The 115,974-nt window shown below is 48.7% G+C and overlaps 1 protein-coding gene and 1 long non-coding RNA gene across 2 annotated transcripts; both read right to left on the bottom strand.

The window, feature by feature from the left end:
- Positions 1-22,225: 22,225 nt before the first annotated feature.
- On the bottom strand, positions 22,226-66,263 carry EMP2 (epithelial membrane protein 2). Its single transcript, XM_043455587.1, has 5 exons — positions 65,996-66,263; positions 34,076-34,207; positions 30,233-30,323; positions 26,805-26,951; positions 22,226-25,745 (listed from the first exon to the last, which is right to left on the bottom strand). The coding sequence occupies exons 2-5, from the start codon at positions 34,151-34,153 to the stop codon at positions 25,558-25,560; spliced, it is 504 nt and encodes a 167-aa protein (XP_043311522.1). The 5' UTR covers positions 34,154-34,207; positions 65,996-66,263; the 3' UTR covers positions 22,226-25,557.
- Positions 66,264-76,443: 10,180 nt separating this feature from the next.
- On the bottom strand, positions 76,444-84,084 carry LOC122433605. Its single transcript, XR_006267128.1, has 3 exons — positions 83,929-84,084; positions 80,337-80,463; positions 76,444-79,513 (listed from the first exon to the last, which is right to left on the bottom strand). It is a non-coding gene; the product is annotated as an uncharacterized LOC122433605 (long non-coding RNA).
- Positions 84,085-115,974: the final 31,890 nt, after the last annotated feature.

The following is a 115,974-nucleotide window of genomic DNA, read 5'->3' as shown; positions in this document are numbered from 1 at the left end:
GAGACACTCTTGTCCTTAGGAGAGATGTCGAAGTCCTTGGAGGCAAAGTGCCTTGGAGGCAAAGCTGACTCACAAAGGACTCATAAAATATTTACACACACACACACACAAAGAGAATAATAAAAGCAAATGTGACCAAAATGTTAATAGTTGGTGACTCTAAGTGGCAAGTAGGGTTATTCTTGCAACATTTCTGCAGGTTGAAAATTTTCATAATGAGCAACTGGGGAGACAAAATAATGGACTGTGGATTCTTAGAGTCCATGGAGGGTCGGGTGAGACCATCCCCTGGAAATCCTGATTTAGCTGAAATCTACAGGATGAGATGGTTCGACAACATCACCGACTCAACGGACATGAATTTGAGCAAACTCCGGGAGATAGTGGACAACAGAGGAGCCTGGCGTGCTACAGTCCTTGGGATCAACAAAGAGTCAGACATGACTTAGCAATTGAACAGCAGCTGTAGGCTGGGTAGAACACACCAGGTGAAATGCATGGGAGGAACGTTTGCAAGAGGCAGGTGGTTCGGGAGAGTCCAGGGTGGCGACCAGACCTCGTCCTAGTACCTAGCCTAGTACCTCCCAGGCCACTTGCCCTTCTGCAGTGCTGCTCTGCCTCCCTCCCCACTCTGGAAGTGGACTCTGTCTCTCTACCTCCTGGGCTCTGGGGCTTCTAGGATGACTTTGACCAACAGAATACAATGAAAGCAATGCTTTGCCAGCTCTGGGAGCCAGCCAGGCGGCTTCTATTTCCTGTTTCTCGGATACCAGCTACCATCTAAGAAGTACAACAACCCTGAGATCACCTGTGGCTGGGAAGCCCAGGCCACAAGACCCTGGAGGACAAAATGCCACATGGAGAGAGGGGGTGGGGGGAAGGGAGCCCTGAAGTGGAAGATCTGTGAGTACGGGAATCATCTTTGGAGCAGATCGTGAGTTGCAAAAGCCCCAGCTGAGATCACATGGAGCAGATGAACATCCCAACTGAATCCTAGCCATAAGTGGACCCACAAAACTGTGGGCAAAATAAAATTATTTTAAACCACTTCAGTTTGGGGCTCCTTTGTGAGGCAGCAACCAGCACCTGGGACGCTGTTAAACACTGTTGTCCGTGTTAAGAATTTCGGTCATCATCTTGGGAGCAACAGAGAGCCACTGAAGCTTTCAACCCAGATGGGAGACAGGACCAGGCTGCAGGTTGCGATAACTCTGGCTGCCATAGAGAAAATGGGCTGGGAGTGGGGGTGGGGGGGCGATGAGTAGGCGGAAGCCAGGGTGACAAATTAAAAGGCTATGGTGGACTTCCCTGGTGGTGCAGTGGATAGCCTTGAGGCAGTCTGAGCGTGGAAAAGAAATCTCCAGACAGAGCATTTCAGAAAGGAGTGAGTTTATTAAGAACAAAGGGCAGAGATAATGTGGGCACTGCAAACACAGCGGGCTGACCTCCTACTAGACCGAGGAGAGTCAACGCTTTTCAAGGGTTAATAGCCAATTTTTACAGCCTCGAGACAAAGAAAATTCCTGCTGGAAGGTTGGCATCAGGTGATTGGCTAGGGTGCTATAGGGTAACTATCAAGGTGGGCATTTTTGCCGAATTTGGGATCAGGAAGCTTGTTAGTGATGATCAGGGGGGCTTTTGGCAACACTTACAGAGGGGTTCAGTCAGCTTTGGAGGTGACCTTGGTTCTGGATTCTGCTTCTGTGGCCTTGGTATCAAAGGCTTCACACCCGTGGGTTTGGGGCAGGACTCAACAGATAGAATCCACCTGTCAATGCTGGGGACACAGGTTTGGTTCCCTCTCCTTGAAGACTCCACATGCTGCAGAGCAACTAAGCCCATGCACCCCAACTACTGAGCCCGAGCACTAGAGCCCACAAGCGCAACTACTGAAGCCCACACGGCTGAGAACCCGTGCTCTGCAACAAGAGAAGCCCCTGCAATGAGAAGCCCGTGCTTTGCCACCAAGAGTAGCCCTGGCTCGCCGCAACTAGCAAAAGTCCACTACAGCAACAAAGACCCAGAACAGCCAAAAATAAATAGGTTAATAACTTTAAAAAAAGGCTATGGCAATGGTCAGGGCAACATGACAGCAGCTGAGACTGGGAAGTGATCTCCAGAGGTAGTGGAACTGAAGAATAAACTCTTTGCTGGGAAACATCAATGCACATACCAGCCTCAGGATTCAGTTACTCTGCCCCACTTCTATTAAGGAGGACAAAATAAATGTACACACCCTTCTTCCTCCAGGAAGAAATAGCAAGGCAGAAGGAAATGTAGAATGGCCACAAAAGGACCCCTGTAATGATTTCTCTTCTCTGAGGAATATCCAATTCAGGAAAAAAAAAAAAGACTTCTTATCTGACCGGACCAAACCAAATTGCTTTGGTTTCTGATTGAGACTGTAATTGAATATAGAGATGCATAGAGTCCAGGTCAATGGTTAAATGTTGAGATTTTGGAATGTTTGCAGTTTACCGCCCGCATTCAATTTCACAAATTTCATCCCTTCATCTTGGAAGACCTGTTCGTTCAAGACCTGAACGAACAATTTGGAGCAATGGCCACCAGGGGGCAGTCACGCCCCTTCTCCGTAGTGTTGAAGCTGAAATTAAACCTGCCGTTTCAGGAGATGGTCTGCAATGCAGGAGACTGCAGTTTCAGTCCCTGGGTGGGGAAGATCCCCTGGAGAAGGGAATGGCTACCCACATCCGTATTCTTGCCTGGAGAATTCCATGGACGAGAAGTCTGGCGGGCAACAGTCCACAGGATCGCAAAGAGTCAGACAGGACTGAGCAACTGACACTTTCACTTGTCATTTTCGGTGTTGGAACCAATCAGTGGTCACAAAACTACCAAACGACGCATTTGAAACCACGGTGCCAGTGTTGCAAGACCGTAGCTAATACGGGTACGGAAAGGTCCTTTCCTCCCAGACCTCCACATGGACTCGCAGTTGATTTTGTGTCTGGAGTCAAACATTTTCACTGGAATTGCTTTTCTAAACTTAGAGTCAGAAGCTCTTCCTTACCCATGTTCTCCACTCTGTAGCTTCAGGTCCACTCAGAAACAAAAGCCCTAGCAGGTGGATTTTATCATTCTCACTTCATTTCATTAAATTGGAATTGAATGGTATAAATTAGAGGCAATTAATTTAAGCTGAAAGTCCAATGCAAGTGGAAAAGACTCAAATCCCAATGAGATTCTGGAAAGCAAACTTACCCTTTGTTGTCTGTGATGAAAGTGGCAAAATAAACAGCACACACTTTCTGGTCCCCACCTAGCTCCTCCCCCAACCCCGTGACAAATCCAAAGAGGACATAGCCTTCCAGAACCTTCCAGCAGCATGCAGACAAAGATGAAGAGAGAAACTTCAGAGTTGTGTAGTGCAGCAGTCCCCAACTTTTTGGCACTAGGAGCCTGTTTGGTGGAAGATAATATTTCCATGGACTGGTGGGGAGAGGTGGTGGATGGTCTGAGGATGATTCAAGTACATTACATTTATTGTGCACTTGATTTCTATTATTATTACATCAGCTCCACCTCAGATCATCAGGCATCAGATTCTGGAGGTTGGGAACCCATGGTCTAGTGGACCAGAATTTCAGCAACAAGAGCATTTATGGGAGGAGCCTGGGGTAGCCCACAGAACTGTGCTGTCAGCTAGAGATGGCTCAAAAGGCACCACAGTGGAGAATCAAAGGACAGGAGCTAATGGAGACCGTAAAATGTAGCTGCCTGAGGGTCGTGTTTCCCACACTCATGAGCCTGGGAGAGTCTAGAGAGAAGTGCCCATGGACCTGGCTTGGGTCACGAGACACCTTGATAGATCGACATGCCTACCCAATTGCCCACTGGCAGGTAGAGATGAATCCAAAAGGGGTTTGGGGTGTCGTTACCAAAGGAAAGGGAATGGCCAGAAAGAAAGCAACACATGTCAATATGATTAACGGGAATTTTGTAAACCTCCCACGTGGCGCTAGTGGTAAAGACTCCCCCTGCCAATGCAGGAGACATAAGAGATGTGGTTTTGATCCCTGGGTCAGGAAGATCCCCTGGAGGAGGGTATGGCAATCCATTCCAGTACTCTTGCCTGGAGAATCCCATGGACAGAGGAGCCTGGGCAGGCTACAGTCCATAGGGCTGCAAAGAGTCGGGCAAGGCTGAAGCAACTTAGCACACATGGACCATGAAGTGAGATTTCCTTTCTTTTTAAACTTTATCATTTTGGGTTGGACTACATTGAAGTCAGGTTATTGCATTTTCAAACCACCCCTTAGGTCTGCTTATCCCGATCAGTGGACAAAGCAGAGAACCATGGAAGAAGAAAAGAAGTTTAGGCGAGCTGGACCGCAACCAGCTCCTAATTCAGGTTGTCTGGCCTAGTTTACAGGGTTAGGCATCCCATGAGATATTCCCAGTTGTGATCCACTGACATCGTTTGGTCCAAATTCCTCGAGAACTCGTTAACAGATTCCAGGACCTCCGCCCCTTGAGTGGGACCTTGAGGACCCCACTCCACAAGTCTGGGGCAAGGCCCAGGAATCTGTATTCTCAACATGCTCCCCAGGGAATGCCAAGGCAGCCAGTCGCTGGACTTAGACTTTAAGAACTCCACCCTCCCACCCCCCTGCCACCAAATTGTAAATGCTTTTTCTTGAGCATATGTGCTTAGTCACTCAGTTGTATTCAGCTCTTCGCAACCCCATGGACTCCTCTGTCCATGGAATACTTTAGGCAAGAATACTGGAGTGGGTTGCCATGTCCTTCTCTAGGGGATCTTCCCAACCCAGGGATTGAACCCAGGTCTCTTGTGTCTCCTGCATTAGCAGGCATGTTCTTAACTACTGTGCCACATGGAAAACCCTTTCAAGTAGCAGGAGACAGAAATTTAGGCTAAATTTGAAACCAGTTGAGCTGCTGGCAAAATCTGGCAAATCACACATTTTGCCCACTGGTTCTCTGCTTCCTCTGCCAGAAAACAAGCCAAGCAAGACGGAGGCTGGAACTGGAGGCTGAGTCATCAGTCCTTTAAATAAGCACGCCTGTTACTGCCCTCAACTCACCGCGGGGAAGGAAGGGGGGTTGCTGGGAGGCGGGAGTCTGCAGGCCACACCTTGCCAGCAAGTGGAGGCAACTCTCCAGCAGAGGCTGGCTGTCTGCAGTTCACGCTGAAGGCTCCAGATCCTGGCTGGGACCTCCTGGCAGCCCAACTCTCCCATTAATCCCTTGGGGAAGCCTTTCACTCCAGCAGCTGCTTCAAGGAGGAAGGTCCACACTTTCCGCCTCCTCCAGGAAGCCCTTCTGATTCAGTCCCCCCTGTTTTCAGCCTCTGCCAACCCTGGAGCCTTCAGCACTCCCCTGAACTGCCTGTTTGATGTGTCTGTGTGTGTGTGTTTTAAGTTGTGGTAAAAAAAAAATAAAGCACATATCATGAAATTACCCTCTTCACAAAGAGTTTTGTTTGCTTTTTTAAAAAAATATTTATTTACTTGGCTGCATCTGGTCTTAGTTGCAGCTTCAGGATCTTTCGTTTCAGCCCAGGCTGTTTATTGCAGTGTGCAGGTTTCTCTAGTTGCGGGGCTTAGTTGCATCCAGGGCTATATGGGATCTTAGTTCCCTGATCAGGGATTGAACCCACATCCTCTGCACTGGGAGGCAGATTCTTAACCACTGGACCACCAGGGAAGTCCCAACAAAGTTTTAAGTGAACACAACTGTACGGCTGGGCTTCCCTGGTGGCTCAGTGGTAAAGAACCCACCTGCCAACGGAGGAGACATGGGTTTGATCCCTGGGTTGGGAAGATCCCCTGGAGGAGGGCACGGCAGCCCTCTCCAGTATTCTTGCCTGGGAAATCCCATGGACAGAGGAGCCTGGTAGGCTGCAGTCCATGGGGTTGCAAAAGAGTCAGACATGACTTAGAGACTGAATAGCAATAAATGTACCTGTAAGGACCGTGTTGCAAAGCCTTTCTAGAGCTCCTCTATCTTGCAGGACTGAAATTGTACCCACTGAACAGCAAAGCCCCACACCCCCCTCCATTCCCCTCCCCAAGTCCTTGGCAACCACCCTTCCACTTGCTGTTTCTATGAATCTGACGACTTTAAAAATACCTCACGTAAGCAGCATCAAGAGATGGAAACCATCTAAATGCCTGTTGCAAGATGGGTGGAGAAAGGAAACAGGGCGTTTTCCATAGGATGGCATATTATTCAGGCACAAAGGAGGGAATCTTGTCACAGGCTGCACCGTGGATGAACCCGGAGGACATTGTGCTCGCTGAGAAAAGCCAGCCCTGGGAGGTCAGATTCTGCCCAAGCTTGACTCTCGTTTAATTGGACCCAAGTCATAAGATGGCATCTTCAAATCACCTGGAGATCCTCAACAACGTCCACACCTGGCTGCTCTCCAGACCAAGGAGATGGTGACCTCTGTGGGATCCGGGCCTCAGAAGCCCCCCAATTCGTTCCAGCATATGGCAAGGTTGAGAACCCAGGATCTGGAGTCGGAAAATCTAATTTCAATCCTCAAGTCTGCTGCTTACTGGGTAAGTGGGCTTGGCCCGATGAACTGTCATAAGAGAGCAATAGTCCTCACCGAGCGCTGGGCGTAGGTCCCCTTGCTGTTGCTGCCATCTGCTCCCATCTTACAGACAGCAGAGGCCCAGAGACATCAAGCAGCTTGCCTGAGGTCACACAGCAGGGAAACGTGGGGACCAGGTTTGAATGCAGGCAGCCAGCTCACCAGAAAGCATTGGCATGCAGCTCTCATTGGTACTAGTGAGATACTTCTGGATGTCACACCTCATTCTGAGAACATCTGAAGGCCTTTCAGGGACCTTTTATTTGGGAACAAAAGACCAGCCATCCCAGGATGACAGAGGATGACAGAGAGGGAAAGCAGGCTTCAGGTGAGACAGCATCACTGACTCAATGGACGTGAATCTGAGTAAACTCCGGGAGATAGTGAAGGACAGCGGAGTCTGGCGTGCCGGAGGCCATGGGGTCGCAAAGAGTCGGACACAACTCAGCGACTGAGCACCACCACCACCAGGCTACAGGGGAATGCAAACCGAAGCACAGCTAAGAAGACAGAGACATGGCGGCCGCCTTGTTAAACCCTGTCCCGCGTCACCAATTCAGGGTCGGAGCGGGAATGTGGATGCTACACTCGGCTCAGGGGCATTCCTCTCTGCACGACTCGGCGGCACGTCATCACAACTGAACTTCCCCTTCTGACCAAAAGAAGCTGTTATTTTTCAGGGAACCCTGTGCCAAGGTCCAGGCTCACGTCGCTTTGCTCTCCTGTGCAATTCATCTCTGGAATTACACCGCTCTTCTTCTACAAACACGGAGAGACCCTTCTTTCCTGGTTCCTCCCGTCTCTGTTTGCGCTAGTTGATGACAAATATTGAGCTAATGTGCAGTTTAAGCTTCAGGACCAGGAACATCCCGTACTGCTCAGAGACAGGTCAGGGCCCACGGTGTGGCAGGCTGTCATTGGCTTCATCCTGTTTCCTCCAATGCTGTGACCTGTTGTGGGCCTGGCGGCCTCCTCAAGGGTGCCAATTACCGTATTTCCTGGTATATAAAGCCCTACCGCGGAGGTGGTTCCCAGCTGGGGGCAGTTTTGCCTTCCCTCCCCAGGGGACATCTGGCAATGTCTGGAGACAGTTTGTGCATGCATGCATGCATGCGTGCTAAGTCGCTTCAAGTCGTGTTCAACTCTTTGCGACCCTATAAACTGTAGACCACCAGGCTCTTCTGTCTGTGGGATTCTCCAGGCAAGAATACTGGAGTGGGTTCTCATGCCCTCCTCCAGGGGATCTTCCTACCCCAGGGATCAAACTCACATCTCCTACGGCTCCTGTGTTGCAGCTGGAGCCACTGGCGAAGCTCCAGAGGCAGTTTCAGTCAGTCAGTTCAGTTGCTCAGTCGTGTCCGACTCTTTGCGATGCCATGGACTGCAGCATGCCAGGCTTCCCTGTCCATCACCAACTCCTAGAGCTTGGTCATACTCATCTCCATCAAGTTGGTGCTGTCATCCAAACATCTCATCCTCTGTTGAACCCTTCTCTTCCTGCCTTCAATCTTTCCCAGCATCAGGGTCTTTTCCAATGAGTCAGTTCTTTGCATCAGGTGCCCAAATTATTGGAGTTTCAGATTCAGCATCAGTCTGTCCAATGAATATTCAGGACTGATTTCCTTTAGGATGGACTGGTTGGATCTCCTTGCAGTCCAAGGGACTCTCAAGAGTCTTCTCCAACACCACAGTTCAAAAGCATCAATATTTCAGTGCTCGGCTTTCTTTATAGTCCAACTCTCACATCCATACATGACTACTGGAAAAACCATAGCTTTGACTAGGTGGACCTTTGTTGGCAAAGTAATGTCTCTGTTTTTTAATATGCTGTCTAGGTTGGTCATCACTATCCTTCCAAGGAGTAAGCGTCTTTTAATTTCATGGCTGCAATCACCATCTGCAGTGATTTTGGAGCCCAAGAAAATAAAGTCTATCACTGTTTCCATTGTTTCCCCATCTATTTGCCATGAAGTGATAGAACTGGATGCCATGATCTTAGTTTTTTGAATGTTGAGTTTTAAGCCAACTTTTTCACTCTCCTCTTTCACTTTCAAGAGGCTCTTTAGTTCTTCTTTGCTTTCTGCCATAACGGTGGTATCATCTGCATATCTGAGATTATTGATATTTTTCCTGGCAATCTTGATTCCAGCTTGTGCTTTATCCAGCCCAGCATTTCGCATGATGTACTCTGCATATGTTAAATAAGCAGGGTGACAATATACAGCCTTGATGTACTCCTTTCCCAATTTGGAACCAGTCCGTTTTTCCATGTTTGATTCTAACTGTTGCTTCTTGACATCCATACCAATTTCTCAGGAGGCAGGTCAGGTGGTCTGGTATTCCCATCTCTTTCAGAATTTTCCACAGTTTATTGTGATCCACACATTTTGGGCTCCAAAATCACTGCAGATGATGACTGCAGCCATGAAATTAAAAGACACTTACTCCTTGGAAGGAAAGTGATGACCAACCTAGACAGCATATTAAAAAGCAGAGACATTACTTTGCCATCAAAGGTCCATCTGGTCAAGGCTATGGTTTTTCCAGTGGTCATGTATGGATGTGAGAGTTGGACTATAAAGAAAGCTGAGTGCTGAAAAATTGATGCTTTTGAACTATAGTGTTGGAGAAGACTCTTGAGAGTCCCTTGAACTGCAAGGAGATCCAACCAGCTCATCCTAAAGGAGATTAGTCCTGGGTGTTCATTGGAAGGACTGATGCTGAAGCTGGAACTCCAGTACTTTGGCCACCTGATGCGAAGAGTTGACTCATTGGAAAAAGCCCTGATGCTGGGAGGGATTGAGGGCAGGAAGAGAAGGGGACGACAGAGGATGAGATGGCTGGATGGCATCACCGACTCGATGGACATGGGTTTGAGTAAACTCCAGAAGTTGGTGATGGACAGGGAGGCCTGGCATGCTGTGATTCATGGGGTCGCAGAGTCAGACACGAATGAGCGACTGAACTGAACTGAATTGAACTGATTGTGATCCACACAGTCAAAGGCTTTGGCATAGTCAATAAAGCAGAAATAGATGTTTCTCTGGAACTCTCTTGCTTTTTCAATGATCCAAAAGATGTTGGCAATTTGATCTCTGGTTCCTCTGCCTTTTCTAAAACCAGCTTGAACATCTGGAAGTTCACCGTTCATGTATTGCTGAAGCCTGGCTTGGAGAATTTTGAACATTACTTTACTAGCATGTGAGATGAGTGCAATTGTGCAGTAGTTTGAGCATTCTTTGACATTGCCTTTCTTTGGGATTGGAATGAAAACTGACCTTTTCCAGTCCTGTGGCCACTGCTGAATTTTCCAGATTTGCTGACATATTGAGTGCAGCACTTTCACAGCATCATCTTTTAAGAGTTGAAATAGCTCAACTGGAATTCCATCACCTCCACTAGCTTTGTTCTAGTGATGCTTCGTAAGGCCCACTTGACTTTGCATTCCAGGATGTCTGGCTCTAGGTGAGTGAACACACCATCTTGGTTATCTGGGTCATGAAGGTCTTTTTCTGCCTAGTTCTGTGTACTCTTGCCACCTCTTCTTAATATCTTCTGCTTCTGTTAGGTCCATACTATTTCTGTCCTTTATTGGGCGCATCTTTGCCTGAAATGCTCCCTTGGTGTCTCTAATTTTCTTGAAGAGATCTCTAGTCTTTCCCTTTCTATTGTGTGCTTAGTCACTCAGTCGTGTAGACTCTTTGCGACCCCATGGACTGTAACCCGCCAGGCTCCTCTGCCCAGGGGGATTCTCCAGGCAAGAATAGTGGAGTGGGTTGCCATTTCCTCCTCCAAGCCCATTCTATTATTTCCCTCAATTTCTTTGCATTGATCGCTGAGGAAGGCTTTCTTATCTCTCCTTGCTATTCTTTGGAACTCTGCATTCAGATGGATATATCTTTCCTTTTCTCCTTTGCCTTTTCTCCTTCTGCCTTTCACTTCTCTTCTTTTCACAGCCTCCTAAGACAACTGTTTTGCCTTTTTGCATTTCTTTTTCTTGGAGATGGTCTTGATCCCTGCCTCCTGTACAAATTCATGAACCTTCATCCATAGTTCTTCAGGCCCTCTGTCTCTCAGATCTAATCCCTTGAAGTGATTTGTCACTTCCACTGTATAACCATAAGGGATTTGATTTAGGTCATGCCTGAATGATTTAGTGGTTGTCCCTACTTCTCTTTAAGTCTGAATTTTGCAGTAAGGAGTTCATGATCTGAGCCACAGTCAGCTCCTGGTCTTATTTTTGCTGACTATATAGAGTTTCTCCATCTTTGGCTACAAAGAATATAATCAATCTGATTTTGGTATTGACCATCTGGTGATGTCCACGTGTAGAGTCTTCTCTTGTGTTGTTGGAAGAGGGTGTTTTCTATGACCAGTGCATTCTCTTGGCAAAACTCTATTAGCCTTTGCCCTGCTTCATTCTGTACTCCAAGACCAAATTTGCATGTTATTCCAGGTATCACTTGACTTCCTACTTTTGCATTCCAGTCCCCTATAATGAAAACAACAACTTTTTTGGGTGTTAGATCTAGAAGGTCTTGCAGATCTTCATAGAACCGTTCAGCTTCTTCAGCATTACTGATTGGGGCATAGACTTGGATTACTGTGATATTAAATGGTTTGCCATGGAAATGAACAGAGATCATTCTGTCATTTTCAAGATGGCACCCAAGTACTGCATATCGGACTCTTGTTGACTATGAGGGCTACTCCATTTCTTCTAAGGGATTCTTGCCCACAGTAGTAGATATGATGGTCATCTGAATTAAGTTCACCCATCCCAGTCCACTTTAGTTCACTGATTCCTAAAATGTCAATGTTCACTCTTGCCATCTCCTGTTTGACCACTTCCAATTTACTTTGATTCATGGGCCTAACGTTCCAGGTTCCTATGCAATATTGTTCTTTACAGCATCCAACTTTACTTCCATCACCAGTCATGTCCACAACTGGGTGTTGTTTTTGCTTTGGCTCCTTCTCTTCATTCTTTCTGTAGTTATTTCTCCCTCTTCTCCAGTAGCATATTGGGCACCTACCAACCTGGGGAGTTCCTCTTTTAGTGTCGTATCTTTTTGCCTTTTCATGATATTCATGGGGTTCTCAAGGCAAGAATACTGAAGTGGTTTGCCATTCCCTTCTCCAGTGGACCACATTTTGCCGGAACTCTCCACCACTGTCTTGGGTGGTCCTACATGGCATGGCTCATAGTTTCATTGAGTTAGACAAGGCTGTGGTGCATGTGAGTTTTCTCTGATTGTGGTTTTCATTCTGTCTGCCCTCTGATAAGGATAAGAGGCTTAAGGATGGGAGAGACTGACTGTGGGGGAAACTGGGTCTTGTTCTGATAGGCGGGGCATCCTCAGTAAATCTTTAATCCAATTTTCTGTTGATGGGTGGGGCCATGTTCCCTTCCTGTTATTTGACCTGAGACCAAACTATGGTGGGGGTAAAGAAGATAGTGGCCTCCTTCAAAAGGTCCTGTGAAGCACTGCTGCGCTCTGCGCCCCTGACCCTGCAGCAGGCCAACGCTGACCCACGCCTCTGCCGGAGACTCCTGGACACTCACAGGCAGGTCTGGGTCAGTCTCTTGTGGGGTCACTGCTCCCTTCTCCTGGGTCCTGGTGCACAAGGTTCTGTTTGCGCCCTCCAAGAGTCTGTTTCCCCAGGCCTGTGTGAGTTCTGGAATCAAATCCCACTGGCTTCCAAAATCAAATTCCCTGGGGGTTGTCAGTCCCTTTGCCAGATCCCCAGGTTGGGAAATATGTTGTGGGTCCTAGAACTTTCTTAACAGTGTGAGAATTTATTTGGTATTTGGTTCTGCAGTTTGTGGGTCTCTGTGGGGGCTCTGGGTCCTGGTGCACACGAGGTTTTGTTTGAGCCCTCTGAGCGTCTCTGGAGGGTATGGGGTTTGATTCTAAATGTGATTTTGCCCCTCCTACCACCTTGCTGGGGCTTCTCCTTTGCCCCTGGACGTGGGGTATCTTTTTTCGGTTCTCCTGTTGATGGTTGTTCAGCAGTGTGTTGTAATTTTGGAGTTCTCGCAGGAGAAGATGAGTGCACATCCTTCTGCTCTGCCATGTTCTGTGTGCCCCCCATCCTCATAGACAGTTTATTTATCATACATAGTATTTGGATGTATTTACATTTCAAGAAGTTGGCTCAGAGTTTGGGATGAATATGCAGCCTTATATAATTTTCATAATTTAAAATAATGTGAAATACACTTTCTGTGAAGGTTCTTGTATTAATACCATAAAGTCTGATTTTCAGAAATGAAATTATTGGAATTAAGTGGGACATGCCTATCTACACATAGGAAGTAAAGTCAGAAAGAGAGTTAAATCTGCACTCCTGCCCAGACATAGAAGTCCGACCAACTTGAGCTCGCCTCTGAAGCAGTTTAGGTTGTCTCAATTGAGCGGTGCAGTTGGCATCTAGTGGGTGGAGGCCAAGGATGCTGCTAAACGCCTGACGTGCACAGAACAGCCCTCGCGGCAGAGAATTTCCTGGCCCCCAGCGTCAACTGTGCAGTGTTGAGAAACCCTCATATATAATGTGGAGCTCTTTCAAGGAAAATCTGCAAGAAAACATTCACAAGTACTTTTCATAATACAATTATTCAAAATGACTTCAAAGTGGTTCTGCACTTAAAATATCTTCTTTTTAAGCAAGAACAGTAAATTCTACCCTGACATCCAGCTGCAAACTGTAAATCTCCTTCAATGTTGTCATATTCTACTGGCTAAAAAGAGTACGGATTTTAAAACTGAGCTGAAAATTAATAACTTGAGCTCAATGAAAACAGCTACCCAGCCATGCCCTGGTAGTAATAGATTAAACTGTCAAGCAGTGAGGAATAACTCACATTAGCTTTTATCAGCTGTCTTGCATCCAGCTACATTGGACGTGAAAAAAAAGTCTTTGCTTTATGGCTTTATATGCTAAGTCGCTAAGTCATGTCCGACTCTTTGAGATCCCATGGATTTGCAACCCGCCCGGCTCCTCTGTTGGTGAGATTTTCCAGGCAAGAAGACTGGAGTGGGTTGTCGCTTTCTCCTCCAGGATTATGGTACACGTTTAGTGCTTTATTGTTCTGTTGTGTTGCCACAAACCACCACTAGAGGGTGGTAGTATTACCTTCTCTTTCACCCTGGCCACTTGGCCTTTCAGAAGCAGGATAAAGTTTGGACACATGTTCTGGATGGAGGAGTAGAGATTCATATTCACGTCTAAATGTAAAATACTTCTTGTTCCAGTATTTACCTCCAAATGTAAAATGAAAACCCATCTGACTTGTGTACATAGGGCCTGATCCCTTAAAATAATAGTTAGCAGACTTTTTATGATCGTCAGAATAAACTGAAGGGCTTATAAAAACCAGATTCTGAGTCATGCTCTTAGAGATTTAACAGGCTTAGTTTAGAATCTGCACTTTCACAAATATTCCATGTGTGTGTTAAACAATTCAACTGTTTCACATACACATGTGTACACACACACACACACACACACACACACACACACACACACACACTTCTCCATTTTGTGACCCTAACGGAAGCCTGTGGTAATAGATTTGCTAATTCTTTGCTTCTACCCTCATCTCTGTATTCCTTTCCCTGAAGGAGGGAGCTGATTTCACCTCCTATGAACCTGGGCAAGATTTGTAACCTGCTTGGCCAACAGAAGGCAGAGAATAATGGTATCTTAATTGCAAGCTTAAGAGGCTTCATGTTGCACTTGCTCTCCTGCATCTCTGCCATCACTGAGACAATACCTGAGTCAGTCTGATACAGGACAGGAGACCTAGGAATGAGGTTGAGTTGCCCCAGTCACTTCAGCCAAGGGCATTACCAGCCAACACCTAGACCCGTGAGCATATCCAGCCAAGGTCAGCATACCTGCCCATCCAAACCCTAGCTGGTCCCAGACACGTGAACAGCGAACACTGATTGTTGTATGGATTGTGGCTGTGGTTGAGCAGCTGTAGCTAACTCACCCGCTATCTTGCAAGCATCCGCCGTCAATCAAGGGCTTCCCTGGTGTCTCAGACTGTACAGAATCCACCTGCAAATGCAGGAGACCCGGGTTCGATCCCTGGGTCAGGAAGATCCCCCGGAGAAAGGAATGGGAACCCACTCCAGTATTCTTGCCTGGAGAATCCCATGGACAGAGGAGTCTACAGTCCATGGGGGTCACAAAGAGTCAGACACGACTGAGCGATGAAGCACGCATGCACTGTCAATCAAAGCACGTGACTTTTGGGGAGATCAGAGACAGAGGGAAAGGCTCTGCCTCCTTGCTGTACTTAACTGCTCTTCCCATCACTTTCCCACCAATAAAATGGGCACACCAGGGTCTGCCCTCTCTATTGGGTGGGCAGTCACAAGAATCAAATGATACAGTTCATACGAAGGCCCTTTGTAAGCTGAAGTTCTGGGTAGGTCTGGCAGCACAGTGTCCCCCACATGGTGACAGGTCTTGGATGAGCACTGTTGCATTATCTTGTTTCATCCTCACGCCCCTGTATACAGACTGGAATCGCCCACTCCTTCCCGCCCTCAGCTCTCCTGGTCTCAGCGTCAATGTCATCTCATCACTGAGTCCTCACCCAGCCCAGGCTGCTCTCTTTATAACACACTATTTCCTTCACAGATTATATCCCAAGTTGTAGCTTTTTCCTGTTTGCAAACTTCTTGAAAATTTAGTTCAATTGGAGGATATTTGCTTTACAATGTTGTGCTGGTTTCTGCTGCCGATTTGTAATTTTACTTATCCTTTTCCTCGTTTATTGTCTGCTCCCCCTGCCCCATGACAACCAACGTAGGCTCCGTGGGTGCATGGGGCTATTCTGTGTGGTACAGCCTCTCTCGGTGCCTAGTCCGATGTGTGGACCATGGTAGGTGCTCCACAAATATTCAGGGAAGAAGAGACCCAGGGACTAAGCATCATCCTGGTTATGCAGATTAGGCCACGAGGTTTAAAGAGTCTAAGTAGCTGACTCAAGCCTCTTGTCTTCTAATTGCCCAGTCAGGTCAGAACTCCGGTTTACATTGCCTCCCAGGGAAGATTTGGTTGGTTGCAGAAGTCCCGGGCCAAGGCCTTGGATGGGGGTGAGGAAAGCAATGATCAGAACAGAAAAAGGCAGATGAAAGCTCCTGCCCCATGGGTGATGAGTCAGAAACCTCAGCTTCTTAAAGCCAGAGAGGCTCTGTAATTAGTGAGCTCCGGACACCTGGCGGGGCTGCCTCTCCCGCAGGCCATCTGTGCGCGGCTGCACAACGCGCTTCCTGCTGCCCCTTCCACCCGGAGCCTTGCATGCCCAGAAGCTCGAGGGGGAGCTGAGCTCAGAGGAGGGAGAGAGGATGGGCTTTCTTGGAAGCTGGGAGCATCTGATCATACACCCAAGTGTGGCTAAACCAAAATATTTGTTTCTTTTCCTTTTCTTTTTTTTTTCGGACATAAAGTGTGGCATGCAGGATCTCAGCTCCCTCACTTCGATGGAACCTACCCCCTCTGCAGTGGAAGTGGGAGTCTTAACCACTGGACCGCCAGGAAGTTCCCAAAATATATATTTCTAATTTCCTGTTGCATCGGGATGTCCTACAAGGTCAACTTGAGAGAGGAAACCCAGCTCAGACGGAGGAGACGGAGGAAATCCAACAAGGGAGAACAAAGCACGCATGTGAATTCCCTTACACCAGTGAGGACATCAGAGTTCACGCTCTCTGGTATTACACATGTCCTCCCCCAATGCAGGGCCTCCCTGGAGGCTCAGATGTTAAAGAATGTGCCTGTAATGTAGGAGACCCGGGTTCAGTCCCTGGGTTGGGAAGATCCCCTGGAGAAGGAAATGGCAACCCACTCCACTATTCTTGCCTGGAGAATCCCATGGACAGAGGAGCCTGGCTGGCTACAGTCCATGGGGTTGCAGAGTCGGACACACCTGAGTGACAACACATGCCTCCAATGCACCCATATAAGAAAGACAAGATGGGAGGGGGTTGTGGTAGGTGGAATCATGGCCCACCCCTCAAAGATGTCCACTTTCGAGTCCCAGAAGCTGTGATGTGTTACTTTACATGGCAAACAGACTTCGAGGATGTGATTAAGTTAAGAATCTTGAGATGGGAAGTTTATCCTGGATTATCAGGGCGAGCCCAGTATGATCACAGGGTCCTGGGAGGTCAGAGAGAAGAGAAGATGCTTTGAAGATGGAGGGAGGGGCTATGCACCAAGGAATGCAGGTGGATTTAGACACACACTCCCAAAGGGAAGAAATGGATTCTTCCCCTGGAGCTTCTAGAAGGCACCAGCCCTGCCAACACCCAACGAAACTAATTTGAGATTTCTGACCTGCCGTAATGTGAGATAATAAATTTAAGTTGTTTTAAAGCCACTAAGGTTGTGGTGATCTCTTAAAGCAGCACCAGGAAACTATGACAGGTTTGAAAGTAAACTACGAGGCAAATAGTCCAGTGGCAGCCAACAGATTCACCTGGTACCTGAAGTCACATCACGAAAGAGGAAGTTATCCTTTTCTGTTCACTTACTGAGTAGATCAAGTAGGTATGGCCCTGATCATTTTTAACAGCTACACTTCTGATACTAACCTCCTTAGATTCACTGAGATACTTAGCTTCACTCAGTCTCACTTGTGGCACGCAGGACCTTCAATCTTTAGTTGCAGTACGTGAACTCCAAGTTGTGGCATGAGATCTAGTTCCCTGACCAGGAATCAAACCTGGCCCCTCTGCATTGGCAGCACAGAGTCTCAGCCCCTGGACCATCAGGGAAGTCTCTAACCTCCTTTCTTAGTTAAGAAAGAGCAAGGGGACGTCCCTGGTCGTCCAATGGCTAAGACTCCACACTCCCAATGCAGTGGGCCCAGGTTTGATCCCTGGTCAGGGAACTAGATCCTACATGCTGCAACTATGACCTGGCACAGCCAAGTAAATAAATATATATACTCTAAGAAAATATATATTCTTTAAGAAAAAAAGAAAGAGTAGTCCTCAGACTCAAAACCTCCTACTAACAACCATTTGAAATATGCATTTAATAACATTCTTAATTGTATCTCATTTTTATTGCTCAGTTGTGTCCAACCCTTAGGAGCCCCATGGACTGTGTAGCAGGCTCCTCTGTCCATGGAATTTTCCAGGCAAGAATACTGGAGTGGGGGTGCCATTTCCTACTCCAGAGGATCTTCCAGACTCAGGAATCAAACCCACATTTCTTGCATCTCCTGCGTTGGCAGAGGGATTCTTTACCACTAGTGCCAACTGGGAAGCCCATCTCATTTCTAACTGGGTCATTAATGACAACTGATGTTGGTCTCCAACTTTATGAATTTGAAATAAATTATAAATTTTGTTTTTCTCCTGAATAAATGCATTTATATAAAAGAGAGTTGATTTAAGGGAGAAAAAATGTCCAGTCAACGATAGTGTAGGATGTACATACCTACAAGCAAAGAGCATGCAGATGGCGTATGCATCAATAACGTTTGGTAAACACTAGCTTAGCTGTGGGACAATAAGGAACTGAGCTTCTAATGGCGTTTAGCAGGCACCAGCCTGTCTTCCCAGTGTCTGAATTTCCCTCTTTTGTTGGGGGCATTTCCTTCTTTCTGGGTCTTTGTGGGCTGCAGAACTTACCTCCCACTGTAGAAACTGGAGATGCTTGATAAGCATTTCCCAGCCTCCCTTGCAGCAAGGCCGTGGTCACGTGACCCAGTCTTCACCAATCAGATGCACTGTGCCCGGCTCTGCATCTAAAGCAGTCAGGGTGGCACAGATGCTTTCCATAAGATCAAGTTCTCGGTGCGAGCAGCATCATGTTGTGGGGACAGCCGTGGTTTCCTTAGAAAACTTTGTTCTGTGGGACCATCCGATGCAGTGTGGGGAGCTGGGGGTGTCTAGCTGACTTCCTTTGAATAGATTTCTGATTTAACATTTTTTTTTCTATTTATATTTTGGCCACACGTGCAGCATGTGGGATCTTAGTTACCCAACCAGGGAGAGAACCCATCCCCCTCTGCATTGGAAGCACGGACCCTTAACCACTGAACCACCAGGGAAGTCCCTTCTTTTCTGTTAAGCCAGCCAAAGTCACTGTTGCTTGCAACTCAGGATCCTGACTGAAACAGAACGTGGGTGCTACAAGCCACAGACACGGTGGTGGAGCAGAGGGCAGCTGGGGCCCGCTTTCCAGGCTGGGAGGCAGTGGCCCAGGCATTGCTGTTGCAAAACCTTTGTTTACACCAGGGTTTGGAAGCTTTCTGTAGAGGGCCAGCTAGTCAGGGTTTCACACTTAGGTCCATATGGTCTCTTCTGCAGTTGCGCAAGTCTGCCTTTGACAGCAGCCTGGAATAGCATGCAAATTAGTGGGCGTGGCTATGCGCCAATAATACTGTGTTTAGAAAATCAAGCAGTTGCCTGGATTTGGCCCATGGACCATGGTTTAACCCTGGTTTAAACTGTCACCTATTTCACACGAACCATGTACCCGTGGATGTTGTGAGCATCAGAAAAACTTGTAGAAACACATCAGGACACTCCTGTGACAAAAAGTCAATCTTGGGCCAAAGATGGTTCATTTAATGACAAAAATGGAAGAAAATACGGCTTTACTGAGATTCTTTCTGCCTAAGACTGGCAATCTAAATTGGTGGAGAATCCAGTGATTGGGAGATTTACAGGGATAAGCAAGTCAGATTCGGAAATAGAGGCTGGTAAACTTTATTTGTCAAGGGCCAGATAAGTAAGGTGAAAAGACAGCCCTCAGATTGGGAGAAAATAATAGCAAATGAAGAAACAGACAAAGGATTAACCTCAAAAATATACAAGCAACTCCTGCAGCTCAATTCCAGAAAAATAAATGACCCAATCAAAAAATGGGCCAAAGAACTAAACAGACATTTCTCCAAAGAAGACATACAGATGGCTAACAAACACATGAAAAGATGCTCAACATCACTCATTATTAGAGAAATGCAAATCAAAACCACAAGGAGGTACCATTACACACCAGTCAGGATGGCTGCTATCGAAAAGTCTACAAGCAATAAATGCTGGAGAGGGTGTGGAGAAATGGGAACCCTCTTACACTGTTGGTGGGAATGCAAACTAGTACAGTCGCTATGGAAAACAGTGTGGAGATTTCTTAAAAAACTGGAAATAGAACTGCCATATGACCCAGCAATCCCACTTCTGGGCATACACACTGAGGAAACCAGATCTGAAAGAGACACGTGCACACCAATCTTCATCGCAGCACTGTTTATAATAGCCAGGACATGGAAGCAACCTAGATGCCCATCAGCAGATGAATGGATAAGGAAGCTGTGGTACATATACATCATGGAATATTACTCAGCCGTTAAAAAGAATTCATTTGAACCAGTCCTAATGAGATGGATGAAACTGGAGCCCCTTATACAGAGTGAAGTAAGCCAGAAAGATAAAGAACATTACAGCATACTAACACATATATATGGAATTTAGAAAGATGGTAACGATAACCCTGTATGCAAAACAGAAAAAGAGACACAGAAATACAGAACAGACTTTTGAACTCTGTGGGAGAAGGTGAGGGTGGGATGTTTCAAAAGAACAGCATGTATACTATCTATGGTGAAACAGATCACCAGCCCAGGTGGGATGCATGAGACAAGTGCTCGGGCCTGGTGCACTGGGAAGACCCAGAGGAATCGGGTGGAGAGGGAGGTGGGAGGGGGGATCGGGATGGGGAATACGTGTAAATCTATGGCTGATTCATATCAATGTATGACAAAACCCACTGAAATGTTGTGAAGTAATTAGCCTCCAACTAATAAAAAAAAAAAATAAGAAGAAAAAAAAAAATAAATAAATATTTTAGGTGTTACCGGTCACATACATTCTCTTTTTTGCATTTTTAAAATAACTCTTTTTAAAAAATTATTTATTTATTTAATTTTGACTGCTCTGGGTCTTCACTGCTGCACGTGGGCTTTCTCTAGCTGCAGTGAGCAGGGGCTACTCTCGCTGCGATGCATGGGCTTCTTGTTGCAGCGGCTTTTCTTGCTACAGAGCACGGGTTCTAGAGCGCACAGGCTTCACTTAGTTGTGGCACACAGGCTTAGCTGGCCCGCAGCATGTGAAATCTTCCCGGACCAGGGATTGAACCCATGTCCCCTGCATTGGCAGGTGAATTTTTAATCACTAGGACCACCAGGAAGCCCCAAATAACTCTTGAAGAGTGAAAAGGCATTCCGCATTTGAGGACCACAAAAAGACAGGGCTTTGGCCAGCAAGCCAGTAGTTTGCTAAGCCCTGGCCTAGACTAAGGGTTCGTGGTGTGGAGGCAAAAAGCTGGGCAGAAGATATATGAGGTGATAGGAAGATATGTCAGATCCTGTAGCATTCTTCATCAAAGATCAGCCTGGGGACACAGCTTGGACTGAAGGCTTGAAGAGACTGAAGCATAAGACTGAGAGGTGGGAATTCTCAGGTCCAAAGATGAAGTCCATCTCATTCATTAAGACCATAAAGCAAAACCACCCTACTCTGCTGCTACTGGATCCCTGACTGTCAAAATGTGTGTGATAATAAATGTTTGTTGTTTAAAAAAGTCCACATGAGATCTCTGACTGGCTTAGCCTTCCGTGGTCAGAGGAACTGAGAGCCTTCAACCCCCAGGTACCACTGACACCCTTTGTACCCACAAGAAGGAGGAAAGGGCCTCCTCCCCACGCCCACCTTAGATACGGCCTTGGAGGACTGTGGACTAGAGAGATCGTCACGCTGAGCGGAACCAAACAAATCCTGCATTGACAAACCCCTGGTCTTACTCCCACCATGGAAGGGAGTTCTTGGAACTGGTAACCGGCAGGGAAACCATGCATGGACCACTGGGCACTGATGCTTATCCTGCTCATCCATTTTCCAAACCGGATCATTTATTGTAGACCTCCTGCTCCTTTCTCCCTATTCCACACTGGGTGCCTTTGGGAGCCTACGACGACTCTAAGTCACAGGTTGCTGGGCCGTAAGGAGCCACACTGGGCCTGATGGATATCAACACATCACCAAGTGACCCTGGAGTGGTTGTGACTTCAGGGTGTGTGTCTCCTGGCAAGGGGTATGATTCATTTTATGAATGTATAACTTTTGACTACTTTTGGCATTCCTTAGGGAAAAGTGAAAGCTCTGCTTTAATTTTTCTTTCTTTTTTTTTGGGGGGGGGGAGAGTGTGCTTTTATGATAATCTTCTTTTCATCATCACCCAACCCTTTAAAGCAGAAGTCTTTTAAATGCAAACTGAAGAACAGGACTGGCTACATAACTTGTGGAGACCATCGTAAAAGGAAAACGTGGGGCTGTTTGTCCAGATATCATTAAGAATTTTAAGATGGTGCTAGCCGATCATTAACCAAGCGTGGGGCCCTTTGAGGTGTGGGCAGGCTCCTCTGTCACTCATCCAGAAAGCTGGCCCATGAAAGCAGCAGATAGGCTGAGAAACCCTCCTATGACCATCTTTCAGCCCCTCCCAGCTCTCTGCACAAGCCACACATTAGGACCCTGCCACTCAACATGGCAGCTTCTTCCTCTAGATGTTGGCAGCGTTGGGAACACTGGAGTCTACTGCTCTGGGTAATCTGGTTTTAAACTTTATTTTTCAATGTACAGTTTCAGATTATACAAAACATAGAAAATGGACTACTTTAAAGGCACATTAAGTAGAAAGTATCTAACTACTCTTAAAGTCACATTTGTCCCCAAATCAAAATTCAAACTTAACCTCCACACCTTTCCCTAGCATCTCCCCATCACCACTGCACCCCCCGCCCCCGCCAATATACAAAACTGTCCAACTTGCTGTATTGTAAGTAATCTTTCAAATTAGCGAGTTTAGTAATTCCCATCCAGACAGATTTTAAATGAGGCTACAGCATCTACTCAAGCTCCCGCATTTAGTGTGCTTACATACAGGCCTGGGGGGTTAGGTTTCTTCATCACCAGTGAATACAGAGCATCCTAGGGCTTCATCCTGTGGATTAGGGATGCGCAGAGGCACACAACCCATTGCAGAGAACGTGGGGCCGGGTGGGGGGAAAATGTCTCCAATTTTCCTGTATTCAGGTATGAGTATATACACTCACGCAGAGCAACAAATGAAGCATTCTCCAAACTTATTTGAACAGAGACCCAAAGTAATTTTAATGCGAGTAACAAAAATGAGTTAGTCTGTCTTCATTCATAGCCCCTCAATGAATTACAGTACTTTATAAAAATGTCCTAAAATATGCAAACTACAGTTCCCTCAAATGCAGCCATCATCAGTAATACATTTGGTCCTAATATTTGCCTCTTGGATGTCTTAGCTCATTGTCTCTGTTGTTGTCCTTGAGTAACTGATCATGAGCACCAAGGGCCGAACCTACCGGTGGGTAAGAAGGCTGGGTACTGTCTTGCTCATGCCCTCACTGCTTTTCCACCTCCCCAGGGCACATCACGTCGTGGGGGGAAAGGAAGCTCTGTTGCTTCACAAAACCTTGGCATCACAGATGGATGTGGGCGCTGAATGCTATACAGGAATAGTGGAGAGACCGGCCAGGGAAATCCATGGGTCATTTCAGATCCCACTCCTAGAGCCTTTTGGAAAAGGAAATCCATTCATTGCTTGGCGATGAAGCTTTCTGAATTCTGATTCTAAGGGGTTCTGCTTGTTTCCACTGTGGCTGTCAGGGAGTTACAGACAAGCCACCCGAGCAGAAAGCTTGGGGGCACTTACACCTACCTTCCTCCAGAAGATGTGTGTAGCATCCCGCCAAGCCCAACGGTGTAGCCTGCACTCCTACCCCAAACACGGCTAATGAGAGTTTTCCAGAGGCAGGAAGTGATCATCTGGCCCCATGCCCCACTGTGCCGGTGGCCTCTCTGCAGGGAGGGGAGCCCTGTCTCAGGCAGGATGTCTGGATAGGCCTATGTTTTCAGAGCCTTGCACAGTGCTTGGAACACAGCATTTAGTATTCTGCTGAAACTGAAGGCAGTGAACGGGTAGATGGAGAGAAAACCTGATCCTGCATGAAAGAGGTATCCATGGAGACCCTGGATGACTTAAACCAGACATTTCCCCAGCTCCACAGGAAGTGGGCTGACGCTTCATTTAGCAGGAGGTCATTTACACGGCACCAGTGCTGACATGCGCAGACGGGTCCCAGGCACACCTCCCAGCAGCAGGCTCTCAACACGGGAGGGAACAGGGAGTGAGGGGCAAAGGGCTTCTCCCATAGTCACGTCCTGGGGTCCCCGTGCTGCCCCCCACCTCACGGCGCTGAGGATCCTCCCAGAGCCCTACTCCTCCGTGCAGCCTCGGAGTCCCCGGCTGCACTTACCGGGACCCTGGCAGGCAGTGTCCCACGAGAGGCACGTGCACCCACTGAAGTGTGAGAACCACGGCAATCTGGGGCCCTCCCGGGGCTTCATTCTCTGTCAGGACCCTGGGCCCCTCCAGGGAAGGAAGCGTTCTCCGGGTGCCAGGCGGCCTGCGCGTCTCCATCCGCGCCACCTGCCTCGGCTGAGTGGAGCGATATTCAGGCTGACCTAAATCCTCCCGGAGTTTTTAAACCCAGGCAGGCACAGTGCGGGCCCCCGCCCATTCCATGGACCTCTCTTCTGAATCCTTGGTTGTGTTCTCGGCAACCTTCACCGCTGTTTGTAATTCGTTTCCCTAATCGGTTTTTAATCTGTCTCCTCCGTTAGACAATGAGCCCCACGAGGAGACAGGCTGTCTGAACATGGTTTCCCCTGTGCCTGGCACAAACACTCCATCACTTATGTGGACGGATGAATGAATGGCGAACAGTCCTCTGTGACTCCACAAGTGAGGCGTCGTAGGGGTCAGGCAGCCTTAGAAGGCAGAGCAGGAGGAGAAGGGAGAGGCCTTCTGAGTTAGGGTAGGGAGGAAGCTGTATCCTCCCCGCACCCCACTCCAGGGTGTTTGGCTGTCAGGATGCAAGCCCTGGGACTGGACTTTGGGTGGTCCAGATGTGAGCAGCTGTGGAAGGGGCAGTGAAGAATGAGCCACTGCTGGAGGCCAAGGTTTGGGCTTTCAGTGCAGTCTAGACCCACCTCCCCAACTCCACACGATGAGATCTTTAACATGTATGAGCCGGTTCTGCTCACCTGGCCCTGGGACAGCCACGGTCCTCAATTTTAAGGCACCTGAGCATCACCAAGAAGCTTGTTACAAATGCAGGTTCCCAGGCCCCATCCCCGAAGACTCTGATTCTGTAGGTCTAGGGAGGGACCCGGAGAGCCTGCATTTTACAAGGTGCCCAGGGGATCACGTGTGCGCCTAAATCAGACCCCCAGATTAAAGCTCACCTTCCTGAAGGCAAGCAGGTACACTGTCAGCAAACGTGGGTGGCACTTTCTGAAGCTAGTCCATGACAGGAGGGTTGGGGCTCTGGTCTGGATGTAGACAGAACACCGGGGGGTTTATACCCGTCTCTCATGTGGAACTTGGCTAGGCATCCAAGGAGGTTTTCTCCCATACACGGACCCCGCTCCCCACCTTCCACCACTAAACACACGGATTCAGTACAGTGAAGCTGAGGTGACGGAGGGGGGCTCAGTGTAGCCCAAACCTAGGGGAAGATGCCCCCAAGACCTGGCTTTCTCGGCCTCTTGTCCATCCCATTACATCCCCGTGGTTAAGAAAGATCCTGCTGAACACTTTTGGATTTGAGCATTGCCAAGATTTTTGGCTTTGTCGTGTTGAGGCTTTCGGATGGGCGGGAGGTCTGAATTCCAGCCTTCATAGTCTAGTCTCTGATCTCAAGAATGTAAAAACTCCTCCTTTGGCTTTTAAAGGAAACAATGTGTTTGCTAGAAAAACCACACACACAAAAAAACTGATTATATACAAAACGGTTATCTGAACGTGGATTCTGAACCGGGCGAAAGCCACCCAGCTCCTGGGCTCTACTTGCGCTTCCTCAGTATCAGATACATGAGGCCGCTGATGAAGGTGAAGGCAAAGGCCACCCAGGCCAGGATGAAGGAGTAGCCGAAGCTGCCGCCCGACGTCTGGGCATACAGCTCTCTGTTGTTCTCGTGAATGTCTTTGCGCCGGTCTGTGTAAATGGAAGCTGCGATCATGACACACAGGCCTGTTGGAAGAAAGCCAGGGCCCAAATAAATCACAGACCACAGCGTGCACCGGGGACCCGAGGGGACTGTGGTCGGAGCTGAAGACAAATTTCAGGCTTTATTATTAGTAGGCATTTATTTTAGTCTCTTGGAAAGATTACAACTAGCATTTTGTGGCAGAATATTGCCCTGTAGCCATTCAGCTGCCCATTCTTGCTGGCTGAATCCAGTGTTGTTTAGACAGCCAGCTACCCAACCCAGGGGGTCATAACTGCTCCAGGCCATGGGTCAGCCAGGCAGGAAGTAGTTTGCTTTGCAGGACACATATGGTCTCTATTGCAACTACTCATCCTGTCCTGTTTACTTGATATAGTTTATGGTTTTATATGTTCCAGTTCTGGCCACAGAAAATTCTACAGTAAAAGTTATTACACCCTGAAAAGAGGGAGATGAGAGAGAAGAAAGCATTTTTTGATGCTGTATTTTCCCTTGCTTACTGCTTTAGAAACTCTTAGGTCAGGATGAATGTCAAGAGCTGCAGCAGCCCTTTTGGGGCCATGAGGAAGCCATCACTGACACTCTGAAGGTGATGGCATGGAAGGATGGAAAGAATGGAGGGTTCCTGATGCTGCTGCTGAGCTGCCAAACCAACTCCGGCACCTTCCACCTTCAAGCTATTTGTTATATTAAAAAAGTAAAAGTTTTGTGTCTGAAGTCATTGCTAATTGGATTTCTCTCTTAATCACAGCTGAAAACATCCCTACTGAACCATCAGCGTTCACAGATATTAGTGGTACAATGAGGCTAAGTACCCAGATTTTCCTTGCGGGGAGAGCTATGCCTCTCTCCTCTCTACCAAGACAGCAACTCCTACTTACCCTACAGATCCTAGCTCAGGCTTCACATTTTTAGGACGCCTTTCCTGACCCTCTAACTAAATCCAAACTCTGAAGTGCACAAAAATCCCAGCTGCTGACCCCTCCTTTCCAATTCCTCACCTGCCACGCTCCTCCCACCAGAATACTCATGGTTGGCTGGGAAGGGAGTGTTTATTCTGGGAAGCCCGTCATTTCACTTACAAGCCATGAGCTGGATGATGGAGGTTAAAACAAACCTCTCGCCCTGCTTAAGGCGGAAGAGTTGGAGCACGAAGATCAGAAAGGCGATGCAGCAAAGGATGGTGGACAGGATCATGGTGGCCTGGACCGCCTGCACCGTGGAGAAGTCTGTGGGGGAAGGGGCAAGAGTACGCGACTGAGGACCACAGACCACCTGGGCCCCTGGGGAGCACGGCGACAGCTCCAGAGCAGGGATGGTGGGAGCCAGGAGGTCACGAGGCTTCCACTGGCACAGAATGAGCACACGTGCAGCCAGTGGTCATCCCGACACCCACTCTGTCCACTTCACCAGATGAGCCCCAATGTCCTTATCTGGAAAAGGGTGTGAGGACCACCCACTCTGCAGTCCTCCTGGTCTGGGTATTGCCCCCGGATGCCTGGCTCAATGTCGGTTTTTTTTAAGTACAAACTCTCAGATCCTGAAAGATTCTGGATCAAGAGGTTGGAATGGGATGGGTTGGGTGGGGATTGGGGGTCCTGCACCTTATAAAGACCTCCAAAGAGATTCTTAGACATATGGGGCTCATGGGGCTGAGGGACCTTCTGAAAGTGCCCTGTCGATACAAAATACCCTCTAAATATGAGTGTGAGCCTTGTGATTGTTATTCAGGAAAAGGAAAAGTGAGGGTCTTTTCAGATTAGCCTTAGTGAGCAGGGCATGAAAGTTTGGGGCTTGGCACTGGGAAGTTTTAGGGGACAAAGGAGCTGGTCTCGGGTGGAGGGCACTGCATGTAGGAAAGACACAGCTGAGGCTGTGAAGAGGTCACGTGCATGCACTGGAGTCGCCTGTGTGGGTCTCAGTTTCCTCACCTGTAACATGGGGAGAGTAAGAGCTCCACTCCATCAGCAGGGGAAGGTGGAATGCTCGCAGCTATGTGAGGATTCCAGGCAGTGAGTGCACGCTCGTGTGTGTTCTGTTGTGTCTGACTCCTTGTAACCCCATGGACTGTAGCCCTCTGTCCCTGGGATTCTCCAAGCGAGAATACTGGAGTGGACTGCCATTGTTTTTTTCTCCAGGGGATCTTCCTGATCCAGGGATCAAACCCACATCTCCTGCACTGGCAGGTGGGTTCTTTACCACTGAGCCAGCAGGGATGCCAAGGATTCCAGGCAGTGCTGGCAGAAAGGGAGTCCTGTATAAGGGCTGGCTGTTACCACCAGGATGCAGCTGGTGAGGGGCACAGTGCCCAAAGCGGCAAAGGAAAACTTAAGGACAGATCTTTTTTTTCCTTCAGTTTTGCTGGAAACTGACTGAAGGGAAGCATGATTTTTAAGTACTTAATCCACTCTTTGGGCTTCCCGGTGGCTCAGTGGTAAAGAACCTGTCAAGGCAGGAGATGTGGGTTTGATTCCTGCATCGGGAAGATCCCCTGGAGAAAAAAAAATGGCAACCCACTCCAGTATTCTTGCTTGGAGAATCCCATAGACAGAGGAGCCTGGTGGGCTACAGTCCTTGGGGTTGCAAAGAGTCAGACACAACTAAGCATGCATGCACATGTAGAAAAAAATGAACTGTTTTAAAGCAGGTGTCAGGATGCTTTTTCTATAAAGGCTAGACAGTAAATATTTCAGGCTTTGTGGCTATACAGTCCCTTGTTCATTGTCTTGTTTTATTTGGCTTTTTTCTTGTTTTGGTTTTTAACAATGTATTAAAAATATAAAAAACCACTCTTAGCTTATTGAACTGAATCTGGCTGGTGGTTTGACAACCTGTTATTCTAAAGAAAAATAAGGGAATTCCCTGGTGGTCCAGCAGTTAGGACTCTGCATTTCCACTGCAGGTGGCCTGGGTTTGATCCCTGCTTGGGGAACTAAGATCCCACAAGCTATGCTGTGTGGTCAAAAAAAAAAAATTTCTTAATTAAAAAAATAAAAGGTAATAACTTCACATGGGGAAGTGGTACGCAAATGACAGAAGCTTGGAAACGTTGCTTCAGAGCACCGCCAGTGTTGCCAGCTGACCACACACCCTGGCAACGATGAGGCTCCAACAGGGAAAAGTGGCTGTTTCCAGGGTCATGGCTTAGAATGGCAGAGAAACAGACCCAGAGGGGAGGCAGCGTGGATGGCGTCATGTGGCTTAGAAGGCAGGCTTCCAAGCTGGTCATGTCTAGACTGGAATCCTAACTCCATCACTCACTCCTGACGTTGTGACCTTGGGTTTCTGCTGTGTGCCTCAGTTTCCCCATCTTGAAACAGGGCCAGGAGACCACTTATGTGAAGGACTTAGCCCAGCACCTCCCAGTAAACCTTCAGTAAATGATGCCTCCTTTTGGTAGTTTTGCTTTTATTATGAATATTTCCATTGTTGTTGATGGAATGGTAAGATTTTACACCCCAGTGAGCAAGGTCCCTTTGTCCCTAAATGGGATTCTAGGAAAAAAATAAACATAAAAGCAGGATGCTCGTTAAGTCTGAATATCAGGACAATTTATTTTAGTGTGTGTCCCATGTAATATTTGGTACTAAATTATACTAAATTTTTCATTGTTTATCTGAGATATCAAATTTAACTGGCTGTCCAGTGTTTTATCAGCCAAAGTGTCTCTTTTGTCAGTTCTGCAACAGAAAACTGAACCATTCACTCCACAGTGAAGGAGAGGGCTTGACATGTTTTTAGATGCGATTTTCTGTATTTACAAAACGCTTTATTTTTCTGAGGCTTCCCTGGTGGCTCAGTTGGTAAAGAATCCGCATGCAAGGCAGGAAACCCAGATTTGATCCCTGGGCTAGGAAGATCCGCTGGAGACGGGAATGGCTACCTGCTTCAGTATCCTTGCCTGGAGAATCCCATGGACAGAGGAGCCTGGTGGGCTGCAGTCCATGGGTTGCAAAGGGCCGGACACGACTGAGCAGCTTTCACTTCACTATCTTTCTACTGTAGCTCATGTTCCGAGGCAGCGCAGCAGAGCTGCTGCTGTCACCTGCATTGACAGCCGACGTTATTGAGAGTCCGGGCAGCACTCAGGTGACCTGCCCCAGGGAAGGTCACACAGCTCTTAAAGGAGCCAGCTCTTGAGTTTCTGCCCATCAGGCTGCAGAGATGTGGGGAAGTGACACAGATGTCTCTGAGCTATTTAGAGGAGTAGGGAGAAGATTCTAGATGAGGGCTGGAGCTGAGAAGGGGTGAGGGAGGGAAGCTCTGCTCGGTCAAGAGAGAAGAGAAGGGTGGGGCCCAGTGTACTGAAGTTGGTGCCCTCCAGCCTCTGGCTTCCCCCCTGCTTCCTGTCCTCAGCTTATGCTGAGCCTGCTCCCCCTGCCCTGGGCAGCAGCCAGGCCCCTCTGCACAGGCTGAGACCGAAGGAGGGGTGAGGGGTCAGACCACAGCGAAGCCCTTCTCCCGAGGGGTCTTTTTTCACTCAATGCTCTCCCATCAGCTTCACACTCACCTTCAACAGCGTCATTGAGTTCCGTACAGTTCGTATTGTTGACACACACTCTCCAGATGTCTGCAAAAAACTCCTCTCCTACCCACCAGGCCTGGAACACGACAGGAAAACACAGGGAAAGGGTGTTTGTTCATTATGAAAACAAAGGTCTCTAGGGCTTCCCTGGTGGCTCAGTGGTAAAGAATCCAGGTAAAGAATGCAGGAAACACAGGTTCGATCCCTGAGTCAGGAAGATCCCCTGAAGAAGGAAATGTCTACTCACTCTAGTATTCTTGCCTGGGACGTCCCATGGACAGAGAGACCTGGCAGGCTACAGTCTGTGGGGTTGCAAAGAGTCAGATACGACTGAAGTGACTGAACATGCATGCACGTGGCCAAAAAAGTAAATGTTAAAAAATTGTTAAAACTAAATTAAATTTAAAAATTAAGAGAAAAAGAGGTTTGGGGTGGGAATGTCTGTTTCTAACAGGCTCCCAGGTGATACCCATGCCGCTGGGGTGCTGACAGGGAAGGTCCAGGCTCTCCCAGGACTTGGGTGAGGAGGCGAGGCTCAGCTGGTGATGATAAGAGCAGATGGTGGTGAACTCCCCCGGAACGGCAGGGGCGAAGCTGGAGGGGAGGACAGAAAGGATAATATCTCGGGGGGAAGCCTGTTCTGATTCTCCTGCCTTTGGCCCGAGTGCTTCTGTGTCTCTCTGTGTTCCTGTTCCTCTTTGCGCCCAGATGACCTTTCTTCTGGGCTTCCCAGGTGGCACTAGTGGTAAAGAATCGACCTGCCAATGCAGGAGACATAAGGGATGTGGGTTCGATCCCTGGGTCAGGAAGATCCCCTGGAGGAGGGCATGGCAAACCACTCTGGTATTCTTGCCTAGAGAATCCCCATGGACAGAGGAGCCTGGCAGGCTACAATCCATGGGGTCGCAGAGTCAGACACGACCAAAGCAACTTAGCACACATGCATGACCTTCCTTCTGCTTTCCATCCACCCGAAGACTGGAATCTCCCCAACCCACCACCAATCACCCAAGCCATGGTCGGCCACTGAGCTCTCACTACGGGCCCCTCTAACACTGCCAAGTGTAATTTCTAACACATAATAAAGATCGAGTGATTCATCGACTGGTAAAAATGCCCACCTGTGTCTTCTCAGTAAGGCCCAAGGTAACAGAGACACCCATAGGAAAAGCTGGTGCTGTGGCTGATGGCTTTTCTGCCCCTAACGTTCATGTATCCCTTTCACTCTGTCTGGGACCTTTTCAGGATCCCAAGGGCTAGATACAAGAAACAGAAAAAGATTCTAAAAGCATGTTCAACTGTTGGTGGGAATGCAAACTAGTACAGCTGCTATGGAGAACAGTGTGGAGATTTCTTAAAAAAACTGGAATTAGAACTGCCATATGACCCAGCAATCCCACTTCTGGGCATACACACCGAGGAAACCAGATCTGAAAGAGACACGTGCACCCCAATGTTCATCACAGCACTGTTTATAATAGCCAGGACATGGAAGCAACCTAGATGCCCATCAGCAGATGAATGGATAAGGAAGCTGTGGTACATATACACCATGGAATATTACTCAGCCGTTAAAAAGAATTCATTTGAATCAGTTCTAATGAGATGGATGAAACTGGAGCCCATTATACAGAGTGAAGTAAGCCAGAAAGATAAAGACCAATACAGTATACTAACGCATATATATGGAATTTAGAAAGATGGTAATGATAACCCTGTATGCAAAACAGAAAAGGAGACACAGATGTACAGAACAGACTTTTGGACTCTGTGGGAGAAGGCGAGGGTGGGATGTTTCGAGAGAACAGCATAGAGACACGTATAATATCTAGGGTGAAACAGAGCACCAGCCCAGGCTGGATGCATGAGACAAGTGCTCGGGCCTGGTGCACTGGGATGACCCAGAGGAATCGGGTGGAGAGGGAGGTGGGAGGGGGGATCGGGATGGGGAATACATGTAAATCCATGGCTGATTCATGTCATGTATGACAAAAACCACTACAATACTGTAAAGTAATTAGCCTCCAACTAATAAAAATAAATGAAAAAAAGCATGTTCAAAACCATTTGGTTCACATAGAGTGGGCCTTTTGGATAATGGTAGGTTTCCAAGGCTTCAACAAGGTGGTCCCTGCCCTGGCCACTCATGACAGCTCTTCTAGAACCCCAGGAGCCCCAACCCAAACCCAATCATTCATCTCCCTCAGGGCATCTAGAACCAGAGGCCTCTGGAGTGCTTCAAATCCCAGCTCCGCCACTTCCTGACCTGTAAATTCCAGCAGGCACCTTAACTGCCCTAAGGCCCAGGTCCCTCATCATAAAATAGTGCCGGGAGAGGACAGATCTCGTAGACTTGAGGTGATGATCACATGAGATGATCAAAGGACCGAGCGTAGGAGCTCCAGAGTATGCAGCCTCTAAGTGACAGGTCTTATCCTGGTCCATGTTGCTATTATTATTTTGATGATTAACTGACAGGAGTCAATTATATGATTATATGCAGAATGACTTGGAGGCCACTTGTACAGTGCCCTTTCTGGCTTCCTGAGCAGAGTATCTGACTCTAAATTTGTCCACAGTCTGAAGCTATCAGGACTGAAGCCAGGCCTTTGGATCAGGATGTGGGCCATAGGGAACATCTGGTTAAAAGCTTCATTTTTCTGCCGGGGGGATGTAAATCTATGCCATTTTTAATCTTTCATGGGTACGTGGTCAGGGTGGGGAGTGTTCCACTCTGCTGGGAAAGGCATGGTCAGGTGGGCTTGCAACAAGAATCCTGTTGGTTAAGGAGATGTCAGAGGCAACAGGGGCAAAGGTTACCTGGGATGGGTCACCTGAGGGATCTAGGGCAATGGTCCTCAAGCAAGGGTGATTTTGCCTCCCAGGGGACATTTGGCAATGTCTGAAGATATTTTGGGGTGTCACAACTAGGAGCAGGAGTGCTTCTGGAGACCAGGGATGCTGCTAAACACCCTATGATGTGCAAAGCACCCACAACAAAGAAAGTTGTTCAGTCACTAAGTCATGTCCAACTCTTTTCAACCCCTTGGACTGCAGCACGCCAGGCTCTCCTGCCCTTCGCTGTCTCCCGGAGCATCCTCAAAATCATGTCCATTGGGTTGGTGATGTTGTCTAACCTCCCCCTTCTTCTTTTGCCTTCAATCTTTCCCAGCAACAGGGTCTTTTCCAGTGAGTCGGCTCTTTGCATCAGGTGGACAAAGTGTTGAGGTTTCAGCTTCAGCATCAGCCCTTCCAATGAATATTCAGGGTTGATTTCATTTAGGATTGACTGGTTTGATCTTCTTGGTGTCCCAAAATGACAACAGTACTAAAGTTGAGAAAATGACCTGAGGAGAGCTGCATTTAAGCCACATCTACAAAGGGCTTCCTATGGCTAAGGCATCTGAGGGGGACTCAAGGATGAGTGGACCAGGGTCCCTGCCCATCCAGACTTATATATGGGACGCTTCAAACTCCCACACTTCAGTCAAGAGTCCTAGGTCTGGGGCTGAGGAGATAGGTGTGCCTTGGTAGGGTGTGAAGTGAAAAGTCACTCAGTCGTGGCTGATTTTTATAGTCCATGGAATTCTCCAGGCCAGAATACTGGAGTGGGTAGCCTTTCCCTTCTCCGGGGGATCTTCCCAACCCAGGGACCGAACCCACGTGTCCCATATTGCAGGTGGATTCTTTACCAGCTGAGCCACCAGGGAAACCCTTGGTAGGCAGGATAACCCCAAATTATAATCACCTTGTGGGAGTTCTCAACCCTGCTTCTATTGACTCTAGGATCCAGGGGTTCTGGGAAGGTCAGAAGGAAAGGGAACTTACATTGTCAATGGTGGCGACGAAGAGCAAGGCTGCGGACGTGATGTGGAAGATGATGATGAAGGCCAGAAGCACCAACATTTTCAGGGGGCACCGTGGGGCGCAGAGCAGCGTTTAAAGCCCAGAGGAGATGTGCTAAACAGGGTGAAGGAAATTCAAATTTGTCAGTGATAAAGCACTAGGAAAGTGAAAAATTAAACTTTCATGGGATTTTAGAAAAGCTTAAACAGCGCTTCCCATCTTTCCTTTGCCTGGAGACATCACTGGACAAAGTCTGGCATGAGGAGCTGCTCTCTTTTGCATCCAGAGGCCAGATATTCCTCGCGGAGGAGGCAGAGTGAGGATCAATTACAATCGCTAATTCAGAAGAGCACTGCAGTCTTCAAAGCAGCACATCGCGGGCACCAGGGCAGGAAGGAGCCTCTCTGAGTGTGCTCAAATACCGTTTCAGATCCCCTACCCACCAAGCAATGCCGTGGGGACTTCAGAGCACCAGAGTAAGCTCACTGTATGAGTAGCATTATCACAGTCCCTGCTGCCTTGCAGCATAACAAAGCAAAAGTGATCAACTAGGAAAATATTTCCTAAAGACCTATTTATAAAATTAATCCCAAAGGAAGTTGGTGCAGTCACTATGGGAAACAGTATGGAGGTTCCTTAAAAAGCTAGAGTTGCCATGTGATCCAGCAAGCCAGTTCCTGGACACACATCTTTGTATCGAAAAGATCCAAAGAAGAAAGCAAAGAAATTAAGTATTCAAAAGAATGCTTTGAACATCAAAGGACAAAAAGTAACACTTGGGAAAACTGATGAAGTCTTTGAATATTTGTAAAAAAACAGACCATCATGTTGGTCAAACAAAACGAAAATGTCAAGTAAAAATGTCACATCAACTAATCCAGGTGAACGAGTGAATGCTACCAACCCTCCAAATCAATACATGATTCATTCTTCTTTCACTCCAATCATTTGTGACCAGTTACCATTACTAAAATTTTGTAGAACATAAAATTAATTTTTAGTTTCACTTTGAAAAACACAGTCCAAATCAGACCTTGTTTTCACTATTTTATGATATTATAGCACCAGTTTTCAGTGGGTTGATTTTATTTTTTTAACCCTCTCTTTCTCTCCCTCCAAATACCCCATCCCCTCACACATTGTGTTCTGAACCATTTGAGAGTAGGTTGCCTATGCCATCTCTTTGAGAGAGATAAGTTTCATCTAAATTATTTCATCTGATTGATGACTGTCATTTATAAATTTATTGCTACTTCTGTCTTGTGTATTACTTTGGAAAAGATGTACGGCTTCATTACATACTCTGACGTATTGTCTATAGATTATAAGATAAAGTCAAGCATGTATCTGCTGATACTTTTTAAGTGGACCTGTCTTTACACTTAGAAACATCTCTTAATGGCAGGCTTCCCTGGTGGCTCAGATGGTAAAGAATCTGCCTGCAATGCAGGAGACCTGTGACCTGTGTTCAATCCCTACATTGGGAAGATCCCTTGGAGAAAGAAATGCAACCCACTCCAGTATTCTTGTCTGGGAATCCCATGGACAGAAAGGAGCCTGGCGGGCTGCAGTCCACGGGGTCGCAAAGTGTTGGACACGACTGACCGACTCCCACTCACTCACTCCGTCTATGCCATACTTCATGTCTAAATATTTCAGTGCGCCTCTCTGAAAAAACAAGGCCATCGCTGTACATAACACAGCATGATAATCCCCCCAACTTTACATTATATAGTACTTTTATCTCATCTACAGTCCATATTCAAATTTCTCCAATAATCTCAGTAATGGCCTTAGCTATTTTTTTGGTCCAGGGCAAATCCAAGATAATTCATTGCATTTTGTTGTCTTATCTCTTTATGGTTCCTCAGCCTTTCTTGGGAGAAGGCAATGGCACCCCACTCCAGTACTCTTGCCTGGAAAATCCCATGGATGGAGGAGCCTGGTAGGCTGCAGTCCATGGGTTGTGAAGAGTTGGACATGACTGAGCAACTTCACTTTCACTTTTCACTTTCATGCACTGGAGAAGGAAATGGCAACCCACTCCAGTGTTCTTGCCTGGAGAATCCCAGGGATGGGGAGCCTGGTGGGCTGCAGTCTATGGGGTCGCACAGAGTCAGACACGACTGAAGCGACTTAGCAGCAGCAGCAGCAGCAGCCTTTCTTGGCCTTCCTAGCACTGATTAATTAGAGTACTGATCATTTATTTTGTAGAAAGTCTCCTTTTTTCTTTTTTTCTAGAGGCATAGAATACATTGAAACTTAAACAAGAATTTAAATATATTTCCTTTTAAAATTGAAATACAGTTGATTCACAATATTATTTGAGTTTCAAGTATGCAACACAGTGATATGATATTTTTAGAGATTATAGTCCATTTAAAGTTATTACAAAATACTGGCTGTATTCCCTGTGCTGTATAATATATCCTTGCAGCATATTTATTTACTATAATTAAATTTATTTATTTTTAACTGAAGGATAATTGCTCTAAAATATTGTGCTGGTTTCTGCTAAACATCAACATGAATCAGTCATAGCATTTCATGGCAAATAGATGGGGAATCCATGGAAATAGTGACAGACTTGATTTTCTAGGGCTCCAAAATCACTGCAGATGGTGACTGTAGCCGTGAAATTAAAAGATGCTTGCTCCTTGGAAGAAAAGCTATGACCAAACTAGACAGCATATTAAAAAGCAGAGACATTACTCTGCTGACAAAGGTCCATCTAGTCAAAGCTATGGTTTTTCCAGTAGTCATGTATGGGTGTGAGAGTTGGACTATAAAGAAAGCTGAGCACCGAAGAACTGATGCTTTTGACCTGTGGTGTTGGAGAAGACTCTTGAAAGTCCCTTGGACTGCAAGGAGATCCAACCAATCCATCCTAAAGGAAACTAGTCCTGAATATTCATTGGAAGGACTGATGCTGAAACTGAAACTCCAATACTTCAGCCACCTGATGGGAAGAACTGACATTGGAAAAGACTCTGATACTGGGAAAGATTGAAGGCGGGAGGAGAAGGGGACGACAGAGGATGAGATGGTTGGATGGCATCACCAACTCAATGGACGTGAGTTTGAGTAAGCTCCGGGAGTTGGTGATGGACAGGAAATCCTGGCGAGCTGCAGTCCACGGGGTCACAGAGTCAGATACGACTGAGCAACTGAACTGAATGAACTGATACCTATGTCCCCTCCCTCCAGGACCTCCCTCCCACCTCCCTCCCCACCCCACCCCTCTAGGTGGTTACAGAGCCCCGGTTTGAGTTTCCTGAGTCACACAGCAAATTCCTATTGGCTATCTACTTTACATAGGGTAACATACATGTTTCCGTGTTACTTTCTCCATACGCCACCCACTCCTTCCCCTGCACCCACCACCCATGTCCATAAGCCTGTTCTTTACGTCTGTGTCTCCATTACTTCCCTGCAAATAGGTTCATCAGTACATGAAAGTCTCCATTTTTAAATGCTTCCTAATGATTAGATTCAGGGTATGTTCTTTTGGCAAGAATATTACACACTCTTGTGACCTTGGTGTGTTCCACTAGGAGGCATAGGATGTCAGACTGTCCATTATTGGTGATGCTAGCTTTGATTAAGGGGTTCAGGGTCACCAGATTTCTCCATTGTGCACTTTTCCTTTGTAATTAAAAAGTAACTTCTGGGGAGGTATTTTTTAAACTGTGATAAAATGCACATCATTTTAAAATGTACTACTAATGACATTTAGTACATCCACAAGGTTGTACATCCATCACCACTGTCTAGTTCCAGAACACTTCCTCTCCTTGAAAGGAAACCTTGTACCCATTAAGGAGACACTCCCCATTCCTCCCTCCACTCAGCCCCCAGCAACCATTAATCTGCTTTCTGTCTATGGATTTGCTGATTCTGGATATTTCATAAAAAATGAAATGACACAAGATTTGTCCTTTTGTGTCTGGCTTCTTTCATTTGGTAGTATTTTCTAGGTTCATCCCTGTTGTAGCACGTGTAGGGAGATATTTTGGGTCGACCTTAAGATCCAATCTCTCATTAAAATGTCACCCCAATAGTTTGAGCATCCACTGGTATTTCTGAAGTAGAATCACTTAAAATAGGCTTTTTTGGACAAATACCGAATGCTATCACTTACATGTGGAACCTAAAATACAATGCAAATGAACAGATCTACGAAAAAGAAACAGACTCACGGACATAGAGAACACCTTTATGGTTGCCACGGGGTGGGGAGGGCAAGATTGGGAGTTCGGGATTGGCAGATGTAAACTATTGTACATAGAATGGATAGCATACATGTAAGTGATAGCATACATGTATCTATGTATGCTATCTATAGCATAGCATGTAAGTGATAGCATACATAGAGAACAGCCTTGTGGTTGCCATGGGGTGGGGAGGGCAAGATTGGGAGTTTGGGATTGGCAGATGTAAACTATTGTATATAGAATGGATAAACAACAAGGTCCTACTGTGTAGCACAGTGAACTATATCCAGTATCCTGTAATATACCATGATGGAAAAGAAGATGAAGAAAAGTGTATATATATACACATACATATATATAACTGAATCATTTGCTGGATAGCAGAAATTAACACATTGTAAATCAATTATACTTCAATAACATTTTTTAAAAAGAATGAAACAGCCTTTTTCTGACACTAACTCTCCCACTTAGAGAGTTGCACTGCACAACGCCCTCCACCCTTTCTCTGCTCACTCGCAATCATGGGACGCACTGTTCCCTCGCAATCATGGGACGCACTGTTCCCTCATGAGACTGACAAAGGCTCGTGAGCTCACACAGGCACCGCTCTCTGAGACCCAGGACTCATGAGCAATGACCCAGGAGCCGAGTTTCCAGCCGCCATGCTGTGTATGCATCATCACTTGGAAGAACCCAGCGAACCAGCTCACAGATTCTTCCAATTCTTTCAAAAAGGACAAATTCCCCTTTGTTCAGCCCTGCGTCATTCTTAGCTGCCATCCTATGCTGCCTTCAAATAGATGTATTTCTGGCCCTCACAAAAAAACGGGGCATTACCACACTCAATGCCACGTTCCTTCAATATCAGCTGGAAGGCCAAAATGTCAGCATCACAAGCAGTGCCAGTAATTCCAGGGTGATAATAGCTTTACATGTTGTTCAGTTCAGATGGCATAAATACATAAAGACGCATAACTAAACCTTTCTGGAACAGGAAAGAAAGACTTTAACTCTTTCCTAAAGGGTGGAATTCAAATGTTATAGGGCATGACTTTGGATGGTGCACTGACATGGCGTTACATAACAGTGAACCACATAGTAAAAAAGTCCCCATTCTAATCCTTCCAAGTCCATCAAGGAAAAAGACGGTGCTGGCCTGTCCCTGTGGTAGTGGTTCAGTCACTAAGTCAGTCCGACTCTTGTAATCCCATGGACTGCAGCCCACCAGGCTCCTCTGTCCATGGAATTCTCCAGGCAAGAATACTGGAGTGGTTTGCCATTTCCTTCTCAGGGAATCTTCCCAACCCAGGGATCAAACCTGGGTCTCCTGCACTGCAGGCAGATTCTTTACCAACCAAGCTACCAGAGGGAAGCCTATCTCTAACACTTAGCAATTTTCCTTTAAACACAAAGAAAAAGCAGACCTTTGGACTGGCCACAGTGCATAGCTAGCATTTAACAATGTTTTTAGATTTTATTATGCTTATTTTTAACGTTCTTTCTTTTTATAAGAAGTAACAGCATTTATAGTTGTGATAGAAAGTCACCTTTTAAAACAACTTTATTGAAGTTTTAGTGAATCATTTAACAAAAATTATGGGGGAGAATGAATACATGTATATCTATGGCTGAGTCTCTTTGCTGTTCACCTAAAACTATCACAGCATTGTCAATCAGCTATATCCCAACACAAAATTAATAAAAAAATTTTAAAGGAAAATATTATTTAAATAAAAAGGCAGGCAGTCTTCAATGTTAGCAAAAATCCTGGAGATGGTTCTCAAATGCCTAGTGTCTGAGAAGCACTGCTTTAACACCTGGGAGTGATTTCAGTTGTAATCCCAGACATTAGAAATAAGCTCCTACAGAGAAGAGCAAGTTTTTATGAGAGGTTAAGTAAGGTCTTCAGACCAGTGTAAGAGAAAAGTCTAGGGGCATACAAAGGTGGCTACTGATTGGCTTGAACTGTTAAGAGTCCAGGAAAATTAGGGAGAAGAGAAGTAGATGTCACTTACTTAGTTCTCCCCCGTGATGGTGTCTGGAATTCAGATCCCCAGTGAAAAACAAAACGGGGTAAATCAATGACAAAACTTTCAGACCTAAGGCATGGCTTGGTAACCTCACCAGACCCTTTGGAGGCAATTATTCATACCTAGAGAAAACCCATGAACCTTGAAGAGGGACTAAAAAACGACCCTCTGCTCTTGCATCTCTATACCAAAATAAGTCCCCCTTCACCACTAGCCCTGACTCAGTCTTCAAATTCCTTTCCTTTAGGGACACACTTCTCCCAGTTTCCTGTGTATCCTTCCAGAGATATGTGTTAGGTGGGAACACTCATTCCCCACTCCTCTGGTTTCCAGTGTGGAGGGAGCTGCACCAGGGCAACACTCTTGGCCTCAGGTCCCGCCCCCACTCACTCTTTTGATTCTGATTGGAGGGTGCATCAGTGTCCACTTTCTGGATTGGTGGAGCTCAGCTACTGACAGGCTCCCTCACAAGGCTTTTTCTTTGTCCTTCCCCACACCTCCTCCCTAGATAATGAGTGGGTATGTCTGTCCCCCAGAGCCCCAGTTTCCCTTGGCTTGGGGGTCCAGGGCTCAGGGTAGGGGGCAGGGTTGTGGAACTGAGAACACATCCTCCAACCTAGTTTTTCCTCACTTGATAATATCCCTAGAGATCATTTTTTTCCCCCGCATATGAGTCCACCTCATTCTTGCAATGGTTGCCTGGGGTTCTGTTGGGCGGCAGTGCCAACATCTACTCCACTAGTTCCCCAATGATGGCTATTTGGGGCATTTCCAGACTTTTTGCTACTCCAGACTACACTGCCGTGACTATCCTTTAATTATTTCTTTGCATGCTTGCGTTAATGTTTCTGAGGGTCAGATTCTTAGAAGTAGGGGTGTTAAGTCAAAGGAAAATACATTTATTTTACTTTTAATTTTCAACTCAATTCAAATTTAATTTAATTGCAAGCAATACTGCACACGGTGCCAGCCTTGATCTTCAGAGGGTCTTCAAGGAGTATAAAGTACGGGACCAACTGTTCTGTGAGGACCGTGTGGGTGGACAAGCCTTGACATCATGTGTCTTGTTTTGTTTTGTTTTGAGTTAATAGCATCCCTCAATTCCCCTGGAAGTATAATTCTGGCCTATACAGACCAGCCTCTGCCATATCCACGGCTCTCCCCAGCGGTGGTCTCCCCCTCCCATGTTTCATTCCTGCCCTGTGTCTCATGGGCCCTCTCTGGAAATACTGAAGAACAGACAGCTCCATGGGCTAGATGTTGGATGAAGGCTGGCCCACCAAACCTAGGGTGTCACCAAATTTATCTTTGCCATTCACAGGAATTTATTTTCCTTTCCAAAAACATCATATTGAATGCTGATCCCTTATGCCTCCCCTTGTCCCCATGGGCTTCAGCACTCTGCCAGCCGGGCCTGGTCTCAGTTCCTTGGAGCAGGGCTCCCAGGAGCACTGTGTCCCCTCCACCCTCAGCTGGCTCTCTCTCGCAATGTCCAGGTCTCAAGCTAAGCATCCTCTCCCCAGGATCCTGGATCCTGAACACCCAGTAGCCATACCCCTCCAGTATCTATCCCCTGGGTATCCATCCCATCCCCCTGGCTTATTTTCTTTCCTTTTTTTTATTTTTTAAATTATGAAAATATGATAACACATTTACAGGAGACCTGGAAAATACAGAACAAAGTTACATATAGTTCCACTATATATTTGTTTGTTCTAAGTAGATACATTCAGATTTTTAGTTGGAGTTTCAATATCGAATTCTCAGAAATTAACTGAATGAATGTACAGAGAAGTCAAAGAATATCGTGGACCTGAAAAGCATTACGAACCAATTCGACATAATTAAGATTCATACAATTTTCTTCAGAGGATCTTCACTGTCCGAAAGTATCTTATTTGTTCACTCGAGTGTTATCCATTGCCCCTCTGTTCCCTGCTGTGCTCAGCACACAGAAAGCTATCTGCTGTCATTTCTAGAAGTGGTAGAACTATATAATAGCCCTGGGAAAACCCAAAGGCCTGGGTCAAAAGGCAGGAACTGAGGCCAGAAAGGGCTGTAACACACTGAGATCCCATGGCAAGGCAGAGGCAGGAGCAGAACCAGGGAGTGTCCTGGCCCCGACCGCAACTGCCCTTCTGACCTCAGTGGGAGACCCCTCAGAAGGTGCCCAGCAATCTCTCAAGGGATTTTCCCGACCCGGGGATCGAACCTGGGTCTCCCGCATTGCAGGCAGACGCTTTACCCTCTGAGCCTGTCTGAACGTAAAGGTAAATGTACAGTTGGGAGATTGTACTAGTTCAGTTTCTCAAGTTCCTGTCTAGAAATCAAAGTCCCATTATTTGCTGAACTTCTCTTTTTAAAATATCACATATGTGATAATTAAGAGGGAGGAAAAAAGATAACAGAACCAAAGGCATATAATGAAAACCACAGTCTCTGCCCCTACCCCAGTCCTGATCCCCGGAACAATCACTTCCAACCTTTTCAGCTGGTTCTTTTCCCAGTAGTTCCATATGTCCAAACAATATTCATACACTTCTCTTTCCTGATTCATCTATTACAAACATTACAGACTTCCTGAGTTTTTTCATCATCATCACCCTCCACCTTCCTATTTCACCATCCCGATACAGTCTTGTGCGAGCGGGCTAAGTCGCTTAGTTGTGTCCAACTCTTTGCTACCCCATGGACTGTAGCCCTCCAGGCTCTTCTGTCCATAGGGATTTTCCAGGCAAGCATACTGGAGTGGGTTGCCATGCCCTCCCAACCTAGGGATCGAACCTGCATTTCTTATGTCTCCTGCATTGGCAGGTGGGTTCTTTACCACTAGCACCACTTGGGAAGCCAGTCTTTTCATACATCAGTAATTCTCGTTTATGCTATGACCATGTAAATGTCATACACTGCAGAGCCAACTAGTGTACCATGCACCTTTTTCTTAAAAACTCTTCTTTTCCCGAGCATTACTAATTGTCTTTTCCCTGCTTTCTCTGTGGCTCCATCTATGTCCCCCATTTCTTCACTTCTTTCTAAACTTCTCATCACTCCAAGACTTCTACTGCAGAACCCCAGATGCAGAGTAATGCAGGGTTTCAGTTATGGGCCTGTGATTCGACTCCTCCTTTGCAGGATACTATCTCCGGCAGTCCCTCTCTCCCAACTCTGTCCTCTGCTCTCTGCCAGATGCAGCCTCAGCAGCTTCCACTGTCACAGGACAGAGACCAGCAAATCTTCTCCTGTGTCGAGGGCACAGGATGCCAGCATCAAGGTGTGTAGGAGATAAAGCCCCCTGGGGAGGGGGTGGTGCCCAGAGGGGCATCCCACACGAAATGAGACTCCTCATGATTAAAGGTCAAGTCGCAGTTTACAATGTGTATCTTGCGTTGGATCTCTGGGTCAACCCTCTGAAGCTGGCAGAGCAAGGTGTCATTACCCCCATTTTACAGATGAAAGACTGAGGCTCACAAAGGCATCACATGATTCGCCAAAGTTCACAGACTCTAACCCCTCTTTTTCCAACTCTGAATCCAGGACATTTTCCCTGCTACCCACTTTGCTGCCTCCCATGCTTAGGGCTTCATGAAAACAAGGCATGGGGCACAGGCAGCACAAGCCATCCGTTTTAAAACATTAATTTATTTGGCTGGGTTGGGTCTTTGTTGTGGCGCATGGGCTTCTCTCTGGCTGTGGCGTGAGGGCTGAGTACTCGCAGTGCACAGGCTTAGTTGCCCCATGGCACGTGGGGTCTTAGTTCCTGGCCAAGAGTTGAACCCACATCCCCGGCGTTGGACAGCAGATCCTTAACCACTAGCACCGGGAAGTCCCCCAGGTCATCTTTGTATCCTTCCCTTCAGCTGGATTTCCCACAAACTCTGTACGAGGCAGGAGGGATTCTGGAAGGCAGGGTCTCTCTGCCCTGGCCATTAGCTAAAGTTGAGATGTGACTTTGCTAATCAAGAGAGGGCTTGATTAAAAACCATGCTTTAGTTGTCATTTGCACTAAAAATAGAGTTTCTTGCACTTTTAATCCTATTACTTCTTCAGCCCAGCTGAAGCGTGTATTGTCTTTATTGATCTACTCCAAGATTGGTTTGGACTTTAGATAGGAGTTTTTCCTTGAAGGGAATTTATTCAGACACAAGAGAATGGGGTCCGTTCTGTTTTCTAAATTTATCACAATGTGCCTCCTTTCCACCCAAAAACTCAGGAGGGATGTCTCACCTGGATCCCCCACCTTGGTTTAGGCGCCTTGTATGGTGACGTACGTTCAGACTGAATGCCTAACTACTCCCCATTCTACAAAATAGCCATAAAAATAATCACATGAAATAATAGAGAACACAAGATACTAGAACATCAGATTTTTTTTAAGGAAAAAGAATCAGTAGCTGGAATAGAAGGAGCAGCAAATGCGTTTCTTTGAGCAAGAGCAAGTGTCCTCTGGGCATCAGTCCTGGAACGAGGGGGGCGGAGGGGAGAGGCACCGGGAGGCGGAGGTGGGGCCCTGGGGGCTCTGCACCAGCATGGAGTGTGCATGGGTCAGTGAATTTCACGTTCTAGAGGCTGATGGTTTACAAAGCAGAAAGGCTGGGGGTTTGGGATAAGGGACGGTACTCCCAGAAACGTCCCTCCAGACCTCAGGTAACAACCAGGATACACCAGGAACTGGCATCTCCTCAACGCTTCCTGAGCAGAGGGGCCCTCCTGCTGCACCCTGGACCCGGCTTTGCTTGAAACGCGTTTGGGTCTGTGTGTCTTCTGTCTGTGTGTGTGTCTGTATCTGTGTCTGTGTGTGTCTGTATGTCTCTGTGTGTGTGTCTTCTGTCTGTGTGTGTGTCTGTGTGTGTCTGTATGTCTCTGTGTGTGTGTGTATCTGTGTCTGTGTGTGCGTCTGTGTGTGTCTATGTGTGTGTCTGTGTATTTGTGTGTGTGTCTGTGTGTGTCTATGTGTGTGTCTCTGTGTGTGTGTTTCTGTATATGTGTCTGTACGTGTCTGTGTATTCATGTCTGTGTGTGTCTGTATGTCTCTCTGTATGTGTGTCTGTGTGTGTTTGTGTGCCTCTGTGTGTCTCCGTGTCTGCGTCTCTGTGTGTCTCTGTCTCTGTGTGTGTGCTGCACGTCCAGCCCTGGGTGTGAAGAAGTCCTGCTGCTGACTCCCTGCCCCCCCACTCCCCCCAGAAGCACCATCTTATTTGTCGTTGATGTGTGATATCACCAGCAGGGTCTTCGAGGTGAAGAGAGGCCAAGGGAGCTTCCCCAGGGCGATGTGAGTGTCCCCTCCCCTTCTCCTTCACAAAAACACAAGCCCCCACCACAAGGAGCACACACGGCCCTGGCTGCTGCGGCTACAGGAAGCTGCCGAGACCTCGGTCATGACCTGCAGGGGAGCCAGAGGGTGGCGGCTTCCCGCGGGGCGAGAACACTCGTCCACCTGATTCCAACCCCGCCCTCAGAGGTTCTTCCTACCATTTACGCCTCGGCCCATTCTCAGCGGAGCTGCAGCCTCTTCCCAGAATTGCAAGCAAAAGGACAGTCCTGAGTTCCAGAACTTGGCAAAACAGACCGGCGAAGTTTGGTGTCTGAGGTCCCCCAGCCCAGCAGGACTCCGCCCACAGCTCCCGCCCAGCAGGTCGGGGAAGGCCACGTGGCCAGGGGCACCCCCGGGCCCACTCTGAAGCTGGCGGCTCCCCCCCAGACCGGCTGGAGCCCAGCACCCCCACCCCAGCTCCCCTGTCACTCAGAAGGGACGGTGGCTTTGGCCTGTTTTCAGGAAGGCAGAGGTCAGCTCGGCCTCCTGCCCTCGTATCTGGACACCGGCCAGCCTGGGATCGCCAGGCGTCCGAGATGACCTGGGGATGGCGGAAGCCCTTTGGTCCCGGGCGGCCCTGCTCTGTGCTCACTGTGGTCGGGGTTTCTGGGCACAAAGGCAAGCTTGGCTCTGTCCAAATATGGCAACAGGCCGAGGACACTGGGATTTGGCGGGGCTCCAGGGCAGAAGCCGCTGAGGATGGTTCAGTCTGTGCAGGCCTGAACCTTTCAATCCACTGGAATAATGATAACCACGGCGTTGACAATAACGATAGCCAATATTTATTGCCTGGAATGTGACAGGCACTGTTCTAAGCTCATTCTGTGTATCAACTGAGGCATTCTTCACAAAAACAGCTATGATACAGGTGCTATAGTTAGGTAAAGAAAATAAGGCTCAGACAGGTTAAGCACCTTCTAGAAGATTACAAAGCTAGCAGAGGCTGGAGCTGGGATCTGAAGACAGACAACCTGGCAACAGAGAAACTCTAAGTCTTGCCCATCCTAAATCTGAAGTTCTCTTCCCTTTGGGGATCCAGGTATCCTCCAGCCTGATCAAGAGATCCGTCCGAAGTCCTAGGTCCACATGTGGCTTTGGAGGCTGGTCATCATTATCTGCCCTCACTCTGGGATACGCTTTGTGACATATACTGGGGACACGGGAAGCAGGGCACAGAGTCACTCATGAGTCCTCCAGGCTGAAAGCATTCCCCGTCACTGCACACGGGATAAATATCTGTCACTGAAGTGACAGCCCCGTCATAAGGATGGGCAAGGACTAGGATCCAATTTGCAGACGAGAAGTCAAGTTGAGGGCTTCGTCCCCATCATCCAGTTAGCAGGTGGCAGAGTCAAACCCCAGCCTTCAGATCACTAGCCTATCACCCAGTTTTTGGGGGGCTTGTCTTTTTTTCCGATCAGGGATTGAACCCCAGGTCCCTGGCAGTGAAGCATGGAGTCCTAACCCCTGGACTTGCCAGAGAATTCCCCCATTGTTTTTTTAAAATTTATTTATTTTTATTTGAGGGATAATTGCTTTACAATATTGTGTCGGTTTCTGCTATATATCAACATGAATCAGCCATAGGTGCTCTATTGTTTTTAAAAGGAGCAATTAATCAGGCAACCAGTATTCACAGAGTGTCCACCAATTCCTAGGTCCTGGTGACACAAGGGGAGAAAGGCAGGCTCCACAGCTCCTGGGAGCTGCCCAGAAAATAAAGAACAGGACGTATAAATAAATAAGCACGACGTGATGACATGCGTGCTATGAGAACGCAGAGGAAGGGGTGACTAGCCCCATGTTAGGGTGGGGGCAGCATCTGAGGCTTCACGGAAGAAGTGACATCTGGGCTGGGTCTCAGAGGCCGGGCGGCTTGCCAGGCAGAGCCGTGGGGACAGGGTGTTGCAGTCAAAGGGAACAGGATGCTCTGAGGCACAGAAGTATCACCAGAGTGAGCCTGAGAAGAGCTGGGCAGGGCCCCGGGGGTGAGCCAGAACTCCACGCCGGGTGAGAAGCTCGATGGGGCTTGGAAGTTTGTGTGTTACCCTGGAGGCAGTGGGGAGGTGGGGCGGGCTTTGAAGTAGGAAAGGAATAAGACCTGTCTCTAGAAGAAAAACATTTCACGATCAGAAGGAGGAGTGAGGAGGAGGAGAATTGGGGGAAGCTGCTGGAGAAGCCCCGGTGAGAAAAGGACAGGGTCCTTGTACACACTGCTGTATTTAAAATGGATTACCAAAAATAATAATAATAATAATAATAAAAAAATGGATTACCAACAAGGACCTAATGTATGTTGTTGTTTAATCGCTAAGTCGTGTCTGACTCTTTGCGACCCCGTCGACTTGTAACCCAACCAGGCTCCTCCATCCGTGGGATTTCCCAGGCAAAAATACTGGAGTGGGTTGCTATTTCCTTCTCCAGGAGATTTTCCCTGCCCAGGGATCGAACTCGGGCCTCCTGCATTGCAGGCAGACTCTTTACCATCTGAGGCACCAGGGAAGTCCTGCAGGGAACTCTGGTCAATGTTACGTGGCCGCCCGGATGGGAGGGGAGTTTGGGGGAGAATGGATTCATGTATATGTATGGCTGAGTTCCTTCGCTGTTCACCTAAATCTATCATAACACTGTACCCCAATACAAAATTAAACTTTTTAAAAAATTAATTTATAAAATTAAAAAGGAAAAGGAGAGGGTCCAGATAAAGATAAAAACGTGATGGGTGGTGGGTCAGCCAAAGGATTCTGGGGGCTCAGAGTAGATGCTGGCTCTGCTAACGTCCTTGGCTCGGAGCAGTTTGAAGGATGAGGGGAACAGGTCATCGGTGTTAGAAATGTCCAGTTACCAGCAGTGGAGATGCTCCCGGGACAGTTGGAAATATGGGTAGCACCATCACCCAGAGGAAAATAGGAGCTGGGAAAAGAAATCCCCATGCTGTGGGCTGAATGGGAGACACAGCCACCAGTAACTGAAATAGCACCAGGGAGGACCGGCAGGGGGAGGGGAGGGGACGGAACCGACAGCAGAGGGTGGGGCCCTGAAGCCAGGAGGGCAGGAAAAAGGCATCAGGGTGGAAAGTCAGCTCACTGGCAAACTTGTAACCATTTCAGTGAAGTGAACTAGAGCCCTGATTTATTTTCCTCCTCTTAGCACCTTCCCAGTCCAACATTACTTGTAGTTGTCATCTGGGGGTTAACTATCTCCCCGCCAGTGTCAGGGACCCAGCAGATTCTCCAGGTCAGCATTCTCAGCACTTAGAACAGTGCCTCGGTTATAGACGGTGCTCAATAAATGTGCTGAAGGAAGGAAGGAAGAAGGAAGGAAAGAAGGGAGGGGCGAAAGGAGGAGCCAGATTTCAAGGGGCTGTGCTAAGAAGTCAAAAAATGTTAACAAACATTGTAAATCAACTACATTTCAACAGAAATAAACATATTGAAAAATAAGTAAATAAAGAAGTTGAGCCAGACTTTTCCTTCCCGTTTGGCCACACAAGAAGAAAGAAGTATTTATCAAGGCTCTGGAGTCCCTTCCCAAAGAGAAAACTCCAGGCCCAGATGGCTTCACTGGTGAATTCTGTCAAACATTTAAGGAGGAATAATACCAACTCTGGACTTACCTGGTGGCTCAGTGGTAAAGAATCTGCCTGCCAATGCAGGAGACGTGGGTTTGATCCCTGGGTCGGGAAGATCTCTTGAAGAAGGAAATGGCAACCCACTCCAGTATTCTTGCCTGAGAAATCCCATGGACAGAGGAGCCTGGCGGGCTATAGTCCATGGGACTGCAGAGAGTCAGACACTACTTAGAGACTAAGTGTCAGCAACATCAATACCAACTCTAAACACACATTCCAAAAAATCTAAGAGGAGGGAATGGCTCCCAATTCATCCTACGAGGCCTGCAGAGATCACCCTGATCCTCAAACCAGGCAACACATTCCACAACAGGAGAAATACAGACCAAGATTTCTCATGTTCATACGTGCAAAAGGTTTTAACAAAATGTTATTAGCAAATCGAATCCTCTTATTAAGAAGTGGAATCTATTTCCCCACCCACTGAACCTGGGTGATTTCTTTTATCAACAGAAAGCAGCTAAGAGGCCAGTTCTGAGCCCAGGACTCAAAAGGCCTCATGTACTGCCTGTCTTGGCTACCACGGGAGCGAGCCTAGCCTGGCCTGATGGATGGTAGGAGACTGCATGGAGCAGAGATGAGCTTTTCTCCAGCAAGGGGCGCCCAAGATCAGCCAGCTCCTAGCTGTCTCCCAGCTGGCCACAGAGATGTGAGAGAGCCCAGCAGAACCTAGCCCATACTGCCCACCTGCAGAATCATGAACTAAATAAATGTTTTCTCTTTTAAGACATTATGGCCTCTGAGATATTATAGGCTCAGTTCCAGACCACCTCAATAGAGCAAATATCACAATAAAGTGAGTCACGTGATTTTTTTTGTTTCCCAGTGCATATAAAAGTTATATGGGACTTCCCTGGTGGTCCACTGGTTAAGAATCTGCCTGCCAAGGCAGGGGACAGAGGTTTGATCCCTGGTCAGTGAACCAACATCCCACATGCTGCAGGGCAACTAAGCCCGTACACCACGACTACTGAGCGTGTACTCAGAAGCCCGTGTTCCACAATAAGAGAAGTCATTGCGATGAGAAGCCCACGCACCACAACTTGAGAGTAGTCCCTGCTTGCCACAGCTAAAGACAGCCTGTGAAGGCCTGTGGGCAGCAACAAAGACACAGCGCAGCCAAAATAAATAAATATTTAAAAAGGAAGTTTTTTAAAAAGCTATGTTTACACTACACTGTAGTTTATTAAGTGTGCAATAGCATTATGCCTAAAAGAAAAACAATGTAGATGCCTTAATTTTAAAATACTCTACTACAAAAATTGCTGACCGTCATCTGAAGTGAAGTTGCTCAGTCGTGTGTGACTCCTTGCAATCCCATGGACTGTAGGCCACCAGGCTCTTCCGTCCATGGGATTTTCCAGGCAAGAGTACTAGAGTGGGTTGCCATTTCCTTCTCCAGGGGATCTTCCAGACCCAGGGATCGAACCCGGGTCTCCTGCACTACAGACAGACGCTCTACTGCCTGAACCACCAGGGAAGCCCCCATCATCTGAGACTTCAGCAAATCGTGGTCCTAACATCAAAGATCACAGATCACATAACAAATATAGTAACAATGAAAAAGTTTGAAATATGGAGAGAATTATCAAAATGTGACACACACACAGAGTGCGCAAACCCTGCTGGGAAAATGGTGTTGACAGACTTGCTCAGCGTGGGGTGGCCACAAACCTTTAATTTGTAAAAAAAAAAACACAAACAAAACAAAACGCAGAATCTGCAAAGTGCAATCAAGTGAAGGGCAATGAATTGGGATGTGCCTGCACATTTCAGGATGGTTTGTTACACAGCAAGAGCTAACTGATACAAGAGAAACACTATGTTCTTAGATTCAGGGCTCCTCAAAGACAGAAACCATGCCTTACTTATCCCCAGTGCCCAGGGTTACTCAGCAAACACTTGGTGAGTGTCTGCTAATTTGCACAGCTTTGGCAGAAGAGCTAATAACCACCATTCTGCCAATGACTGCTGTCTGACCCCACCAATTAAAGGGCTCCCTGCTGGCTGCTGTCATCCAAGGAGCTCCCTATAATTATGCCACCCAAAACACCCTCACCTCAGCCCAGAGCAGGCTGGGGCCTGCAGGCTCACAATATGTCATTTGGATTAAGTGGCTGAGGTGAGGCAGGTGTCAGACTCGGGGTGCTTGTCATCCTCACAGTCATCAGGTTAAGGATGTTCTTCCCTTCACAGAGCATCTTGTGTTAGTGACTTCCAAGGAACCCCCAGGAGATCAGTGCTGCTCACTTTAACAGCTTTTTCGTCTTTTCTAAACTGTCATTTAAAACTGGGTGAATTCTGCCAGCAAGTTAGGGACTGGGAATCAATGCCTACAACTTGGCCAGACCCAGGGAGCCCTAGGACCAGGAAGCCAGGCCTCTACCTCCAGGTAAGTTAACACACAGAGGGGACAAAGGGGAGAAGATGAGCAGGAAGTAATACGTGCAAAACACAGAAGAGCATAGGCAGAACCAGACTGGACTGAAGTCTAGCAGCCTAACAACCCGGTGCCTCAGTTTTCTCATCTGTACAATGGGCATGACCATGATACGTCCACCTCCTAGGACCATCAGGAGATAATAGAGTGAAAGTGCTTAGAACAGCATCTGGCACCCAACAAGTGCTATGTACATGCACCGATCACAGCCAGCACCATGGTCAAGGAGCTCTTAGAACTGCCACCCCCACACCTTTCCCATCCCCACAGAGTCCACTGCCACTCTCGGGGGGCAGTCACCCAGGGGAAATAAACCACCCAGCTGTCTCCAGCAGGGAAGAAGTACAGACAGACAACAGGCAGCTCAAGCGGTGTGGACAGGTAGGGGATCCTCAGGCACTGTCCTCACGTGCTCGTGTCCATGTCCCTCCAAACCAGTCATTCCTGCACCACATGCAGCATCTCCGGTGTATCTGTGTACCACCTTAGTTACTAGCAGCCTACTCACTTTTTAAACTTACCACTTTACAAAAGGAAACCTTATATCACAACCAAAATGGAAAGGTGGCAGTCCATGGGAAAGAAAGAAATACACAATGAAAACAGAACGTTACTCAGTTCCAGCTAGAAACTGTTGCTGCTCAAAATTCTGAGTCCAAGGCTCGCTTTCTCTTTCTTTGCTGAAGCAACACCACATCCCATGTGTTTGGGAAGTTCTATTAAAAACATAATAGCACAAAACTGAGGTTTTCTCCTTGGAGGCTTGGGAGGGAATTTAAAAAGAAATGATTTAAAAGGGCTTTGGGAGACCTGGGTTCGATCTCTGGGTCGAGAAGATCCCTGGAGTGGCATGGCAACCCACTCCAGTATTCTTGCCTGGAGAATCCCCATGGGCAGAGAAGCCTGGTGGGCTACAGTCCATGAGGTCAAAAAGAGTTGGACATTACTGAGCGCCTAAGCACAACACAGCAATATCTTATTTAATGCTGTGTGTCTAGTCCACCTGAAGCATCTGTGATGGTTAATTTGCTGTGTCAATCTGGCTGGGCCACAGGGTTGCTGTGAGGGTGTTTTTGGATGAGATGAAACATTTAAATCAGTGGGCTTTGAGTAAAGCAGATTGCCCTCCATAATGTGGGTGGGCCTCATCTGATCAGTTGAAGGTTCAAATAGAACAATACGCTTACATCCACCACCACCACCCCCAGCACCCTTTGGAGCGGAACTGCAGCATCAGCTTTCCCCTGGGTGCCCAGCCTGCCAGCCTACCCCACTGATTTTGGACTTGCTAGCCTTCATAACTGCATAAGCCAATTCCTTAAAAATAAACCTCTCTCCATATATAATATGTATATATAATTAATATAATATATATATGGAGAGAGGTGTATACACACACATATACAGTTGTTGTTCAGTCACTAAGTCATGTCCAGCTCTTTGCAACCCCATGGACACCAGGCTTCCCTGCCTTTCACTGTCTCCTGAAGTTTGCTCAAATTCATGTCCACTGAGTCAGTGATGCTATCTAACCATCACATCCTCTGCCACACAAACGTATACACATTCTCTTGGCCCTGTTTCTTGGAGAACCCTGACTAAAACAGCAGCTCTCCTTTGGGATACCCATGCAGCCCACACAGACTCACTAACCTGAGAGCTGGCAGGTCATGTCCTTTAATTAGGGGTTTGGGGGCACCTGGTCAGGGAACTAGATCCCACAAGCCATGTGGTGGCCACACACACACACAACCAGGGTGTGACACAGCCATTAAATGGAATACTACTCAGCAATGAAAAAGGAACAAAAGGAAGGGATGCCCTCTGTTAAACATCCAAGACCAGGACAGATGCTGAGCCAGCTGGGTAGTGATCCTCATTAACTTGGAATCACCCTGTAACATATCCCCACCAGCATGCCCCAGGGTGGGTGGGGGGGAGCTGTGAGATTGCCTGGCTGGAAAGAAAGGCAGCCCCCCAGACCTCTTGCCCATCCAGCTGGGCCACCTCTGATGATGAGTATCTGTGGCTATGACACCATCCAGCCATGGGATTGGGAAGTGGACCCCACACAATGAGAATCGCAGACTCATGCAGTCTCAGCTAAAGGGTGCTGTGTGATCACACAGACTCACCCCCGCCCCAGCCTCTGCCTGGATTATTTCTATAACAACCAGTCTCCATTTGTATGAGCCCCAGGACTGGAGACCTCACCACTTCCTGACACAGCACCTGAGAACTGAGTCCTAAACATTAGAAGAAGGTTTCTCCAAACTTCAGTCATCGGCTTACCTCCTTCCTGAGAACCACTGTCAGATTTTACTTCGTGTTTGTCATTAAATAAATCCACTCTCTAAGAGAAATACATGTATTTCAAGAAGAAATCTTCTGGCTCCCTGGGAATGGAAAATCAGCATGACCTGCCACATCGATCGATTGTGAAAATTAACAGCCACCCTGACTTAAAAAGCCATGGTTCACAAGTTCTGGTTCAATGTTGTTGTCCTCCAAAGGGCTGTGTGGAGACCTGCTCTGTCTGGTTAAAGAAGGAAAACTAGAATTGAAGAAGCATCTTCCCCCTGATGGAATCCCTGATGGAATCCATGCTTTCACTGCAGCAGACCCAGGTTCAGTCCCTGGTCAGGGAACTAGACCCTGCAAGCATGTGTCACGACCACACACACACACACACACACAAAGCCAGAGTGTGACATGGCCATAAAATGGAACGCTACTCAGCAATGAAAAAGGAACAAGAGGAACACCTACTACATGCACATCATGGATGATTCACAAAACCTTACGCTGAGTCAAAGAAGCCAGACACAAAGAGTGTATACTGTCTGTGATATTGTGCCTAATAAAAAGAAATACAGCTTTAAAAAAAAAAAGAAGAAGGAAAATTACAGTCAGAGAGGCATCTTCCCCTTGATGGAATCAGAAGAACCGAACAACTGAAAAGAGACCCACTTTATCACCGAGTGACTTCCCTGGTGGCTCAGACGGTAAAGAATCTGTCTGTAATGCAGGAGACTCGGGTTCCATCCCCGGATTGGGAAAATCCCCTGGAGAAGGGAATGGCAACACACTCCAGTATTCAAGCCTGGAGAATTCCTGCCACACAAAGGAGGCTGGCAGGCTACAGTCCATGGGGTCACAAAGAGTCAGACACCACTGAGAGACCAACACACTACCTGATGTGGTACCGGCAGCACCAGGGTCCTGCAAGAAACAGCCCTATGGGGGGCTCTGCCTTCCACGGTGTCCAGTTCTTGCAGGTGGCCCCCATGTGCCCTTCATTCCTCCCCGCCATCCCCCCGCCTACTCAGCTGGGCCCAGCCCAGCCCAGAACCTTGGGTGGGCCCTTGCTTAAACCCGGGAGCCCGGCCTCCTGCAACCTGCTCTAGACCTATAGGAATCCCACCAGTGGAAGTTTCTTAGGAGCCAGAAACTAGGACAGGGCTGGGAACGGAACTAAAACTCACGGAAGCAGAGAAACTTCATCCAGTGCTGTTGGGAGTGTAAAATGCTGCAGCCACGGTGGGAAAGTCTAGCTGGTCCTCAAACAATTAAACACAGAGTTATGTGTGCATGTGCTCAGTCACGTCCGAGTCTTTATGACCCCACAGACTGCAGCCCGCCAGGCTCCTCTGTCCACGGGATTCTCCAGGCAAGGATACTGGAGTGGGTTGTCATTACCTCCTCCAGGGGATCTCCCAGGGGATCGAACCTCCGTCTTTTGCAGCTCCTGCATTAGCAGGTGGATTCTTTACCACTTCACCACATAGTTAGCATCAGTTCAGTTCAGTTCAGTTCAGTTGCTCAGTCGTGTCTGACTCTTTGCGACTCTATGAATCGCAGCATGCTGGGCCTCCCTGTCCATCACCAACTCCTGGAGTCCACTCAAACTCATGTCCATCGAGTTGGTGATGCCATCCAGCCATCTCATCTTCTGTCATCCCCTTCTCCTCCTGCCCCCAATCCCTCCCAGCATCAGGGTCTTTTCCAATGAGTCAACTCTTCGCATGAGGTGGCCAAAGTACTGGAGTTTCAGCTTTAGCATCAGTCCTTCCAATGAACACCCAGGACTCATCTTCTCTAGGATGGACCGGTTGGATCTCCTTGCAGTCCAAGGGACTCTCAAGAGTCTTCTCCAACACCACAGTTCAAAAGCATCAATTTTTCGGCACTCATAGGACCCAGCGATTCCACTCCTGGGTAAATACCCCAGGGAAATGAAAACAGTAACACAGAGAATTATATTCACTATTTTGTGATAGTGATACTTGCTTAGTTGTGTCTGACTCTTTGAGACCCCATAGACTGTAGCCCACCAGGCTCCTCTGTCCAGGGAATTTTCCAGGCAAGATACTGGAGTGGGTTGCCATTTCCTCTTCCAGAGGATTTTCCTGACCCAGGGATCAAACCCAAGTCTCTCACATCTCCTGCATCGGCAGGCAGATTCTTTACCACTGAGCCACCAGGGAAGCCCCATCAATGTGTATTATACTGTAAACGGAAAGTCAATATCACTTGCCAAGTGACTGATATTTTAGTAATACATGAAAAAAAAACAAAAAAAGAGCGTATTACAGTTTGTAACATTGCCTGTATGCTACAGAAATCATCTCCAAATGCCTGTGGGCGTGCAGACCGCACTCTGGGAGGGCCGATGATTAAGCCTCTTTCGGGCTCTGGCCTAGAAGAATGTGACCCCATGTCATGCTGACATGGGGATGCTGACTGTGCCACTTGGGCCTGAACCAACTGCGGCGGGTGGGGAGGGGAGCAGCTGCCCTCAGCCCTTCTCCACGCCACCCGTCTCCACCCCTGCAGCCTCCTGCCCGCTTCTCATCCAGGGCAGGGGTCCTCCCTTCTGCCACTCTTCCCGGGGGTGGGCTGAAGAGCAGGAAAACCCGGGACTCCTGGGGGGATGCCCTCCCTCGGCTATTCACACAACAGAGACTTACTGAGCACCTACTGCACCCCTCCCAGGTAGCTCAGTGGTAAAGAACCCGCCCGCCAGTGCAGGAGACACAAGAGACGTGGGTTCGATCCCTGAGTGGGGAAGATCCCCTGGGGGAGGAAATGGCAACCCACCCCAGTATTCTTGACTGGAGGATCCCACGGACAGAGGACGCTGGCAGGCTACAGCTCAGGGGTTCGCAAAGCATCAGATACAACTCAGCACGCACTGCACACTTAGCTCTGTGCTAAAGAGTGCTGGAGAAAGCCCAGGGAGCTCAAAAGATCTGGTCCCTCAAACGAAGACCGTCGGAAGTAATGGAAGTGATCACCGCTTAGAAAGAGGATTCCTTCTCCATTCCACACACACATCTGAAACACAAGAATCAAGATGGCTTTGCCCAGGGCAGGGGTGGAGGTGAGTTCTGTCCTCTGTGACCAGGCTGTTAAAGGCAGAGGACCCTCCTGTGGTCCAGGACCCTCAGGACTGAGAAAGCTGACTTGAGAGGAAGAACACAGGCCTCTAAGACATCCATCAACACATTAGCAGCAAAGACACTTTCTTGGCCCAAAGGACCAGGGTTTTTTCAAGAGGACTCAGATGTCTGTTAAAAAGAGGGATGTGATGGGACCCAACCAACCATCCAATGGAACAGTGTCTGCAGAGTCCGAGAGTTTGTTGGAGTTTAGTTGTTAAGTCAAGTCCGACTCTTCGTGACCCCTGTAGATTGTAGCCCACCAGGCTTCTCTGTCCATGGGATTTCCCAGGCAAGAATACTGGAGTGGGTTACCATTTCCTTCTCCAGGGGATCTTCTGGACCCAGAGATTGAACCCGCCTCTTCTGCATTGACAGGAGAATTCTTTACCCCTGAGCCATCTGAGAAGCCCCCAGGGCCTACAAGACTGGGATTCAAATCCTAACACAAAATTCTTAAGACTCCGTTTCTTCATCTATAGGGCAGAGATGATGATTCTCCTAACCCCAGAGGGTTGTTATTCATTAAAAATGAGACAGAGGCTGTAAAGCAAGTGGCCCAAACTGCTTTGCACCCTATAAATGCTATGGCAAATTATTGCTGTTAACACTGGCAAAGTGTAAGTCATTTTCTCCTATTCTCAAACACCAACCTACGGCACAGTTCCAGACCCTTTATGTGTCTCTTTGAATTCTCGTCAAAGCCCCAGACTCCCACTCCTAATGGTCTCCTGGACACCTTTCCAGGGATCTCATACGGCCCTGTTGTGTGTGCTCAGTCACGTCCCACTGTTTGCGAACCCATGGACTATAGCCCACCAGGCTCCTCTGTCCATGGAATTCTCCAGGCAAGAATACTGGAGTGGGTTGCCATTTCCCACTCCAGAGGATCTTCCCAACCCAGGGGTCAAACCTGAGTCTCTTTCATCTCCTGCGTTGCAGGTGGATTCTTAACACACCCTAAATGGACCACATCACCCCCTCCCCAAACTACCACTTGCCTGTTGACTGCATCCAGATGGAAAACCATCACGGCCAGGGGAGGTCCACAAAGGGATGTTTCAAGGGGCCTGCTCCCTGGAGGCTGAACGGCACAGGTCCTGGTTACCCTGCCATTGGATTGCCACACGGCCCCTACTTAGGCTGTCTACCATTGCCCCCCACCTCCTAAAGCTCCCCACTCCAAAGCTGCAAAACTCACACTGCTTCCCGAATTCAGGGAGGACTATTTCATTATTCCTGAACTTCAAGTACACACGTTAGGGCTTCCTAGGTGGCTCAGACAGTAAAGAATCCACCTGCAATTCAGGAGGTGATTCCTGGGTCAAGAAGATCCCCTGGAGAAGGAAATGGCAACCCACTCCAGGACTCTTGCCTGGGAAATCCCATGGACAGAGAAGCCCGGCGGGCTACAGTCCACGGGGTCGAAAAAGAGTCAGACACGACTTAGCAACCGCACCGCCACCACCACTACCACACTTATGTAACTCTTGAATATATTTTCTCGGAAACAAACAAGACTGCAGGCCCAGTCCATTCCTTCCTCTCCCTGTCTGCACGGGCAGCCACACTGATTGATTCTGATATCTCCTTCCAGTCACTTTCCTTGCATACGTGTAACACACATGAGGCCATAGGAACACTGTTCCTTTATGTTTGCTTTTATGTATATATTTATATATATTTTATGTATATTATGTGTATTTCCCCATATATTGCTTTGTTACTTATCGACCTTTCTGTATCGGTACACAGAGATGGACATCCAAGTTTTTTCCTCTGAGATCTAAATTTTTAGATGATTTTGATTGAGAATATAATTGATGTACAATATGTGAGTTTCAGGTGTGCTACATCGTGATTTGACATTTGCACACATTATGAAATAGCCATCATGTTCAGTCTAATAGTTAAATACATTGTATCCCCGCGGCTTATTTACTTAATAACTGACGGTTTGTACCTCTTAATCCCCTCCACATATTTTATCCCTCCCACCCACCCCCACCTCTTGAATCTTGTCTTTTTTTAATTTTAATTTTTATGCTTTTTGGCCACTCTGCATGTGGGATCTTAGTTCCCTAACCAGGGACAAAATCCTATATTGGGAGTGCAAGTCTTAACCACTGCACTGCCAAGGGAATTTTGCTTTGACCCTGAATTTTGCTCTTTTTAACTTCTGTAAAGTGTTAGTCGCTCAGTCTTGTCCGACTCTCTGACCCCCATGGACTGTAGCCTGGCAAGCTCCTCTATCCCTGGAATTCTCCAGGCAAGAATACTGGAGTGAGTTGCCATGCCCTCCTCCAGGGGGTCTTTCAGACACAGGCAGCGAACTCAGGTCTCCTGCATTGGAGGCAGATTCTTTACCATCTGAGCCACCAGGGAAGCCCTAACTTCTGTAAGATACTCCCTAAAGTGACTGACGGATATTTAGTTGCTTCTTTCCCTTTCTCTCTCTTTTTTCAGTCCCAGTGTTGCAGTGTGAACAGCATCACTCCTGCTTCCCCAGCCAGGTTCATGTGGATGTGGAGGGAAGCCCCCTTCCCCTTCATCTCAGCTCACCACCCAGCTGAGCCCCCAGCCCTTCCCTCCCCTCCTGCACCACGCACTGGAGGCTAACGAGACACGTGCATCTGCTCCAGCAAGACTTCTGCCCCCACCCTCTGCCTTTTCTCTCCCTCCTTTCTGCAAACCCGGAGCCATCACTGCCCAGGAGAATTCTAGGGACTCTTCCAAGCCCATCTGCAGTCCGACAGGCTTAAGGAAACTCTTGCACACCATGACATGGGCTCCCCTGAAATCCCATCTCGTGACTCCGCTCCTGGCACATACATCCTTGTACCCACCATCTTCTTCTCGGGACAGAAATCTCCTTTGAAGAGAAGGAAATCCCCCTTTGCCTACACGGCTCACTGCCCAGAGTCACGTGATCACAGCCATTGGGATGAAAGTGGGCAAGCCAGACTCTCCCTCAGCTTTCCTTTGGTTCAAGCAAATCATAAACACCTTCAGCCACTTCCACAAACATCAATATTCCAACTCTCCCGATCCCCGGAACAACCGTCCAAGGCATGGCGGGGCATGATGACCCTCATCAAAGATGCAGAGACTCCTTTGGAAGTTGAGTGGGACATCAGGTCTGAAACTGAACGTTGGGGCCTCTTTGCAGAAGAGGAGCTTAGGCGGGGAGTTCACAGATATTTCAGGATTGTTGTCAAAAGGATGAACATCTCTGGAGAAGGAAATGGCAACCCACTCCAATATTCTTGCCTGGAAAATCTCACGGATGGAGGAGCCTGACAGGCTATAGCCCATGGGGCCACAAAGGGTCGGACAGGACTGAGCAACTAACACTTACACTTATGCCATCTCCCCAAAGGCAGTCCCTTTTGCACTAAGATTTTTACCAAACCCAAGGATCATCATTGCTTATTAACGACACCTTTCCATTATTTCAAAAAAATGCTTTAGAGTTTAAAACATCAACTTCAGTGTTTCACCCTATGCAGTAGTGAAACTATGGGTTTGTGTTCTATTTGTGTTTTATTTTCCCCCAAATATCAATGGAGAAAAAGACATGATTACTCTTTTTTTTTTTTTTTTTTGGTTTCACATTCAGCTATGAACTTTTAAAAATGATCTTGGTTACCACCAGTGATAACACGCTTTGGGAAACATTCATTAGAATAAGATGAATGAGACTTTGGGTTACATGCATTCATTGCAAAATTGTTAACTAACTTCATTTTAAGGAAAGAAAGCTCTCCAGAGAAGTCTGTGATCAAAAGCATCAGAAAGGGAAACCTTCAAAGGGACTTCTCTATTGGACAAACTTAGTGATCTTAGGCTTACAAGCAGTTTGCACTGAGAGACTTAATCAGTCCCTCTCTGCATCCTGCAGGGTAAGAGATGTTTCACATCCAAATTTCTCAGCTCAATTTTGGCACCAAATATCCAAATATCTAGAGCTTATATCCCTCAGCTCTAGACCCAGGAGTGCTAGGAAGCTTCTAGAAGCTGATGTTATCTAACCTGTCCAAGGAGGGCAGGAAGTTGGAGAATCTCTTCGCCTTCAATCCCTTTCTAGATCAACTGAAGCCTGGCTTCCCAAAAAGGTGAGAGTCCTGGGAATTTAACTATTCAGGTCATCAACTCCTTGTTAAGCCCTGGAGACACCATGTGAACAAACCGTGTCCTCAGACGGGAAGACGGTTTTTCTGCAGCCCCCAGGTCTTCCTACATCCTGCCCGAGGATGGATGATATTCCCAGAGCCCAGCAGCTGTGGCTGGGAGTGACCCAAGGCCAGTGGGAAGTGACCTACTGCCTGAGCATGGCTCTTGGCCCACCTTTCACTGATCAGTACATGAGCGTGGAAACTCAACATCTTGGATGGATGACACATGTCATAAGGGTCCCTGGGACCTGGGGGACCATAAGGGGACCTGGCCTAGGAACCCACTGGCAACTCCCAGTCATCCAGCTCCTTGGCAGTAAGTCCGCAGACCCAGTTCTAGTCCAGGTCCTGCTGCCAACCTGCTGAGTGACCTCAGGTGAGTCACTCCACCTCTCTGAGCATCCCTAGCAGTTACACTGGGGCTTTTAAAGGCCCTTTGTTGTTGTTCAGTTACCAAGTCATGTTCGAGTCTCTGTGACCCCATGGACCGCAGCACACCAGGCTTCCCTGTCCTTCACTATCTCCCGGAGCTTGCTCAAACTCATGTCCATCGAGTCAGTGATGCCATCCAACCATCTCATCCTTTGTTGGCCCTTCTCCTCTTGCCTTCTATCTTTCCCAGCATAAATCGGCTCTTTGCATCAGGTGGCCAAAGAAATGGAGCTTCAACTTTAGCATCAGTCCTTCCAATGAATATCCAGGGTTGATTTCCTTTAGGATTGACTGGTTTGGTGTCCTTGCAGTCTAAGGGACTCTCCAGCATGTTCTCCAGCACTACAGCTTGAAAGCATCAGTTCTTTGGCACTCAGCCTTCTTTACGGTCCAACTCTCATATCTGTACTAAGGCCATTATGCCCCTGAAAGACTCTGATCTTAGCCCACGGAGGTCCAGGGCGCTCTCACCCCTCCCAGCCTCTGCCCAGGGCTTACGCGCCTGGAAGAGCCCCAGTGACGAGCTGGGACAGCGAGTGCTTCTGTGGTTGTCCAGTCACAGGCCGGTGCTCTCACTGGGTGGCAGCTCTGCCTTGGGTATTTTTAGACTGCCCCCCTTGGCCTGTCCCTAACAAGAGCCAGACGCATCTGACAATCCCCAGCCACGGACCGGTCCTGCCAAAACTGCACTTTGGGGTCGCTCCTGCAGGGAGCTGGGCTCCATCACTCCTGGGGTGAGAAGGGGCGCCTCTCTTCCAAGCACCCCCACTCCACCCCCCCTCTTCCCTGGATGAGATGACGCCAACATCCAAGGGTCAAGTCCCAGTTCTATCTAAGGTGCCAGCTGCCCTGGTTCCCCATTCCAGCTGCTGCTGCCAATCGCCCAGTAAGAGGTCCCTGGAGCCCACCCCCCTGTCCTGGAGTCCTGCTGTCAGCCTTCAATGGCTTCTCCTGGAAGGACCCTGCTCTCCTCTTTGGGGGGATGGCTGTCACTACCCCGTGACTGAAGAACCCACCTCTGCGCCACTTTAGCCTCCGATGCCAGGGTCAGAGGCCTCATTTGCCCACAAAGCTGGGCAGCAGCCACATATTGCAACACACACACACACACACACATACACACACACACCAATCTGCCTTCCCCAGGACAGTCAGCTGGACTCCTGCCTTCCAAACAAATCCCACCAAGCAGCCAGCAATCCACCACCACCCCATCTGGCCTGGAAAGGCATTCCTGTGTTTTTGTCTCGACAGACTTCCCTTCCTGGTCACGTCTGACAGAGTTCAGTGTGACAAAGAGCCAGCCTCCACCGTGCCCCTGTCAACCAGGGAGGCCCCGGACAGCAGGGGAGTAAGTGCAGGCCTGGGATGAGACATGGGCTAGTTGAGCCTTCCTGGGAATCACCCGTGGCTGGAAAATCGAGAGTCTGTGCACACACACACACACACACACACACACACACGCACGTGCTTTCAGCTCCCGCCCTGAAGATAATATGCACAAGGCAGACAGAGAAAATCTAGGTGAAACATTCACTTCCATTCTATAAACAAAGGGCCTCAGACAAGACTTGTGTGTGCAGGGGAGTGGCAGGGAGGACAGGATGGTTGTGCCCTGGATCCACGACTAGCTGCCACGGACCTCCGTCAGCCCCTCTTGTGTGCTGTGTGTGCTCAGCTGCGTCCAGCTCTGTGACCCCATGGACTCTGGGAATCCCCCGGGCTCCTCTGGCCATGGGATTGTCCAAGCAAGAATACTGGAGTGGATTGCCATGTCCTCCTCCAGGGGATCCTCCCGACCCAGGGATCAAACCCGCATCTCCTATGTCTTCTGCATTAGTAGGTGAATTCTTAAGCACTGTACCACCTGGGAAGCCCCTCATAAACTGTGCCCTAATCTGGGGCCTGGAAGGCAGAAGAGGCTCGGCCCCGTCCCTCTGGGTGGGGAAGCGCAGTATCAGTGCCCACCGGCCTTGTCCTGCCCTCACCCGCCCTCTGGGCCCCCTCTGTGGCTTCCAACGCAGTCACCTTTGGAGCCAGATTTCAGGTCAATCTCAATTTCCCCACTAGAAGGACAGAGGCAGCTACAGGCTATATGGCCCACTCCCTGCCTCCCACTCCCCAATTCCCAGTGAGGGTGGAGGACGCTGATCCAAAAACCCTAGGTGGGAAAACAGGTTCTGCACCCTCCTGCCACCCCCACGCCCTCCCTCTGCCTCAGGCTTGACATCTGCCAAGGCCCCCGTGGGCATCGGGGCCCTGATTTCCCCAGAACGGTCTTCCCCCTGCCTCTCCAAGTCCCCCCAGGGCATCTCCAGGTGGCACTATGAACAGGGATTAGGGAAAACAGACAGAGATCCAAAGTGTGGCTCTTGGCACCTACTAGCTCAAGGACCTTGAGAAACTGACTTAAGGTCTCTGGCCTGGCTCTTCCCACCTGCAGCCTGGGAGCGCAGAGGGGCTGGTGCAGGGTGGTGGGGTGGTGGGGGGTGGCTTCCAGGAGCGCTGGAGGGTGCCATGCCCTGCAGAGACTCCATCAGCTTCGGTTCCCTTCCTCGTCCCTTCCAGACTCCTGGGGAAACCTGGCTCCGGTCCCTTCCTCACCCTTCTTCCACTTCGTTATACTGAGGCCACATTCTGGGGAGAGGTGGCCGGCAACCGTGACTGGCCTCCCAGGTTTCTAGCTGATTCAGACTGAAGCACAGAGGTGGCTGCAGACCCGGTTTAACTGTGGCAGGATATACAGAACATAACATTAATCATTTTCACTACTTTTAAGTGTAGAATTCAGTGCCATTAAATACATTTACCGTGTCATAGAACCGTCACCACTATCTATACCCCAAATTTCTGCATCCTCCCCAACTCTGTACCCATTAAACAATTCCCCATCCCTCTCCCCTGGCCCAGCTAACCACTACTCTGCTTTCATTCCCTATGAACTCGCCTATTCTAGGTGTCTCCGATCAGTGAAGGCATAAAATACTGGGGCCACTGGCTTCTCAAGACCCTCTCCAAGCCCCTTACCTTACTCCTCACTCTGCTGGCCACCTGTTACCTGGTCCCTGCATTTTAGATACAGCTAAGTTCAAAGATCACCCCCAGCACTTCACATGCACCACTTTGGAGCCTGGGAGGGGGCACTGACCATTTTCCCAAACCTGAAACTGGGCTGTCATTCTTGTTCCAAAGTCAGAGGTGGGTTCGGTGGCCTGGAGGGAGAGGCTTTGCAATGTGGGGTCTCCCGCAGATACAGGTGCCCCCACCTAACCCTCATTCTTGAGGTTCCCGTGTCAGCCCCCAAACAGGGCCTCCCTGGGGTGGATTTGGTGGTGGTGGTTTAGTCGCTAAGTCGTGTCCGACTCTTGCGACCCCCTGGACTGTAGCCCACCAGGCTCCTCTGTCCATGGGATTCTCCAGGCAAGAGTACTGGAGGGGGTTGCCATTTCCTTCTCCAGAGAATCTTCCCAACCCAGCAATCACACCCAGGTCTCCTGCATTGCAGGCAGGTTCTTTACCGGTGGGTTTAGGACCCTGGGTTTGGGGAGAGTGTATAGGCTTTCTATTGAGGAAAGCTAGCCTCCCCTCGCTCTGGACCGATGGGTGGGGCCCTCCATGCTCCTCCCCGGTCCAACCGCAGGGGAGAGGGGACGGAGGCGTCACCCAAGCCCCTCCACCGCCCCAGACCGAAGTCAGCAGCTCCTCGCCGCTGGGGGGCGCAACGGAGCCGCCGCCGCCGCCGGGTGCCGAGAGGAACCCACCGACCCAGCCTGCGCGCAGCAGGTCCCGCGCGCTCCCACGAGGCGGGGGACCCGCGCCAAGGCGCCGGGGCCTCTCACACGACGAGAAAGGGACGGCCCGGGACTCCCAGAGCCCTGGGAGTAGCGTTGACGGGGGCGAAGGGAGTCGCCCTGACTCCTCCCCAAACTTTTCCCGCCCGCCTCGGCGCGAAAGGCGAAGGAAGCAGTCCGGGGGTGGGGAGGTGGAATCCGGGATCCAGGGCGGGCCGGGGGCAGGCGGGAAGTCGGCCCCGGTGCGATTTGGCGGAGGAACAGTGGGTTTTCCGCAGGGAGGGGGCCTCTCCCTGCCCCCCGCCCCCCAATCGCAGGGAATCTCCCTGCGTCGGGTACTTGCAGGGGCTCACGCCCCCCGCTGCCCCGGCTCTAGCTGCCCGGAGCCCCCCGCCCCGACCTGCGCGCAGCTCCCGGGCGCGCCCCCGACTCACCGGACGCGGGTGGCTGGACCGACCGACGGGCTGGGGCGCGAGGCGAGGCCGCCGGGCTGTTTTGAAGCTCTGGGCTGGGACTGCGCGCTCTCCCTCCTCCCTCGCTGGCGCCGAGCCTCCTCCCCCCGTCCCCCTCCTTTCCCGACACCGCCTCCCGGGGCGTGATGTCAGGAGCCCGGAGAGCCGAGGGGGAGGGACCGCGGGAGGCGGGTGGGGGACCCGGGAGGGGAAGGCCGGAGCCCGGGGAGCGCCCCCAGCCCCAGCCCGCCTCCCTGCGCTCCTTTGGGCAACTTTGGGGCAGAGCTGGTAGCCCGGTTGGGGGGAAGGAAGGAGGCAGTGGGCTCTCGAAGACTCTCTGCGCTGCGTTCGCCCGTCTCCCTCCACCCCTGCGCGTCTTCTCCCCGTTCTCTTCCCCTCCCGTAAGGCTTAAGGACCAGCGTTCTGGAATCGACTCCCTGCTTTAGCACCCCTTCCCTGGCCTTTTTCTCAATGCAGTGAGCTTTTCTTTAATCTTTCCTGCCTCAGTTTCCCCTTCTGGAAATGGAAATCACAGTAGAACCGCTTTCCTTAGGTTACTGTAAGCCTGGAAAGGGTCATACCTGAGGGTGCCTGGTACATAGTTAATCTAAGCTCAGTCAATCAAAGCTCAGTTAATCTAAGCTCGATCAGTCTAAGCTTAGTTAATCTAAGCTATAGGCTTCCCTGATGGCTCAGTTGGTAAAGAACCTGCCTGCAATGTAGGAGACCTGGGTTCGTTCCCTGGGTGGGGAAGATCCCCTGCAGAAGGAAATGGCAACCCACTCCAGTAATCTTGCCTGGGAAATCCCATGGACAGAGGAGCCCAGCGGGCTACAGTCCCCAGGGTCGCAAGAGTGGGACACAACTTAGCGACTAAACCACCACCAATCTAAGCTATGGTTGTTTTTATTTTCTGACAGAGTCTCTGACCTTGGTGGGATGTGGCTGGGCAACCAGAGACCCCATCTTAGGACTCCCCCAGAGTCTGCCTCACACAAACCACCACACATGTTTTGAACCCATAGTCCTGGAATTTATTGTCCCGGGAAATGACACCAAAAGACAAACTGTTCTTTCCAGCTTCAGTTTCCCCATTTGGGACTGAGAGGGTTAATCTGCCCTGGAGGCTCTTGTGGGATAAAGGAAAAGGTCAGAGGGGTCTGACTCCCATCTGTGGGGGGTGAGCTGTGGTGGGGAGGGAGGATTTACTGTTGAAAAAGTTGAAGAAATTCCAAAACAGGACCACAATAATATTACAGTACGTTTTTAAGCTTTTAATTGAACAGGTTAATGTTACTGTCACACACCCCAAAATATAAGGCAATGGACTTGTGCCAATAACAAAAGAATTAGAAACTCTTTTAAGAAATGCTAACTTATTGTGTGATAATTGGTCTGGCTGGGAAACCATGCTTAATTAAATCTTCTGAAGTTTTTTTTTTGTTTTTTGGCTGCGCTCGGTCTTCATTGCCTCATCCAGACTTTCTCTATGCTCTCTGCATTCTCGGGCTCTATGCTCAATAGTTGCAGAACACAGGCTTAGTTGCCCGGAGGCGTGTGAGATCTTAGTTTCCCCACCAGGGATCCAACTGGTGTACCCTGCATCTGAAGGCAGATTCTTAACCACTGGACCACCGGGGAAGTCCCCTGTTGAGTCTTTCTTCAATCCTGATGGGAAACTGTGCAAGGGGAAAGCCTCCTTGGGTCTAGATTAGAGATCCTTAGGCAATTTGAAGCAGCCTTCAAAGGGCCACTTCAAGCCCCATCTCGAGGTTCCCCAGCAGGACGAGTGTCTGACATCCCACATTTGGTTTCGTTTTGAAATTCTATGACTAATCAAGACTTTCATCTCCCAAGCAAGAGATTCTTTGTGGGGCTGGCAAGGGGCCAGGAAGGTGTCCATGTGAACTGAGGTCCCACATAAAAGGGGAGGAGAGGGTGTCTGGCTGCTGCAGAGGGGGTCTGTGCAGGGCCCACCACCAGCAGGAACAGTGATGCCTGCCTGCCCCGTGGCCATCTGGGAGACAGAAAAACCCAAAGGCTCTCCCAGAATCGACAGTCCAGGTAGAGGCTGGATAGGTGTGTTTCTGCTGTTTGCTGAGCCCTCACGATGTGCTACGAACTCTTATCATGAACATGACACAACCAGCCCATAAAGAAACTGAGGTTCAGAAGAGCTACCTAAGTAACTCACCCAAAGGCCCTATCCGAGAGATGGAGTGTGAATTTGAACCCACTCTGACTGTTGCAAACCTCACTCTCCTCCTCCCACTATATCGCTACTTACAAAACATGCACCATGATTTCCGCCATATCCACAGACCAGCTGAACCAGTATTCACTTAATATTTTCCTTTCAATCAATTCTGTTTATCTAACTATGTTTATTTTAAAAAAGGAAGCCCTATATCGTATGGTAAACAGGAAACCAATGCCCAGCTACCAAAAATAGAAGGCAAACTTGCAAATATAAACACTACCCAGAGAAAACAGTGTTAGTACCTTCTAACCAGATACTGTTGCCCGAAAGAGTCTATGAGCCTGAGGTTTAGGATCTGTTAAAAAGGGAGATCAGCAAGTGTAAGACAGGCGGCAGAGTCAAGCTAGCTCAGGAGACTTTGTCTTGTCATCAGAACTACCGCAAGATCATTGGCAAAGGGGATACATTCTCACTCCGTGACTCAAAGCTGGACAATGCCTCCTCCTCCTGTCACCAAAAAACACCTCCCGTTTGCCTGCCCGAGGGGCATGCCCATGCAGGGAAGAACCTGGCCAGACACCAAGATGCTTCTCTAGGACCAGAGAAAGGAATGATGGGCTGCATCTCTCACTTGTTTCCAAACCTTCTCCAGAGTCCCATCTGCCTGAGCAATTTACGTGCTGCTTGCACCTTTTAGTTTTTTCTCTTTTTAAATATACACCTGGGGACTTCCCTGGCGGTCCAGTGGTTAAGAATCCACCTTCCAACGCTGGGCATGCCGATTGGATCCCCGGTTGGGGAACTAAGATCCCACATGCCGTGAGGCAACTCAGCCTGCACGCCACAACTAGAGAATAGAGAAGCCTACACTCTGCAACAAAGAGCCCGCAGGCTGCAACGAAGACCCAGCACCCCCAAAATAATATGAAAAAGTAAATATTAAATAAACACACACCTGTCTCTCCAGGAAAAGCGGAGGCCAAAACCTACGTTATACCCACTGTATCCCCATTCCTGGTGTTTCATAGTAAGTTTGAAACTTCAGTATGGTGTGGGGGGGGCGGAGTAAGAGTGTGTTTGATTGGGTTCTGGGTCCCAATTCTTCACCCACTATGGAGCAGTGTATCCACACTGCAGCTGTAATCTCCTGGCTAGTAGAGCGTACTAACCCCCTTGGCCTTGAGTTAAGCCACGTGACCGGCCCTGGCCACTGAGATATTAGCAGACCCAACACAGGCAAAGGCTGGGAATGTGTTTGAGCGGTAGGGCTTGCCCTCCTGTGCTTTTGCCATTTGCTTGAGCAGAATAAACCTCCAGTAGTCCATTGGCCCCAGAAAAATGTACATGGGAGCAGAGGCTCCCCACGTGACCTGCAGAACTTCCATGTGGGATGCAGAAGTGCTCCAGCCAAGCTGTGGACGTGTGAATGAGAAATGATGTCTGTTCTTGCACGTCACTGGGGCATCACGGTTGTCAGTTTCCCAGCTGTAGCCGGTTGATAAAAAGATCATCTCATGTTGGGAGAGAGAAATGTAAGGAAGATATCTGAAGGCATGAAAGAACATGGAGAAGGCTGGGGCGTTGGTTCAGGGGTGGAGATAGAAAGTAGTTGAAAACTTAGTGACCTCTTGTGTGTCTTTTCTGGCTCGAGTGTTTTCAGGTTCTGCTACCCATTTTTAAAATATTGATTTATTTATTTTTATTTATTTGGCGGTGCTGGGTCTTAGTTGCAGCATGCAGGATCTTTAGTTGCAGCATGTGGGATCTAGTTCCCTGACCAGGGATCGAACCTGCGTCCCCTGCATTGGGAGCATGGAGTGTTACCCACTGAACCACCAGTGATGTGCAAAGTATTGATATATCTTGGTCATAATATATGTCTGTTCTGGATTGATTTTGACCTTGAATCCATATCATCTTTACTTCCAGAGGCAGGCAGATGGAACAGCCTCTGTATGGACCGTTGCTGGCCTCACGGAATTGGGAAGAAAAGATGATGAACCACTCACTGGCTATTAAAAGCTTCTACATGCTCACATTTCATTGGCAAAGCAAGTCATGAAGCCAAACAGCAAAAACATCTCCCACTAACTGTGTTGTCTTGGCAAGTCATTCACCCCTCAGGGTCCAACTCTATCTTTGCATTCGGCTTACAGTGCTAAATGCTTCTCAGTGTAGGAATATAACAAGCACATCCAAAGGCCTAGCAAGCAACATTTTCTCTTGGCTCCTCTTCCAGATATGGAGTAGGATCCTGCAAACCAAATCCTGCCATCAGCACTTCTAGACGGGGCTTGGTTGCCTGCCCTTCTTGCCACAGAGAGACATCTGGGAAAAGCCCTTTCGTGCCTGCTGTCTAGAGATTCAGGAAGTCTGAATTCCCAGAGTATGCAGCTGACAAATACACTCTCTGGAGACCATTTCCTCCCTGTCGCCCACCTCCACAGACAGGGTCGTGGGCAGGATGGAGACAATGGTTTCCAGCAGAGAAACAAACTCTCATGTCCTCCCACTTAAACCTTGGAGCTCTGGGTCCCACCCCTTCTCTTTATCATCAAATTTCCTGCCAGCGCAAGAAGAATTCACAAGACAAATACTGTCCGTTTGACTGATGGCTGATCACCAAAGACAAGAGCCATAGAATCTCCAAGCCCCTGGAAATGTTACCCATGCCATGATGTTGGGCTTCCCAGGTGGCTCAGTGGTAAAGAATCTGCCTGCCAATGCCGGAGGTGCAGGTTTGATCCCTGGGTGGGGAAGATCTCCTGGAGCAGGAAATAGCCTCACACTCCAGTATTCTTGCCTGGAAAATTCCATGGACGAAGGAGCCTGGCGGGCTACAGTCCATTTGGTCTCAAAGGGTCGGATACAACTTAGCGACTCAGCACACCCATGCCGTTTGGGACTTTCACGTCTTTCTTTTTTCCACCATGTAATGAACACAAATGTACTGTAAGCAGAACCTGAGGGTTGAGTCTGAGTTTACCCCATTATAGAAATGTTTGGCACCGAGACCCAAAAACGTCTGGCTGCTTGACCGCACTTCTAAGTTTGCAGAAGGAGTCTTGGCACCACAGGGAGAGCGCTTCAGACTGCTCCCAGGTTTGAATTTGCCTGAAATACAGTCAGAAAGAGTAACAGGAAGTGTGGGAGTTTGCTCCCACCACCCATACCATTACCACCCAAGAATCTGGAGTCCAGGATGGCCCAGGGGATGATGTTCTGGGCAAATTTGAAAGCAAGTCCCCATGTGTCTCCCAACACACAAGGCGCGTAGAGGCCAGTTCTCTTGGCCCATCTTCTGGAAAGGCAGAGTACAGTTGGGCACTGAGAAGGAAAAGGAGAAGAAAAAAGTTCCTGTTGTTAATCATGTCCCAGGGTGTGCTCTTGTTTTCCTGGGATCTTAAGTACAATCATAAATATTATTCCTGCAGTCTATGAGAGCATCCTTTGTACTTTTCTAAATATTTTTAATTTTTTTTTAAAGAAAAAAACATCCTTTCCTTCCTTTCTGCCAAGCAATTGCTCAGGAAAACAATATTTTTCCAATCATTTGCTTAAAGTGTACTGACTGTGACTCTTCGGTGTGGCAGGCACCGGGAAGACAGCAGGGAACGAGCTAGTCAAAAAACCTTTGCTCCCTGGAACTTAACGAACCAGCCCTAGTCAGCTGCACTCACTATCATGCTTGACACTGATAGGAGTTTTGTTTTGCTTTGCTTTCTAAGATTCCTGGGTATGTTTGTGTATGTGGGTTGTCTCTTAGGCTCTAAAACCATGGATGCATTCCCCTCAGCTGAGTGACTGTCAACCCAGCCAGGCAACTCCAGCCTCAGGACTGAAGCTGGGGTTACAAGTCCTTAGGAATCTTCGGGTGTAGAGAAATCGGGATGCCTTCTATTTCCAACGGAAGGTACACCCCCACACGTACATAGGCATACACTTGCACACCACACTCACGGTCCAGCAGTTCAAAATTCAAAGAGTGACAGGACAGGAGGAGACCCAGAAATTCCTGTCCATTCAATGCTTCCGGGCAGGAAGGTATTTAAACCATTCTGGGCACTTCTTGATCGTCAAGTTCTTATACCTGAATAGTCTGGAATTCCCTCCTTACCTGGGATAGGAATCCTTTTGGACACAGCCCATTTCTGTTTGCTCCCCTGCATGACCGCCCCCGAGAGGTTGTAGCCCTGGATAAGGCAGCCTGGTGTCCAGCCTCTGCCTCCTGTAACCAGCACAGAGGAGCTGCTCAGAGACGGGACTTTTCTCCCCTCACGCTGTTTATAATCTGTAATTGTATTTGTTAATTTTTTATTCATGTGCTTTCTCACTCATTGTCTTCACTCCCCGATAGAACACGAGGTCCCCAAGAGCAGAGGCCACCTCTTGTCTTGCCCATGGCTTTTTCATTCATGTCTGACACGCCGCAGATGATCAGTCAGGGTCTCTGCTAGTCTTTACAGCACGTTTATGAAAATCAGAAAAAGTTCCCCTTCCAACCTGATGATTTAGAAAAAAAGGCATCCTTTCGGCACATACAGCTTGATATAAAGAGGGCCACAGTGTATATGTTAGTTGCTCAGTCGGTACTGACTTTGCAACCCCATGGATTGTAGCCCACCAGGCTCCTCTGTCCGTGGATTTAAGCAAGAATACTGGAGTGGGTAGCCATTTCCTTCTCTAGGGAATCTTCCTGATCTAGGGATCAAACCCAAATCTCCCGCTTTGCAGGTAGATTCTTTACTGTCTGAGCTACCACAGAAGCCCATAAAGAGGTCACCTTTATACAAAGGGGAAAAAAATGCTCCTGCCTCCAAGGAGACACAACTCCAAGCCAGGCATGTGGCTTAGCGAACAGTCTAGATTTCACCTCTTACCTTTCAGCTAGGAACTCTTGTGCCCGAACTACTGACAAGAGGCAGGAGCACCGGAATCAATAAATATTTGATAAATGAATTAGTGAATGAAATTCAAGTCTTTGGGGATATGTGGGGGTTTTAAGACTTGCCTGCAAATTTTTTTAAATACTCAGTCCATTGAGAGTTCGGCCTCATCTATTCAACCAACAGAACATGGTGGGAGTAATGCTATGTCACTATCAAGGGTAGGTCATCAATAGCCATGCAGGCTCGGCCTGGTTCTCTAGAGTGCAAGGATGAGCAGTGTCCTCATGGAGTTTACAGTCTGGTGGGGTGGGCTGTCATGGGGACAGCCATATAATTGATCATCTGAAGTAAGACACTTTCAAGAGTGAAAAAAAGAGTTAGTTGCTCAGTCATGTCCAACTCTTTGCGACCCCATGGACTGTGGCCAGACAGGCTCCTCTGTCCATGGGAATTCTCCAGGCAAGAATACTGGAGTGGGTTGCCATTTCCTTCTCCAGGGGATCTTCCCAACCCAGGGATTGAACCCAGGTCTCCTGCATTGCAGGCAGATTCTTTACCATTTGAGCCACCAGGGAAGACCCTTAAGAGTGAAAGGGACGCTATTTTTTAATTTTTAATTTTATGTTGGAGTATAGCCGATTAACAATGACTTGTGATAGTTTCAGATGAATAGCAAAGGGGCTCAACCATACATATACATGTATCCATTCTCCCTCGAACTCCCCTCCCATCCAGGTTGCCACATAACATTAAGCAGAGTTCCCTGTGTTATACAATAGGTCCTTGTTGGTTATCCTTCTTAAATATGGTAGTGGGTACATGTCCATCCCAAACTCCCTAACTAGAAAGGGATGCTATTGATAATTCCAGTGGGACAATAGTCATAAAAAAGAACTTTCCTAGGGAAACTGGGGTGCACAAGCACCCTTACTACAGTGAATTAATGAATTAACTAATCACTCAAACAAATGTGATGTGTGCTATGAAGGACAAGGAAGATGGTGCTCTTTGAGCCTGCAGTAATGGGATTTGACCCAGACAGAAATATCAGGGAGGGCTTCCCCAAGGAGGTGGTGTTAAAGGGTAGCTAGGAGTTGGCTGGGCAAAAGGCGAGGGAGTAAGCAGCACAATCAAAGCCCTTTGGGTGGGAATGTAGTAGGTAGGAGAGTCTGAAAGAAGCCAGTGTGGCTGGGAAGGGGGGATGTGAGGATGAGGTTGGAGAAGGCAGTTGGTCTAAGGTAGTTTGAGGACTTCATTCTAGGAGTGATGAGAACAGTTGGAGGTTTTAAGGCCGTAGTGACATGGTATGATTGTTTTTATTTTTTTAAGGTTTGTTTATTTAATTAATTATTTGGCCGTGGTGGGTCTTCATTGCTGCACGCAGGCTTTCTCTAGTTGCAGTGAACAGGGGCTACTCTTTGTTGCAGCACAGGGGCTTCTTATTGTGGTGGCTTCTCTTGCAGAGGCTGTTGGGTGCATAGGCTTCAATAGTTGCATCACATGGACTCAGTAGTTGTGGCTGGTGGGCTCTAAAGCACCGGCTCAGTCGTCACGGCAGACAGAACTTAGCTGCTCTGAAGCATGTGGGATCTTCCTGGGCCAGGGATCAAACTGGTGTCCCTTGCATTGGCAGGCAGATTCTTTACCACTGAACCAGGAAAGCCCTGGTTGACTGTTGTGGGGAGAAGGTTGGGGGTTGCTGAGAGTGGGCTCATGCAGAGAAATTACGAGGTGAGAAATGATAGTAACTTGTAACCCAAGATTCTACTCCTACTTTAGAATGATGCTGGGTCTGGGAGAAGAATAACCCAAACAAGACTCATATGTCCCTTCAGGAAGCTGTAAAAGGTAACCTTACATAGAAGTCTGAGGGGTCTGGGGCTCACTTGTAACGTGTACTTCTCTTGAGCCAGTGTGAAGGGCTTGGCTTGGTCCATTGGCATGTCCAAGAATGCAGATGTTTCCTGAAGAGCTGAAGATGATTCCTAAAGACACAGGGACCAGTTGGCTCAATTCAGGTATAAAGGAAGGCTCATTGGGCAGCTTCAGTGTGAGCTTCGCTTTGATGGTAGATTCACTGGCAAGAAGAGCATCAAAGGGGCAGGGCTGGTTCCCTGGGACACCTGGTCACATTTGAAGCCTTGTGTATTTACTCTACTATCTAACTTCTAAAGGGATTTAAGGCAGCTGACGATCAAAGACATACACACAATAGAACTGACACAAAAGGAAATAAAAACTACACAGACTGAGAAGGAAGCAGATATATGAGCCCATTGAGTTTGAAAGGAGACAGTACAAATGAATCACCTGGGAGAATCTATGAACCATGAAAATTCCACACCCCCAACTCCCCCTTCTAGAAGTGCAGGAACAGTAGGTCAGATGGTGAAACCCCAAAATCTGCATATTTAACAAGGTCTTTTGTCAATCCCCAACTACAAAATGTTTCTGATGCTGGTGATGTGTGGACCACAGTTTGAGAAACTCTGTATTAGTCCTTTAACCAAATGTGGTCATAGTCACTGAGCGTCAAATTGAACTTTGGGTTTCCCAACACCCTAGTCATGTGTGAGTTGACATCCTTTTGAGAAAGGTTTTCTTGGCCAATGGAAGGTCACCTTACCTTCCCACAGAGGTGGGTCCCAGGAGAGCTGCCCATCTCTCTACTGCTAGAGAGCACTGTGTGTGAGTGATTTGGTGGGTGGGGGACAGATTGTCACCAAGGCAATGTGGAACACCCACCACTGAAATATCCAGGTCAGACGTGTCATCCTACTGGGACGTACATGGTGAACTTAGCATTGAGAGTGGAGACAAGCTGGTAAGACAAGGATTAGGCTTTCCAGCCCTGAAACAGCCTAGCTCCTTGCTGGGAGCGATCCTGGGACCATCCTTGTCCATCTCTCCCAGGTCTAGACAATCCAGGTCATGTAAGCTGCCAGCCTGGTGTGCTACGCTCAGCTAAGCTTCTGCACCATCATTAATCCTGAGCTCCTTGGAATTTCTCCTACTTCATTATTAATCCTCCCTGGGTTTCAGTAGCCCCTTTCTTGCTTCTGAGACCTCTCCTCGGGAACTGAGCAATGAGGAAGGGGAAGTGGATGGTGGGCTGGATGGCTGATCAGGACAGACTTTCCCTGGGTCGTTGCTACTTAGGGCATGGTCTACAGACCGGCAGCCTGAGCAGCCTCTGGGAACCTGTGAGAAGTGCAGGCTCTCGGGACTTCCCTGGTGGTCCAGTGGTTAAGAATCTGCCTGCCAATGCAGGGGACAGGGCTCAATCCCTGGTCCGAGAAGATCCCACATGCCTTGGGGCATCTAAGCCCCTGGGCCACAACTACTGAGCCTGTGATCTAGAGCCAGTGCTCTGCAACAAGAGAAGCTGCTGCAATGAGAAGCCCACTCACTGCAACTACAGTAGCCTCCACTCACCACAACTAGCGAAAGCCCTCTTGCATCAACGAAGACGCAGAGCAGTCAAAAAAAAAAAAAAATGCAGACTCTTAGGCCCCATCCAGACTGGTTGAATCAGAATCTGCATTTTAACAAAATCCCCAGATGAATCATATGTATGTTAAAGTTCAGAAGTGATGGTATCCTTATTTCTTCATCCAACAGCTATTTATCTAGGGCCTCTCAAGGGCCAGGCTCCATACAGTGCTGGGAGACGGACGATATGGATGGATGAAAATGACATGGTCCTCAACCCAGTAGAAGGTACAATTTGGTGGAGGAGCCATGAGATAAATAAATAAAGAAACAAACATGTAATTTCAAGGTGTGGCAATTGCTATGAAGGAAGTGAAAAAAAATTAGTGATCACAGTATAAAAAAACTGTAAGACAGTCTAACAACAGACCAGGGGAAGGAGTTGTATCAGACAGAATAGTCATGGGGGTCTAAGAAAGGAAGGCCTCTCTGAAGAGGTGTCTTTTGATCCTGGAAAGTGGGTGATCCTTGAGGAAGGAGTTGGAAGATTCTGGAATGAATGCTCAAATCTTGTCTGGGATCATGCGATGAATTGGAGTGTGGAGTGTCAGAACTCAGAGTGTAAGATTCTCAGAGAAGGAGAAGGCATTGAGCACTCATCAGTATTTGTTCATCCTCTCCCCACACAGCTATAGGGGCCTCCCCAGCTCACCTCAATTCTGCATCACTCAAAGAGCTTAAGCCAAGGCTCCCAGTCTTACTCTTGGCTTCAGGAGTATGAAAATCTACTAGACCCCGCTCCAGTGGCTTAGAACCAGCCAACTCCAGGACCTCTTTCATGGCAGATCCCAGATTTGGGGGCCAGAAAACTTGCAAATGAGCCCTTTGGTAGATTAAGTAAGGAAATGTTTTGGTTTTTTCTGAAAATGATTTCTAAACTTTCCCACTCCCAGGAGGAGTAACCTTCTCTCCAACCACTGGCTTCTGGTGCGTGGAGGGGACCCACAGCATCTGTTGAAGTCTTCACATGAGCCCGGATCCTGAGTCACCCTCCCTCCCTGCCAACAGCATCAGCATCACCTGGGAGCTTGTCAGAGATGTGGCATCTCAGGATCCACCCAGACCGAACTGAAGCAGGATCTCCAGAAGATGCACGTTAGACGGAGAAGCCTTGCCCCCTCCATGAGGGGCTGGTTCACGTGGTGGGATCCCAGAGAGAGACAGCTTTTGGTGGTCTAGTTCACACAGATCAGCAGAGCTAAGTGCTGGTCTGGAGAATCTGGAGATGCTCAGCTATCCTGCAAAAGCCTGAGAGAGCCGACCACTGGGGAACTGGGGCCTGGGGGTTGTCAGGGACCCAGGCTGGTCCTAACCGGTCCAGTTTATACTTCCCAAAGTGAGATCCATACACCCTGGCAGTCCTGGTGATGGTTTCTTTCATGAGATACATAGGAATGCAATTAGTAACACTAAATCATTCATTAAGAATGTTCTTCTCGGGGACTTTCCTGGTGGTCCAGTGGTTAAGAATCTGCCTCCCAAGGTAGGGTACACGGGTTCAGCTCCTGAACGGGTTCAGTCTCCTGAAGGGAGACTAAGATCCCACATGCTATGGGGCAACCAAGCCCACGTGCCATGGTTAGAGAGCTCCTGTGCCACAATTAGAGAAAGCCTGTACATTGAGATGAAGACCCAGTGCAGCCAAAATAAAATAAATAAAAATTTTTAAAAAGAAGAAGAATGTTCTCTTTCCAAGTCCCATTCAGTCTCTCTTATGACCACAAGGAGAGAGGCTTTGTTGGGAGCTAGGATGCCTCCAGCACCTATGGAGAGAGCTTGGTGGTTACGACAGACACTCCAAGCTGCCTGGATCCACATCCAGGTGCTGCATCTCTGTGTCAGACTGTTTGGACTGAGGAACAAAGGAACACAGATGGGCGGCTCACGCAACAGAAACTGTCTCACAATTCTGGAGGCTGGAAGTCCCAAGATCAAGGTGTCAGCGGGGTGAGTCTCTTCTGAGGCTTTTTCCTTGGATTCTTGAGGGACATCTCCTTGTGTCATGTCACACATACGCAACTGTATGTGTGTCCTAACCTCCTCTTCTTCTAGGAAAACCTAATGAGCTCATTTTTACTTTAATTACTCCTCTTAAGACCCAAAGTCCAACAGTCACATTCTGAGGGGTTAAGACTTCAGTGAAACCTAGATGAATTTGGGGAGAATACAACTTAGCTAGCGGTGGAACGTTCACAATTTTTTCAACCTCTAGTTGTGGAACTTTCCCAAATTTCTCAGCTTCTCTGTACCTCAGTATGCCCATAAAAGGAGACGACGGTATCCACCTCATAGGCTGTAAAGGGAGCCGAACAAATTAGTTCATATGAGATGCTTAAAACAATAGTTGGCACCAAGTAGGTCCCCCAAGGGCAACAGCCACTATCAGGCATGATACTGGGTTGGCCAAAAACGTTTGTTTGGGTTTTTCCATAAGATGTTATGGAACACATAGGAGATATTCAACAAGCATCTGTTGCATGTATGTGTCAGGGAGGAGGAAATTTTTCTCTATCCTTTTAGGTTCTTTTTGCTGGTCTAAGAATTAAACTGACATGAGACAGATTAACAGGAGAAAATCAAACAAAAGTAAAAAGTAAAAAAAAAAAAAAATGTGTATTTGGGAGAGACCCAGGAAAACTGAGTTATTCCCCCAAATGGCCAAACCCTCACCTTTAATACCATCTTCATGGGTGTGCATGCTTATTTGCTCAGTCATGTCCAACTCTTTGCGACCCTATGGGCTATAGCCCGCCAGGCTCCTCTGTCCGTGGGATTCTCCAGGCAAGCATACTGGAGTGGGTTGCCATTGCCTCCTCCAAGGGGTCTTCCGTGGGACTGAACCTGCGTCGATGTCCTGGGATCTCCTGCGTCTCCCACATTGACAGAAGATTTCTTTAACACTGGGAAAGAAAGAGCCACCTGGGAAACCCAAGGTGACCAAAAGCCTCACCTAAATTCTTTGTTCAGCTAAAGACAAAAGCGGATGTTGAGGGTGGGAAAGTCATTTCTGGGAGGTAACCAGGAAATGCACAGTAAACAAAGGTAAGTTCGTTATGCAAATTCAAGCCCTTGCTTTCTCCCCAGCTAAGAGCTTCTAGAGGTTTGGTCAGCCTCCTGCTCCAGGTGCAGAGAGAGACACCCTTGCAAATGGAGATTCCCCTTCCTAATGTAAATGTTTCTGACAAAAGGGTAACCCCTACTCGGTTTTCAGAGTTTTCCAGAAAATAACCAGCTTAAAATAATTAATATGTCAAAGAGACATATTTTAGGGCGGCAAATTCTTATTGTTGTTGTTTAGTCGATAAGTTCTGTCTGACTCTTTTGTGATCCCATGGACTGTAGCCCACCAGGCTCCTCTGTCCATGGGATTCTCCAGGCAAGAATACTGGAGTGGGTTGCCATTCCCTTCGCCAGGGGATCTTCCCAACCCAGGGATCAAACTCAAGTCTCCTGCATTGGCAGGTGAGTTCTTTACCAGGGAAACCCAGAAAATTCTACCCCCCTACAAATGGCAGTATCGTCTGGGCCAGCAGCTCCCGGGATCCTGGGAAGATGCCAGGGAATCTCAGGGCTTCTTGAGTTAAGGGTCCTAAACCCAGAGTCAGCGCTGATGGGGCTGGAGACGAGCTGTCTTCCTACAGAGCCTGCCCATCTCTAGGGTGGGGGTGTCGCAGTTCACTGGCTGGCACCCTTGCCAGCCCACGCCCTATCCTCACCCAACCAGTCGGACCACACCACCCACATGCCAGCCGATGCGTTTGGACGGGCACGGGGCAGGACCCAGCCTGTCAGCCGCCTGTCTTCCCATCCTCCCGCTTCCCAGGTGCCTGCAGTCCAGGTGTTCAAAGTTCCTCGGGCCACACGTGTTTCTGGCAAAGAAGAGAGGCAAAGACTCAGTCCTGGAAGCTCAGGGAGAAGAGAAAGAGAGGCTTACAGATGGGGATTCCCTGCCCTTGGGGAGACTCTGTTCACAATTGTGGGAAGTGACCCCAAAGCCCAAGCAAGGCTGTAAAACTGCTCCCCCAGGGAAGGAAGAGCAGGTTGAATGAGTCCTGAGGTGGTCACCTCTTCTCCTGCTGGGCACCAGGTTTCCTGGTCAAAGATAGGACAAAGAATTCCCTCACCCTCTCACTCCTCGAAGTATTACTCCCTATGAGGATTCCCTGGGGTTAGACTTAATGCACTGTCCCATTCATTCAAATGCTATTTATTTGTAAGCTTCTAAAATTTTAATTGGATTTTTGAAATTTATTTTTGATTTTTACAGTAGTGTGTTGGCTTCTGCTATATAACGACGTGAATCAGCCATAGGTATATATACATATGCCCCCTTCGTCTTGAACCACCCCACTACCCCCGACCCTATCCCACCCTTCTAAGTTGTCACGAGACACCGCTTTGGGTTGCCTGTGTTATACGGCAACTTCCCATTAGCTGTTTTACATACGGTAATGTATATGTCTCAATGCTACTCTCTCATTTCATCCCACCCTCTCCTTCCCCTGCAGCATCCAAAGTCTGCTTTCTACGTCTGCATCTCTATTCCTGCCCTGTAAATAGGTTCATCATTTTTCCAGCTTCTGTATATATGCGGTAAAAGTGTTAGTCAGTCAGTTGTGTCCGACTCTGCAACCCCATGGACTGTAGCTCTCCAGGCTCCTCTGGCCATGAGATTCTCCAGGCAAGAACACTGGAATGGGTTGCCATTTCCTTCTCCAGGGGATCTTCCTGACCCAGGGATCGAACCCAGGTCTCCTGCATTGCAGGCAGATTGTTTGCCATCTGAGCCACCAGGAGAGTGTTAATATTTATTTATTGAGCACCAACCAAGTGCCCGGAGCTCTGTCAAGCCCGGGGAGGTGGTGGGAAGTGAGATACTCAGAGAAGGGCTCTCAGGGTGCTGACATCAAGTGAGGGGAATCAGAGAGAAATAAGCCAACAAGTAAATCAGTGAAACAACCTGAGCTGTAATGATGGAAGCATGAAGAAACACAATCAGAGGATGCAGTTGACACTGGCCAGCTGCGTGGGTCGGGGCTCAGCGGGAGATCTTGGCAGGCCTCTCTGAGGACACCTCTGACGGAGGCTGAAATGATGAGAAGAAGCCAGTCGTGCAAAGGAAGGTCTGGAACTGAAGGTTCCAAGTGGAGGGAACAGCAAGCCACAAATGTCCTGGGGCGGGAAGAAGTTTGCCTGGTGTGGGGAATAGAGAGGTGATGGTGTTGCAGGAAAGTGGCAAGTGATGGGGAAGTGGTAAGAAATGAGGTCAGGTGGGGAGGCAAAGATTCCTGAGGACGGTGAGTGTGGCAGGGGGCTCCCCAGCTAGGAGGATGCACATGCTTTGGGCAGAGCCTGGAAAGGGTATGCCTTCCCTCCTGCTCCCCCAAGCTGGGACTCCCCCAGTTTGGAGAGAGGATTCCATTGGCTTCAGTTGGGTCACACGCCCACCAGGCAGCCAGGGAGAGGCAGGGCACCTTGTTGGACAGCCCCTTCCCCCACCCCGCCAGGGTGTGCCTCCCAAAAGAGAATGGGTGCTCCCTGCAGAAGAAGGGGACCCGGACACCAGGCAAGCAGAAACCACAGGTGTGCACGGCACTCCACCTCTGGGTTCTGACCTAGATCCTCAGGCCTAGCCCTGCTGCCTGCATCCCACTCACTGTCATCTCCACCCCTCTACCACCATCGTCTTTGCACTTTGGAAATGGGGAAGCTGAGTCTGGGGTGGCAGGAAACACAGGGGCTTCTGAGCCGCTGCACCCTAGGAGTCTGCTGCTTCTTTTAGGGGATCCATTATTCCCTTGCCTCCTGCTGTCTGCAGCTTGATTACACCCATGTGGGAGTTTGCTCAGTCGCTAAGTTGTGTCTGACTCTTTGCGACCCCATGGACTGCAGCACACGAGGTTTCCCTGCCCTTCAGTGAGAGTGGCCACATGCCACAAAATGGACTTTTTCTGTCTTGTGCAATCTGTCTAAGCAATTTGCATCACACCTCATGTTTCCCCATAGGTGAGACAGCAGAGAGAGCTGGCTATGCCTGGGTTTGACAGCCATGTGACCTCGGGCATGTCACTTAATCTGTGCCTTCATTGTCTCATCTATAAAATGTGAATAATACTACAACTGCCTACTTTATAGAGTTGTTGAAAGATTGGGTTCACACACCAAAGCATGTAGAACAACATACATCCTTAGCATGTATTCCATTTGGGATGGTGATGCATTCTTTCTAAACCCCTATGCACTGTGAAAATCTGCATTAATTTCTTTCATTCGTTCATTCAGCCAACACTTACTGAGTACTTGCTGGGCCCAGAAACTCAGATCAAACAGGCCAGACAAGGTTCCTGTCCTGGAGGAACTTAACTTTCTGGGGGTAGAGATAGACCATGAAGGAAAAGGCCAAATCAATAAAGAAGACTTATTTTAATAGTGATACATGTTGGAAAGAAATGAAACAGGGTGAGAGACACAGCGGTGCGAGGGCTGTTTTAAGCAGGCTGATCTGGGAAGGCCTCTCTGAAGGGTGACAGGTGGAAGAGAAGAACCACGAGCCACGGGAATAAAGAGCAAGTGAAGAGGCCCTGGGGAGGAAAAGCAGAGGTGTTGGGACCGGAATGAGCAAGGGTGGGGATGGCGGGTGGAGAGATCAGAGAGCTGGGGACCGCAGTGAGCAGCTCTCACGGGTCGTGGTAGGAGTTTACTTGTTAATGGTGGTGATTTAGTCGCTAAGTCATGTCCAACTCTTGGGACCCTATGGACTGTAGCCCGCCAGGCTCCTCTGTCCATGGGATTTCCCAGGCAAGAAAACTGGAGTGGATTTGCCATTTCCTTCTCCAGGGGATCTTCCCAACCCAGGAATCAAACCCAGGTCTCCTGCATTGCAGGCAGATTCTTTACCGACTGAGTTGGGGCAACATGAAACCCATGAAAAGTTTCAGCAGGGGAATGATAGATCCCACCCATGTTTTCTGAAGACCACTGTAGCCGCCTGCCAGGAAAACAAAATGAAGGGGGCTTGGTTGGAAGAGGAGGCTTCCCAGGTGGTGCTAGTGGCAAAGAATCTGCCTGTCAGTGCAGGAGAGGTAAGAGATGCAGGTTTGATCCCTGGGTTGGGAAGATCCTCTGGAGGAAGGCATGGCAACCCTCTTCAGTATTCTTGCCTGGAGAACCCAGGGACAGAGGAGCCTGGCAGGCTACAGTCCATAGGGTCTCAAAGAGTCAGACAAAATTGAAGGGACTTAGTACGCACGCAAGGGTTGAAAGAGGAGAGAGTAGTTGTGGATCTTTTGATGAGGACCCATCCCCAGGTCCCTGCAGAGTGGTTAGATGGTTACCTGGGCAACCGCCATCCCAGAGCACCGCTCACCGGCCAGCAGTCTGGTCCTTGTTTGCAAGACTGCGGTATTCCGAGACTGAAAGAGAACTTCCTGCGTCCTGGGTGCCCTGGGCAGACAGCGAGCGCCGCGGCAGCCCTGCCTGCATCTCCAGTCCAGGATCAGCCCAGGTCCGTCAGTCCTGCCAGCACCACATCCTCCGGTCCTTCCCACCTCCGGGGAGTGCCCCGGGCAGAAATCCGGCCCTGCCCACCCTGGACGTGCTCTGATAACCTCCCCAAAGGGGAAGCTGTTTGTTTGGAAGGAAATGGTGCAGAAAGAGGCAGTGGCCACCTTGAAAATAGGGCTGGGGCCTGCTTCAGGGCCAAGCTGGAGCATGAGGGCTGAGATTCCAGTGGCTGAGGAATCGGGGGGTGGGGGGGCCTTCCTGGGGCCAAGGAGGTCTGGTGCAGCCAGGCACCTGCTCCTCTTTGCCCCAGTGAGCCCCCGAGAGTTTTCGTTATTGCCATTTTTGGAATAACTGAGTCCAGCAACCAGAGACATGATGGCTTTTTTAAAAAACTAATTTATTTTTTAATTGGAGGATAATTGCTTTACAATACTGTGTTGGTTTCCTGCCAAATGTCAACATGAATCAGCCACAGGCATACATATATCCCTTCCCTCCCACCTCCCACCGCACCCCACCCCACCCCTCTAGGTTGTCAGAGCCCCAGTTTGAGCTCCATGAGTCATATAGCAAATTCCCACCGCCTATCTATTTTACAACTTTTTCGTTGTTATTCAGTAGCTAAAAAGTGTAAAGTGTTAGCTGCTCAGTCACGTCCGACTCTTGGTGATCCAGCGGACAAAGCCCACCAGGCTCCTCTTGCCAGGATTCTCCAGGCAAGAATACCGCGGAGGAGGTTGCCATGCCCTTCTCCAGGGGATCTTTCCCGACTCGGGGATGGAACCCCAGGCTCTTGGGTCTCCTGCACTGGCAGGCAGGTTCTTTACCACTAGCACCACCTGGGAAGGTATTCAGTAGCTAAGTTGTGTCCAGGTCTTTGTGACCCCATGAGCTGCAGCACACCAGGCTTCCCTGTCCCACGCTACCTCCCGGAGTTTGCTCAAACTCATGTGTTTTGAGTCAGTCATGCCATCGAACCATCTCATCCTCTGTCACATACGATCGTGTATGTTTCCATGCTACTCTCTCCATTTGTCCCGCTCTCTCCTTCCTTCCCTGTGTCCCCAAGTCTGTCGTCTATGTGTGCGTCTCCATTGCTGCCCTGCAAATAGATTCATAGGTACCATCTTTCTAGATTCCATATACATGGTCAATGTATGATATTTGTTTTTCTCTTTCTGACTTACTTCACTCTATAATACACCCTAGGTTCATCCACCTCGTTAGAACTGACTCAGGTCATGACGGCTTTTTAATCCTCGATCCTGTGAAGGGGGTTCAGGAGGAAGGTCACGACCCCAGGGAGGGGAGGGGTCTTCGGGGCTGACCCAGAACTCAGGTTTCCCCCTCCCTCTCCCTGATTCCTCCTTCAATCTGACATTTTCTCGTCTCCATCCCATCTGGTGGAAAGGGGGAAGAAGACAGGAAGTTGGAAATTAAAATCGCCTGCCTGCACGAGGCAACCCCTGGGGTGATTTTAAAAGATGCCACTGCCAGGATCCTGCCTCCAACCAATTCAGCTAAGAGCCCCGCTTAAGGGGTCTTTTAGGGGAAAAAAATCTCCCCAGGGGATTCTAATGTGCTGCCATGGTTGAGAACCTCCATCTTAGTAAGTTTCCGATTCTGTGTTTCTCAGCACTGGCTAATCCTCTCAATCTCCTGGGCAAGTTTTCTAATAAACCTGTGTCTGGGTCCCAACCCAGACTCACTAAGTGAAGTTCAAGCAGGACAGGGAGCAGGCACTATATTTTTTTAAAAGCTTCTCCAGGGGACTTGAAAGGGCAGTGAGGGTGGAGAGCCTCTGATAGCCCAGTCTCCCTGGTATACAGACAGGGGGACCAAGGACCAGAGAAGATGACTGGTCCAAGGTCACACAGTCATGCTCAGTTGTTCAGTCCTGTCAGACTCTTTGTGACCCCATGGACTGTAACCCACCAGACTCCTCTGTCTATGGAATTTTCCAAGCAAGAATACTGGAATGGTCTGCCATGTCCTACTCCAGGGGATCTTCCCAACCAAAGGATCGAACCCACATCTCTTGCATCTCCTGCACTGGCGGGAGGATTCTTTACCACTAGCACCATCAGGCAAAGGCAGAGCTCAAAATCAAGTCTGTGGTCCCCAGGCTAGCCTGGCATAACCGGGCACGGAAGTCTCAGATGAGTTCTACGTGGTACACCCGCAACTAGATGCTGGTGGAGGTAAGCAGAACTGAAAGAATAGCCCTCAGGGACCCTCGCCCTGGTATAATCCCCCCACTTTAGGTGTGTGGGAACCTGTGAATATCACGGTTCTGTTACCTTGTTTAGTTGCTAAGACATGTCTGACCCTTTTGCAACCCCATGGACTGTATGTAGCCTGCCAGGCTCCTCTGTCCATGGGATTTCCCAGGCAAGAATACTTGAGTGGGTTGCCATTTCCTTCTCCAGGAGATCTTCCCAACCCAGGAACTGAACCCAACTCTCCTGCATCGGCAGGCAGATTCTTTATTGCTGAGTCACCAGAGAAGCCCTCTTGTTGCTAAGTCGCTTCAGTCGTGTCCAACTCTGTGTGACCCCATAGACAGCAGCCTGCCAGGCTCCGCCGTCCCTGGGATTCTCCAGGCAAGAACACTGGAGTGGGTTGCCATTTCCTTCTCCAATGCATGAAAGTGAAAAGTGAAAGTGAAGTCGCTCAGTCATGTCTGACTCTTTGAGACCCCATGGACTGCAGCCTACCAGGCCCCTCCATCCATGGGATTTTCCAGGCAAGAGTACTGGAGTGGGTTGCCATTGCCTTCTCCAAGAAGCCCTCTATTACCTTACAAAAGGAATTTATCAGTGGACCTTGAGTTTCTCAAAAGGTTGATTACCCAGGTGGGATTAATCTCATCACACCAGCCCTTTAAAAGCTGGGAGTTCGGCCAGTGGCAGAAGAGGGAATCAAGATTCCAAAAGGACCCAGTATGCTCTTGCTGGTTTTGAAAATGGGGCCACGTGAGCAGGAATGTGGGGGATGGGGGGGTCTCTAGGAGCAGCATATGAGCCGTCCTGCTGACTGTCGAGCTTTCAGGCAATCATCACGAGCAACTGAATCTTGCCAACAACCAAAACAAGCTGGAGAGCAGTCTGCCCCGGGGCCTCCACTCAAAAGCTGACACCCCGGATTTCGGCCTCGCCAGCACCAGAGCAGGGAACCCAGCCCCGCCACGCCTGGATTTCTGACCCGCAGAACTGGGAGCTAAGACGTGCGTGGTTACTGCTTCAAAGTGTGTGGGAACGTGTCATGCCAAGGGAGAAGCCAATTCACTCGCTCCAGCTGAAGAAGGAGCTGTGGAGTCCTGATGCTCACAACCAGGCTCCCCCAAAGGCCCTGGAAACTCTGAGAAGAGCGTGAGGAGGAGGTGGGAAGTCTGTGTCCCAAAACGCCAGGCAGACAGAGGGGCCAGGGCGACGGCGCCACAGGTGCGCAGGGAGCATGCGCAGTCCTGCCGCTGCCCCGCCCAGGCTCAGCGCATCCCAGAACTCACGGTGGCACGTGCTGGGAGACGACGCTCACGAACGCCTGATCTGCAGGTAGGAGGGGCTGGCATGGGGGTTGGGACAGATCAGTGTTGTTGCATAGATCCCACCCCAGGCCTGCGCAGGACCTGGTGGCCCTGGGAATGTAACCCATTCAGGTAGGACCTCGCCTCCTCTTGCACTTTGAAGGTGGGAGACGGTAGGAGGGGGATGCTCCTTAGCCCTGCCTGTAGTCCTCCGGAGAGTGGAGGCTCGCCCCCCACCCCGGCTGTGCGCAAGCAGAGGCCAGGCTGACCTTGAACGGGGCAGGGCCAAGCCTCCAGCACTCAGCCCCTCCTTCCTCTCCTCCGCTCTGTCCTTCTCTCTTTCCTTGAGGGTTTCTAGGATGACTCCTTGTGCCTGTTTTAAGCTGTCTACAATCCTACTACCTGTGAGTGGCGTATTGGCTCTCATTTAATATACTGCACCCCCAAACTCGCCTCATTCGCTCCCTATCACCTCGTCCTGTTTTATTTCCACCTGAAATGGCCTGGTTCATCTACTGGTTGGTTCATTGTCAGTGGCGCCCACATCTCCTGCAGCTGTGAGGGCTGGAGGCATGTCCGTCTGGTCCCTAACGCAGCACCTGGGGCAGACCTGTGGGACTGGATGATGGTGTTATAGTGAGAGCCCCCGTGAAGCTCCAGAGGGAGGGGAAAGGGGCACTGGTAAAGCGGAGACCCCACAGCTCACTGTCCTCCTGGCTGTCCCCTCTGCATCCCGCCCCTGGCCCCCAGAGCTCAGCCTGAGCCCTGCCTACTCCCCACCCTGCGGGGAAGCTCTGATGGTCCTGATGTTCTCAGGGGGCTGAGCTCAGACACAAAGGGAAGGAGCGCGAGGCTTGTGGTCCTGGGGCTCCCAGGGGAAGGTTTTCCTGCTCTGTTGTTCTGGCAGCCGGGTGTTTATCAAATTTGTGGCGAGGGACCAGTTTGATGGCTTGTTTTTGACTAGGGATTCATCATGGACCAATACTTTTATCTTGTTCAGTTGCTAAGTTGTGTCCAACTCTTTGCGACCCCATGACTGCAGCATGCCAGTCTTCTCTGTCCTCCACTGTCTCCCGGAGTTTGCTCAAATTCATGTGCATTGAGCCGCTGATGCTCTCTAACCATCTTTCTGCCACCCCCTTCTCCTTTTGCCTTCATTCTTTCTTTATCAGCATCAGGGGTTTTTCCAATGAGTCGGCTCTTTGCATCAGGTAGCCAAAGCTTCAGCATTAGTCCTTCCAATGGATGTTCAGGGTTGGTTTCCTTTAGGATGGACTGCTTTGATCTCCTTGCTGTCCAAGGGATTCTCAAGAGTTTTCTCCAGCACCACAGTTCAAATGCATCAATTCTTAGGTGCTTGGCATTCTTTATGGTCCAACTCTCACATCCGTACCTGACTGCTAGAAAAACCACAGCTTTGACTATACTTTCGTAACATGTGACAATAAGCTTCAGATGCCTGCAGGTCACAGCAGTGGCTGTAAAGATGTCTAAACCTTCACTCCCCAAGTTGGGCTCAGCTTTTCAAGGGCAGTGGGACACTTTTTGGACCCCACTCTGAGCTGCGTAGCTCTGGACACACCAAGGATGAGTGGGTAGCTGTTGGTTATTCTAAGGCCCCAGAGACCCACCCAGGGGCCGGGGCTTTGGATGATTAGGGTGCCAGTCAGGTATATACATATGCAATCTGTGTCCCTGGTATATACAGTCTGCGTCCCCGATAGAAGAGATCCTGGTTGGGAACCAGGAGGAAACCTTAGGAACAAGGAAGGGTGGGGGTGAGGAGGACTTCCCCAGGCCAGAATCTAACTCCTGGGCCCTGCCATAATTCAAGGGAAACCTCTTCAGGGTGGGGGAGGGGGATGGGGGAGAAAGCAGTTCTGCCCAGCTCTGCACTTGTCAGCACCTCATCACCTTGGCCTGAAGTCCTTCCACTTCTCTCAAGATGTTTGTTTTATATCTTCTGGCTCGGATTCCAGCCTGGGAGGAATGCACAGGGCTGAGGGACCACTGGCCCCGCTGCCTGGCCTGCAGGGGTGGGGTGGAGGGAGATGTGGTCCAGACCTAGCCTCCTCCGGGATGGCAACTCTGAGGGCCCCGCCCTGCCCCTCCCTGATCTCTCTAGAAGCAGGAGAGGTAGATCGAAACTCCCCACTCCTCCAAGAGGAGGCTGACCCGCACCCAAGGGGCTGGCTGCCACAGTTTCTGGGCGGGGAACTCAGGAATGCGCCCCCCGCCCCCCCCCATGTCTCACACACAGTAGGCACTTGGAGTATTTGCGGAGGTCACTGCAGCTGAGCTGGGGTGGAACCCTGCCCGACATCCCCTCCCTGCCCTCAGCCCCGGGTGACACATTGTTACGATTCCGCCAGGTCTGGAATGTCCCTGTTTACCATCAGTGTCAACCTGGCTCCAAGATCAGCCAGCTCGGAGAGGCCTGCCCTCCGGGTGGGGGAGGGATGGGAGACTGTGGGGCTGAGTGATGGGAGCCGGCCACAAGGGGAGCCCCAGGCCCCCTATATGGTCCTCTGTATTGGAGACCCCAACCCAGGCATGTGGTCACTCTGGACCCTGGAATCAAGTTACCTGAGCGACGTCAGGCAGTGGGAGTTCTGCGGGTCCTCGTTGCTGACATCCTAGGCTGCCAGCCCCTGTCTCGTTGCCCTTTTCATCAGGATGTGAGGAATGATGGGTCTTTTTCCAAGAACCTGCCCCCTCCTCCTGTGCCTTTGATCACCCAAGTCTCTGCATCGGACGTGACCTCTCCCACCTCCCACCTCCTCATGTCGAAACCCTTTCTGTAGGTATGGGAGCTCAGCTCTGTAGCTGGATGGCTTGGATTTGAATCAGACCTCTACCATTTGTTAGCTGTGCTGCCTTGGGCGAGTCACTCGACCTCTCTGTGCCTCTGTTTTCTCATCTGTAAAGTGGAATATTATGGGCATTTCTCATATTCATGGCTGCCCATGATCTTCCAGTCATATTCTGTCTCTGGAGAAGTATCCCTGGTAATGAGCTGCACTCACTGATACACAAACAGAACTCAGTTTTGCAAACCAGACAGACAGAACCTGCCTCAGTCTCATGGCTCTGTGTATCTAGGACCCAAGCCCTGGATCACAAGCCCGACGCAGCCACGTAAGACCTCTGTGCAAATAAGGGGTGGTCAACTCAGGCACGGTTTTATTTAGGTTTTCATAGTGGCAAGGACAGCTGGACCCCTGGGGATTCAATGGCAGGGCTCGTGTGTCTGCAGGAATTCTGGCATCAGGGCAGTTGCCTGTTTGTTAAAGTACCTGCCCCCATAGTATGTGTTATCTGTAACCATCTACCGCACAAATCCAGTTTTATTTCCCACCTGGAATACAGAGAGCAACCTGATGTTTCTTTCTTTTGTCAACACTTGGTTGACTTAACCATACAGATTCTGTACATTTTATTGAAGTAAAGTTGATTTACAATGTGTTACTTTTAGGTGTGGGCTTCCCTGCTGGCTCAGTGGTAAAGAATTCGCTTGCAATGCAGGAGATGTGGGTTCAATCCCTGGGTTGGAAAGAGCCCCTGGAGAAGGAAATGGCTACCCACTCCAGTGTTCTTGCCTAGAAAATCCCATGGACAGAGGAGCCTGGTGGGCAGGCTGCAGTCAGCGGGGCCACAGAGAGTCAGACACGACTGAGCACGCACATGTGCACTTGATTGCACATATGCACCTGTACTGTGATGAACAGTGACCTCCCCCCGCCCCGCCCCGCTGCCCCGTTCAGATCTACTTGAAACCTCAGAGTGTAACCTTATTAGGAGATAGGGTCCTTGCAACTGTTACTAGTTAGTATTTAAGATGAGGTCACACCAAAGTAAGATGGGTCCCAGTCCAATGGCTGGTGTCCTTATAGGAAAAGGGAAAGTTTGGACACATGCACGGGGGTAGGAGGGGAGGCCATGTGGTGACGAAAGCAGATTGGAGCGATGCAGCTGCAACTTGAGGAACGGCAAGGATGCTGGCCACCCCCAGGGGCTAGGAACAGAGCCTTGAAGAAACCACCCCTGCCGACACCTCCACTTCTGACTTCCAGAACTCCAGGAGTGTGGGAGAGTAAGTTCCTGTCACTGTAAGTCATCCAGATGGTGGTGACTTGTTACAGCAGCCCAAGAAGGCTAACAGGGTTCCTTTTCCATCTGTATGGTTATAAGCAGGAAGAGGGGACGAGAGAGAGTGCTAGGGGCGTTTTTCTGACTTGGGCTCTGTAGGCAGATGAAGAAGAGTCACCCATTTCTTCCTCCCATGGTGATTTGTAATTGAAAGGTGACTAGGATATAGTTAGGGAATTTTGATAAAAGATACAGGGGCCTTCTGAAAGGGAAATGATTGAGACACTGTCCAGTGAAAATAAAATGGGAGTCATATATATATAATTTTATTTTCTAGTAGCTGTATTTTTAAAGGAATGGAGAAACAAATGAATGTAATCTTACCTCATTATTGACTAGGGGATTTTGCAGAAACTAACACCTGTGGCTGGCGATTTCTTAGCTGATATTGATATATCTCTGGTCAATAACATTTGGGTAACAGAAGACATATTAATACATCTCAGGTCAATAATGTGTTAATAAGATTTTCTTTAGCCTAGTATCTCAAATATTACCATTGCAGCCACGCTTGAGATAAAATAGATATTTTACATCCCACCCACCCCCCTTTTATTGTATTTTATCTTCAAACCCTAGCATGTATTTTACACTTAGAGCATCTCAGTTTGCACTGGCCACACTTCAGGTGTTCGGTGGCCACCTCTGGCCTGTGGCCCTGTTATTAGACAGGGCAGCTGCCATCCTATCTTGTTAAATTCAAAGCTGTTCAAACCTGCTGGGACATACTAGCTAGTTTGACCCATGCTGGGTGTCTAGGAAGCAACAGTTAGAACTAGACATGGAACAACAGACCAGTTCCAAATAGGAAAAGGAGTACGTCAAGGCTATATGTTGTCACCGTGCTTGTTTAACATATGCAGAGTACATCATGAGAAACGCTGGGCTGGATGAAGCACAAGCTGGAATCAAGATTGCTGGGTGAAATATCAATAAGCTCAGATATGCAGATGACACCACCCTTATGGCAGAAAGTGAAGAACTAAAGAGCTTCTTGATGAAAGTGAAAGAGGAGAGTGAAAAAGTTGGCTTAAAGCTCAACATTCAGAAAACTAAGATCATGGCATCCGGTCCCATCACTTCATGGCAAATAGATGGAGAAACAGTGGAGACAGTGGCAGACTTTATTTTGGGGGGCTCCAAAATCACTGCAGATGGTGACTGCAGCCATGAAATTAAAAGACTCTTACTCCTTGGAAGAAAAGTTATGACCAACCTAGACAGCATATTAAAAAGCAGAGACATTACTTTGCCAAGAAAGGTCCGTCTCATCAAGGCTATGGTATTTCCAGTAGTCATGTATGGATGTGAGAGTTGGACTATAAAGAAAGTTGAGCACCAAAGAATTGATGCTTTTGAACTGTGGTGTTGGAGAAGACTCTTGAGAGTCCCTTGGACAACAAGGAGATCCAACAGTCCATCCTAAAGAGATCAGTCCTGGGTGTTCATTGGAAGGACTGATGCTGAAGCTGAAACTCAAATACTTTGGCCACCTGATGCAAAGAGTTAACTCATTTGAAAAGACCCTGATGCTAGGAAAGATTGAAGGCAGGAGGAGAAGGGGACGACAGAGGATGAGATGGTTGGATGGCATCACCAACTCAATGGGCATGAGTTTGAGTAAGCTCTGGGAGTTGGTGATGGACAGGGAGGCCTGGCGTGCTGCAGTGCATGGGGTCACAAAGAGTCGGACAGGACTGAGTGACTGAACTGAACTGGGTGTCCAGGGGGAGAATGAGTCCGAGTCCCTCTGAGACATAAAAGAGTCCTCATTCCTTTTATTAAAAACCCAGCACCACTGCCTGTGGGGCCGCTGATGAGCTCTGAGCCTCTGTTTCCTCATCATTAAATGGGGTAATTGCAGCATCTCAGGATGTTTACACAGGGGTGAGAATTAGGTGAAATGTGGGTCCTGAATGCTAAAGAACAGAACAAATGTAGTCTCTTTGTGGTGGGATTTATGCCTGATCACGCAGAGCAGCCAGAACAAGAGAAGTGTTATGGAGAGGTGGTCCTGTGAGGTCTTCATTCTCCCTCGCCGCTGGTGGCCAAACCACATGCCGGGGGCCGCAGCCCCTCATCCACAGAGGTTTCTCTTGGAGACAAACGATGATCACATGCAGGCACCTTGATGCCGAGGGCTGATGTGGACCTTTGGGGAGCACATTGTGTGTGAGAGCCCTGCCCCACCTCTTGGGGGGCTGGCAACATGGGATCCGTTGGCTCACACGCCCACTTTGATTCCTTGTTAACGCAGCGTGTTCTGTCCGGGCGGTGGGGTGGGGTGCGGTGAATGGGACCATTCCCTGCCCATTGATTTTCTAGGCAATAACAAATGCCCCAGCTGCCAGGCGAGCGGGCTGCTAAGTGTGACTCCTTATCTGGAAGCCTTTGTCTGTGATCACATACCAGTTCTTTGTGCCATGAGAGTTGCAGAGGGCTGTAGCCAGGCCCTCTCCTCTAAAAACCCATCCCAACTCAAAGCGTGTTTCAACCAAACCTGCACAACAAGCCGGGCAACCGTTTTCCACGCAGACCTGGCACCTTCGGCTGTAGGTGGGAGGTGGGGCAGGTAGAGAGAGTGAAGACGGGGAGCGGCTGAAGAGTTCTTACCGCCCGAAAATGCAGGTGTGTGAGCCTGGACGAGGCGGCCCGGGAGGAGAAGCCCCAGGCACCGCCTTGGTGTGCAGAAGACGTTTTCATTGAGTAAGCTGAAGGCAGATTTGTCCTGGTCGCTCAGGATAAAACCTGAGCCTTTGGACTCCCATTTGGTAGCATGTCATCTGGTATTGCTGAGTGCCCAAGGACTAAAGCAGCATTTCTCTAAATGTGGTCCCGGGACCACCAGTGAGGGAATCCCCACTGTGTGTGGTGGTGGTTGTGGTGGGGATGCTTGTGAGAACGTCGATTCCTGGACCTCATCCCTGAGACTTACTGAATTCAGACTTACTGAATCAGAACCTGTGGGGAAGGGGCTGAGGAATCTGCACTGTGACTACTTCCCCAAGTGATATTGACAGATGATGACATCTTACATACGAAAATGTATAGATTCTGTTTTTGTTCGGTCTCTATTTGTAGATTCTAAGTAACCTTTTTTTAAATTTACTTACATTTGTTTTTAATTGAAGGATAATTGCTTTACAGTGTAGTGCTGGCTTCTACTTCGCAACACCACGAGTCAGCTCTGTGTGTGTGTGTGTGTGTGTGTGTGTGTGTGTGTGTGTATCTCTTCCATCTTGAGCCTCCCTCCCACTCCCCTACCCCTCTATCCCATCCCTCTAGGTCATCACAGAGTACCTTTTATGTAACTTTTAAATGGAAGTATAGTTGATTTGCAATATTAATATTAGTTTCAGATGTACAATATAGTAATCCAATGTTTTTATAGAGTATACTGCATACAATGTTATTATAAAACACTGACTTTATTTCCTGTGCTGTACATTACATTGTCACTTACTTTATGCCCAGGAGTTTCTGCCTCTTTTAATTCCCTTCTCCTCCGCCACACCTCTCCCCTCTGGTAACCACTAATGTGTTCTCTTTAGCCCTGAGTCCACAGGGTCGAAAAAGAGTTGCACGCAACGTGCAACTAAACAAGAACAAAAGCCTGAGTCTATTTCTGTTTTGTTACTTTCATTTGTTTTACCTTTTAGATTCCACATCCCTGGTGGCTCAGAGGGTAAAGCGTCTGACTGCAATGCAGGAGACCCGGGTTCAACCCCTGGGTTGGGAGGATCCCCTGGAGAAGGAAATGGCAACCCACTCCAGCACTCTTGCCTGGAAAATCCCATGGACTGAGGAGCCTGGTAGGCTACAGCCCATGGAGTCGCAAAGAGTCAGACACAACTGAGAGACTTCACTTTCACTTTCTTTAGATTCTACATATTAGTAAAAACATAAACAGTATTTGTCTTTCTCTGTCTGAAATCTTTCACTAAGCATATACCCTATGTGGGAATGTGGGCCCAGGGTGCCGGCACTTCCCATTTTCCCAGAGGGAGCCAGGAGCCAGATTTTTCAAGAAACTCCTCCACTGAAGTAACTGCATCTCAATTTTAGAGCTTCGGGTAGAAAAAAAAACAGAGACACTAGTTCGCATCCTCTAATTTTTATGAAGCATTTGGCCCCAAATTGATGGTAGAACTGTTTCCAAGCTGTGGGGAGATTCCTTCATTGACACTCAGCAGGAGGCTCCCTTTCTCTTTTATTTGAGCCATTCACTTTGATTTTGGTCAAGTGATTTAGCCACTTTATGCCTCAGTCTCCTCATTTGTAAAACAGAGATAATAGTTCCTACCTCAAGGGTTGCTGAGAACATTAAATGAATTAATATTGTAAAGTGTGCATGAAGTAAGTGCTTGGGAAATTCTCTATTATTACTACTGTCATTGTTGTCATTAGCAGCTTTGAAGGGGGGGAACTTCTGTGTCACAGGATATAGCCAGTTTCGCCCACCCCAAGTCCCTGGGTTTTCCATCCCCCCTACCCCCGCCCCAGAGGTTCAGCCAGAGGAGACCCTTCTTCTTGACCCACCACCACCAGTTGCATGTGGAGGGAACTCAGAAAGGCACACACATTCCTTGTAAAGACAGAGATGACCACCAGCTTTCAGTGTGGTTGGGAGACAGACTCTGTGCCAAAAACCATGTTTGGAAAGCGATTGCTCAATACTAATGATTGGGAAGCTGAACCATTCAGGGTGGTTCTAGCTGAACAACAGATGAGAAGGGACCCTGGGTTCCTGGAGGAAGGGAAGAGAGGACTGTGAGTGAGTGGGAGGCATGGCAGGGACCAGGGAGCGGGCAGAGATGAGGTGTGGCATGTGGCGGGCTGAGTGACAACTTGGTCTGGAGCCCACTCACCATTGTGATTGTTGTCATTGTTCAGTTGCTAAGTTGTGTGTGACTCTTTGTGACCCCCATGGACTGTAGCATGCCAGGCTTTCCTGTCCTTCACTATCTCCGAGAGTTTGCTCAATTCATGTCCATTGAGGAGAAGGCAATGGCAACCCACTCCAGCACTCTTGCCTGGAAAATCCCATGGACGGAGGAGCCTGGTAGGCTACAGTCCATGGGGTCGCGAAGAGTTGGACACAACTGAGCAACTTTACTTTGACTTTTCACTTTCATGGACTGGAGAAGAAAATGGCAGCCCACTCCAGTATTCTTGCCTGGAGAATCCCAGGGACAGGAGCCTGGTGGGCTGCCATCTATGGGGTCGCACAGAGTCAGACACGACTGACGTAACTTAGCAGTAGCCAGCAGCATGTCCTTTGAGTCGATGATGCAATTCAACCATCTCATCCTCTGTCACCTCCTTCTCCTCTTGCCCTCAATATTACCCAGCATCAAGGTCTTTTTCAATGAGTCGGCTCTTCACATCAGGTGGCCAAAGCAGTCGAGCTTCAGCTTCAGCATCAGTCCTTTGAAAGAATGTTCAGGGTTGATTTCCTTTAGGATTGACTGGTTTGATCTCCTTGCTGTCCAAGGGACTCTCAAGAATCTTCTCCACCATCACAATTCAAAAGAATCAATTCTTTGGTGCACAGCCTCCTTTATGATCCAACTCTCATATCCGTACTGGAATGTGGATGGAAACCCCATGAACAGTATGAAAAGGCAAAAAGATATGACACCATTGTGATGAATATAGTAAAATCACCCTCCACTCCCTTGCTTGACATCATTCAATGACTCCTGGAGCGTGAGGTTAAGTCCACATTCCTTAGTGTTCAGGACCTTCCTGGAATTCCCTCTCCTTTTTCCTGCCGCTTCTGTCCCCTGAGTTTGAACTTGATGCTTAGAGCCCCCATCACAAGACACCCCATCTGAGGCACACCAGCTTGCACCTGCCATTTTCTCTGCTTGGAAAGCTCTTCTCCAGCCTCTTTATCTCCTTACTTTGCCTCCTCCAGGAAGTCTTTCTGACCCTCCCAGTGAGGTCAGCACCCTTCTATGATCAGGAGGCAATTTCTGTCCCTTGGCCATTTGAGCCACGAGGCCATCAGCACTCCATGAGGTGCTGTCAGGGTAGACCTTGGGGGCATCCTCTGCTCCCCAATCATCCCCTCTCCCCATCCCCCACCCAACCCTCTACCAAAGGTTATCTGAGGTTCTCTGTTGTGAGCCAGGCCCATGAGGATTACAAGAGAAAGGCTTGTGTCTCGTTGGGGAAGGGTCCACCCAGTACCCCAGAGTGGGCTTGCCTGATGCAAGCCAGGCAACCCAGAACCAGTGTGAATTTTGCTTAATTTATGCCAGTTCTTCTTGCCTTTTTGAGGAATGTTACAAGCTGAATTGTGCCCCCCCCCAATTCATATGTTGAAATCCTAAGCCCCAGTACCTCAAGGCATGACTGTATTTGGAGGCAGGGGTCTTGGAAGGGGTGATTAAGTTAAAATGAGGTCATATGGGTGGACCCTAATTCCAGTATGACTAGTGTCCTTATGAGAAGAAGAAGTGAGGATACAGACACTACAGAGGGAAGGCCATGTGAAGACATACAGAGAAGGTGGCCACCTGCAAGCCAAGGAGAGAGGCCTCAGAAGAAATCAGCCCTGCCGACACCTCAATCTTGGACTTCCAGTCTCCAGAACTGTAGATAAATTTCTCTGTTTAAGCCAGTCAGTCTGTGATGTTGAATACTTTGTTATGGCAGACTAACACAAGGGGCTCATAGTTCTGTTTCTGCCTTCATAATGGAGATAACAATGGTCCCTAACTCATAATGTTGTTGGGAGGACTGAGTGATTTAAATACATGTAAAGCAGAAATTGACAAATGCTGTGAAAGTGTTAGTTGCTCACTTGTGTCCTTGTGAGCCCATGGACTGTAGCCCACCAGGCTCTTCTGTCCATAGGATTCTCCAGGCAAGAATACTGGAGTAGGTAGCCATGCCCTTCTCCAGGAGATCTTCCCAACCTAGGGATCGATCCAGGTCCCCCACATTGCAGGCAGATTCTTTATGTTTTGAATTAGTTGCTATTTACTGTTGCTTATTATCATTGTCATCCAGCTGGGACAGACAGGACTTAGCAGTGAGAAATAAGAGGATGCCACAGCCAGGAGGAATCAAAGGATCCCTGAATTAAAAAAAACTGGAAAGGCCACTTGGTGTCCCCATCCTTGTTTGATGAATAAGGAAATCCAAAGATGGCAAGGGACTTTGGTCTCATGGTAATGGGAGAGCCTCAGGGCTGAAACAGAACCTCCAGGCTATGCCATCCTGCTGGTTGTGGGTTTTAATTATTAAGCAAAATTCATGCAAGTTCTTGGTTGCCTGGCTTGCATCAGGCAACCCCACACTGGGGTACTGGATTGACCCTTCCTTGATGAGATGCAGGCCCTTGAGGAGGAAGCTGTCTGGCCACTGGGGTGAAGGAAGCAGCTGCTCCCAGCTTCACATACACTAAGATACTTACTCCAAGGCCTCTCCAGGCATCCAGGCAGCCAAGCGCTCCCCTCCCATGGGAGCTTTGCCCAGGATCTGGGGCTGAGCTGAGAGCATGAGGGCCCCTCCCCCTAGACAGTGTCTGGGAGCTGGGAGAAAAGGGGACATCATGGGGTGACTTTGAGCTGGTCCAAGCCACAGGGATGCAGAAGGCAGGCGGGGCCCAGTCCTTCCTCCATCCAGTCGCTGCCCTCCTGAGCCAATCCTGTGCCATGCTGGCTTCCTGTTTGGATGAGCGGAGTCCTGAAGTGCAGGAGTGAGGGCTGCTTTCTAAGCCACCTCCAGACAGACATCTACGGCCTGCCAGCCAGGCGCTGAGTGGCAGCCCCAGAAACCCCTCCGTGACTAGGAGACTCAGGCCGAAGGAACCCTCAAGTCCTCAGCTCTGAAGTCATCGTGTACCACCCCTACTTCCCCATGACCCATCCTCAGCTTGAGACACTCTCAGGACGGGGAACTCACTACTCGACCAAGCATTGTATCCCACTGTTGCAGAGTTCTCAACCAGTGCTGTTCCACAGAAATATAACGAGAGAACATTCATGTCATTTTAAAAAGCAATAATAATAATAGTAATGATACATTTCCTTTAACCCAATACATCCAAATGTGATATCAGCATGTAATCAACAGTAAACAATTTAGCGAGATGTTTTATATTCTATTTTTTTTGCACTAAGTCCTGGAGATCCCGTGTGTATTTTACATTTCAGCATTTCTTGGTTGGACTAGCTGCCTCCGTGCTCCAAGGCCACCTGAGGCTGGCAGGTGTAGGACTGAACAGTGTTAGCTCTGACCCTGGAGTTTTTTCTTAGGCTGAATTCAAATCCAACACCCTACAGTTTTACATGTTGGTTTTTTGTTTTGTCCACTGTGTTTACAGTCTTATCAGCTATTGGGTAATAAGTAGTGACTTCAAATCAACAACTTTGTTATGCTCTCAACTCTGGGCAGGTGGCACCAGTAAAGAACCCGCCTGCCAATCAATGCAGGAGACATAAGAGATGCATTCGATTCCTGGGTTGGGAAGATCCCTGTGAGCAGGGCATGGCAACCCACTCCAGTCTTCTTGCCTGGAGAATTCCGCGGACAGAGGAGCCTGGTGGGCTTCAGTCCGTGGGGTTGCAAAGAGTTGAACACAACTGAAGCGACTTAGCCTGCGTGCATGCAACCCTGTGCCAGCCAGTGAGCTGAATACCTTACATGGATTCTATTTAAAACCTACACAGCGGGGTCGGATGGAGTGGGAGACTGTATGGCACTGGGAACTCGACTCAGCGCTCTGTGGTGAACTCATGGGAAGGAAATCCAAAAAAAGAAGGGGTTTATGTTTGTAAGTGTGGCTGGATTCGTTTTGCTCTGCAGCAGAAACTAAACACAACATTGTAAAGCATTTATATTCCAATAAAAAATAAGAAAATAAGTATTTTAAAAAAGAAAATAAAGGTGATAGGATTTCATGTTAAATAAAACCCTCACAGGGGAACTGCCTGGTGGTCCAGTGGTTAGGACTCCTAACTCTCACTACTGAGGGCACAGGTTCAATCCCTGGTCAGGAAACTAAGATCCCACAGGCCACAAGGGTGAGGCCAGAAAAAATGAACAAATAAATGACGCCCCACACAGCTCTATAGTGTTATTTTTCAAATGAAGACAGGAAATCAAAAAGGTCACACAGCAAGTGAGAAAACCTGGGGCTTATTCTCTCAGCCTCTAACCCTGTGATTGATGCCAACCATTTGTGACGATTGAGCACATGAAATGTGGCTGTCCTGAATGGAGGTGCACTGTACAAGCAACCCTCAGAGATGTTAGATGGTGCAGGTTCAGTTTCAGACCATCGCAATAAAGCAAATATTGCAGTAAAGCAAATATCCCAGTAAAGCAAGTCACGTGAATTTTTGATTTCCCAGTGCACATAAAAGTCATGCTTACAGTAAACTGTAGTCTGTAGAGTGTGCAATGCCATATGCCTAAATGTACATACCTTAATTTAAAAATACTTTATTGTTTAAAAAATGTCAAGCATCATCTGGAGCCTTCAGTGACCTGTAGGAGTAACATCCCAGGTTACCCATCACAGATCACCATAATAAATATCATTGAAAGGAAAAAGCAATGTGAGACATACCAAAATGTGACCCAGACGCATGAAATGAGCGAACTGTTGGAAAAAATGTCACCAAATTTGCTTACCAGAAGGTTGCCACAAACCGTCACTCTGAAAAGAAACAAAACCAACAACCAAAAAAGCAATAACTGCAAAGCACAATAAAAGGAAGCCCAATAAAACAAAGTATGCCTGTAAGTGTGAAATACACACCAGATTTCCAAGATAAAAGTCGAAACAAAAACCAATAAATAATTTTTATCTTGATCATGTGTTGAAATGATACGTTTGGTTAAGTTACAATACGTGACTGAAGTAATTTCACCTGTTTTTGCTTTTTTAAACTCGGCTGTTGAAAGTTTTAAATGTCATGTGCGGCTGGCATTATGTTTTATTGGACCATGCTGCTCTCGCCCATTTCCTTCTAGGCTAAATAGTCTCCCTGCCTTCAACCATTCACACATGACGTCATTTCTAATCCCTTCCCGGAGGTGCTGCTAGAAGCGAACTTCAGGGCTTCTAGAAGCAAACAATGTCCGGCTGACTGTTCCTCTGTGATTTGCTTGTTCACATCCTTTGGCCAGTTTGAGTTTGAGTGGTTTTTTCCTTTTGTTCCATTGAGGGACCTCTTTGTAACTAGAGGTCATTTGTTACAAATGACCTACTTGTTGCAGAGTTGCAAATATTTTTTCCTGGTCATTATCAGTCTTTCCACTTTTTCTGTGGTATCCTTGACTATACAGGTTGTTTTTATGCAGCCAATCTGCAAATTTCCTTTAGGGGTTTCTGGGTTTTGTGTCACATGAAGGAGGAGCTTGCCCACTGCCAAGTATCTGAAAAAGTATTATCTTGCATTTTCTTCCTCTACATTAATTTCTTTCTCTTTTTTGGCCACAGCATGGCAGGTGGGATCCTAGTGCTCCAATCAGGGACCGAATCCACATTCCCTACATCAGAAGCATGGAATCCCAACCATGGGACCACTAAAGAAGGCCCTACATTCACTTTTTAATCCTTTTTTCTTTCATCTAACTGGAATCTACTTCTGTAAGGGATATGATTTAATTTTCCCCGAATGTGTAGCCAACTGTCCCATTTAGTGAATAATTCATCCTTTCCCCACCACTTTGAAATACCATTAAAAAAAAAAAATCATCTTTAGACTCTGTTTTCGCTCTGTTGGCTGGCAAGTCAGCCACCAGCATGTACAAATTTATATCTTACCAGCTCCAGAAGCTTAGTACACAGAGGTCTCCCCTCTTCCAGCTATCCCAGCGAAACCCCAAGGTGGACTCAGCGGACTGCTTGAACCAGCATGGTGGCAGGGAGTATGCTCACTGGCCAAGGCTGACCCATCTGGCTCCTTCTGGAGCAGAGGGGCGTGGTCACTTGAGAAAGTGGGGAGGTTGGTTCCTCAAAGGGAAATTGGAATGCTGGTCAGAGAAATCGATGTCTCCCATGGTGTGTACCCTCCAAGCCTGTCCCTAGGTCCCCCAAAGCCACAGTCCCTTCAAAAGGCCAGCTAGGTTTATGTCCGCCCCAGGAATTCAGATCTGACTCTAGGTGCCCTTGCAAGGGGATTCCCACTGGCCTGGAAAATTAGCCCAGGGAGGTTAGGGAGGACCGTCCTGCCTACTGCTGCCCCAGGACCCTTGGCCAGATTTCGTCCCCTGCCAAAAGAGGCAGAGCTTTGGGGCTGGGGGGAGAGGAGGAAGGAAGGATGCCCGCAGGGCGTAGCTGCTGTTTACAAACAGAAACTGCTCCTTCCTGCCCGCCCTTGAGGATGGGGCTGTCTGGGCTGGCTGGAGCAATAGAGCTCCTACAGGGAGGGCCCCCAGAATGCCTCTTCTGGCCTCCTTCCAAAGGCCATCAGGGGACAGCCTGGGAATCCAGAGGTCAGGCTCTTCCGTGAAGAGGTTTTGCAACACAATCCAGCACACTGACCTCGGGGAGCTGATGCCCGTATTTCTACAAGAGGTGCCCCAGCCCTCACGCCGCAAGGCGGCACTGCAAGCCCCACCCTCTCACTCTAAGCCTGAGGGGGAGGGAGTGTGATTGGGGTGGAGTCAACAAGTGAAGCAAGGCAGGAGACCCTGGTTCCACTCCCGGGTCTGGAAGATCCGCTGGAGAAGGGACAGGCTACCCACTCCAGTATTCTTGGGCTTCCCTGCTGGTTCAGCAGGTAAAGAATCTGCCTGCAATGCGGGAGACCTGGGTTCAGTCCCTGGGTTGGGAAGATCCCCTGGAGAAGGGAAAAGCTACCCATTCCAGTATTCTGGCCTGGAGAATTCCCCGACTGTATAGTCCATGGGGTTGCAAAGAATCGGACATGACTGACTGTATAGCCCATGGGGTTGCAAAGGCCCGGACACAACTGAGCAACTTTCACTTTCAACAAGTGAGGCTGGAACCCCAGTTCCCTTTCGGTGGCTCCCCATCTCAATCAGCCCTTCCAGTGCGCCCCCCCACCCCACAGCCTCCATAATAATAATATACTAGAACAAGAGTAAATGCAAACACCACAGCAAATAAGAACAAATGTCTCTTTAAAAAACTTGGCTCCATTGACACCGAACAGAACAACTAAGGGAAAGCAGGCTGCTTGCCACACAGAACAAGAAATGGCTGGGTTCAAAGCTCAGTTCTGCCACTCGCTGTGATTTGGGGAACCGTACACATTTTGTGCCTTTGTCAACACCTCTGTAAAATGTGGCTGAGGACAGTCCCCACCACACTTCATAAAATTGTTATGAGGATTCAAGAAACAATGGCAATAAATGCCCAGTAACAGTAGCAACATGTTAGGTGATGGTAGCAAGTGGACCTGGGAAATGAGTGGCAGTCACATTGCAAGTGAGGGGAGGGAGAAATTGGGAAAACTCTCCAAAGTAGCATAGTGCTATTTGAAAGAAGACAGATTAGTTGTGATGGATATTGTAAAAGCTCGGGGGTGACCACTAAAAAATTTTTTTAGTATATTTGATAGGCTAAGAGAGGAGAAAAAAAACGCAATCATAAAATATTTAAAAACAGATGGCATAAAAAGAGGGGAAGAGTAAAAAAAAGAATTAAGTGCACTGAATACATTTACAAACATGGTAGATATCAATCCAACTCTGTTATTATATTAAATGTGAATGGTGTAAATATACCAATTAAAAAACAGAGGCTGTCAGAAAGACAAGACTCAACCACATGTATACAAGAAACCGACTTTAAATCTGAAGGAATGTGACTTCTAGCAGAAGGTAAAGGGCTTTGGAGTCTAACTGCCCAGGTTTGATTGATTGCTGCTTCTTTAACTTTGCTGAGACTCAGTTTTCTCTTCTGTAAAATGGGATCATAATAGTTATGATTGTGTAGAGATGTTCTGAGCATTCAATGAGCTAATTCATATAAAGCATTTAGAGCAGTGACTAATGGGGCTTCCCTGGCAGTCCAGTAGTTGAAACTCTGTGCTTCCACTTGGGGAGCATGGGTTTGATCCCTGGTCAGGGAACTAGAATCCCACATGTCACTTGGTATGGTCAAATGTTGAAAAAATAAAAAGGATAGCGACTGGCACACAGTTCTGTTAAGAGCATGGTGGTTTTGCTGCTGCTGCTATTGTATTATTATTATCAAGTGTAGCTTCAGGACAAGTTGCTCAGTTCTTACTTCCAGCCAGCTTTTCACTTCCAAGCTTCCCCTAAATAGAAACTCTACAACCATCATTTTTTCCTTGAGTTTCAGGTCAAGATCACCTGCATAATTTTCAGGGTCTAGTGCAAAATAAAAGTGCAGGACCCCCTACTCAAAATATTTAAGAATCCCACGTTGGTCCTGGCAGGGCATTAAATCCAGTGCCAGGGTCCTTTTGAGTGATGGCCCGGGTCTCATGCCTATGAAGCTGGCTCTGCTGAGGATCCACAGACCGAGAGGGCAAGGTCAGAATCCAGGAGGCCAGCCACGCCGCCCCTCCCCGTCCCTGCCCCAACCTGCTCCACCTGACGGGTAAGAAACTCTGGGGACCTCCTGCCTGTGGGCACACCTCACTCCTCCGACCCGATCCGTGGAACCTTGGCCCAGATGTGTGCCTTGCCAAAGAAATGCCTTGCTGCCTGCTTCCTTTTGAAATCCTGAACCCAAGATTCCAAGGGGGACTACTTTCTGTGAACCCACTGGAGCAGAACTGGGGGCCAGATTTGGGAAGGAGAATATACTGGGGGTAGTTAACGTTGATTCAGCTTTGCTCCGGGGTGGGCTGAGCATTCCCGGTTTCAGGGGGACGCCTGCTCCTAGGAGCCCCGGGCAGAAACAAGTCCCAGCCTGTCCATGCGCTCCCCAACTTCCAGTCACCCAGTTGGCCATGTACATGCACCCCCCCATCCCCCGGGGGAGGAGGGAGGCTGGCAGAGACTTCAGGGCTTTTTGCCTCTCAAGGGCTCTGTTTACCAGGCCTGGCAAAGTCCAGGGGCTCCAGCTCTCTCTGGGCCCTCTCTCCCCTGTCCTAAAGGTCACCACTCACAGGCCCGTGCCCTCTGGGGCCCTCGGAGCTGCTCCCAGAGAGGCAGGGGTGCAGGCAGGGCAGGGGAGCAGGGGGCCTGGCCGGCTGGCACAGGCAGTGGCGTAAGTGACAGCTCCAGGGTGCACAGCCGCCCGGGCGATTCCTGGTAAGCGTGGGCAGCCAGCAAACAAGCCTTCAGTGTCCATGCAGCCCACCCGGCTCTGAAACACGTCCTCTCTGTTTTCTGGGGGGTGGGGCCTGATCGTAACCCCTCAGGGCCCAGTGACTGCGGGATACCAGCCATCTCCCACCCCTATTTTATATCCCCATCCATCCTCTCCTTCATCAAGAGGGAGGGACTCCCTGCAGACCTGGGTGCAAGCCAGCTGTTTTTTTTTTTTTTTAATCTCAAAGATCTTGTCCATCCCAGCCTGGGCAGGGCCCGGGAAAAGCCTCTGGCTCCATCCGCCCTCTCTTTCCATTCCCTGCCCCCTCAGAAATGAACGTCGCAGGCGTTCTGCCAAGCTCAAAATCCTGAAATGCAAGCCACCGCCTCGTGGGTGCCTGAGAAGAGTCAGGGTGGGGCTGGCTCCCTCGGTAGCACCCAATCCCTCCTCCCCTTACACTCTCCACTCTGGCATCAGACATAGGGCCCCCCCGAGACACACACCTCCACTCTAGGGCATGCATGTGTGCTAGGTCACTTCAGTTGTGTCCGACTCTTTGCGACCTCATGGACTGTAGCCCACCAGGCTCCTCTGTCCATGGGATTCTCCAGGCAAGAATACTGGAGTGAGTTGCCATGCCTTCCTCCAACGGAGGTTGGCGGGGGGGGGGGGTCTTCCTGATCCAGGGATCAAACCTGTGTCTCTTGCATCTCCTGCCTTGCAAGCAGGTTCTTTACCATTAGCGCCATCTGGGAAGCCAACTCTAGGACAGTGGGGAAGTTTTCAGAACCCCAAATTCAGAGAGTGGTATGAGAGGCAGGTGTGCTTGCATGTAGGGATGGGGTGGGGTGGGGGGGACAGACTGTTTGAAATACAGGCCCCCCAGGCGGGGTGGAGGTAAGGATGAAGGATCTCTTTCAATTCAGAGCTTAACACTTGGTGGGAGTTGAGGGGGAGGAAAGGGAGGGGAAGAGGGTGCAGGGCAGGAAATCAAGGTGCTATCTCTGCCCAAACAGCTACCAGATTGCATGAGCTAACTTGTGGAATCTCAGAACAGGGATGCCAAAACTGCGTATCTTAATTGTGTTTATTATTATTGCTCCTGTTCCTGTTGTTACCCTGTCTTCTTTCTGGGGCCTCAGTTCCCCACAGGGGTGCATAGTGTCTCTGTCTCCAGCTGTGTTGGGGAGGGGAAGTTGTCTTCCCAGAGAAAAGAGTGAGTTTAGCTGCCCCAGGATGGTCCCCAGGACACTTCTGTCCTCTGCTCTGAGCTCACAGCCCAGGCAGGGTCCCCAGCTTGGGTTTGTTCCTATCTTGTTCACTCTCTCAGCTCAGGGACACATCAGTCCATTTTGTGATTCTCCTAGTGTTCCGCTCTTGTGTAGGCAGGGTAATAAATACACTTGGAATTGAATTAAAGTTAGTCACTGGAACTAATTCTATTCATTCCATCATCATCCATCCATTTAACAAATATTTCTTGAGGCCTGTCATGTGCCAGAGGCTGTGCTGGAGGTAGGGTTGCAAAAATAAAGAGGATGGTGCCCACCTTTGGGGACTCAGAACTGAGTGGGGGTAGGTACACACCTATCAGCCTCCCACCCACAGTAATGGAAAGTATCCCCCAAGGGGCTCCTTACATAGCACCCAGAACCCTTTGCTGGGCTTTCTGACTCTAAGGCTGAGAAGGGCCCAGGAATCTGCATTTTACAAGGGTGATCCAGTGGCTTAGACTTCACATTCCCAATGCAGGGGGCCCAGGTTCAATCCCTGGTCAGGGAACTAGATCCTACATGCCACAACTAAGAGTTCATATGCCACAACTAAGACCTGGTGTAGCCAAGTAAATAAATAAGAACTTCAGAAGGGAGTTTGGAAAGGCTGGCCTAAGGAATAGTATTTATACTCAGAGCTGAGAAGGAAAGGAAGCTACAAGGACCCATCAGAGAGATCCAGCTAGCCCTTCCTGGGGAACTGACAGAGAGCTGTGAACAAGGCCATTCACTGGGTGGAGAAGGGACTCATGTTCCTGGAGCCAGAACAGCACGTGCAAAGGTCCTGTGGTGGGAAAGTGAAAGACCAGGGTGGATGGAGCACAGGAGGAAGGGGGCCTGGAGAGGCTGCTCAGAGTTAAAGTTGGGGTGGGGGATACCCTAGGAGCCTGGGGAGCCCTGGAAGGGTTTTGTGCAAGAGGGGCTGACATGACTGATGCTTTGAAAAAATTTTCATTTTTCAGATGAACTTATGGTTGCCAGAGGAAGGGATAGTTAGGGAGTTTGGGATGGACAGGTACGCACTGCTACCTTGAAAATGGATAACCAACAAGGACCTACGCTGTAGCACAGGGAACTCTGCTCAATGTTCTGTGCCAGCCTGGATGGGAGGAGAGTCTGGGGGAGAATGGATACATGCATATGTATGGCTGAGTCCCTTCACTGTCCACTTGAAACTATCACAACATTGCTAACTAGCTATACCCCAATCCAAGGTCTTCCCAGGTGGAGCTAGTCGTAAAGAACCCGCCTGCCACTGCAGAAGACATAAGAGACATGGGTTCGATCCCCTGGGTCAGGAAGATCCCTTGGAGGAGAACATGGGAACCCACTCCAGTATTCTTCGCTGGAAAATTCCATGGACAGAGAAGCCTGGTGGGTTACAGTCCAGAGGGTTGCAAAGAGCCCCACAGGACTGAAGGGACTTAGCACGCACCCCAATACAATATAAGAAGTTCAAAAAACCCCAAGCTTTTTCATTCCCCAGATACACACACGGAGCCTTGCAGGTCCATCCAGCTACTGGCAGGATCAGGCTTCTCTCCCAGCTGCCACCTCCGTGGGGCCCTGCAGACGGAGGAGCATGCAGCACACGTGGTCTGCAGGCCCACCTTGCCAGACTGGAGGCTCCGGACTCGGTGTCTGCTCTCATGGGCTGTGCCCACCTCTGTGTCCCCCGGGGGTGGCTCAGCAGCTCCAGAGGGAGAGGGAAGATGTTTTCCAGTCCCGCTGCCAAGATCCGCCTCTGGTTCCCCTGCCGCGCCCTCAGACAGCAGTGCCAGCACCTATTCTCCCCTCGCCGCCATTCCACCCACCTCCTCTGCCTCTGGAGTCACCTGCCAAAGTGCTAACAGATAGGGGGGCAAGCCAGTGCCGCAGAGCAGACATGCAAGCCCTCAGGAGACTCTCCTCCGAACCCTAGACCTGAGCGAGCCCCTTCTCCCACCACCCACACGCCCTGAAGTCTGGCTGGCCGACGGGGAAAGGGGGCGTCCTCAGCCCCTCCTCAGACCCTCAGCGCTTGCTGGGTAGGAGGCTGGAAGGAAGGTGGCCAGTGCCCACAGGGGTTGGGCCGCCAAGCACGATTGGCACGGAGTTGGCGGGATGCCCGGACATCCACTCAGGGGCGTGGGGGGCAGGGCACGGCTCAGGGGGCGGGGCTACACACGGGGCCTCATTTGCATACAACCCTGAGGGGCGGGGCCAGGCCACTGGCGTAATTCTTGACGCCATCCCTCCCACCTCCACTGCGCCCAGGCCCACTGACCCCGTTACCCCCGGAGGAGGCTCTTACCCACTCACATAGTGTCTTTATCTCCTCTTTTGCGTAGATTTAAAGCTCCGGGACCAGTTCCTGGAATCCAGGGAGGGTGGACGGGAGGGGAGAAAAGACGTCCATCCTCCAAGCTGATGAAAAAGGCTCCTGAGAAGATTTCCGGGAAAAGTTGAAGCCACTGGGGTTTATGAGGAACCAGGATGGGGAGGGGGGTTCCCAAGTGGCGCTAGTGATAAAGAACTCACCTGCCAATGCAGGAGACGTAAGAGAGGAGAGTTCCATCCCTGGGTTGGGAAGATGCCCTAGAGAAGGGAATGGCAACCCACTCCAGTATTCTTGCCTGGAGCATCCCATGGACAGAGGAGTCTGGCGGGCTATGGTCCATAGGATCACAAACAGTCAGACACGACTGAAACAACTGAACACGCACGCAGGGTGGGGCTGGGGGGTGGGACTGTACAGGCTTTTTCTGCACCGTCCTTTCCACGGGTGATGCACACATCCCGGGGCCTCAAAACCTCTCCTCCTTTTGTTCTGGGTCAGCTTCAGGACCCCAGTCGCCAAGCTCACAACATGATTTGCTAAGTCAGTGTGTGGATCAGCGAGTCCTGGCCTGGCCAGGCCTCTGAAGAGTCCCCCCTGGCCTGCAATTCTCTGTCTGGTGGGCGTTCTTAACAGGTACTGAGAAAGCAGGAGCCCCCCTAACTAACCCCACCAGCAAGGCACCCCTGCTATGCGCCAGTCTCTGTGGCCTGCGTTTCATAGACATTACTCCGGACAACTGACTAAGCCCCAATGAATAGAAATTATTATTGTTACTCCCATTTTACAGATGAGGAAACCGAGGCTCAGGGCAGTTACATGAGTTGTCCATAATTACGCAGAGAGCGAACTGCAGCGCCTGAATATATTTAAAGCTCCTGGACAGCTCTTGGCCTGCTGTGGTTCCCTGTCAGGATGGTCCTGTTTTGGAACAGGAGACTGCACACCCATTGGAAAGGTCAGTTCTCTGACTCACATCCTCCCCTGATGGGTCTCACTCATCTGAGACCACCAACAGCTGGCGTTGAGCTGTGAGTCCTGCAGAGACACCTTCCAACACACACACACACACACTCACACTCTGCCAGGCTCAAACCCACTGGGCTTGTTGCAGGGGAGGGGCTGCTCCAGGAGCCCCTTGGCCACCCCCACCAGGCTGTCCTGGGCTCTGCCCACCATGGGTGCCCACACCCTGGCCTGCCCACAGAGGAGCGCCAGGAATCCCAAGCAGCATAGTTGGGTGGGGAGGAGGGAAGGACCAGCCATCCCTGGGACACAGAAAATTCCTCCTGGGAGCCCGTCTGTAGTTACAAGGGACCCAAGAAGGTGCAGCCAGAGGCTCAAAGCCCAGCCCAATATAGAGACCAAGAATTTTCTGTGTGTTTTCAAGAGAGGAATTGAAGGACTCCACACAGTTCCTTAGGAATTTTAATCATGTGCCTTGAAACTGCTTCCTTTCCTGCCCCGCCCTGCTCAGCCTATGTGAGGTGACACTTGCAAAGGGTGCCCCAGGAACCACAGGAGCAAACAGCCAGGACTTTCTGTGATGGTGACGCACTGGCATTTCTGGTCAAGGCAAAAAATGCAGCCGCCTCCCTCCCAGCGCCTAGCAGCCTGACGCTGGCTGGGGAAGGGTGAAGGGTGAAGGGTGGGGAGCCTCCTGGGGGCCAGTGCCAGCTCATCATAACTGTACTGCTGTGGGCACCCCATAACGTGTGTTTGGAAGCCTGGACTCGGCCAGATTGCTGGGTGTGGATCCTGGCTCCACCATCTCTGTAAATTTGGATGACTTCCTAAACTGCCCTGTGCCTCGGTTTTGTTATCTGTAAAATGGGGACAGGCACGACAGTGACTTCAAAGGATGAATGTGGGATTACCTGAGATAAGAGGGTAGCACTTGGCATCTCACAAGCGTTCAAGATGTTATCTCCAATTATTATTATTGCTATTTGTTAGCCGAGAATGGATAAATGCTGTCCCCACCCCCCCAGGTCAGCTGCTTGGTGACTAGGGTTCTGGGGTCCTCTGTCCATTAGAGTACCCTGTGGTGGTCACCAATGGCCTTGCCAGACCCCTCTTGGACTCCAGGTCCACTTTAAACAGTAACTTTTATTTGGGGTCATTGGTTCAGACCCTAAAGTCACATACCTGAACTTATGTCCTGTCTCAGCCATTTATTCACTGTGTGACTCTGGGTGAGATTCTTAACCTCTCTGGGCCTTGATTTCCACTTCCATAAAATGACATGGTAAATAGAACCCACGTTCCAGGGCTTAGTTCCCTGACCAGAGGTTGAACCCACACCCCCTACAGTGGAAGTGCAGAATCTTAACCACTGAACCACCGGGGAGGTTCCTGAAGCTCACTTTTAAAAACCTCATTTGACTCTTCAATGAAACAGAATTGTTTTCCCTGGGTTGTTTGACTGAGGACTGTGGCTTCAAGTTCTGTGAAGGCAGGAGGAGTCCCTGCTAGAGCCACAATGCCCGGCACAGGTGTGGACACATGCCAAGTGTTCAGTGAATATTTCAAATGAAGACGTGAATGAATGAATGAAAGTTTACATGGAGTAACACAGCGTCCAAGGGTAGCCATTCTATGTGTATTACTAATCCATAGCCACCTTTAGTCCCAGACCAGATGGCACAACTCTCGGCCCTTCAAAGTCATCGAGCAAAGACAGGCTCAGCATGCCCTCTCAGCTCTCCTTAACCTGGGGGGAAAAGTGGGTTCTGCAACAGGCCTGGGAGTTCTGAAGAGAACAGAGTACCGGCTCCACCTCTAACTGGCTGTGTGATTATGAGCAAGTCACTGTGCCTCTCTGGGCTTTCTCTTCCGAAAAATGAGGGCTTGAAAGTATCACCTCCTAAGGCCCTCGAGAGCCCCATCTATCCCATCATCCATTCACTCAAGAGACATCTGGTGATTCTAAAGGTTAAAACCAAAACAGAGGGCCTCTGAATCACTCTTGTTAACCAGAAAATGAAAAAACCCCAGGACCTTTGCATTCCTAGAGCATTGCTTTTGAGATTTTACTGTACTTTTCCCGGCCTCGGTTTTGCTGAATTTGTGAAATGAAATTGGGAAAGAGAATACAACAGCATTCAAGTTAGTGAGTATCCTGGCCCCCAACAGCTCTAGCCTTGATATCTCAGACCCTATGTCCCTTCTTTTATTTTTTTTTTATTTAACTTTTGTATTTTGTTTTTTACCCCTTCTCTTGAAGCACCCGCATTGGGAAGTAGATAGATAGCAAGGTCAGAGAGTGACTTCTGGTGTCAAACATGATTATAAATTCTGAACAATTCACCCAGGGAGAAACCTGGGGGCATAGGAAATCAACCAGACAGAAGTCAAGCAACCTGGTCCCCACTGCATATCTGCCTTGTCTGTATCATGCGACCCCACTTGAAGTGTGACCCCCTTCTTCTCTCCAGCCCCTGGGCCTCAATTTTCTGGATCAGAGGATCTTTCAGGAGCCTCAGCAAAGCAAAACACCAAAATCAGCTGCCTAAAGGGTCAGCAAGCGACCTATGTGAGTGAAGCAGGGCTGGTGTGTTACAATAGGGAATGGTGGGGACTGTGGTAAAATGAATGCTGGAAGCTCAGTATATCAGCTTCAGGGAGAGTGTGCAAACAGGGTAACCAGATAATACCATCTTTAATAGAAGCCAAATGTGTGTTTTCATGTGTGTGTGTGTGTGTGTGTGTGGAAAGTATTATTTAGTCATTGGCAGTTAATTCAACAATTCAATACATTTTTGAAAGCTTCCTGCTAATTGAGACTCAGGTCCATGCCCATCAGCCTTCCATCTTCAACTCTGTCTCTCTTCTTTGGCTTTTCATTTTGTCCCCGAAGCCTGCTGGATCTCTACCTCAGGTCTGGTCTCAGAAATGCTAAAGTGCTGGGTAAGACTGTGGAGACAGGGAGACTACAAGTGTGAGCACACACACGTACACACACACATGCACTGCTTAGGGAGTGGTCTGTTCCCTGGAGCCAGCTGGACAGCATCCTCCTGAACCCACTGGAAAGCAAGTCAACTGGAAGATCCTCCAGCTTCTCCCAGTTTGCTCCCGGCCTGGCAGGGAGCCAGCTCTTGGTCGTGTCTCTAGGATTTCCTGCCTGGGCTACGGCAGGGAAGACATCAGTGAGGCTGTGGTCACCACGCCAGCCTCTGAGAGCCACAGTGGGAATAACCTCACGGGTCCCTAAGCTGTAAAAGCAGATAGGAGACTTACCTTCCCACAGGAAAATGCAACTACACCCTTTTTCTTCTAAAACTCAGAAGTCAATCCCTTCTGTCCAAGATAAATGTACATGCATTTGTATGTACTTGTTTGGTTATTTACAATTCACCCAATCAAGTATTGCATGCATGTGTGTGCTCAGTCATGGCCGACTCTGTGCGACCCAGGGATCGCTTGTGTCTCCTGCATTGGTAGCCAGATTTTTCACCACTGTGTAAAAGAATCTGCCTGCCCAGGTGGCGCAGTGGTAAAGAATCTGCCTGCCAATGCAGGAGATGCAAAAGGCATGAGTTCAAACCCTGGATCAGAAAGATCTGCTGGAATAGGAAATGGCTATCCACTCCAGTATTCTTGCCTGGGAAATTCTGTGAACGGAGGAGCCTGGTGGGCTACAGTCCATGTGGTCACAGAGAATCAGACATGACTGAGTATGCAAGTACAATAAAGTATTTATGGAATACCCACTTTTACAGGGACTGGGGTGTGGAGTTGACCAAAAGCTCAGGGCATCCCCAGTTCTCTCCACTTTGCTTTCTGACCCCATCACTGCCAAAACACCTCTTCTCACAATTCATCCAAAGACTCCTGGGCACTAAACCCAATAATCTTTTTATTTTCTTATTAAAAAAAATTCCTAATGATGACCACATCCAGTATCCTTAGGAAAATGCAAATCAAACAAATCTCACAGATACCACCTCACACCCATTAGGATGGCTAATATAAAAAAAAAAAAAAAAAACAGAAAATAAGTTTTAACAAGGATAGTCCCACCAGCCCTTGTTAGTGGGACTAGTATGGTGGCTCCTCAAAAAATTAAAAATAGAACTGTGTTATCTAACAATTCCTATTCTGAGTATATACTCAAAATAATTGAAAGTAGGATCTCAAAAGAGATATTTGTATATCTGTGTTCATTGAAGCATTATTCATAATAGCTAAAACTGGAAGCAAACCAAGTGTCCATTGACAAGTGAATGGATAAGCAAAATTAAGTACAAGGGCATATTGTTTAGATTTAAAAATGGAAGAAGTTTTGCAATATACTACAACCTGGGTGAACCTTGAGGACATTATGCTAAGTGAAATAAGCCAGTCACAAAAAGACAAATACTGTATGGTTCCACTTATATATGATGTACTTAGAGTAGTCAAAATCATAGAGACAGAAAGTAGAATGGGTTGGCAAGGGGGAATGGGGGGAATTACTATTCAATGGATACAGACTTTTAGTTTTATAAGATGAAAAGAATTATGGAGATGGCTGGTGGTGATGGCTCAGTTCAGTTCAGTTCAGTCGCTCAGTCGTGTCCGACTCTTTGTGACCCCATGGACTGCAGCACGCCAGGCCTCCCTGTCCATCACCAACTCCTGGACTTTACTCAAACTCATGTCCATTGAGTCAGTGATGCCATCCAACCATCTCATCCTCTGTCATCCCCTTCTCCTCCTGCCTTCAACCTTTCCCAGCATCAGGGTCTTTTCCAATGAGTCAACTCTTCGCATCAGGTGGCCAAAGTATTGGAGTTTCAGCTTCAGCATCAGTCCTTCTAATGAGTATTCAGGACTGGTTTCCTTTAGGATGGACTGGCTGGATCTCCTTGCAGTCTAAGGGACTCTCAAAGAGTCTTCTCCAACACCACAGTTCAAAAGCATCAATTCTTCAGCACTCAGCTTTCTTTATAGTCCAACTCTCACATCCGTACATGACTACTGGAAAAACCATAGTTTTGACTAGATGGACCTTTGTTGGCAAAGTAATGACTCTGCTTTTTAATATGCTGTCTAGGTTGGTCATAACTTTCCTTCCAAGGAGCAAGAGTCTTTTAATTTCATGACTGCAGTCGCCATCTGCGGTGATTTTGAAGCCCAAAAAAATAGTCTGTCACTGTTTCCATTGTTTCCCCATCTATTTGCCATGAAGTGATGGAACCAGATGTCATGATTTTAGTTTTCTAAATGTTGAGTTTTAAGTCAACTTTTTCACTCTCCTCTTTCATCAAGAGGCTCTTTAGTTCTTCTTCACTTTCTGCCATAAGGATGGTGTCATCTGCATATCTGAGGTTACTGATATTTCTCCTGGCAATCTTGATTCCAGCTTGTGCTTCATCCAGTCCAGCATTTCTTATGATGTACTCTGCA

This window comes from Cervus canadensis, chromosome 32, assembly GCF_019320065.1.
Source record: "Cervus canadensis isolate Bull #8, Minnesota chromosome 32, ASM1932006v1, whole genome shotgun sequence".
NCBI classification, from domain to species: domain Eukaryota; kingdom Metazoa; phylum Chordata; class Mammalia; order Artiodactyla; family Cervidae; genus Cervus; species Cervus canadensis.
The sequence above is the reverse complement of the archived record's forward strand: the minus strand, read 5'-3'. Positions and strand labels throughout refer to the sequence as shown.

Bases quoted from the DNA above. Each gene is read 5' to 3' on its own strand.
- EMP2 (XM_043455587.1), bottom strand. From the start codon at position 34,153: ATGTTGGTGCTTCTGGCCTTCATCATCATCTTCCACATCACGTCCGCA. The intron at 26,952-30,232 runs GTGAGTGTGAAG...CTTCCCCCACAG, and splicing joins ACTCAATGACGCTGTTGAAG to ACTTCTCCACGGTGCAGGCG. The intron at 25,746-26,804 runs GTAAGTGAAATG...TTCTTCCAACAG, and splicing joins CATCATCCAGCTCATGGCTT to GCCTGTGTGTCATGATCGCA.